Below are 117,760 nucleotides of genomic sequence, written 5' to 3'. Positions count from 1 at the left end.
CAGACAGACCTGGGCCTGAGTCCTGCCCTTGTCATTCGCTGGCTGTGTGACCCTGGGCAAGTCACTTAGCCTCTGTAGTGGAGCTGATCACACCTGCACGGTGGGAATGTTGTGAAGATGAGCAGTGGTGTGTGTGGCCCAGGTCAGGTTCTAAGGCAAAAATCACGTGGCCCTTGAAAATCCCTTTGTGTTAATACAGTCAGGATAGCTTGGGCCATGCTGTGGCCGCAAACTCATGGGAAATGAACACAGGGTTCTGTTTCTTGCTCATACACGTCCTAATGAGGGTCAGGCGCCCCTGCAGAATCACTCCCTTCCAAGCAGCCACCGCGAGAGCCGGCTGTTCTCGCCTTTTGACCTTGCCTCTCAGGAGCTGGCTTCCAGGCCACCATAGAAGGGAGAGTGTGGACAACTCACACCCACTCATAAGTGTCTCAAATGAAGTAAATGGCGATGCAGGTACGATCAGCTCCATGTGTGGCTTCCCTGGATGTGTGTGTTCCCCGCCAGCCAGGCTCTGCTGGCAGGAGCCCCGGCGGGGGGATTGGTGGCCTGGATGGCATGCAGGCTGGTCCCCACAGCAAGGGTGTGGGCCAGCAGCAGCCTTGTCAGCAGGCTCGTGGGCGCTGGCTCCTGTGGCCCACACTCTGGCCCTGGCAGACCATCTCCTTCGGTGAAAGTAGGCTTTTGTGACCCTGGAGTGATCCCAAGTGAGTCTGCCAAACACGCAGCTGCTGCCGCCTTTGCCTGTGGCCGCTCTGCCGGGCCGTCCGGTGGCTCAGCTCCCGGCAGAGCAACGAGAAGCGCTATGTCGGGTCCCTTTCCGAGCTCCCAAGTTGGAAAGACAACCCCCACATGCTGACTTGGGCTTTGGTGTGAGATGGCCCCAGGGGCAGGTCCCCTCTCCGCCACTTACTAACTGGGTGACCTCGGCAGGTCATGGCAACTGTCTGAGCCTCAGTTTCCTTATCTGTGAAATGGAGCTCGTAATTGCCAGTAATGGTGGGGCCAGCACTTTGTAGGCGCAACAGGGGAGAGGCAAGAGGTGCAGGTGCCCTACCCCAATCTGAAGTCATCAAAATGTGCTGCTCGCCACATCTCGGCCGAGGGAGGTAGAAGCTGCAATTAAATGTGGATCACTCTGGGCTGGAAACCTGTGTCGGGATGTCCCATTAGGAAGTCCCTGTGACCTGACGAGGCAGAGCAGGCTGTGTCCTGTCAGTCAGGTGGGTGTCCACAGGCGCCTGCTGGCGCACCAGCACAGCCACTACCCCGGTCCCAGTAGGTTATTGATGGCAATGGGCCAGGTTAGCCCAGTGACTGGACTGGGTGGTTTTGATTCCCTCCGGGACATCTGGCAACATCTAGAGACATTTTTGTCACAACTGGAGGCGGGGGTACTACTGGCATCTAGTGGGTGGAGGCAGGGATGCTGCTACACACCCTACAGTGCCCAGGACAACCCCATGTGGCAGAGAATTATCTACCCCACATGTCGGTAGTGACCAGAATAAAAGTCCTGGTGTGTGGACCCTTCTTGCTGCCCACAGAGGCCCTCAGATACAACAGTGATCATCGTGAACGTTTACTGGGCACGTTTCCATGTATTAGCTTCCTCTATGCCTGCAGCAATGCCATGAGTCAGTGAGGAGCCTGGGTTGCCTCATTGCTCATGCTGCGCTACAGTTAGCTGTGTCTGGGGAACCCCGGCTTTGGCTACTTGAGAATCGAGCCCCCTTTCCTGGTGCCTGAAGGCAGTCATAAGAGCCCTGCACTAAGATTCCAACTGACCGCTGTCAGAAACAGGCCTGAGCATGTGCGCTGTGCACCGCCCTTCAGGAAGGCAGGGGCTGCCCGTCACCACCCTGACCTCTGACCTCTGACCCCAGCAGCATTTCCCACACGGCCCCCTCGGGGGAAGAAGTATGAACAGAAATGCCCGGGGTGTTCTGACTGCTTCTGGGGCCCCCCCAAGAAGCTGGAATTTGGTCTGTAACAAACAGATGTATAACATATGCCGGGTCCGGAGCGATTCCCCTCAGGACTTCTCCTGAAGAAGTCCTGGTGCATGTTGGGATCATACGGGGAGCTTTAAAAATATACCATGTGCCAGAATGGAGAGCATGTTGGGGGTCGCAGGGGCAGGAGGGAGGGGTGTGGTCACAGAACGGCAGCCCCAGGGGTCGTCGTGGTGGTGGATGCCACCTATATGTGTGATAACAATTGTGTAGAAGTCACACACGCACACGCACACATGCACACGCACACATACTAGTACAGGGAAATCTGAGCAGGATCTGTGTATGGTACCAATGTCAGTATCCTGGTTGTGATACCACGCTAGCGTTTTTCAAGGTGTTACTTTTGGGGGAAATGGAAAAGGGTGCACAGGCATTCTGTGGATTATTTCTTAAAACTGCTGGTCAATCTACACTCATCTCAAAATAAAAGGGTTAATTTGGGAAAGTACACACACCATTGCCCTGCCACAGGGTTAATGACTTCATTGGCCTGTGGTGGAGCCTGGGTGTGGGCAGGTCTTGAGGTTCCCACATGGGTCCAATGGGCGGCCAGGGCTGAGAGCCACTGTCCCCTTTGGGTCCAGGATGGACAAGGCTGGACGGGCTCTGATCAGGCCGACCTCGGGGGTTGCTGCATCCTCCTGGGTCTGTGATGATCGTCCACTTTCCCTGCCATTTGCCACCCAATCCCGGAGAGCAGAGGGGTCTAGACTCTGCTGATGACCCCCAGGTCACTGGTATCTCCAGGGCATGGCACGTCTTTCCAGGTTGGTGTGGCGGGAGGGTTGAGGGGTCTGGTTCAGACCAGGCCTGACTCCTGTGCCAGCCTATAGAACAGGCCCTTCCGGGCCAGCAGCTGAGCAGGGCTGCCGCTCTCTGCCACCTGCCCTTTGTCCATGACCAGCACCCTGTGGGGGAGAGGGAGATAGGCAGCTCCTTGGACACCAGCCTGGTCCCTGGGCCGCTCGGAGAGCCCAGCATGCCTGCTCTGAGGTTTGCTCCCCAGAAGTCTGGCCTTCTGTGTGGTTTCCTGGTTGTAAGCATCTACTGGGCATATGTCCTTGGGCTCATCTCTTCCCCTTTGGGCATCAGTCTTGCCACCTGTACAATGGGCACCTGATAATCCATTCCATCACCTTTCCAGCTCTAAATTCGGATGCCTTCCTTCCCCACTGCAGGGTCCCTGGGGCCAGCGCCTTGGGGGGACTTACCTGGCACAGTCCATCACGGAGCGCAGGCGGTGGGCGATGAGCAGCACCGTGCAGTGGGCAAACCAGCTCTCAAGGGCGGCCTGCATCTGGAGCTCAGTCCCCGGGTCCACGGCGGCCGTGGCCTCGTCCAGGATGAGGATCTGGGTTTTCCGGAGAAGGGCACGTGCCAGACACAGCAGCTGCTTCTGGCCCAGGCTAGGAGGGAGTGGGACAGTCAGGCCAGATGTTTGTGTGTCTGCATGTCAGAGTTTGTAGGGCGTGCCCACAAATGCGTCTCCACAACAGCCACAGAAGTGGTGGCCCCAGCCCACAGAGCTGGTAGAAATCCCCGCCCTGCCATTTTTTGATCAGGTGACTTTAGGCAAGTCATTCGAACCCACCGTGCCTCAGTTTCCCTGGGAGGACGGGGAAATAGGGAATTGTTTAAAGAGTTTTTGAGTTTCAGTTTTGCAAGATGAAAAAGTTCTGGAGTTGGGTAGCACAGGATGTAAATGTGCTCAATGCTACTGAAGTATACACTTAAAAATGGGTAAGATGGTCAATTTTATGGTGTATTTTTTACTACATTTTAAAAAACGTTTTCAAAGGCATACTTGATACCCTCAGTGGGCATGGGTCCAGCACCCAATATCACACACGTTATTTCTATAGCAAAGTAGGTGCTGGGTGGGATAAACGCTAAACATAGTCTCGTATCAGCAGAGGTTGGGTTTTGCCACTAACTAAATTGGGAAACCGAATTTAGGAAAAAGAGACGTGATATTCAGAGACGGTGTTGGAGTTTGGAACTGCTGAAAAGGGATGGGGCTCCTACCGTGATTATTAATAGGATGGGGTTGATGGTCTATGGGGAAGGCACACTTCCAGGGCACACTGCCCCTGGGGAGAGCCGTGGCCACACGTGCCTCTCCCTCCAGCTCCCCTGAGGTCCAGGCTGTGGTGGGGCAACCCTACCTGAGGTCATCGCCTTGGTCGGCACACTCGTACTGCAGCTGGCCGGGCAGGCTGGCCACCAGGGCTCTGAGCTGCACCGTCTCCAGGGCCTGCCAGATGGCTTCGTCCGTGTGCTCCTGTAGCATGTCAAGGTTCCTCCTCAGAGAGCCGGGGAACAGGATGGGGTCCTGGCCAGGACGGGCAATGGGTCAGGCTGGCCCAGCCACGATCCCACCTCTGCCCACCCTGTCCCGAGGCCTCACCTGGAGGATGATGGTGATCCTAGACCGCAGCGTGTGCAGCCCCACATGGCTGATGGGGACCCCGTCGATCCAGACCTCACCCTCAGCTGCCTCCAGGAGCCGCAGCAGGCCCCCGGCCAGGGTGGACTTCCCGGCCCCCGTCCTGCCAACGATGCCCACCTGCCAGGGGATGAGAGGGCAAGGCCACTGTGACTAGGCCGGGTCAGAAGAAGGCGGGCACAGCCTAGGTTTCCTGGGCATCTCTTTGGGACATGTTTCCCCTGCACCCAAGATCCATCTGCCCACTACCCATCATCCTTTGAGCATCCATCCTTCCATCTACCCAACTTTCCCTATATCTGTCGTCGATCCACCCAACCTTCTGTCTGTATTCTTCTCTATCTTTCCCTCATCCCAACACATCTATCCTATCTTCCCAACTATTCCCACCACCTTCCTTCAATATCCGTACCCTCCTCTGTTTCTCCATTTCCCCCATCCTTCCGTCCACAGCCCTCCATCATCCCTCATTCTTCCTGCCAGCCCCATGTCATTTTATTCATGTCCCATCCTTCCATCTGTCCCTCATCCTTCCTTCTATCCATCTCTCATCCTTTCTCCCACGACCTCCTGTCCAGCCATCCATCCCCATCCTTCCATCCATCTCTCCATCCTTTGATCTGTCCCCCATCTACCCTTTCATTCTTATCTTTCTTGCTGACTGTTGCATGCTCAGTGTCTGACACATGGTGGGGGGTCGACACTATTTGTTTAATAAATGAATAAAATGTGTCGCCCCACTGTATGACAGCCACCCTCTTAGACACCAGCATAAAAATAAAGAGTCCTTGCGCCAAAGGACTGTGTGCTCTCAAAAGGAGGGCGACTGAGTAAACTTAATTTTAATAAAGTGTGATGATCACTCTCTACCATCAAGCTCCGGACCTGTAGCAATGGAGGTAAGCCAGGAGGTAAGCTGTTCCTATTCCCTTGGATAGGGGTTGATGAGGTAATCAGAGAAGGCTTCATGGAGGAGGGGTACTTGAGTGGGATATTGAAAGGCAAGCAGTTCAGAGAGGGGGCAGGTTCCAGGTAAACCACAGTGCTAGATTGAAAGCTCCCTGAGCTCCCAGAGGCAGCTGTTCCACAAACGTGGACTAAGCCCCGGCAGGGCACTGAATGCAGCATAGAGCTGGGCAGCACCTTGACTGCCAAGCTCAGGAGTTTGGGCTTTGCCCTGAAGGAAGCCTGGAGCAGGTGGAAGGTCTTGAGCTGGGGAAAGACATGCTCAAATAAAGGTCACAGGCGAACAGAAATAGGCTGAGGGCTCAGATGGGGGCCTGGGGCCATCAGGGGGAGGGCAAGGAGGGCTTCAGGGAGGAAGTGTCGCAGGGTGGGAAGGGAGAAGAGGGATTCAGTGAAGGAGCCTAACGGGATAAATGGGACAATACTAGCGCCTTCCTCATAGGGCTGTTGTCAGAGTGAAAATGCAAATGCTAATGAATGAAAGCACCGGTAAACATTTCTGAGGCATGTGCTCTGTTCCAGGCACTGTTCCAGGCAGTTACACTTCAAAACACCACTATGTGACATTGACATTGGCATTCCCATTTACAGGTGGGAAAACTGACTCATGAAGTAACTTGCCCGAGGTGAGCCTTGGCAGAGCCAGGATCTGAGCCCTGAAACTGGATGAAGTATGTGGAGCATTTAGCACTTTGCCCGATAGTTCAACTGATGTTCAAGAAAGAAGAAAAGGGAAGCTGGGGAGATGCCGCCTCTGGGACCTCACGGTGGGTGGGTGGGTGGGTGGGTGAGTTCCCCCTGGTGGAGTCAGGTTTGGTGAGATAAGTTCAACTTAGGGTGTGGTGGGCCTGAAGATGAGGTGCCCCGGGGTGGGGATGTGGAACGGGAAGGTGCTCAGGGCCTGAGCCCTGGGGAGATGCCCAGCCTGGCCACGGCCCCGAGTCCTCCCCAGCTGCCCTGTGGCCTGGCTTCCATGAGGAAGAAGGTCTGGAAGCGCTGCTCACCTTCTCTCCTGCGTGGATCTTGAACGACACATCCCGCACGGCCAGCGGGAGCTCGGGCCGGTGTCTCAGCCCCAAGTCCCGGAACTCGATTTGGCCCCCACAAGGCCAGGGGGGCTGGGTTTCACAGGTGGGCAGTGTCCAGGGCGCCTGGGGCAGAAGGGGACACTGAGTTAGAGGAGCCGTTCTCTGAGGCTTCTCACAAAAGGTCTACCTATTTGAGCCTCGGTTTCCTCTTCTGTAAAATGGGCATGTTTACTGCTATTTTATAGGGACGTGGAACATAGCAAAGCTAAAAACAAATATCTGGTAGCGTAAAAATGATGGTGTTGGCTGTTCTTTATCTTTTTAAATTATTATTAGCCACTGTTAATTGTCAAATAATATTCTCTCTTCCTCTAGTAGGGTAGGTCCTCTTTTTGCCTTTGAGAAGAGGGCAGGTCTGTGCAGCAGGGAGTCCAATGCTGCCATTGGTATCCCTGCGACCTTGAACAGGTCACTCCACCCTCTTGAGTCTCAGTTTCCCCATCTGTGAAATGGGGCTAATGAGAGCAGTGGGCGTGTATTGCTTGTTTATGTGGCGCCAGACCCTGCACTAAGTAAGCCCTTTATTGTGGGATCTCACTTGACCCTCCCAGTGTACCCAGCGTTGTTAGTGGCTGGTGGCTCTTCTGTCCCTGTAATGTCGCTCTCATGTGCCGTTACCTGGCGGTGGCATTCCTGTTCCTCCTGTCCCCTGTCACTCAGAAGAAGGACCTGCTTGCCCAGTCGAGGAAGCAAAGGACCCAGGATCTGACTTGGCTCCAGACCCCATGCTCTTAACCATTACCGTGGCCCTGGCTGGGACTCCGGCCTACAGTGGTGGGGGCTCCAAAGCCCACGGCAGACGGCCACCTGGTCCACTGACCTCTGCTGTAAGTCCCAGGTGGGGCAGACCCTCCACCCCCACTGCCCCCCACCTCCTTGGGTGTCCGAGTGTAGTCCTGCATCCGCTCCACCGACACGATGCTGCTCTCCAGGTCTGTCCAGCTGCGAACAGCCCACTGCAGCGTCTGGGTCACCTGGTGGGAGAAGACACCTCGGATTGGCTTGAGTAAAACCACCCCACAGGTTTGCATCAGCTCCCCCGAGGCAGGGGCTGGGAGGCAGGCCTCGGGCAGATAAGGGGACTGGACTTGACTGCAGCCTCCAGGACTCCCCTCTCCTTTCGGTAGAACCAGAGCATGCAGAGCAGAAAGGAGCCCTCAGACCTCAGCTTGTCCACCTTGTCTTGATACAGGTGGTGGGGAGACAGGACCAGAGAGGGTGCATGGCCCTCCCAGGAACACCCAGTAGGACCCAGGCCCCGCTGACTTCTGTTCTGAGAGGTTTTCCTCCCCGATTGCTCATCACACTTGGAACCATGGGCAGCTTCTCACCAGGGCCCACCCTCCTCTCTCCAAACTCATTTCCCTCCAATCTCACCCTCGCCCACACTCTCCAGCCATACCACCTGCTTGCTGTTCCTCTAGCACACCAGTCACGCCCCCCGCCCCCCTCCATCCCAGGGCCTTTCCTCCTGCTGGTCCCTTCCCCAAGAAAGCTCCCTCCCTTCCTCCCTCCCTCCCTCCCTCCCCTCTTTCCTCTGGGCCACAGCTCACAAGCCCCCTCCACAGAGAGGCCTTCTGGGCCAAGCAGTAGAGGAATACACACCCACCAAGCTTTGACCTCTCACCTTGCTTTATGCTTACGCTTAGTTGCCTCAACTGTAAAATGGGGATAATAATATAACCCCTGATGGGGTTGGGGGCACGATTAAATGAGTTAATGTTTATAAAGCTCTTAGAACAATGCCTCATTCATAATGAATGTTACTTATAAGTATATTTTTCCCTTCACAGATGTCATGACCTGACATCAAATATTGTTATTAATAGATAACAAAAAGTTAACAATGCACTGGGATGCACTTTATATACTTTATCTCAACTAGTGGAGGGATTAATACCCCATTTTTCAGATGAGCTCACTGAGGCTCGGAGACGGAAGACTCTTGCTCAAGGTCCAGCAGGGTCACCTCAGCTAAGCTCTTGTAAGAGCCTTATTTTCCTCACTGCTTGGTAGTTTGGACTTGGGTCCTTGAAGGTCCCCCTTACATGGATCTGTCTGTCTCTGTTCTGCCTGCTCCTTGGGATCAGGTTGGGGTGTCAGGAGTACCTGGAGGGCGGCGGAGACGGAGAAGCCCACGAGGCCAGCGCTGAGATGGGCCTTGCTCAGCACAGCACACGTGGCAGCGGCAAACACCAGCCCGTTCCCCAGGAGCTCCAGGTTGGCAGCGAGCCACCTGAAAGGGGGTGCAGGTACAAGCAGGGTCAGCGGGGGCCCTCTCTGTGGGACCTGCTCCTCTGGGCACAAGGTCTGATCATGGTGCCGGCTCGAGTGCCCATGGGGGTCCTGACCACGGCCTCCTCCACACCCAGGCCCCACCCAAGCTCAGTGGGTGGGGAATTGACGCTGTCTCACCTGTGCCCAGCCCAGGGCTCGGCGCACGGTAGGTGCTCTAGTTAAGCTTTGCCATGCTGCCAATATTCTGTGTTTGGGATACGCCAAGTCATATACCCTTGTGTTTTCCGGACTAAACCCAGTCTCCATGCTCACGTGGCCACCATCTTATGTTCATGCACAGGTCAGCTTGAACATCACCTCCTCAGAGAGCCTTCCAGGACTGCTCCTCCTTTTCTCTCCAACATAGCACTGATAACTTCCTTCATGACAGTCGTCATTCTTCATAATTCAACTACTTAATCAGTCCCTGACTCTCAGTCTCCACCAGGAGATCAGGAGCTCTGCGAAGGCAGTGGCTTGGTCTCCTTCATGCTCTGTCCCCAGTACCTAGCATAGGACCCAGCCCAGAGTAGGTGCTCGACAGATATATGCTGAATGGATGAATAAATGCACACCCCCTTGTATTGAATTCCTACTCTACCATTCATTCATTCATTCATTCATTAGCAGATGTGTATTGAGCACCTACTGTGTGCTACGCATATTGGAGGTGCTGGGGATACAACCATGAACCAAACAAATAAAAATCCCTGTCTTTAGGGAACTCTGGGCTTTCTACATATAACACCAAGTCCTCCCAACAACCCCACAAAGTGGGTGGTTGTTTTCCCCATTTGACAGCTGAGGACGCTGAGGCTCAGAAGGGTAAGGTACTTGCTTAAGTCCAGACACATAACAAACATCAGGATTTGAGGCCACATCTGTCTGAATGATGCCAGAAAGCACATACCCTTTCCAACAGGTCATTTTTCTCAATGAACCAACTAACAAATGAATGAACAAAGACCCACCTAGGGTCTCCCCCTCCCTAGACCTTGGGGAAACCCTTCACTTCTTTGAACCTCGGTTTACCCATCTATGGAGTGAAGTAACATCTGATTCATTACAGCTGAGAGGTTTCAGTGAGATGTGCTATATATAGCATGGAAATCACTGAGGCTTGCACATGGTAGGTGCTTTCTAAATGTTCATAAGGTTCCTCCTCCCTAGGCCAGGACTCCAGGAAGGGGCAAGGCAGGTTACCCAAAAGGCATATGGCATTGAGACACTGCTCACAGCTACAGGGCCTCATCGCCCCAGCTGACTAGGGAGCTGGCAAAAGGGGGAAAAGAATTCACATTTATTGAGCACCTAATCAATAAATTGTGCGCTTCACTCTCTATATTCTGGTACCAGACTCCTTGGGTTCAAATCCTGGTTCTACCACATATTCACTGTGTGACCCTGGGCAGTTCCTACATCTCTCTCTGCCTAAGATTCACCATGTATAAAACAGTCTCTGCCTCACTGGGTTACTAATAGGATTAAGTTAATTGAGCCATGTAGAGTGGCTCATAATAAGCATGTTACAGGTATTAGCTATGAGTGTATTTATTTAATCCGCATCGCCACTCTATGAGTGCAATCCCACTTGGACAAACGAGGCTCAGAGAAGTTATATAATGTGCCCAAGAACACCCAGCTCGTAAGCGGCAGAGCTGGGATTTGAACCTGTGTCTGTCTGTGCTCAAAGCTTGTGTTCTGATTCTTGCTTAGTACTGAGAAGAGGCCGAGGATGCTTATGTTGCTGCCTTGTCACCAAGGCAACAGAGGTGTCTTCCCTTTTGCTGACATCTGTGCCTCCTTGCCCACCTGCTATTGGGAACCCCTCAGGCTAGCTTCCATCCACTCACAGCGTAAGCCAAGTACATCATCCATGGGACCTAGCCTCAGCTTCATCCCCAGGGCGCTGTGACCTTGGGCAGGCCACTCTACCTCTCTGGCCACACAATATGATACGCTCTGGGGACACAAATGGATTGCAAGGTCTTCTCTGCTCCCTTCCTACCTGTCAGCCACCAGCCGTAGGAAACTGACTCGCTGGCTTTCATCCATGTAGGCATTGTTCTGAGCCACGAAGGGGCCCTGGGCCCGGAAGGCCCTGACCACTGCGCCGCCCTGGAATGTCTCCGCCACGTGGGAACACACGAAGGAGTGCCTGGCTGACTCCATGCGTCTGAGCTGGCACGAAGTGGCTACATACAGGCTCTGAAAGTCGGGGGGGGGGGGGGGGGGGGAGAGGGGTAGGTGGGAAGGGGAGAAGTCACAGACACAGAGAGGTGGTTTGAGAAGCTCAGGGAATCCCAAGTACTGTTACTAGTTTGCTGTGTGACCTTGGGCCAGTTGCTTTCCCTCTCTGGACTCCAATTTCCTTGCAAAATCAGAGTTCCATAGTTCTTTTTAAAATCACAGGGGATGATTCAAAAACCTCCAGTGTCCCAACCCAGACCTGTTCAATCAGACCTCTGGTGGTGTCACCCAGGCCTTGGTATGTTTAAAACTCCTTCCTGGTAATTCTACTGTACAACCAGGATTGAGAAACCACTAATCTGGTGTAAATGTCTCATTCCCAGCTCTAAGGCCAACTGCTTTACTTAGGGCCAGTACCCGTGGGAACAAAACCATAAAGGGCAAGGAAGGCAGTCGGCCAAGTGGAACTCATTTCTTTAACTCTAGGGTTAGCATACATGCCAGGGGCTGGGAACATAATGATGCACAGATAGGAGGTGCTGTTCATTGGTTTGAGGTTGCAAGTATGTACAGCTGGCACGGGGGAACGTGCGTTTGCTGAACACCCGGGCTGCTTACCAGGCTCTTTTCAAACAGTATTCAGTAATCGTGAGGTGGGCATTAGTGGCATTCACAGTTTACAGGTGAGCACACCTGAGGCTCAGAGCAATTGGTCTGAACCTCTATATCCAGCACGTGGCCGGGCCTGAATTCAAACCCACCTCTACCTGACTCCCAAGCTCTTGATGGATAAGTAGTCCCTCCCCAAGTCAAGAGGACGTAGAGAAGACCTGGGACCATTGTGGAGGACAGTGGTGGCCATGGTTTTTGTCTGACTATCATGGTTGTTTCTACTCTACTTCTGATATTTTTTTTTTTTTTTGAGGGAAGTGGCTGTCAATTGTGGGACCTGATTGTAGAGGTGGTCACATGATACAACCCAACCAGTCAGACTAAACTCTCCCTTTGGTCACAGTGATTAGTTCAGGGATAAACACATGCTCCATAAATGGCCAATCAGAATCTTCCCTGGGATTGATATACGAACACTGAGCTGGAGTAAAGGATGTTTTTGTGTTGGGGTTGCTAAGGTGGGATGCTATGAGTATAAGGTTGCAAGGGACCATCAAATCTGACCCCTGGAAAGAGAGTGTGTGCAAAATTGGGCCAAGCAGAGCTAAGTCAGTGGTTCTTAAACATCTGAATGTATCAGAATTACCTGGAGAGTTTATTAAAACCCAGATTTCTGGGCCCAACTCCCATAGAGTCAGTAGGTTGTGGGTAGGGCCTGAGAATGTACATTTCTAACCGGCTCCCAGGGCCACACTTTGAGAACCATAGAGCCTCTGGAAGAGCAGGAGCCTCCAGAAGAGTGTTCTGGATGCCCAGATCCCCCCTAGCAGCACTGTGGCTGTGGAGGCAAGCAGCCCTATAGCTGCGGAAAGAGAGGGTGTCAGAGCATGAGGGCTGGGGACCCTCACCCCCACCTATGGTGGCCAGCTCATGATTTGGCCACAGAGTGACTGCATCCTGGTGGCAGCTGGCCAGCGCAACTACTGCACGTAAGCCATCAAATTCTGTTCATCTGTTTAAGCTCATTTAAGTTGGTCTCTGGCAACTGAAAGAGGCTAGTCTAATGCAGTCTTTGAGACCTTGCAATGCCTTTTTGGTTTCCAAATATTTGGAGAGGAGGAAGCGCATTTCAGCAGCAGCAGGACAAAATGTCAGCTATGAAGCACTTCCATGTGAACATTTGGGAGACACAGATAAGAACAGGTGTTAGAAACAGGCTGGTGTCTCTGCCTCTGGGAAGTCTTCAGGGGTGGCCCCAGCTGCCCAGCTGGGCAGAACCTGTTACACGGACTCCTGCCCAGGAACAGGGGCCTGGCTGAGGTGACCTCAGCTGGCCACAGGAGCCTGCCCAGCCTCTCCCTACCTGAAACCAAGTGTAGAGGAGCAGCAATGGCAGGATGGCCACAGCAGCCAGCGGGGTGGCCACCGTTACCACCAGGGTGACCTCCAGGAGTCCGAAGGTGTAAATCAGCAAGGACCGGAGTTTGTCTGGGATGTCCACGTCTATGGTGTCTGTCTCCTTGGAGAAGCGGTTCAGCAGGTTCCCCATGGGCGTCCGCTCGAAGAAACCAATGGGAGACCGCGCCACATCCCACAGGAGCCTCCGGAAGAGCCGGCTGGATGCCCGGATGCCCCCTAGGAGCACTGTGGTCGTGGAGGCAAGCAGCCCTATAGCTGCGGAAAGAGAGGGTGTCAGAGCATGAGGGCTGGGGACCCTCACCCCCACCCATGGTGGCCAGCTCATGACTTGGCCACCCTGATGATCCCTTGACGGAATCACTCTCCACCAGGCACCTCGGAGTGTGATCTTATTTGGATCTTTGCAGATGTTATTAGTGAAAGATCTTGAGATAAAATCATTCCGGATTTAGGGTGGGTTCTAAATCCAATGACTAGTGTCCCTTTAAGAAGAGGAGCACCGCCCACCTGGCTCAGTGGTTGAGCATCAATCTATGAATCAGGAGGTCAGGGTTTGATTCCCGGTCAGGGCACATGTCTGGGTTGTGGGCTTGATCCCCAGTGTGGGGTGTGCAGGAGGCAGCTGATCAATGATTCTCTCTCATCATTGATGTTTTTAGCTCTCTCTCCCTCTCCCTTCCTCTCTGAGATCAATAAAAATCTATTTTTTTTAAAAAAGAAGAGGAGAAGCCACACAGAGACACGGATGGGGATGTGAAGACAGAGGCAGAGACTGGGGTGACCTGCTACAAGCTAAGGAACACCAGGACGGCCAGTGACCAGCAGGAACTAAGAGGCACGGGACGGATCCTCCTTCAGAGCCTCCAGGAGGAACCAATCCTGCCGACTCCTGGATTTTGGACCTCTGGACTCAGGACTGTGAGACAATTTCTGTTCTTCTAAGCTACCAAGGTTGCGGTCATTTGCTTTATGGTAGCCCTCAGATACATACACTCCCTTCCTCCCATGCCAAGCTATGGGCTTGGGATGGGGCTAACTTCACTCCCTGTTTCTGGGGTGGGGCAAATTTCATTCCTGGCCAACCCAAACCACTGCAGTAGGTTCAGAGATGAACACGTGACCCAACACGGGCCAATGAGAGTGAGACCTGGGACTTTGATGGAGCTGTGGCATACCATCTCATCACTAGGGGGAGAAGCCTGCCTGGACAGGACGCTATCACAGAGGAAGAAAGTGAAGCCATTCCTACAGCTTCATTGGATCCCTGGATTCAGCCATACCTGAAGCTACTTATCTATGGATTCCAGTCCTATACCAGGTAAGGCAATAAATTTTCTTGTTGCTTAAACTAGATATATATTCATATAGTTAGTATACAGGGTGTCCCCAAAAATGTATACACACTTTGAATAATTAATAATTCCGATGGGTGCCATCTGAAAAAGAAACATCAATGGAGCAATCAGCTGTCAAGTGTGTATATTTTTGGGGGGACACCCTCTATTATTGCTATATAGTTAGTATTGTTATTATTTTCAAATGGAGCAGACCTCAGACTAAGGAAAGTCATCAGGGAAAAAGAGGGGAATTACATAATGATAATGGGTCCATTCTCCAAGATGACAACAGTTCTTAACGTGTTTGTCCCTAACAACAGGGCATCAAAAAACACGAAGCTCATCTGAAGGGGTGGGGGTGGGGGTGCTGACAGTCCCCAGCACTCAGACCTTGGCTTGCCCTCTGTGCTGGGGTGGGGGGAGAGGCGGAGCCAGCTGAATTGCCGTGTCTGCCCCCACCTAAGTGCTCAGCTGCCCCAACATTTGGAGGTCGTCAGTCTGCATTTGCCAGTGAGTCTAGCAGAGACTCTGAAGGTTCCAGAAAGGGAGGGATGTGCCTGTCCCCACCTCCCATCTTAAGGATGCGGGTCTGGGCTTGGACCTAGGATACTTGCACAGATCTTCAGGGAGAACAGTGATCCAGGGATGGGAGGGCCAGGGAGCCCTGAGCACCTCGGATGGGGATGAGGATGGAGGGTGAGGAAGGCCAGTGAGGGGTACCTTGGAGGCATCCCAGGAGCCCGAAGACCCAGCCTCGCAGGGCCGCCTGTGTCTGCCGCCCATCCACGGTGGGGTCGTCCACCCACAGGCTGAGCCAGTAGCCGCGGCAGAAGGAGGCCACTTGCTGGCAGAAGAAGAGGAACAGTGCGTAGAGGCAGAGTGGGGTGTCCACGGCCCGTATGTAGCTCAGGTACAGGGCGGCCTTCACCTGTAGCACACGTAGGAAACATGCCCAGGGGAGGGGAGAGAGGAAAAGCAGATGAGGCTCCCAAAACACGCCACTAGGGCCGATGGAACCACCGTGCAGACCTCACAGGTCCTCTCTCAGTACCTCCCACCTGGAGCACCATCTCCCCGGCAGGCCCCACCCAGCCTCAGGGCCCCCTTCCTCTACAGAACGCCAGAGGGCCGGTGGAGCCTTCAGAGTGACAGGCTGTGGCACTGCCTGGCTTTGGAGTGATTTATTGAACACCTACTATGGGACAGGCATGTGTCTCTATCGTCATCTGACAGATAAGGAAAGTGAGGCACAGACAGGTTAAGCCACTTGATGAAAGTCCACCCCCTACCAACCTGAAGTTCTCCACACAGCTGCAGCCGGAGTGAACTTTTGAAAATATCAGCCTGGCCTGATCTTGCTGTTGCTGACCGGCACACGGTTTTCTCTTGCTCTCAGAAGAAATTGCAGACTTCCTGTACCCCTCTCTGACTTTACCCCCCACTCACTATCTGCTGATTTCTTGGGATCCCTTTCTTTGCTCCTTCCCACCTCAGAGCCTTTGTACCTGCTGTTCCCTCTGCCCAGAATGCTGTTCCCTCTGCTCCTTCCAGGGCTTGTTCCTTTGCATCCCTCAGGGTTCAGCTCAAATGCTACTCTGGGAGCGTCCTATCCAAGCGGGCCCCTGTTGGTTGGTTGCCATCTTATTGCCCTTCTGTATTGTCTTGTAGCATTTATCATTATCTGATATCACCTTGCTTGTTAGCTTAATTAGTTGCTGACTGTCTCCCCCCACTAGCAAGCAATCTCCGCCTGGGCAGACACTTTACCTGGCACATAATGGGGGCTCTGGAATGTTTGCTGGGTGGATGAGTGTGTGGATGGTTGGGTGGGATAATGGGTGGTTGGGCGAATGGGTAAATGAATGGATATATGAGTTGATGGATGAATAAATGAGTGGGTCTGTAGGTGGGTGGGGATGGATGGATGGAAGGGTGGATGGACGAGAGGATAGATAAATGGGTGGATGGATCGGTGGGTAGATGGAAGATAGGTAAGTGGATGGGTGGGTGAATGGATGAATAGATAGGCGGTTGGAAGGTTGGATGTAATGAATAGATGAGTGAGTAGATGGATAGATGGAGGGATGGGTGAATAGGACAGATGGGGTGGGTAGATGGGTGAATGGGTGGAAAGGTGGACAGGTGGATGAATGAATGAGTAGGTATGTGAGTGGGTGGGTGGAGAAACTAGCAGAGAAGGAATAGTACAAGCTCCAGCTTAGGAATGACCTAGATTTGAGTCCAAGTTCGTCACTTGCTAGCTATGAGAACACAGAGAAGCCTCCCAACTCTTTAAAACCTCAGTTCCTTCACCTCTAAAATGGAGTCATCGCCATCTAATTTTATTTATTTATTTTTAAAAATATTTTTCTTGATTTTAGAGAGAGGAAGGGAGAGGGAGGGAGAGATGGAAACATCAATGATGAGAGAGAATCATCGATTGGCTTCCTCCTGCATGCCCCCTACTGGGAATCCAGCCCGCAACCCAAGCATGTGCCCTCAATCAAAATCGAACCCGGGACCCTTCAGTCCACAGGCTGACGCTCTATTTATTGACCCAAACCGGATAGGACATCTCCATCTAATTTCAGAGTGCTTGTGAACATTAAGAAATAGGAAGTGCCTAGAATCTTACTTGGCACATAGTAGATGTTCAATACAGGTGACTGCCTCCCCCCGCCCAGGGCTCTATCTGGTGGCAGGTCTTGAGCCCCGGCGGGCAGCAGTAGCAGTGGAAGTGGAGGGCAGGGAGCAGCGGATGCTTACCTTGCCATACTGCACGCTGTCCCCTCCTGCAGGCAGTCCTGCCTTCTCAGGGTCATCTAGGGGAACCTTTGTCTGGGCCTCCAAAGTGGTGCTGTCCTCAGGGATACACTTCATGGACCTGTTACTTAGAGGAAATGCGGACAAATTAGTCTCTCTTCCTGGGGGGTGTGTGTGCCCAACCGCCATGGCCACTGATAGAACACTGAGCTCCGGGGTACACTCTTCATTCATTCATTCATTCATTCACTCATGCATACATTCATTCAATCAACACACTGAGTTCCGAGTAGGTGCCATGCTGTGCCCTCCCTCTGTAGTGCCCAACTAAATGCCATCTATTACCCCAGCGTCGAACAAGCCCATTGTTTCAATACCCTTTCACTGGATGAACTTATTTGCCCAACCTCAGAACTTGGTTTTCAGAGGGTTTTTTTTTTTTTTTTGGCCTAAGCTTTGCTGCAATCATTTTGCCCCTGCTGTTTACCCTCAGATTTGTCATTCTAGGTTGGCAGAATGTCAATTCTGCACAATTCACTTGTTGAAGATTTCTTTATGTTCCTTTCATCTATGAATGAGTGGGCTGACTTCACCTTAAATGTGAAACCATGGGCAGCTGACTTAACCTCTCTGTGACTCAGTTTCCTCAGCTGTAAAATGGGGATAATCTATCTCTCTGTCTTTCATCTACTAACTAATCTGTTATCTATCTATCCATCTACAAATTACCTATCTTTTTTATCATACATCAACTAATCTATCACTGATCCATCTATCATTTATCAATCTATCATTTGTCTATCTAAATCTATCATCTGTCTACATATTCACCTATTTATATCTATACATCTATCTCTATATCTATTCATCCATATATACTGTCAAATCAATGTATCTCCTATCAATCTATCTACCATCTATCCATCCTTTATCTATCTATCTATCTATCTATCTATCTATATATCTATCTATCTTTCTATCTATCATCTATATACACTGAGTGGCCAGATTATTATGACCAGCCAGATTATTATGACCGGCCAGATTATTATGACCACCCCATCAGTACTTCATTGACACTTCCAAAAATACTGAATATTGAAAACCTCCTAAGCAAATACTCTCACGGTCTTATTATTATTATTATTTGTGTAACTAATTCACTTCATTGTACTGATGGGGTGGTCATAATAATCTGGCCACTCAGTGTATTTGCACTTGAAGGCAAATTGGTCATTCTGTGAACTGGGCATTTGGGGACTTAATCACTTTGGCCATGTGTTTGTCAAACACCTTTTGGTGAGTTATCCCACAGTCGCGCACCATGGTGGGTGCTCAGTAGGTGTTCGCTCCAGAACAGTTTTGGCTGCACCCACCTGCCTGAGCCGCAGGTGGTCTTCAGCCTCCGCCTGTGCCCTCCCTGTGCTCAGGACCACAATGAACTCACCTCTCTGGTCCACCCATGGGCTTCCCGCCTCCAGCAGAGCCTCTGGGGTCCTCAATGCTGGTCGCGAGTTCTGTGTCTGCAAGGTCAAGGGAGTCCTGTCACACAGTGGGGTCAAGACCCTGGAGTCCGGATGCTGACACCCACTGGCTGTATGGCCTTCACTTGTCTGAGCACCCGTGTCCTCTGCTCTGGCCCCTGCAACCTCTGGCAGTCCTCCCAGGGTTCTCAGGAACGTTATCCATTCATTCACGCACTCCTTCATTTACTCAGTAAATATAATCGAGCCCCTGCTATGGACTTGGGGCTGGAAAACATCAGTAAACATGGCCATGGCCACACTGCTCCGCGTTCCCCCGACACCCTTGCACAAGCAGTTCACTGTGGCTGGAATGTTCTTTTCCAACTTTTATCCAAGCTTAGGTGTCATCTTCCCCAGGGAGGGCCCTGGTCCCCCCCCCATGCCCCTGGCCTGGGCAGGGTCCATCCTCAGCTCCAGGACAGTGACACTGTGAATCTCCACCAACGCTCAACAGATATTTTCAGAGGAGACAGAGCCTGGGGCTGGGGCACCTGGGTGTGAGTTCCCGCTTTGTCATGGAGGGGCAGTATACAGCCGAGGGGCGAAACACCACATGCTCTCGGTCAAGTTGTTTGGGTTCAAATCCCAGTACCGCCACTTCGAAGCCATGTTACCTCGGGCCAGTTCCTTATTCTGGGCCTTAGTCTCCTCATCTGTAAAATGGAGGTAATTAAGGTGCTGACCTAACAGAGGCATAGAGACGAGTAAATGCGTCAGTGGAGGTGAGGAGCCGGGGGCTGTTCCCCAACGCTCACTCTGGGTGAGCTCGGGCTGGTGACTTCGCTTCCAGAACATCATCATTTTCCCAGCAGGCACTGTGCTCTTTGGATCATGAGAAGCCCTAGCTAGCGTGGCCTGGGTCACCTGGCCTCTAGGCACCAAGTGAACTTGCTCAGTTTCTGTAGCAGTTACGGGCGTAAACTCAAATTCTAATCTTGTGACCTTGGGCAAATTATTAATTCTCTTTGTCTCAATTTGCTCACCTGTGCAATGGCAGCAAGAATTGCATGTGCCTCAAAGGGGTGTTGTGAAGATCAAATTAGATACTGTATGTTTATTTATTTTTTAAATTTATTGATTTCTGAGAGGAAGAGAGAGAGAGAGAAAGAGAGAGAGAGAGAGAGAGAGAAACATCAACGATGAGAGAGAATCATTGATTGGCTGCCTCCTGCACGCCCCACACTGAGGATCGAGCCCACAACCCGGGTATGTGCCCTGACCGGGAATTGAACCGTGACCTCCTGGTTCATAGGTCGTTGCTCAACCACTGAGCCACACTGTCTGGGCTAAATACTGTATGTTTGAAGATACACTTAACACAGCCACTGTCTCAGGCCAGGACTTGCAGGGAGAGTGCGGCCAGAGCAATCCACTCATGCCAGTGGGATCCTTGATAGGAGCCAGGCACAGAGAACCAGCAAAGCCCAGTCAGTACCTCCTTCTCCTCTACCTCCTGGCTGTCTGGCTCGATCCAGAAGGTTCACCAGGGCCCCCTTCCTGTTCAGAAGCTCCTGGTAGGAACCCATCTCTGCAATGGCCCCCTCTTCCAGCACCACGATCCAATCAGCCTGGGGCAGGACTTGGAGTGCGTGGGTCACGAGAATCCGTGTCTGGGCAGGGAAGGGGTGGGAGTTACACTCGGGTGCTTGACCAGTCTTCCAAAGCCTGGGGCTCAGAGGGGGGCAAGTTCCCCCTTCCCGAGCTCCTGCCCTTTCTCTCTCAAACAGCAGTGTCACAATACAGATATGCAGGGGCTCCTTCAACCTATGTCTCAAAACAAGCAGCTCACCTGAACCCAGTGACCTGAGGGAGGGAGGCAGAGCTGCAGCAGTTTAACCACACACCCATAAGCCAAAAGTCACTGCTGTTGTAAGCCACTGAGGCTCGGGGGGGTTGTTTGTTATGTAGCATTGTCAAGAAAAAGCTGGCCATTACAAAGAGAAAAATTGGACTCAAGGAGGGTGGTGGTGAGATAGACTTGGGTTATGCTTTCTCTGCCTTTGCCCTGTGCCCTCTCATACATTTCCCCAAACTTACCGTTCCCTGGAGCAGCCCGTTGGGCCCGATGACCTGATTGAAGATGTGCTGGCCGACATGAGCATCCAGGGATGCCAGGGGGTCATCCAGCAGGTATACAGCAGCCTTCCTATACACGGCCCGGGCCAGGCTCACCCGCTGCTTCTGGCCCCCAGAGAGATTCATGCCCTGTGGCCACAAGAGAGGGATGAGGCTGGGTGAGGCTGTTACGACGGGGCCACGTCTGCTTATCAGAATGAGGGACAGCTCACTGTGCCTGTCCTCCAGGGCCACCTCCCAGCTGTCACACTTGCATTCAAACCAATGCTCCTCCACCTCCGGGCTTTACCCGGCCTCCCTCTCCCCCTTCCAGTCAAGCTTTCCGGAGGAGTTGTCTGCACTCTCCACAGCTCTCTCTCCTCCCACTCACTTCCGCCTCCACTTGGATCTGCCTTCTGTTCCCATTTTCTCCGCCAATACTGCCTTCCTCAAGGACACCAGTCATCATTTGCCTGTTGCCTAATCCAGTGGCAGCTTTTCAGTCCTTATTTTCATTCATTCACTCATTCCACTCATATGTACTGCAAGGCTACGTTATACCAGCAGTGTTCTAGGCTTTGGGACACAGCAATGAACAAAGCCCAGCCCCTGCTCCCATGGATCTTTCATTCTAATGAGGGTGGGGGTGGGAGACAGATATTCAATAAGCAGATGAGTAAGATGTATCACCTATCAGATGGTGTCATGTGCTATGAAGAATAATAAAGCAGGGGAAGGGCCTAGGGTGTACAGTGTGAGCAGGGTTGCTGTGCAGGGTTAGGTGGTCAGAGAAGGTCCCTCCATGAAGAAAACATGTAAGTCGAGGCCGGTAAAAGTGAGGAATGGAGCATGTGGACTCCTGAGAAAGAACTGTACAAGCAGAACAGCAGGTGCAAAGGCCCTAATGCAGCGGTGCTCAGCCTGTGGGTCGCGACCCTTTTGGCAGTTGAATGACCCTTTCACAGGGGTCGCCTAAGACCATCCTGCATCTCAGATATTTACATGACGATTCATAACAGTAGCAACATGACAGTTATGAAGTAGCAACGAAAATAATTTTATGGTTGGGTCACAACAGGAGGAACTGTACTGAAAGGGCCAGAAGGTTGAGAACCACTGCAATGTGAGAGTGTGCTTTGGGTGTTCAAGGAACATCGTGGAGAACCATGTGGCTGGAGTGGAGCATGATGGGAGATGGGGCCAGAGAGATGACTGGGGCCAGACTGAGGGGGAGCCTTGTCAGTGATGGTCAGGGGTTCGACTTTGACTCTGAGTGGAGATACCCTGGAGGATGCCAAGCAGAGAAGGGGCATGATCTGACCTACGTTTAGCTGCTGGGATTTGAGGACAGAAACAAGGAGGGCAGCCAGGGGGCGCTGCAGGAACGCGAGGGAGAGCTGATGGTAGATGGGACCAGAACATTCTGGGTCTGCCTCGATGGTGGACCCAACAAGACTAGCCGATGGATTAGATGAGGGTATAAGAAAAAGAGGGGAATCAAGGGTAACACAAAGGTTTTGGATCTGAGCTCTGGAAGGACGGGGCTTCTGTGCCCTGGGACGGGCATCCCATCAGAAAGGATGGGACACAGCTGGACAGACAGAGGCCAGCAAGCACCCCTTGCTTCTGAAACACCTTTCACTTGGCCTCGAAGCACCTCGTTCTCCTTTCTGGATGCTCCCCTCACACAGGGGACCCTCTCCTGCACCCTCTCCCCTTCTTTCCAGAAAATCCCACCCATTTCCTTAACTTGAACTCCTACTTTTCCACTCTCAATTCCCTAATCCAGGGGTCAGCAGCCTTTTGCTGTAAAAGGCCTGATAGTAACCATTTTAAGCTTTGCGGGGCGGGGGGGGGGGGGGGGGGGGGGGCGCAGTATCTGTCACAATTGCTCATCTCTGTCCTTGCTGTACAAAAGCAGCCATGGCCCACTGGTACATAGATGGGCATGGCTGTGTCCCAATAAAACTTTATTTACAAAAACAGATGGCGGGCCGGATTTGACCTGTGGTCATAGTTTGCCAACCCTGCCCAATCCATAGCTCTGGATGCATCTATCCCGTTTATTGGCTACCTCTGCCCAGGCCTTTTACTGAGGTCCAGGGACCGGAAGCAATTTGACCAATGTCACCCAAAAATGCAGGGCAGGAGAGGTGCCCAGGTCTCCCCACTCCCAGTTGGAGAGCCGGTCACCGCCAATCCCTGCCATGCCTTTCTGGCTCTCCCTGACCGCAGTTTTCTATCATTCATTCATTAATAACAATTCATTGATCACCTATTATGTGCGTCACCCTAAGCTGAGCCCTTTTTCTCCCCCATTTCCCTGCCCTCCTTGTCTCCCCTTTGTCCCTCTCACCACAGTACCCACAGCTCAGAGAAAGAAGCAAATGACCCCAGACAGAGTGCCTCCCTGTCCCAAGAAGGCCGGAGCCCTCACCTGCTCCCCAATTTGGGTGTGGATGCCTGCAGGAAAGCTGACCACGTCTGGCCACAGGGCGCAGGCCTCCAGGACCCTCTCCAGCCACGATGGGTCCAGCTCCTGCCTGAAGCACACGTTCTCCACCACGGATGTGTTCTGGACCCAGGCCTCCTGGGGCATGTAGGCCACGGGACCCTAAAACACAACTCACTGTGGCAATGAGGCCACTGGGGATGGAGGCAGGAGCGATTATGGAGGAATAGCCGGCGCCAGGCTATTGCTGGTGGTGGAAGGTGGAGAGAGAAAATGGAGAGGAGAGGGAGGGGCGTGGAGGGCTCTAAGATGGGAGACATTCTAGCAGAAAGGCAGGGGGTGTGGCCTCACCTTGATGTTCACAGTCCCCTCCACCTTTGACAGCTCCCCGAGGAGTGCGGAGAGCAGAGAGGACTTCCCTGCCCCCACGGGACCGACCACAGCCAGCAGGCAGCCCTGTGGCACGCTGAGGTTTATCCTGCAGGGGAGACGCATCCTGGGTAGGCCCAGCCTGAGTCTGTGCGGAATTGGTGAACCCCAGACACAGCTAGGCTTTCCCACTGGTGCTTCATCCAGGAGGTTGCTAAGAGGACGTTCAGGGGCAGTCCTTCCTTCTCCTAATCCTTGCCTGGCTACGCAAGCAGCCATTATATCCCATGTATGTGCATGGGAACACATACATGCACATCCACACACATAACACAATGTATGTGCACATGCACACACACAAGTGCATGCATATCTAAATAAATGTATGTTCACACGTGCATGCATGTGTGCGCATCTAACACCACACTGTGCACAAATGCATATACATGTACACACACACGATGCATGCACACATCCCGACACGCGCAAATGCCTGCACATGTAAACAAACATGCTCTCACATGTGCACACATATGCATGCACATGCGTACACACATAGAGTTTATTGTGGCAGGAGGATTTAACCAGCATCATGTCTTGATTCAGTCACTACAATAGGCTCCTTACTGCTCCTCCTGCTTCTGCCCTTGGCCCCTGCCCCTGTTCATTCTCCACCCAAGGGCCAAAGAGACTGGAGTTAAAACCCGAGTTAGATCATGACAATCCCCTGCTGAAGCCCTCCACCAGTTCCCGTGTCTTGCAGGGCTCTGACAGTCTTGAAAGATGCACAGCCTCCTACTGCTCTGCGTCAGCCACACTGACCTCGTTTCTCAAACACAACCGGGGGACATTGTGCCCCCCAAGGTGTCATTAGGTGATGCCTAAAGATATTTTGAGTTATCACAACTGAGGGGAGGGTTGCTGCTAGTATTTAGAGGGTGAATAACGGGGGTCCTGTTAAACATCCCACAATACACAGGACAGCCCCCTCACAGAGTTATCCAACCCCAAAGGCTAATATGATGAGGTGAAGGCACCTAGGCATACTCCTGCCCCAGGACCTTTGTACATGCTGTTTCCACTGCTTAGGAAGCTCTCCTCTCAGGCGTGTGCAAGGCTCATTTCTTCCCTTCATTATGATCTCAGTTTAAATGCCAGGCCTTCTCTCACTACTCAGGACCCTGTCAACACCACATTCTGTCACTTCCCGCTGATTTCTCATTTGTGTGCCCCCCTCATCAGAATGTCAGCCCCAAGGGTGCAGGGTCCTTTCTGGTTTGTTCACTTTATCCCTAGTGCCTACAACAGGGTCTGGCACATAGTAAGTGCTCAATAAACACTATGAAGTGAGCAAATGACAATCGACAGATCCTGGCCAGGGCATTTTAGTTCCCTTCGTAGGGACTTTTGGGGCTGACTGGGGTCTTCTGCTATAAAGACCTAGCCAAAGAATTGAAGGCTAGAGGTGACGATGATGTAGGGACTGACACAGGAGGGAGCGAAGCAGGCATGGCTGACCGGGCCAGGGCTCTTCTTGGCCAGGACTCTCGTGTCATCTTGTCCAGACTGGGGAGCAGAGGCTGCCTCCTCCCTGACAGGAAGGCATGGATGCCCCGTCCCCCCATCTGCAGGAGCTCTTGTTTTCTGAGACTCTCTGACAGGGACGCTCCTAGGAGTTCCCTGGCAGCACACCAGCCCAGGCTCACCCACCCTCCAGCCCCGGGCTGCAAACCTGCACCATCTCTCATGTAGGAAGTGTGTTTTCTCCCTGTCAGTAGAAGGTAGCTACCAGGGAAGCCCCTCTGTACCTGTGTAGGCAGGGCGGGCTCTCCCGGGACCAAGCAAAGGTACCTTCTCGCACACTGATGCAATCCTCCCTGGCAGCTGCAGGCATAAAAGGCCCGTTACACCAGAGGCTCTGGGCTGGCCTCCTTGTCCCAGAGAGCCCCCAGGCACCGCCCCCCAGAGGCAGCCCGAAACCTCTCCCGCTGAACAAATTGCCCTGCTTCTCACTGGCTTGAGTGTGACCCTGGCATCCTGCTGAGACCCTCATCCCTCCCAGGCCCCTCCTGCTGAACCCAGCACTCACAGCCTCTGGAGGGACTCCAAACCACAGCCTCAGGGTTAACTTCTTCCAGGCAGAGGAAGGCGGCCAGGCGGTTGAAGGACACCCGGGACTGGGGAAAACAGAGCCCGGGTCACCCGTGCCGAAGGGCAGAAAAAGAAGTGAGGCTGCCACTGGTCAGTGCGGTTCAGTGGCTAGAGCATCGGCCCCGCACCAAAGGGCGGCAGGTTCCTGGTCAAGGGCATGTACCTGGGTTGCAGGTTCCCTCCCCTCCCTGGTGGGTAGGGGCACATGCGGGAGGCAACCAATCGATGTGTCTCTCTCACATCGATGTCTCTCTCACATCGATGTCTCTCTCTCTCTCTCTCTCTCTCTCTCTCTCTCTTTCTCTCTCTCTCTCTCTCCTCTCTCTCTTTCTCTCCCTCCCTTCCATTTTCTCTAAAAATCAATGGAAAAAATATCCTCAGGTAAGAATTAACAAAAAATAGAAAACACAAAAATAAAAGAACTCAGGCTTTGGGTGTTGGGTGTCTCAAGAGGGTGGGAAAAGCTTCCTGTCTACAAGCTTTGCTCACTTGCACGGCATTAGTACGAAGATTAGTACAAAGCTTTTGTTTTGTTTTATTTTGTTTGTTAATCCTCACCCCAGGATATTTTTCCATTGATTTTTTTTTTTTAAGAGAGTGGAAGAGAGAGGGAAAGACAGAGAGACATCAATGTGAGAGAAACACACCAATTGGTTGCCTTCTGCATGTGCCCTGACCAGGGCCCAGCCCGGGAGGCACCTGTAACTGAGGTATGTGCCTTTGACCGGAATTGAACCCGGAACCATTCAGTCCCCAGGCCAACGCTCTATTCACTGAGCCAAACCAGCTAGGGCCAAAGCTTTTTAGGTGACAAAAATGATGTTCATGAGGGTGGTGACAGTGATGGTGGTGGTGCCCTCCCCGCTCCTTGCTCCTAATTCACATAATTGGTAGATGGAGCTGCCATTCTGCAGGCTACACCCTGGAAGACAGCATCAGCAGGCCAATATCAGGAACGATTCTAAGCCTTGTCCACCTGGGGGTGCCCTCTGCTCCCAACCCCAAACCCTTCCTTGGTAAGGTCAAAGGGAGCCATTTAAAGAGGGATGGCCCAAGCCAGTTTGGTTCAATGGATAGAGCATCAACCTGCGGACCAAAGGGTCCCAGGTTCGGTTCTGGTCAAGGGCAGGTACCTCGGTTGAAAGCTCCTCCCCAGCCCAGGCCCTGGTCGGCACTTGTGTAGGAGACAACCAATCAATGTGTTTCTCTCACATCAATATTTCTCTCTGTCTTTCTCTCTCTCTTCCAATCTCTAAAAAAAAAAAACAATGGAAAAATATCCTTGAGTGAAGATTAAATAATAAATAAATAAATAAATAAGGATGGCTCAGCCAGGCAACTGCTGTCTCCTTTTCATCACCCCCAAGGAGGCACAACATGAGTAGAGTCCGTAAAGAAGAGAAATAAGATAAAATTGCTTTGTGTAAAAAGGGAACCGAAATGAATCCATGCATGTGAGATTGCTGGATTGGTGAGGCTGTGTATTTTGAGGATGTCTGCTGACACCTTCTGCGGTAGCCTCTGCCCCTTCCCTCCCTGTTTGCTGCTCTGATTCATCCCCTTTCTCACTCCCTCTCCCCCTCCTCCTCCTCCTCCTCCATGGATGGTGGGTGCATGGAGACCGGGCACACCCCTGCAAGGCTCCTCCAAGCTGCCTCCCTCCCCCTGCCTCACCTGGACAACGGAGTGGATGGAAAAGGGCAGGAAAGCCTGGGCCTTGTTGAGGATGTTGAGAACCGTGAGGGTCACAAAGGCTTTCTCGGCGTCCATGGCATTCTCCTCGGTCACCAGAGTATGGACAGTAAACACCACCAGTGCCACCTGGGTGAGACACAGGGGGTGGCATGAGCTTCCATGAGTGTGGCCAGGGACACCTATGCCAGCTGTGGCCTCTCCAGGGGTCCATATGGCCCCTAAACACGGATCTCCCCCCAAATTCTGCTACTGATGAAGGGAGTGCGTACACAGCCCCATTGCCAGTAGGTATCAGAAACTCTGGATTCCAGGCATTGGGGGATACCACCATTCTCCATCGTGTAGAAGTTTGTGGTTCCAGATGTGGGTGGGACTTGTGATTCGAGAAACCCTTGGAAAATAGCAAGTCTGTGAAAGTAGTAAGTATTGGCAGCACTTGAGGGCTCTAGGTATCAGTGGCATTTGTGGTTCTAGAAGTCACTTGGTGTGATGGTTCAGTTCTAGAGGCTGGTGATGTGTTGGCTCTAGAATTCACTTGGTGTGACAGTTCAGTTCTAGAGGCTGGTGATGTGTTGGTTCTAGAAGTCACTTGGTGCGACAGTTCAGTTCTAGAGGCTGGTGATGTGTTGGTTCTAGAAGCCACTTGGTGTGACGGTTCAGTTCTAGATGCTGGTGAAGTGTTGGTTCTAGAAGCCACTTGGTGTGACAGTTCAGTTCTAGAGGCTGGTGATGTGTTGGTTCTAGATGCCACTTGGTGTGACAGTTCAGTTCTAGAGGCTGGTGATGTGTTGGTTCTAGAAGCCACTTGGTGTGACGGTTCAGTTCTAGAGACTGGTGATGTGTTGGTTCTAGAAGTCACTTGGTGCGACAGTTCAGTTCTAGAGGCTGGTGATGTGTTGGTTCTAGAAGCCACTTGGTGTGATGGTTTAGTTCTAGATGCTGGTGATGTGTTGGTTCTAGAAGCCACTTGGTGTGACGGTTCAGTTCTAGATGCTGGTGAAGTGTTGGTTCTAGAAGCCACTTGGTGTGATGGTTCAGTTCTAGAGACTGGTGATGTGTTGGTTCTAGATGCCACTTGGTGCGACGGTTCAGTTCTAGAGGCTGGTGATGTGTTGGTTCTAGAAGCCACTTGGTGCGACAGTTCAGTTCTAGAGGCTGGTGATGTGTTGGCTCTAGAATTCACTTGGTGTGATGGTTCAGTTCTAGAGGCTGGTGATGTGTTGGTTCTAGAAGCCACTTGGTGTGATGGGACTTCTGTGATGCTTAGTCAGTGTTGATCACTTTCACGGTCACTTGTCATGATGGTGACTCAGTGATCCTTTTGGGGGAGCCCTCATGGTTCTAAGTGATGGCACTTGCAGTTCTGAGTGTTGATTGTGTTGATGACATCTGGTGTCCTGGAAAATGGCCCCTGGGATTCTAGATCCTTCTGGACACAGTGGTTAAGGCCCACTTGTCACCAGTCTTGAATGTTTTATGGTTTGAATTTTATTCTGGACACAGCAGTGAGTCATTGTGGGTTTGATTGCAATGGCATGATTGCAGTAAAAACCATGCTTTAGAAGGCTAATCTGGCAGGAATTTGTGAAATCAACTGGAAAAAGACAGGACAGGCACTGTGCCCAGTGTGTGTTGGGGGGGGGGGGCGGGGGGCAGCAGGGTGAACTTGGGGTTCCATCTCTGCAGCTGCCTGCACTTGTCACCAATTCCCCACAGCAATAGAAGCGACAATTTCAGAAGACTCGAACTTTCAGGAGAACAACAGGCCTTCCCAGACACTGCAGCATTCGGGGAATGATCTGACTGATTTGCTAATCAGCAGGGAACCCTGAGTGAGTGCAGGATCCAGGAAGGGCGGTCTGCAAAGAGGCTCCAGGATTCGGGGGCTCCACCTACCTCACCCCCCTCCCCCAACACCCTTCCCCCAGCCCACACTCTGCAGGGAGACCAGGGTGACGTCACCAGAAACGTGGACAGTTGGAAGGACACCAGAGACACAGAGAAGAGGAGTCCAGAGGTCCTCAGGGCGCCCAGTTCCTGGCCCCGGATGCGCAGGACTCTCTCCAGAAAGGCCCCCTCCCAGCCGTGGCACTTGACTGCCCTCATGTTTCGGAGGAGGCAGCTGGTGAGCCGTGCCCGGGAGTCCTTCTGCCTCATTTGCTCTTCCTGGGACCAGAGGGGAGAGAGAGGAGAGCACAGGGACAAGTCTAGAGCTTTCCTTCCCAGCAGCCACACCACCCCTTCAGCAAATCCTGCTGATTCAAACCAGGCCCCAAGCTGTCTGCCTCTCCGCATCTGTGTCCCCACAGTCCTGGCCCAAGCCCCATCATCTCCTCTGGACTACGTCATCTCCCTTTGTCCCCCTGCTTCTGCCTTCATCACAGGGGATGCTGCACCATAACCAAGGAGACCCCGATGCGCTGGAAACAGAGGCGGGGACCTGAACCGGCCGACACGGTGCCACCGGGAAGGCTTCCTGGAGGTGGGGGTGACATATGAGCTACGGTGGGTGGGTGGGCAGGGGAAGATGGAGGAGACAGCATGACTTGGAGGACATCCAGTGAGGTCAGAGGAGGGTGTGAGTGTGGCGGGGACGGGGGGGGGGGGACTAAGAAGGAGAGGTGGCCTGGATCATGCTGGGACTAGGAGGGCAGGCAGTGGAGGTGGGGCCACTGGGTTTCACCTTTGAAGGGCATCGTTAGAGGGGCAGCTGTGTGGACAATGTCTTAGAGGAAGCCAGATAGAAGATTGGAGAAACAGTCTATCCAACACCCTCCCTCCCTCCCTCCCTTCCTTCCTTTTTTTCCTCCTTCTTCCTCCCTCCCTCCCTTCCTTCCTTTTTTTCCTCCTTCTTCCTCCCTCCCTCCCTTCTTTCTTCCTTCCTCCCTCCCCCCTTGCTTCCAAGAATGTATTTTTTTAATATATTTTTATTGCTTTCAGAGAGGAAGGGAGAGGGACAGAGAGAAACATCAATGATGAGAGAGAAAATCATCCATCGGCTGCCTCCTGCACGTCCCCTACTAGGGATCGAGCCCGCAACCCCTGGCCATGTGCCCTGGACCAGAATCAAACCTGGGACCCTTCAGTTCACAGGCCGATGCTCTATCCACTGAGCCAAACCAGCTAGGGCTCCAAGAATGTATTGGACACCTATGACAAGCGTATTCTAAAAGCTGAGACTGCATCAATGAGCATTCCCACTCCTGGGAAACTTTCATTAGGACAACAGATAGACAATAAATGGAAGAACTAAGTGTGTCCTATGGCAGGTTAGGTGACGAGAGCTATGGAATGAAACAGCACAGGCCACGGAGCTGAGCTGCAGGAGGGAGAGGGGCTGCCCAGACTTCAGGGAGGGGAGGGAGGAGACCTGACCCCTGGGATGAGGGTGTTCAGGCACAGGGCACAGCCAGTGCAAAGGCCCTGTGGCAGGAACTGGGCAGGTTTGAGGATCCCAGGGAGGGCATGAGCAAGGGGCAGGAGGTGATGAGGCCACCTCACAGGGGGCAGAGGGCCACGGCAGGGTCTTGGCTTTGACTCTGAGGTAAATGGGAGGGAGGCACCCCTGGCTGGTGTGTGAAGAGGCCTAGGTGGCGGTGAGGCCAGAAGTGGGGACTCCATGGCGGGGGGGGGGGGGGGGGGGGTCCCTGCAGTGACATAGGTGAGAGACAGTGGGATTGGAGAGCCTGGGTATGGAGGAGGAACATTCTGGATGCAATTTCAACCAAAGGAGCTGACTCCTGGGATGTGAGTGAAAGAGAGGCGTCAACACCAGCCCGGACTTATTTGTGGCCTGGATGCTGGAGGGACAGAGCTGCCATCCACCGAGATGGGGGCCGTGGGGACACGGGTCCGAGTGGCTGAAAGGCTCAGACCATGGCCGGCAATGCCAGGCCCGCACCCCATCCCCCACTCCCCTGCAGGCCCTCCTCCCATTTCCCTGTCAATGACCAAACCTGATAGTGGTTCCTCTTCTTGGTGATGAAGAAATTCAGAGGGAGGAGGCTTAGGAAGACAGTGACGGCGGTGAGGGCAGAGGGTCCTAGAAGCTGGAGACAGAGGGAGGAGGTCACGAGATTCCTGCAGGAGCCCTGCTGTAGACTCGGAGGGACCTGGTCAGCACCAGCGGCTGGGGCTGGAGGCTCACACTTGGTTCTGAAGGCAGGGGGGTGGCAGAGGGTCTGGTGAGGGCAGCTAGCGGGTCATGGAGACCAGGATCATGGGACAGACACCTAGAAGAAGACACCTTGTACATGAGGGGGAAGAAAAGACGTACTGCACACAACGGCGGGGTGTGCCTGGTCAGGATCGCAAAGTCAGGCCTCTGGAATCGGGATTTGGGTTCAAATCCTGACTCTGACACTCACCAGTGTGGCCTTGGGCACATGACTTACCCTCCCTACGAAGCAGTTTCCTCATCTATGAAATGGGAATAGAGCTGTGCCCACAAATAAGCTAAGTGCTCGAGTCATACAATCCATTATCACCTGAGTCTTCATTTCACAAGGGTTGCCAGACTTAGCAAATAAACATAGAGGACACCTGCCCGGTTACATGAGGATTTCAGATACAGAGTGAATATGTTTTTAGTATAAGGTGGTCCCATGGAATATTTGGGACATCCTTATACTAATACATTATTCAGTGTATCTAAAATGTATATTTAACTGGACACCTGTGTTTTGTCTGGCCGTCCCCACCCCCACCCCCAGCTCTGTGACTTTGGGACAGTTGCGTTCCCTTTCAGCTCTGGTTTCTCCACAGGGAAAATGGGGGGGTTGGGGGGGGGAAGGGAGGCGGGGGAGTAGAAGGATGATCTGTAAGTGGCTGTGACTTTTTTGAGATTCCTTCTGAGGTCATTTGGGCCCATTCTCTAGACAAGCCTCACCCTCCCTCCAGCCTGGGGGCCTTGGTTTCTCCCATCAGCCAAAAAACAGTTTTGGAAATTTCCCTGACGACCAAACCAGCCAGTTTGTTCATTTATGTAGCAATAGTGCCACCCAGTGGCTAAATAGACAAGTGCCAGAAGGCAAATGCCAGCCGTGAGAGCCAGTGCTGGGAAAATGCTAAAACGTTGATAGAAGGTCAAACACTCTCTGATAAAATGGTATCAATTGGCAAAAATGCTACACATGCTAACTATTGCCACCCCAATGCCTACCCCTCCTTAACTAGGATCTCAGGGTGATCCTCTGAGTAGGCCAGGAAGTGATGGGTGTGTTGTCTGTAGGCTCACTTGGGTCATGGGTCGGCCTACTCAATTGCCTTGTATTTCTCTGTGTCCTCCTCCCCCTCCCCATATTCCTATAATAACAGCTAACATCTATGTAGTGCACATCAGGAACTGTTTGAAGTGCCCTATGTGTATTTGATAAGGACCTACTGTGTGCTAGGCATGGAATACCAGGTACCAAGTCAGAAAGGTTCTGGCCCCTGCCCTACAGGTCTGTGGAAACAGAAGTAGGGGACCAGTAATGATGATAGCACACAGTAGGTGGCATTTGGGACTATTCCACACTCACTCACAACTAATATGCCACTGGTACACCCACCCAGGGTCCTACCAACTATGGCACATGGCCCAGGGCCCTCCACTTGCTTTCGTATAGCCTGTGAGCTGTACAAAAAATAAATAAATAAAAAAAAAGTAATGGTTTTTACATTTTTAAGTGGTTGAAAAAATGAAAAGAAAAATAATATTTAGGGATGTGTGAAAATTACACAAAATTCAAATTTCAGTGTTCCTAATCAGGCCCCCTGGAGCTCCGCCTTGTCTCCCTGCTTAGTGTTGTCTGTGGCCGCTTTGGCATTCGAAGGGCAGAGTTGAATAGTTTTGAGAGCGACCACATGGAACCCAACGTCTAAAATAGTTACAATTTGGTCCTTTACAGAAAAGAGTGTGAGCCTTGCACCTGGAGCCGAGCTGGAGGAAGATCTTCAGATGAACTGCCCCACCTCCGCCTCCTTGCATAATTAATAACGTGAGCCGATGCCTGCAGATACAGCTGAGTGCCAGGCCCTGTCTAAGTGCGCACAGGCACCAGCTCAGTGCAGACTCAACATCAAGGCCAGGGGCACTGTTGTTTACTGTGATTCTCACCTTACAGACGAGGGAATGGGGCACCGGCGGGCTGTTCCTTGTGCGAGGTTTATAACTGGCAAGTAGTAAAAGCAGGCGTTGAACCCAGGCAGTCCCACTCCAAGGTCTGTGATTTTAATTAAAAGAAAGAAAGAAAGAAAGAAAGAAAGAAAGAAAGAAGAAAGAAAGAAAGAAAGAAAGAAAGAAAGAAAGAAAGAGAAAGGAAGGAAGGAAGGAAGGAAGGAAGGAAGGAAGGAAGGAAGGAAGAAAGAAAGGAAGAAAGAAAGGAAGAAAAGAAAGGGAGAGGGAGGGAGGGAGAGAGGAAGGAAGGGAAAGAAAGAGAGAGGGGGGGAAGGAAGGAAGGAAGGAAGGAAGGAAGGAAGGAAGGAAGGAAGGAAGGAAGGAAGAGAAAGAAAGAAAGAAAGAAGAAAGAAAGAAAGAAAGAAAGAAAGAAAGAAAGAAAGAAAAAGAAAGAAAGAAAGAAAGAAAGAAAGAAAGAAAGAAAGAAAGAAAGAGAGAGAGAAAGAGAGAAAGAAAGAAAGAAAATCCTATACCACAAACTAGATGAAAGGAAGTTCGAGAAACTGATTTAAAAATGTTTTTTGCCACGGGGTCACTTTATGGTTTTTGAAAACCAGGTAGCAAATTCTTTCCCCTAAAATGTTTTGTCTTTTTTGCTGCTGGTGCTGGTGCGCCAGTGTTACTGGTAACTTCAAGCAGGCTTCGTCTGTCTCCTCGCTACCCCAGTACCCCGATAGCGTACCCAGGAGGCGTCAGTGTCGTCATTATCATCAGTATTTTACAGATGAGGAAACCGAGGCCCAGAGAGGATGAGCATCCTGCCCAAGGTCAAGGAAAGGCCATCCTTGTCTAAGACTTTGCTCATTTTAGCCCACAGTGTGCAGATGGAGACAGGAATAAGGGAAGAGGAGGAAGAGAAGGAGGAGGAGGAGGAGGAGGGGGTAGGATTCAGCTCAGATCCCAGCGCCCTCTGCCCAGCACACCTGCCAGAGATAAACAAAGCAGACGATGATCCAAACGAGCGGCAGCCACAGCCCATTGACGTAGACGACGCTCTCCGTCAGCCGCTGCACGTCCACAGACACCAGGTTGACCACGTCCCCAACTGCGCTGGTCTTTTTGGAGCCGCTGGACAGAGCCAGGACCTGGGTAGGGCAGGAGGAAGGAGACCTGAATCTGAGGGAAAGTCCGGTGATGGGGGTGGGGGGAAGGCAGGGAGGCCCCAGGCGCAGGGAGGGGGGTAGGGTCTGGGTCTAAGACTGATCCTGGCTAATTGAGGCAGATTCCTTCAGCACCTGAGCCTCCGTTCACTCATCTCTAACGAGAATAAAAACCCCTAAGCCAGCCTCCTAGGGCAGTGATGGCGAACCTTTTGAGCTCAGCGTGTCAGCATTTTGAAAAACCCTAACTTACCTCTGGTGCCGTGTCACATATAGACATTTTTTGATATTTGCAACCATAGCAAAACAAAGACATATTTTTGATATTTATTTTATATATTTAAATGCCATTGAACAAAGAAAATTCAACCAAAAAAATGAGTTTGCGTGTCATAGGTTCGCCATCACTGTCCTAGGGCCTTTGTGAGAATCCAGGGAGGTGACAAAGAGGAAAATACTCTGAAATCCCTAAAGCGTTGGAGCCATGATAGTCCATCACAAAATACATGAAAACCTTGGATTTGTGACGGCAGTGGTGGCCATTCGCTGAGTGCTAACCATGTCGCAGGCACTGTGTTCAATACACAGTGTCACCGTTTTCTGTGATGAACACATTACACAACTGCATGGGACAGGTACTGCCCTATTTCAGTTTAAAATGCCATGAATAAAACCCTCTCTGTTTGTGTATCATTAAGCAAAAAAAATCAATGCCAATTAAATTAAGACGTAAGGCATCTTGATTTCAGAAGTATTTTAAAAAAGTGAGACTAGAATCAAAGACATACAGAATTACTAACCCCATTTTACAGCTTAGGAAACTGAGGCACAGAGAAATTGACCAACTTGCCCAAAGTAGGAGAGCTTGTAAGTGACTAGGCTAGGATTTTAATCCAGGCTGAGCAAGTTATGACCCGGGCTCAACAGGCATTTAACGTGCCTCTCAAATACCAACCTGGTTCTCTGGCAGCCTGGAAATTCGCCCTATCCCTGGGGCCACAGCAGACCGCTTCCTGCCTGTTGAATGCTCAGTGTTATGTATGAGGAAAGAAGTGAGGGGGTGAAGGAATAAACTGGGAATGACTGAGGGTAGAAATTCTCCCAAAAGTCTTTGAATCGTTATTGAGCACCTACTCTGTGCCTCACACTGAGCCGGGTACTGAGAATGTAGCTGTGGACAACGGAGGGAATGGGGCTGGCTCCCCTGGGAGTGGAGTTTGAGCTGGGGAACACGATTAAGTCAAGACTTCCATAGCTCTTTCCTTCATGGCAGCTATGACGAGTGCCACGAAGAAGTGTTTTAAATCCAGGTTTTATTATTCAGGGAAGTCAAGGCCCACACATCAGGAGACGACTGTCATTGACAAGATAGTGTTGATACTCCTAGATCTCAAGAGGAGAGGGTGGCCATCCTGGGAGGGGCCCCTCAGGGAAGCACCAGGTTGGGTGGAGGGAGGCGGGCAGAAGCCTGTACTGTGGTTGTCACAGGAAGGAACGCCCGGCAGGGCAAGCAAGCTGAGGGCTGGCTTCCTTCAACAATCCCAGCAGGCTCTGGGGGGCGTGGGAGCCCTGCCTAGTGGTCTGGCCCTGGAGTGAATGGGGCAGGGTGTGTGTGTGTGGGTGTGTGTGTGTGTGTGTGTGGAGAGAGTGTCTCAGAAAGTGAGAACCCCATCCATGGGGGCTGGGGGATGGGCTCGGGGTTCAGTGGTTTGCATATTAAATGTGTGCTCTCAGGTGAGTCATTTACTTTCTCTAGGAATTGGCAGCCCCTCCAGGATCAATAAAGCCCCAGATGTCAAAACACTAGATGTAGCTCTGGCAGGTAGGAGTGTGGTTAGAACATCAGCCTTGCATCTAAGGTAGTGGTTCTCAACCTTCTGGCCCTTTCAATACAGTTCCTTCTGTTGTGACCCAACCATAAAATTATTTTCATTGCTACTTCATAACTGTAATGTTGCTACTGTTATGAATCATCATGTAAATTTCTGATATGCAGGATGGTCTGAGGCCACCCCTGTGAAAGGGTCGTTCGACCGCCAAAGGGGTCGCGACTCACAGGTTGAGAACCGCTGATCTACGGGTTTCATTCCAGTCAAGGGCAGGTCGATCCCTGATCCCGGTCGGGGCGAGTGCAGGAGGCAACCAATTGATGTGTCTCTCTCATATCTATGTCTCTCTCTCTCTCTCTCCTTCTCCCCTTCCTCCCTCCCTTCCACTCTCTCTAAAAATCAATGGGAAAAATGTCCTCAGGTGAGAAGTAACAAAACAACAAAAAAAAGACAAAACAAAACACCAGCTGCGGAAAATAAGATGACACAGCTCCTAGAGCAGCTCAGAGAGGAGAGTGAGGGGTCTGGCCTCGCCCTGAGATGAAGAAGGCCTTCCTCGCTCAGGGTGGGGAATGGGACGGGCAATGCCCTTGGTTTTCCAATCCACCTCACTCAACACGTGGACTCACAAGACCGGCCCGGCCCCACGTGCGTAGCTCCGGTGTGCTCAGGGGACATGGGTCTGAAACACAGCAGCAGGGCAGCAGCAGGAGCCACCCTCGTGGCCACCAAGAAGCTGTTCCCTTTACCCGCCTCCTTCCTCAGGCGGCAGCTCAGGTATGAGAAGGAGACTCACAGGGGGCAGCATCACCCTGGCTCACACACTCCAGACCCCACAGGAGCCAGTGTTTCTTATAGCATCAGTCTTGTGGGGGTCCTTCCAGGATCCTCCAAAGGGATAAGAGTCACTGCACAGAGAGAAGCCCAGAGCTATGGCTTCCCACCAGGTGTTCATTGTTCCCTAACGGAACTTCTAGGTCAGATGCAATGTCCCAATGGGTCAGGGCTCATTTTTTACCATAAGCCGTGCTGCCTGGTAACGTAGCTGTCAGTCCACTATTACCTAGTTTCTGCACTGACCAAAGGTTAGTCCTTTATCCTCATGAGGGAGTTGATTGCATAAAGGTTTATCCAGGCAGCGGTAACAGCAAGTGCAAAGGCCCTGGGGTGGGAGGGTGCTTACTGTGTTTGGGCTGGAGCAGGTGGGCAAGAGACGAAGAGGCATATGATGCGATGTGATGAGGTCACAAAGGTCCTAGGGTCAGATCATGCAGGGCCTTAGAGAAATAACCAAGGAGGTGCGAGTGCAGGGTAAGCAACTATTAACGGAGGAATGAATATGTTTTCAGGCACCGATGATATCAACAGTTCAGTGACGTGAACCCTCCTGCTTTCCTGGCTACAGCATCTGCATGTAGGTCAGGACAGGATGAGGAGAAGGGAAAGGCCCGCGCCTCTCCCCACGGCTCACCTTTCTGTACACCAGGCCAGTGACGGCTGTTCGCAGCCTTATCTGCAGCACCTTGAGTCTGTACATGTGCTGCTGCTCGAACAGTGTTTGCAGGCAGGCGGCCAGGAACATCAGCACCGCGATCAGATAGCCCTTCCAGGCCGGGGCTGTGGCATCGCCAATGAACTCCAGGAAAAGGCTTGTGGGAGAAGGAGGGAGGAGGTAGAGCTGGTGAGAGAAGGCACCCGCGGGTGTTGCCTGTGCCCAAGCCTGGCCAGGTCGTGGAGGACCAGCTGGTGTGGCAGATTTTATTTTCAGAAGGGACTGTAATTATTTCCCCACTCTCTATGCTAATGTTCAAAGTGAGCTGCGGCAGCTCCGCTCAAGAGCAGTGACGTTTTTATCCCCACCTGTGGTGGGCTGAGTTGTACCCCACACAATTCCTGTGTTGAAGTCTGAACCCCCAGCACCTCGGAATGCAACTGCATAAGTTAAAGTGAGTCTGCCCCGGTGAGCCTTCATTCGGTATGATTGGTATCCTTATAAAAGGAAATTTGAACAGACTTGGGGTGCATGTGCACTAACTGAATTGCTCACCACATTATCGTAAGTAAATAAGTGGTTTAAAGCCCTTCACTTTTGGGGTGTTTTGTTATGCAGCAAAAGCTAACCGATACAGTCAGGTTAGTGGTCACTCACTGTCTCTCCCCAAGGTCAGTCACCTTCTCATTTGCTTTGGTCCTTCTCAGTGTCCTTTTGCCCCCCCCCGCTCCACTTCCCTGAGCAGAGGTCTAGGTGGAGGCAGGAGAGCTAAAGCCCCGCCCCCCGCCCCCCACCCCAAGGACCACCAACTGTAGCAAGGCACCCAAGGCTTGAACTCACCTGAGGAGCTTGGGGACAGTGAACCTGAAGACGTCACTGATGACAAGGCTGAGGGTCCCCAGGAGGAAGGTGGAGCGGAAGACCTGCCAGATGGCCCTCAGCAGCGGGCCCCTCACACTCCCTCTTGGCTGCAGGAAGGCCTCGGCCTCTGTGGGCTCCCCATCACGGCGGAGGCTCCCTTTCCTCTTAAACACGGCTGCTGCAGTTTGCCTTAGGGGAGAAGAGACATGGCGCTGGGTCCGTGAGTGGATTGAGTATGTTTCCTCAAGTTCATATGTTGGAATCCTAACCCCCAATGCAATGGTATTAGGGGATGGGGCCTTTGGGAGGTGGCTAAATCCTGAGGGTGGAGCCTTCATGAATGGGATTAGTGACCTTATCAAAGACCCCAGAGAATGGCCTTGCCCCTTCTGCCATCTGAGGACACACAGAGGGGACAGTGTCTCTGAATGAGGAAGTGGCCCTTGCCAGACACCGAATTTGCTGGTGCCTTGATGTTGGACTCCCAGCCTCCAGAACTGTGAGAGACAACTTTGTTGTTTATAAACCACCCAGTCTATGCTACTAGTACTTTGCTAGCGGCCCCAACGGATGAAGACAGTCCTTTTCCATATTCTCAGGGGTGGCAGCTGAGCAGTCAGCAGCAGGACCCAGTATTACAGGATTCATTCTCAACCAGGGGGTGGGTGAGCACAGATCCAGCCTCCCCTCCTCCCCTGTTCTTCCTTATCCCCCAGATCACCCCCTTCCCAATCCCCCAGATCACCCCCTTCCTTATCCCCCAGATCACCCCCTTCCTTATCCCCCAGATCACCCCTTCCTCATCCCCCAGATCACCCCTTCCTAATCCCCCAGATCACCCCTTCCTCATCCTCCAGATCACCCACTTCCTTATCCCCCAGATCACCCACTTCCTCATCCCCCAGATCACCCCCTTCCGTATCCCCCAGATCACCCCCTTCCGTATCCCCCAGATCACCCACTTCTGTATCCCCCAGATCACCCCCTTCCGTATCCCCCAGATCACCCCCTTCCTCATCCCCCAGATCACCCCCTTCCGTATCCCCCAGATCACCCACTTCTGTATCCCCCGGATCACCCCCTTCCTCATCCCCCAGATCACCCCCTTCCGTATCCCCCAGATCACCCACTTCTGTATCCCCCAGATCACCCCCTTCCTCATCCCCCAGATCACCCCCTTCCGTATCCCCCAGATCACTCACTTCCTTATCCTCCAGATCACCCACTTATCCCCCAGATCACCCACTTCCTTATCCTCCAGATCACCCCCTTCTGTATCCCTCAGATCACCCACTTCCTTATCCTCCAGATCACCCACTTCCTTATCCCCCAGATCACCCACTTCCTTATCCCCCAGATCATCTACTTCCTTATCCCCCGGATCATCCCCTTCGTTATCCCCCAGATCACCCACTTCCTAATCCCCCAGATCACCCACTTCCTTATCCTCCAGATCACCCACTTATGAGACAAACAGGCAGGTAGGAGCGGAGTGGGCAGGAAGGCAGCCCCAAGATCTCATGGATGGTGATGGGACTGCACATGCTTTGAGCACCTAGTCTACGCACCAGGCACTTCCTAGTCCAGTGATGGCGAACCTTTGAGCTCGGCGTGTCAGCATTTTGAAAAACCCTAACTTAACTCTGGTGCCGTGTCACATATAGAAATTTTTTGATATTTGCAACCATAATAAAACAAAGACTTATATTTTTGATATGTATTTTATATATTTAAATGCCATTTAACAAAGAAAAATCAACCAAAACAATGAGTTCGCGTGTCACCTCTGACACACGTGTCATAGGTTCGCCATCACTGTGACCTAGTCCTTCTAAGAACCTGGCAAGCCAGGTGTTAAGCCCATTTCACAGATGAGGAAACTAAGGCTCAGAGAGTGAACTTGTCCGAGGGCACATAGCTGAGAAGTAAGAGAATTGGGATTTTATCCCAACTCTGCCTTCGGGCCCTCTTTGATCCAATATGCAGCCCTCCCTTCTTCCACAACAGCCCTTAGGTGGTTTAGACTGGTTTAGACTGGTTTAGAATCCTGCTGATATCCATGGGCCTGGCACTCCTTGTCTGTATGACACCACATATAGAAGCTCAGGAGCCCTGAAGCAAAAAGAGCCCGGCCTTGGTCATAACCCGGGGCCACAGGGAGAGCTAGGGTGGCGGAGGGGGAGGCAGGAAAGTCAGAGGACCCCTCCTGAGGCAGGCATTCCTCAGTCATAGGGAGAGGCTGGTTGGTGGTGATGCAGCTGCTGACAGCCCAGCTGCTGTGTGACTTTGGGCAGACCGCTCCCCTCTCTGTACTTCTGTGTCCTTGTGTGTGATGGAGCTAGTCTCTCTCTCTGCGTCCCCTCCAATTCTGACAAACTATGGAGTTATCATTAATATCAATGCCCACGTACAGAGCTTGAACCCAGGACCAGGCACTGGGATCTGTCCTGTACATGCCCGATTGCACCAACTCCTCTCAACTTCCCTGCCTGCCGGCTATCACAGGCTCCCCACTTTACTTAAGAGAAGGCTGAGGCTCAGAGAGGTGGTGACAGCTGCCCGAGCTCACACAGCAAGGACAGAGCAGGGATCTGAGCCCAGATCTCCATCCATGGTTTACACCGCGCCTCTTTATGGTCCTCACCACCCACCAAAAAGAAAAAAAAAAGAAAAAGACCGTGGCAAGCGTAGGTTGCCAGACTTTCGCTGACCAGGTCAAGGCCTTGTCCCCCATGCCTGGCCTCGCTTGCTGTTTGGTTTGGCATCTCAGAGGGCTGTGGCTTGGCCTTTGTCATTGAGCTGTGCATGACCTGCCACGTGCATTTTGGTATTTGGGTCTCGAATGACAAAAGGATGTCACCTCCCTGCGGAGGCCTTTCCCAACCACCCTGCCCCATCTGATTCCATCCTTTCATGACTGGCCTTCACGGCCATGTTCACTCTCTCCAACTCTCTCCTTTACTTATTGGTCTTGTTAGAGCTCAAGATGGGGAGACTTTTGGCTTTTTTCCCCAGCACCTAGTTCAGCTCCGGAATGTAGTTAGGCACTGAGTTAACACTTGCCAAATGAATGGGGGGGAAATAGATTAGCTGTGATGGGTGCAAAGGGCCTAACAGAAGTGCCTGGTGCATAAGGTTATAAAGATTTTTGGAAGGAAAAAAGGAAGGAAGCAGGTAACTTGGTTTGGTGGACTGAACTTGGCCTTGGAGCCAGGGGACTGAGGTCAAACGCTAGCTCTGTCCCCTGCCCTCTGAGCCTCAGTGTTTCTGAGTGGGCAAAGAGATGACTGTGAAGGCTTCCTCCGGCTGGGTGTACTGCTCGTCCTGTTCTAGCTGCTTGCCCCAGAGCTCCGAGTCATTGTGGTCAGCCTGCAGGCTGTAGCCAACTTCCTCCGCTACAGGGGGCTTCACTTTTCTTCCAGGGAAGCCTCTAGACTGGTGTGTAGCCTTTGGTCTCTGGACCAAAGGTGTATTTGTGCAGGACTTGCATATGACCACATGGTGAGGCAAGGGTGTGAGTGAGTGGCCAGGTTTGAGTCGGGGGAGACAAAAGGGCGTGGTGGAGACTGTGGCAAGCTGAAGAGCACCTGCCCTCTGTAATGGGGCAGCCCCCACCCAGATCCACTCTCCTGTTCCATGCGGGGCTGTGACCCAGCATCGCCTGTCTACTTTAAGAGAGATCAGAATTCCAGATTATTAGGCGACATCTCTAGTGTTTTAAATGTTGGCAACTTATTAAAAACAAAACAAAACCCCAAAGAACAACATTCCACCATGTGGGCCAAGTATACCTTGGAAACCTGACCTGGCCAGTAGGTAGCACCTGCTGACCTCTCAGGATGACATCCTCTTCCTCCAAAAGTTGCAACATATTTCAGACCTAAAACCAAAGTTCCCTCTGTGTCTCATCAGTCAGCTCGGAACATGACTGAGCTGGGTCCTTGTATAACCATGCCTTCCTCTTTTCTTTCTGCCCACTGTTTATGGGTCCTCAGCCTGCCCTGGGGAATGTTTCCATCCACCAGCTCCAGTGTTCCCGTGTTCTCATGCTGGCAAGGGAAGCCAGAGCAGGGAGAGAGCGGGTGAGACACCAGGGCTTTTGTGAATGAATTCTGCCCCTCAAAGGTAATTTAAGAGTGGAGGGGAAGTTCAGCAAGTACTATGCCTGGTGTGTGAGAGGGAGCTGCTGCTTCGATTTGCCCATATACTCACCCCTTTTTGAGCAACCCACCCTCTTCCTTTGGGGAGCAGTTCCTCCTCTCCCCTCCCCTCTTTGTGTGACTCTCAAGGAACCACCAATAATAGGGCCCACCCCCTAGCCATGGGAGTGGCCCCACATGAGCCAGCCAATCCCAATTTCCTTGGGATTTCCGATAGGAAAGCTAGGAGAGATGGCATTATGAAGAGCCGACTACACAGAAACAGCTGAGAGGAGAGATGGGGGAAAGAATTTGGACACCATGTAAGCCCCTGGATTCAGCCAGACCTGAAGCCAGACCCACCTTCTCAGCTTTGTGAGCCAACAGTCTCTCACTCTCTCTCTCTCTCCTGCTAATTTGTGGGACTTAGCATCTACAGCCACCACCACCACAAAATCTTAGAGTACATAAGGGAAATGTAACTTTCCCCACAGAACTAAGTTACTTTCGTCTGTCCCCCGAAACACCAAGATCCAGTGAGGTCAAGCGACTTGTCCAAACCTCAGGTTTCATTCGTGTTGTCAGCTCATTTCTCTAGAACAACGAACGGTTCCCAAACTGGTTCTTCAGACTCCAAGGCACCCACCGAAGTTTCCAGAGATGCCACGGAGGGCAGGAGTGGGGCAGAGAGGACAGGACTAGAGAGAGCTTGAACTCCTCTGGGGAACTGGTATTGCTTGTGCTTTGCCGTTTTCGAAGAATTCGCTCAGTTCTTTTCTAAAATCATTTTCTTTTCGTCTCCCACAAGTTATGAGTTAGGGGAGAGGGGATGGCACCCCCACTGAACAGGTAAGAAAGCCGAGGCCCAGGAAACGAATCACTCGGTGACATAAGTGAATAGTTGCCTGCATTTCTGATCCACCACCCAACTCTCCACCCCAGTCTTAAAACATCCCTTCTGTTTCCTGCCTGCCATCCCAGCATTCGAGCTTCCTTCTAGAGGCCTTGTGGAGCTCCCACTTTGTCCCTTTCCTTTGGGAACCTGCGAAGCACTCAGGGCAGGGGCGGGGCAGGGGGAGGCGGAATGTCCCTTTCTCCTGACTCCTTAATGCTTAGTGGCATCCGCCAGCAGGAAGGGGACTGTGGAGGTGGAGCCAGAGGATGGTTGGTGGTTGTGTTTGGGGCCAAATGAGAGGAGCTTTGCTAACCAACCGCGCAGCTGAGCTCTCTCTCTCTGATTCCACACTCACCGCTGGGCTGCTCTGCGGCTCCTTGTCCATTCCCTTTCCAGCTGGGAAACAAGTTCTTCTGAGGAGTTCTCTCTCCGAACGGACCAGAGGTCTTTTGGTCTCAGTGGCCTCCTGTAGCCCCTCCAGACCAGCCTGTCAAAAAAAAAAAGAGGGTCACCAAGGCAGGCTCCTTGTGTCTTCTGCCCCATCAAAGTCCTGGCCTGGTAGCTGTGTGACCCTGGGTAAGTCCCTTTCCCTCTCTGCACCTCTGCTGGCCCCTCCGTAAAGTGAAAGCAATGAACTTAACTGCACCTAATATTTGCTGGCACTTTCCAGTTTATAAAGATCATGTCATTTAATGCTCACATGAGCCCATCTGAGAGGTTTTTATTGACCCATTTTACAGAAGAGGAAGCAAACAGAGGCTCAGAGAGATTTAACCAAGAGACGGCCTGTGGGGCAGGGGAAATACACCTCCCTAGGAGTCAGAAGTCCGGAATGGAAAACTATCACTGTGGAGAAAACCTGAACTCTTCCTTCGGTGTTCCATGTTCCCCCTCTCCTCCTCGCTCACCCTCCAGCCATCCGGCCTCAGGACCTTTGCACATGCGTGTGGCTCCGCTCAAAACTCCTTTCTTGCATTCCTCACCTGGTCACTTCTGACTTGTCCTTCACCTCAGCTTAGATGGGATTTCCCTAGAAGCCCACCTGATGACCTCTGCTGTCCAGATCCCCCCATTAAACGATCCCATAGTTTCTTGAGCTTTTTTATTTATAACTAGAGGCCTGGTACACAAAATTTGTGCATGGGAGGGGGGTCCCTCAGCCTGGCCTACACCCTCTCCAATCTGGGACCCCTCGGGGGATGTCTGACTGCCTCTTGCAATCCGGGACCACTGGCTCCTAACCGCTCGCCTGCCTGCCTGCCTGATCGCCCCTAACCCCTCTGCCTGCCTGCCTGATCGCCCCTAACCACGTCTGCCTGCCTGATTGCCCCTAACCACCTCTGCCTGCCTGCCTGCCTGCCTGATCATCCCTAACTGCTCCCCTACTGGCCTGATCACCCCTTACCGCCTCTGCCTCACCCCACACCCAGGACCCAGGATTCCCTCCTCCGGCTGGTCACAGGCACCCGAGACCTGGGCTTCTCTCCCTCTGGCCAGCCCCAGGCACCCAGGACCCAGGCCGGCTTTGCCCAGGCCACAGCCAAAGGAGCCCAGGACTGCGGGACGGGTGGCTTGTCCCTCTCCAGGGCCACAGCCTGGGTGGTCCCCATTCCTCTCTTGCAAGCTCATTTGTGCCTGGCTGGTCCCCATTCCTCTCTCCCCAGTGTTGAGTGTCTGAGCCATTACGGTGTGACAGCATGAGGACGTGGTGACCATTTGCATATTAGCTCTTTATTGTATAGGATGCTGTTGCAATTATGATCATTTACTATTTCAGTCTGATCATTTATTTAGTGTCTTTCTCCTCCATAGGGATGAAGACAGCCCTTGCCTTTATCCTCATCCCCTGGCCCAAGATTTGTCACTTGAAGCCACTTATCAACTCTGTGACATGGTCATGTCACTTCTCATCAATGGACCTCATTTTTTTTTGCCTTAAAATTACAGTGTTTCCCCACACATGGGGCTGGTATGTGAGATGACTGTCAGTGGCACATTGCTGGAGGAGGTCATTGAGAGGATGGGGCCACTGGTTGACCCCACAGCTTGACCCCACAGCTTGGCCCCCACAGCTGGACCTGGGCAATTAGAGGCCCCTCACTCTCCCCTGCCTTGGAATGTGTACACTGCCCACTCTTCCTGCACTAGGAGCCATTCCAAGGATGTAGCCTTGAGAGAGGAAGATGTTGAGACCATCTGGAAGATCCACGTGATTGAACCCATTAAGGCCTCTGTATCAACTGTTAAGATTCTGACCAGTGAGTGTGGAGATCTTGTCTTGCAGCCCAAGATGAGGCTTGTCGGTGAGCTCCCTTGCTTGTGAAAACCGCCACCTACCATTCTAGAGCCTGTCTCTTCCATCTCTCTTTGCCTTCTGGGTACAGGGCCAATTTGCAAGCCAGCACACATACACAGAAATTAAATACTATAGACTTCTGAAGGAAGAGCGTTATTTTCTTTCTGGGTCTCTATAATCTTTCCAATGATGCCAAGGAGAAGGTCTTATTTGTGCTCCTCTCTGAGACTTTTCAAGTTCCTGCCCTAACTCAGAGCAAACTCAGGCGAGCAGCAGTTCTGATCTAGAAATTATTAACATTGCTGGCTTTTCACTGAAATTAGGTTCGGAGTTCTACCTGGCAAGTGATTCCATAGATTTTTCCAATTTGGCAGTGATAGAAAGTTTCCTTAAAAAAATTCTATTAAAGTAGAAAAGTAAGTTGATTTCAAGAAAAAAATGTTAGGTAAATAGTGTATGAATAACACTCTAATAAGGCAAAAAGCTTGAAGAATGGTCCATAAATATCTATGTTTGGGAAACAGAGGGGTAGGTCTGTTTTCTTCTAGCACTTCTATGCTCTTTCCACCAGCTCCACACCCCCAGAGCATCCCGTTCTGCATGCATTTAGCAGCTGCTTTATATAACACTCATTGTAGGCCAGACCCTGTTCTAAGTTCTTCATAAACTGTATTTCATTTAATCCTCACAACCCTATGAGGTAGATGCTATTATTGTTTTCATTTTATAGGTGCAGAGACTGGGGCACAGAGAGGCTAAGTAGCTTGCCCAAGGTCACACAGCCAGGAAGCGGTGGGGCTAGGATTCCAATTTAGGTACTATGAAGTCTGACCACAGTGTGCTCAGGAGGGGGCCTGGTGGGTGGGGACACCCTCAGTGCCCAGTGTGCTGACCCTGGAGAAACATGTCTTCTCTACCAGCCTGGGAGCCTCCAGGGGGTAAAGATTTGGTCTTTCCCTGGTGCTTAGCACATAGTAAGTGCTTATTAAATGTTGATGGAATGACTGACGCTGAGCAAGAGACAATTTTATTGAGCACCTGCTATGTACAAGCACTAACCACTTCACATTCAATGAAAGTAGAGTTGTTCCCATTTTAAAGAGGGGAAAACTAAGACTCCATATTTGTGATATGGCCGGCTAAGAGAGAGATCCAGGGTTCAAGCCCAAATCTCACTCCAGTGAGTGAGAAGGAGTGGGATGTGGCGGATGGGCACTTTGAGAGGGACGCACTGAGGCTGGAGCAGAGAAAGCCAGCTGGCCTTGGAACCTCATGGGGGACGAACGGTGGTAACAAATCAGGGCAGCAAATGGAGGTGAGGAAGGCACTGCCTCAGCCCTTCCCAGCTACTGTACTTACCCAGAAACCCACCAGAACATGGCCTTGGAGGGGAAGGAGGCCCCAGCCTCCGGACAGGGATTCTGTAAAGACAAAAGATGGGGCAAGAGGAGAACGCAGTCTCACATTCCAAGGCCAGTCTGTGGCCAGGGGAGCCAAGGGCAGGAAGACAGGGGGAAATGACCATCAGCTTAGCCTCCAAGCGCACAGCGGTGTGCCCGACCTACTTGTCGGAGGTAGACACCTAGCAGGCAAGGCAACAAGGGACTGGGCCACAGGACTGACAGCATCCAAAGGGAAGAACTAACCGTTTCCCCGAAGAACAACTATTATTAATATGGAGACCAGGCAGTTCTCCAAGCAAGGACCATGCATGACATAGCAACATTCTGAGCCGCATCCCTCAGTGACTGTGGTGAGGAAGTAGACAGGGCTCTGCCCTGAGATTTTGCCAGTGGCTCCAGGAAAATTGCACCTATCTATGTTCTTCACCAAAAGGGCACAAGAGTGCTCATCTCAGCACATCTTTGCCATCACAGCTTGTTATCAGTTTTTAAATTTTTTTTTCTGCCCTTATCATGGAAAAAATAATTGACTGTAGTTTAACTTGGTTATTTAAGCAGTTGAGCTTCTTTTTAGATGACCTCAGATCAACTGTCTCTTCCTCAGAGAATTCTCTCCTGAGTTCACGTTACCTGTTGTAAGCTCTCAGGGACCGCAAGGTTCTCCTGCAGAGCATTTTCCCCAGGTGTAATTTTCCACACATTCGTATAATTATGTGACTAATGTTTGGTTCTATTACTTGGCTGTTAGCTGCATGAAGATAGGCACATCTGCTTATTCAGTATAACCCGCAGTACCTAGCTGGGGCACAGAGCAAAGGCAGGCAAACTGCAGCCCCGGGGGCCAAACCTGGCCCACTGCTTGTCTCTGCAAATAAAGTTTTATTGGGACACATTCCCTTTGTTGACCTACTGTCTGTGCTACAGCAGCAGAGTTGAGTAGTTGCCACAGAGGCCATATGGCCCACAAAGCCTAAAATAGTCTCTATCTTGCTCTGGACAGAAAAAGTTGGCCAACCCATGGCATAGAGTAGACGTGCCATACACGTATTGCTGAATGATGGAATGAATAAAAAAAGAAAAGGCCTGTCCTCTAGTTTACCCCCTTTGGTTACATGGGGAGACAGAGACCAGAAGTAGAACAGGGACAAGGGAGGCACCGGATTGGCAACTTACAGATTGCTGAGGCTCTTTAGGGAAGAAGGGGGGTCGATCGGCCAGGCAGGACAGCAGAAACTGTGCCACCATCAGAGACAAGCACAGGTAGGTGGACAGGTGGCGGAAGGGGTCACTCTGGAAGTCCTGCGGGAGAGAAGACAGAAGTCTCACCGAGTCCAGGCAGGCAGATTGATAAGCCAACTGTACGAATCCCCCGTTGGATGCATTAGTGGGTGGCCTGTGGAATTTTCCCATTAGTGACAAAGGTTACTTTGTAAAAATCTGCCCTTAAGGACAGAAGGGTGGTTCTCTGTCCTCTCCTCTTAACCATCTGGCCCAACAGGTCTTGGGTGGGTGCCACCTGTGCAAGTGGTTGTCAACTGGGGGTAACTTTGACCCCAGGGGACATTTGACAACGTTGACAGACATTTGGGGTTACCAAGATGAGGGTTAGTGCTACAGGCATCCAGTGGGTGGAGACCAGGGATGCTACTCAACATCCTACAACACACAGGACAGCTTCCCCACCCAAAAGAGAATTATGCCACGAGTGCTGAGAAACCCTGTCTAGGCTATATATTTTTCTCTGCAGTTAAAATGATCCATCATGCCCCTAACATGGAAATGCTGCTGTCCAGTTTGGGAAACAGGAATATGAGCAGGTGTGCAAAATGAGCGTGGAAATACAGATGCATGAGAGCACGGGTGAGGGTGGGAGCAGGTGAGCATGAGGGGAAACCTGCATGCATGAGGAAGAGTGTGTGCAGGTGTGTGTCGGGGGAGGTCATGGAGAGGACGTGACTGTGAGATGACCTACAAGCTGGACCTGGGCCATCAGAGGCTCCACACCCTCCCCTGTTCCAATGAGGCAGCCTTGAGAGAGCAAGGTGTCTGAATGGCTCACGTGACTGAACCCCATTAAGGCTGCTGTATAAACTTTAAGATTCTGGTGGGTGGATGTGGAGATCTCCTTGTCTTGTGGTGACCAAGTTCCCTTGCTTGTTAAACCACCACATTCCAGTCTAAAGTGGCCTACCTTTTGCCCTCTGTGTATAGGACCAGTTTGGAATTTCACGTGGGAGCTCCGAGCTTGCCAACCCACAGTGTATCTGTTCCCAGGTGCGGTGGGAGGGCTGTGTGAATGTGTGTGTAGTGTGGGAACTTGAAGGCACAGCCACAACTGGGTGGCAGCAGGTGTGAATGCACATATGCAGGTGTGCGTGTGGTTGTGTGGACCCAGTGTGTCTGCTGTGCAAGTAAAGTGTGTGCTGTGAGTGTGTACGACCATGAGAATTTGTGCCGACAAAGACATGGGGATGATGGGTACTTCGATGGGAGGGAGTGGGCTTGTGAGTCGCTAGAGCTTAAGCACCCGTGGTGTTTGTGTCTATGTAGAGAACAGGTTGTGTGTGGAAAGGGGAGGAGGAAGGAGGGACCCGAGGCCTGAAACTGTCACTGTGGTTTCCCCAGGTGGCCCAGGCCCCCACTTACCCCTTGTGAGGCCTGCTGGGCAGTGCTGATGGCTGGCAAGAGACAGCAGAGCAACCAGTACCCAAACAGCACCCCAGATGCCTGGACCCCCTTCTTCCTCTCCATGTGGATCAGGAACACTGCCAAGATCTGCACAGAAAGTCAGGAGACACCTCTTAAGGTGGGGCGGGGGGCGGGATGCAGGGGGAAGCCCCACTCTGCCCCCCACCCTTCACTGAGGCAAGGCAAGGCAGTAAGCCAGGAGCAAGCCTAGGATGTCCTTACCATCGTGGTGAGCCAAACGGTGGGGTGAATGAGGAATTCGGGGGCCTGGGGCATCCCCTGCTGGATTCTCCAAAGAGTGACAGACACGCTGGAGGTGTACAAGATGATGAGGGTGAACCCAAGCACCTGGGGAGACAGGCTTAGATGAGGCTCGTGGGTGAAAAGAAAGGCGGTGGCAAACTGCACCGTGACCCCACGTCACTATGGCTCTGGATGGGGCACTGCACGTACCAATGTCATAATTTAACAGTGCCTGATGGAGGGGAAATTTGCGTAAGAAAAAGCAGTGAGGGGTGTTGCAAACCGATCTTGACCTGTAACTGTCATATAAGAATAAAACAGGGTTGGAGCCAACCCCGTGTTTTCCAAAATGCTGGCGGTGCTCCAGGCGTGCACAGGAGAGAGCTCAGGTACAAAGGAACAGAGTGGGATGAAATAGACTCACCAGTGAAAAAGTTACACTTCCTTCAAGTCTCTTTCCACCCCTACTGTTAAACCAAAGGGAAACTCTCCGTTGGGACCTGTATGTCTCCAGGCCCTCTCTTGAAGGCTTCAATCTCTCTTGAATAAGAGAGAGCAAAAAAGTGGGAGTGCCTACATGTGGGAGAGAAGGCCAGACCGAGGCACACCAGGGAAAGTATTGGAAGTACCTCAGTTAGTCAAAGCAGGGGTCACGCTACCACCTGCAGGCAGAGTTTGGCACATGGCCTGTTTCTGTATTGCCTGTGATCTAAGAATGGCTTTCGACATTTGCCAATCATTGAACAAAAGTAAGAAGAGTAAATATGTCATGCTGCGTGGAAGTTACATGAAATTCAAATTTCAGCGACTGTAAATATTTGTTGAAACACAGTCGTGCCTATTTGTTTACTGTGGTCTGTGGCTGCTTTCTTGCTGCAATGACAGAACTCAGTAGTTAGGACAGAGACCACATGATCCCCTCAGCCTCAAATATGTACTACCTGGCCCTTTAAGGGAGAGTGTGTCAACCATAGAGAGATGGTTGGCAATAGGACAAAAATTAACTAGGTGGTATGGGAATGAATGCACGTTGAAGGGCATTCTTGTAGAAGTCTGGAGGAGAATGGGATAGATAGTTGAGCAGAAAGGCTCACCCTTACAATGCCAGTGTTTTTGTAACTCACTAAAATAGATACCCAACATATTTTTTATTGATTTTCAGAGAGAGAGAGAGAGAGAGAGAGAGAGAGAGAGAGAGAGAGAGAGAGAGAGATATGAGAGCAAAACATCCTGCATGCCACCCTACCTGGGCTCAAACCTAAACCTTTTGGTACACGGGATGACGCCCAACCAACTGAGCCACACCGGCCGGGGCGATACCTAACAATTTGAAGAACTGTTCTTTAGTACTGAGAGCTGGGAAACATAAAAATCAATGCATAACTGTTAAACATGTAAAAGGTTTATCCTAGTGTGATCCTAAAATTACCTCGTGTATGCCCTGCTTTGCGGAATGTCAGGTTATGGTGGCCAGAAACTGTCCAGGAACGCAGGCGAGTGTGTGTGTGTGTGTGTGTGTGAGTGTGTGTGTGTGTGTGTGTGTGTGTGTGTGTGTGTTTTCATTATTACCAATCTGTTTGAGTGAACCTTGTTCCACTGAGTTTACCTCTGTATCCTGTGGCGTGCTGCTCTGTTTGGTTAAGTTCCCTTCTTGTCCCCACCCCATGTGCTTCTTGATGGGAGGAGTGCCCGCTTCGGGGTCTCTGCCAGGTTCCAGCCTGCTCCTCCCCCGCCCCCCAACCATTGTCTGGTTCCAGGCTCCCAGAGGCAGTAGCTACCATTTTGGTCTTGAACAGGGAGGACATGCGGAGGTAGCCCTTGCCATGGCGGTGGATATAGAGGAGGTAGATGGGGCCAAGGGCCCAGAGGTACATGGGGGGCACCCAGGCCCCTGCCGTTTTCAGGAAGCAAAGGCTCAGTAGGCGGTCAGCAGCGGGCTCAGGCTCCGTCTGGTTCCAGACCTGAGGGAACACCAGGGCGACTTTTATGATGGTACAGCACAGGGGTCCTAAATTCACCTGCTGAGGGGCCAGGCGACTTTTTGGACCCCTGACATTTATATGAAAACATGCCAAGCACTCTTTGGAATACCTTATAATTCTCAACTCCTTTAACCCTAGCAGCAACCCTATCAGGTAGATGCAATGATCACACTGATTTTGCACATGAGGAAGCGGAGGCCCAAAGAGGTTGAGTAACTTGGTTGATGTCACCGAGCTGGAAAGTGGTGGTGCTAGGATTTGAACCCACGTGGTTGGGTCCGGGAGTCTAGGAGACCTGGGCTCCTTGAAAAGTGCTGGGTACGGACTGTCCCTTAACCTTTATAACAACCCTAGGATGTAGGTGTCACTGCCCCCATTTCACAGACCTGGAAATTGAGGCACTGAGAGGGAACAGGCTTCTTTGGACTCACACAAACAGGGAGCGACAGAGCTGACGCCATTGACCCCAAACTTTGTTCTCAGTTTGTGATCTTTATCCTGGCCCCTGGCCTTCTCTCCCGCTTAGAAGAAGTTTGAATATGAAGTTTACAGAACATGGCCTCTTCAGTTTCCTCTCTGCTGTATTAACGGTCCCCATCTCCCTCCCTTCTGGTAATCTTGACTCCTCCGGGATTTACCACTCACCAGCTCTGTAAACTGCAACCTCCCTATGACTCAGTTTCCTTCCCTGCAAAGGGGGGATGATAGGAGAATCAATCTCTAAGATGCTGGGCACAAAGTAGGCCCTCATTTAAACATCAGCTGTTATTTTTGCCTTACCTACCAGACCCCTGAAATCGTGACCTTTACTACCATCCCATGAACTCCACTCCCTAGAGTCCTCTGCTTAGAGCCTTCATGAGAGACATGGGGGTTCTGAAGCTTTATGCAAATAGGGGTCAAAGTTCCTGGAGTTCTGGAGGCCCCTTTAACCGGGCTCGGCTCTTCTGGGCATGGGCTTGGTTAAAGGGGTCGCCCTCCCCTGCTGTTCATCCAGCCTAGTAATTTGCGGGTATCTCCCCTCCCCAGAACTATACCTCCTGAGAGGTCTACCAAACCGGGAAAAGGGGCGTGGGGCAGTCAGGGGACACTCACTCCTGGTCCCACGCTGGGCTCTCCCTGGGCGGCCATCAGCACAGTCTTTCCGTCTGTCTGTCTGTCCGTGGGTCTGTAGGTCAGTCCCTGGCAGCCCCTCGGCGGGGCTCCTAGACTGGGAAGGGGCGGAGCCCGGCAGGCCTGGCCTGGATTCCAGCCCCGGATTGCGAAGCACCGGGCAAGGTCCAGCCTCATGGCGGGGGCAGGGTGGAGCAAGAAGGGATGAAACGAGGCTCAGAGAGGCACCAACGGGCTCCTGGGGAGGGGATCCCCCAGCTCCTGAAAGTGCAGTGGCACCTCCAGGTAACACTCCAGGCCCGCGCAAAAAGTGTCACCCCGAACTTCCTGAATACTGTGGAACTGCAATTCCAGGAATTGATCCCAATGAAAGAACCTAACAGGTGTGCACATGCTAAGAGTCCAACAACTGGGGTGTGTGGGGGAACCGTCTGATTCAGCTGCTGTTTTCTCATCCGTGGGGATGGACATTGTCTGCTTCCAGGGTAGTGGGGAGATTCTAAAAAGATGACTAGTAAAGAGTTCAGCACTGTGCCAGGCACACATAGATGCTCAGCAAGTTAGCTATTATTAGCATTAGTATTATTACTTCACTCATAGGTTATTACGTAGTGGTGTAAAGAGCCGTTGCAGAAATATATTAATTTGGAAAGATGGTTGCAAAATGCTAAGTGAAAAAGAGATCATAGCCTAAAATAGGCTCTGATCATGAAAAGAAAAAGTATATGCTGAAGTTGGAGAAAGTGGGAAAGTCATATCATTTACCTTCTTCTGCGCCTTAAAGCAAGGTGTGTCCTCAGCCACGAGTTCTTTTTGGAAATGGTTCTACGTGGCCTATATGCACAAATAAAGAGATGGAAGTGCACTAAAGCAGCATTATGGGAATCCCAATTTTCTTTTTTTTTTTCTTTCCTATTCTATTTCCTTTCTTCCTACAATGAGCACGCATTCTTTTCAGGATAGGACGGAAATGCTCAACTTTTTCAGACAGATAAGCACAGATGCTCCGTTTGGGTGCAGGATGAAAATCCTCTGCTCTCTCCATGCTGCCTTGTTACTTCTCAGGCTCTTGACCTCATCTTCTCCCCTGCTTCCTGCAGGACCTCAACCACTTGGGTTCCCCTGGCCTTCTCCCCCCCCCACCCCCTTTCTTTTTTTGTTTTGCCCTCAGCCATCCTCCTATCTGGGTCTTCTGGGAGAGCAGGGACACAAAGAACCCAAGGATCTGTCTTGGAGCTGAGTGTGCCAGGTCTGCGGTTTACACTTACACAATGTCTGTTTATGTGTGGTGGTTTTGGTGGAGGCTGTTGGAAATTTTGGGGAAGCTTGAGCTCCCTCTGCCTGCAACCCCCTCTCTAATTGGCATTGCCACAGCCCTAGTCCTTTATTTCTGTGTATGTATTTAAAGATGAATTTGAGGGGAATGGTAGACATTCGAGGGGGAATGGTCAGGAAGGCAGGATGAACATAGAGAATATCTATGAGCCAGGGACAGAACTTGCGCACCTCTAAACCTACTTTCCAGCACTCTGAACATCACATGGCTGCCTGCAGAGAGCCCTAGACAAGTCCCTTTCTCTCTTTGAGCCTCAGTTTCTCATTCTGTAAGACGAGAAGGTTCCATAGGCCAGTATTTTCTAATTGGTGGTTTTTCACCCCCTGGTGATTTGCCAAGACACACCAGGGATGCATGTTAGAAAGGGTAAAGGGCATATATTTCAATTGTAGCTATATACAACAAACCTCAAGCAATAAAACAATTATTTAAATCTTTTCTCTCTATAACCAAACAGTTGAGAGTCTCACTGTATTTCAAATGAGAATTCAGATTGAGAAACTGAAGTCAGATGCTCTCATTATTGAGATCCCCAGTGGATGTATTGTAGCCAGTCTGAGGGTTTTGACCTTTGGGTAGTTCAAGATCATTGTGATTTATAGTTTTTATGAATCTCAATGTCTTAGCCACAATGGCAAATTCCAGTGGGAAATTTTCTTTTACCTCATGATTTAGAAACAAAATATAAAAAACTATCAAAATAAAGCACTTGATTTTTTTTAGGAGCAAAATGGAAGCTTTCCAAAAGTGTCAGGTCAGAAAAAGCAATTTTTGTCTATTTCTATGTGGTGACCTGCAGTTAAATTCAATCTATGTTACAGTATCTATTCAACCCTCAAAATTTGTTTCTATGCAAATATTATTAGAGCTTGGATTAAAATAAAAATATATATTTTCAGTGTTATGTTGAACTTAAATGACCTATGTTTTGCTTTAAAAAAACCTCATTGGTCATTTATCATTGAAAAATGCACCAACTTATACAAATTTCTAACTTGGTTTTTGATATATATATATATATATATATATATATATATATATATATATCACCTGCGAAATATTTGGGAAAATTCTTGAACACTACTTCAATTAATAGTTTCTGGTCCTTTCCAGTTTCAGGGATACTGAATTCCAAAGTAGAATTCTTCAGAGTTTGTGCCTATACTCATATGCCTTGCAACTGCACCTGTCAGACGGTGTGCGGAGTCCTCCAGGCCTCCAGGGGGCACACATGACCTCTTTTTGGTGTTGAGCATGCGCGGGAGTCATCTTGCCTGGGGGCGTGGGCCCGGGGTCGGAGCGCGCACGCGCGGTGGCGGCGGGGCGGGGCTTGGGCTGTCAGCCACTGGCCAAGGAGGAAGCAGCGGGCAGCGTGCGGTGTGCGGAGCGGGACGGGGACCTCTGCGGAGGGTCGGGCGGCGGAGGCCGGGCCATGCGGCTGTGCCGGGGCGTGGGGCCGCCGGGGCCCGCGGTGGTGGCTGCCACCGTGGTGCTGCTGCTGAGCGGCGTGGGACCGGCGCGCGGCTCCGAGGACATCGTGGTGGGCTGCGGGGGCTTCGTCAAGTCGGACGTGGAGATCAACTACTCGCTCATCGAGGTGAGCGCTCGCCCCGCGGCCCGGCCGGAGCTTGCTGTGTGACCCTGGGCCGGTTACTCAACCTCTCTGGGCCGCGGTGGTCTCTCCTCTGACACCGAGCGGTTACCACCAGCCCCTCGTCCCCGGAGTCCTTTCCCCGTTAAAGGCGCCACTTGCCGCCGGGCCCTCCGCCCCCCGGGACGCGCGGGAGTGGAGGTTCCTCCCGAGGGGCCGGCTCTGCAGGCGTGGTGGGGGCCAGAACCCGCGCGCGCAGGGCAAGGTCTGCGGGGTGTGCGGGACATTTCTGGTGATGGTGGTGCATAACTTGTACCAGATCACTCAAAACCAAGGGTCCTCCAAACCAAGGCCCTCAGATTCTTGAAAGCCCAAACTCCAGCTCCGCAGCATGCAGTCAAGGTAATCCAGAACCCAGACTATCCCCAGCATCCAGGCCCAGCTCTCCCAACACCCATCTCAGCAGGCCCCAGGCCCCTGGGGACCCGACCCAGGTCCTCAAAACTCGGACCCCCTGAAACTCAGATTTCCCAGAAGCCATATTCCGGAACCCTAGAGACCACAAGTCTTACCCCCAAACTCCACAACTCAGTGCCCCCAAAAGTTCTGTTCCACTAACCCCCCTTCTTCCCCCTCCCCCCCTCCCCCCCTTACACACACACACACACACACACACACACACACACACACTCACTGGGATGCTTTTAAAAAGCAGCAGTTCCCATCCCAGAGATCCTGATCCAGTAGATCTCTGTTGGCATCTCTGGAGCTGGGAATCTGTATATTTAGTACCTGGCCCCCTTTGCTTACCCCCTTGGGACTCTGTGCTCTCCTGATTGCCATACTGGGTAGTTATTGGAATTACACTAGAGATTGGTGCAGAAGTCTTTTTATTAAGTTGCAAAGCCCTAGTCCAGCGGTTCTCAACCTGTGGGTTGCAACCCCTTTGGCGGTCGAACGACCCTTTCACAGGGGTCGCCTAAGACCTTCCTGCATATCAGATATTTACATGACGATTCATAACAGTGGCAACATTATAGTTATGGAGTAGCAACAAAAATAATTTTATGGTTGGGTCACAACAGGAGGAACTGTATTTAAAGGGCCAGAAGGGTGAGAACCACTGCCCTAGTCAGTTAGATGATGATCAGTCCAGTGGAATTATGGCCAAGAAAGCTTTGTGATGAGGAAGTAGGGATAGAAGGTTGCTTGTCAGGGTGAGTGGGCAGGGCCCCAAGGGAAGGGTGGCTTCTATTTCAGGAGGTTATTGATGATGGGGCAGAAGATAAGGATTTAAAAGAGAAAAAAAAAAAAAAGAACCAAAAAGATGTCAAAAAAGAAGGGACTGAGGACGGAGACTCCAAAGGCTGCCCGAAAGCATGTTGGAGCCTCCCCGGGGCTGGCAGCTGCAGGGCTGTGGTGAGGGTAAGCTGGTGTTCTGCAAAGGTTGCTGAGGATTGGGGCGGGGGAGGGGGGGGCGATGCCACGCCCCACTTGCTCTTTGACCTGGCCTTGCCCCAAGTGCCAATTTATTCCTGTAGATGGTGTGAGAGAAGCAGCAGGACCTAGTGCCATATATTTCCTAAAGAAGATAATCAGTTACCCCCTTTCAGGCCCCTCAGTCTGTGGCTTCTCCACCATTTTTGATCTTAAGAAGTTGGGTGTTTAATCAAAGGCTCTACCCACTGGCAGGGGCAGGCCTCCGAGGGTCAGCTGGGTACCCATGCCACCTCCTGGATTGCCTCCAGTGTGTGGGCACGGGGCATTTCAGAAGCTGCCTGGATAGGCTTTTTTGTAGCTTGTCGTTTCCTGGGACTCTGGGAGGAAAGTGAAGGCAGTTAGGGGCACTCCCACCCCAAACACGATAGTGACCTTGAGAGCCGGGCACGTATTGTGACCTAGTCTTAAGTGTGCTCCGTGAGCCCAAGGCTGCCTGTCCAGATGGTCTGACACATTTATTCTTTCGTAATTTCTGATTATGAAATCAGACATTTCATATGTGTAATGTATATTGTCACCTTGTGCCCTGACCTGTACTTAATGAAAGACGTGCAAATAATCAAGATGTTTCACAATAATTTCTTGATTGTATTTTCTGTCTCCTAATAAAACTACTTTTACTCTTTCCTAGCCTTCTTCCCTTCTGTGTGTTTTTCCATCATAAGCATTCAGTCAGTAACTATAGCATGAGCCCCTGCTTGTACTGAAACTGTCCAGGGTGGGGATACAGCAGTGTAGTAAACACAACAGACAAAAATCCCTACAAAAGAAAAATAATATTGGTTGCTGATACTCTGACAATCAGGAGATTTCATTTAAAAACTGGATTCCATGCCGAAACCGGTTTGGCTCAGTGGATAGAGCGTCGGCCTGCGGACTGAAAGGTCCCGGGTTCGATTCCGGTCAAGGGCATGTACCTGGGTTGCGGGCACATCCCCAGTGGGAGATGTGCAAGAGGCGGCTGGTCGATGTTTCTCTTTCATCGATGTTTCTAACTCTATCTCTCTCTCTTCCTCTCTGTGAAAAATCAATAAAATATATTTAAAAAAAAAACAAAAAAAAAACTGGATTCCTGATTTCTCTGGAAAACCAGCTGATCTTTGGGTTGCAAAACTTGGTTTGGGTTGAGTAGTGATCTGTCTCCCTTTACATGCATGCCCTTGCCGTTGCTTCCCTGGCCCCTCTGGGCAGGTGGATTTTCAACCCCTGCTTTCAGTGTGTGCATCTGATTTTCTTCATGGCCTGTAAACAGACTCACTGAGTGTTTATTGAGTACCTACACTAAAGACATCGTCCCAGGCGCTGTGGAGTGTAAGCTGTGGTCACACCCATCGGGCACTTACAAGCCCAAGTGTCCATTAACTCTGTTCCTTTCCCAAGTGTACATGTTGTGAGTTCGCTGCTTCTTACAGCTTAGCTGGTATGACACAACTGTTACTTCCATATCATGGTCACAGCATTAACATTTTGGAGGTGAGATCCAACTGCTTCCTGTTACAAGATGTAGAAACTGAGGGTCAGAGTGGTCGATCCATGCAGGTATGTTTAAGAAATCTTTTTTGAATCCAGCCTCTGCCCTGCTAATGACACACTACATTGCTTTTTTTCTTCTGAGAGATGTTAGTAATACAACATAGTAATATAGTAAAATAGTAACAGAAACAGTAATGCAGGCTACTTTTTTTTAAAGTCCATACTCTGTGCCAGGTGCTTACTATGCAGAGCTGTGGATCTGAGCAGCCACCACGAGGAAACAAAGGATCTCAGGAGGGGAAATGAGTTGCCCAAGGTCACACAGCATGTGGGAGACTCACGTGTTACTTGAGCATCTAAATGGGTTAACAGTGTGTGTCTGGGAAGCTCAGGATGCAAGAGTTTTAGAGAGTCTCGAGGAGAGGATATATATTAAATGTCTTTTGATATGTTTTTGTCCTGAGAATGAAAATAAGAGAGAAAATTTAAAAATTTCTAGATGAGTGTTACTACAAGTATTGGGAATCATTTGGGGTTAATAATACAGATCCCTGGCCTGACCCCTCAAACCTAGTTTAGAAACACAAGTGGGGCTCAGGAATTGCTTTTTTAAAAAAATTTTTATTATTGATTTCAGAAATGAAGGAGAGGGGGAGAGAAGTAGAAACATGAATGATGAGAGAGAATCATTGATTGGCTGCCTCCTGTGCACCTCCTACTGGGGATCAACCCAGGCATGTGCCCTGATCGGGAATCAAACTGTGACCTCCTGGTTCATAGGTCGATGCTCAACTACTGAGCCATTCTGGTTGGGCAGGAATTGCTTTTAACAAGCACCTTACTAACAGCAAGTTTGAACATTTTAGACCTAGAAAGCAACATAGAAACAGTCATTAAAATTTTAAAAGCATTGGAAAATATAACTTTTGTGTTAGACTTCAGATGGTTTCTAACCTAAAAAGTATGGAATCACATTATTTTGGGGGTACTTATTTCTCTCCTGCATGCCCAGTGCTCACAGCAGCATATAGTAGGCCCTCAGCAAATGCATTGACTGAATGCATTCAGGCGTAACGTACTAGTACGTGGCTAATTCTCAAAGGTGATATTGTGACTTCTCTTTCCTTTCTTTCAGATAAAGTTGTACACCAAGCATGGGACTTTGAAATACCAGACAGACTGTGCCCCTAACAATGGTTACTTTATGATCCCCTTGTATGATAAGGTAAGAGGACAGAGCAATTTAGTCTTTTATAATGGGAAGTGGTGTGGCCCGCAGGGCTGTGCTAACCAGGAGAATGGCCTTTCCCGCAAAAGCACGTGCTCAGCTGTTTGGTGAATTGTAAGTGGAATGTGACACTTCTGGCCAAATTCTGGAGGAGAGAGCTTCTGGGTGGTTTGATTGAATGTCGTGTTTCTCAAAGTCTTCAGAGACTGTTGGCAATGTATAGAGACATTTTTGGTGGTTACAACTGTAGGGGCGGGGGAGTGCTACAGTTCTCTCGTGAGTAGAGGCCTGGAAGGAAGCGAAATGTCCCATGATGTACAGGACAGACAAATGTCAGCAGTATTAGGGCCAAGAAACCCTGGTTTACTAGCACCCTTTATTTGCAAGCAGCTTAAAATGTTGCTTTAAGAAAATTATGTAAGTAATATACAAACTTACGAGCTCTGTGAAAAAAAAAATCAAGGTCTTTGAAATACTTGAAGTAAATTTTATATTTTATCCCCCAGATTGTGTAGTGGTAAACTTTTAAAAAAAGTTTTGGTGTGTATCCTAATATAATAGGCTGCTTTTTCTTGATTTTGATTTTTTTAAAAAAGACAAATGAAACTGAACCGTAGGAATCACTGTGTGATTTGATTGTTTTTCCTATGGTAATATCTTGGTTCCTTTCAACATTAGCATGTATAGATCTATTGCCTTATTTTTTTTACATTCCTTTTTTACAATTTTATTTTATTGTTGACAGTATTACAGATATCTCCCATTTTCTCCATTTTTGCCTTCCTCCTCCCAACCCCTGCCTCACCCCAGTCCTTCCTCATGCTGTTGTCTGCGTCCCAGGGTTATGCATATATGCATATGTGTTCTTTAGTTAAACTCTTCCTGTCCCCTCCCCCAACTCCACCCCCAACCTCCAATGTAGTCTGTAGAAAATAATACAATAATTAATAAATAAGACAAGAATAAGCTCTGTGTTTCTCAGATTCACAACTGTAAACCCACTTTTGCCCCACCTTGTCCATAAAATTGATTGCTAGAGGTGGATTAGCTGGGTCTTGAAATCTTTTTAAATTTATTTTATTTTACCTTTTTAAACTATTAAAACAATCTCAAGAAAGCAAGGTGTATGAGTAAAATGTAGTGTTAAGAAAGGACTTTAGTTCTTGTGCTGACCCTGGCATATGTGGGGTTAATAGCTTCATTAATAGTATGTTTGGTATCTAAAAACAAGGAGTGGCTGAATATGGTATCTTTAGGATTCTCCCTGGCGCTTTAACATGGTGTCTTCTGATTGGTTGGATGGGAACTTCTGGTGATTGGCTTCAGTTTATGCTTGGAATTTCATTTTCTGTGTAAAAATTCTAGATTAAGTGGTAGCACTAAACTAAGTTAAGCTAGGTGAAGGGTCATCAATTCTCAATCCTGTACTTTTTTTCCCCCGTCTCTTAGGGAGATTTTATTCTGAAGATTGAGCCTCCCCTAGGGTGGAGTTTTGGTAAGTTAATTGAATAACCTGATAATACTCTGCAAATGATTAGATTATATGCTGACTATTAATTTAAGTTGCTAGAGTGCATCGATTGCTACAATACTGAGGATTCATTTCTAGTGTAGAAGCGGGCCCCTTGCCTTTTCACTTTAGGATAGATTGGTACCTTAGATCTACCTGGAGATTTTTTTGTCATCTTTCTTAGAATAGACATTTTTTCTAGTACCTTTCTCAGGAAACTCTACTGTAGCCGTTTCATTCATTAAGTGGCAGTAGGATTATATATAGAGGTCAGAAGCGGGGACTTTGTTTTTGTCCCAGGATGGCTTCTTTCTTAGCTCCCTCAGGGTTACTATTGTTTCTCTTTTTTTTTTGACATAAAAGTCTAGTTCTAATTCTCTTAAGAGATCAGAAGATCTGGCAGCCTTGGGCCTTGCCAGCTCTGTGATGACCTTGGACAAGTTACTTCCCCTGTTTCCGTGTCTGCCTCCTCTCTAACGGGCCAGGAGAGTAAAAGCACCTGCCTCACAGGCGACCTGGAGGATTAATTGGCCAATATATTTATGTGTTCAGAATGGTTGGCACATCATTAGCAGGTAATTAGGCGATACTTAAAAACTGTCCTTCAGAATAGAGGGTTCTGCTTGGAGCTGGCTGATGATTTGGAGAAGAGACACTGTTGACTTTTTGCTATGGCAGATGTGTGTGATCCCAGTTCTATAGCTTAGGGATAGGAGTGGGGGGCCGTGGTTGTTCCCGCCTGGCTGCCTTGCGAGTTAGACAAGGAAGAATTGTGTCCCTGCCATCATAACGGGTGAAGGGAAGCTCAGGTAGCTAATTTGGCTCTGTGGGAAAGTTCTTTTCCGTTTCAAACTCGGGGGCACCTGGCTGGTGCATTCTAGAAGCTGGGGAGTCAGGGGGACTCAAACCCAACTGATGGCTAAAGCAGAGGTCACAGATTGGCAGCCAGTTGGAGTTGGCGCCCCCTCCCTACCTGTCAGTGCTTTTTCTTTTTGATAAGCTTTTAAAATTTTTTATTGAATTATAACATAGTTTCAGGAATTTTCACAAACTGAACTCCTCCATGTAACTGCCACCCAGACAATGAGATGAACTTTATCAGTACCCACAGGCACTCTTTAACTGTCCCCCCCCACCCCCCCAGGTGGACCACCACCCTGACCTCAGATTACTAGTATAGATTGTTTTGAACTTGATAAAAATGGAACCACACAGTTTTTTGTATCTGGTTTCTTTCAACATAGTTCATGAAATTTACTTGTATTATGTGTAGCTTTTCATTCTATTACTATATGAATGTGAAGTGATTTATCCCTTCTGCTTTTGATGGACATTTGGTTTGCTTCCCGATTTGGCCATAAGAATGGTATTCCTGCAAACATCTTTGTACGTATCTTTTGATACATGTGTGTTTGCATTTCTATTAAGTATATACCAGAAATGAAATTACTGGGCAATAGAATTTTTACGTGCTCAGCTCTAGTAGATATGGAGAAACATGGAAAGTAGATATAGCAATTTCTCCTCTCCCAACAGTGTGTAAGGGTCCCAGGTGCTCCACGTTCTCACCAGCGCGTGGCACGGTCAGTCTGTTTCATTTTGGCCATTCTGGTGGGGATGTGGTGGTATCCATTGTGATTTTGATTTGATTGTCCTCAATGGTCAATGAAGTTGAACACTTTAAAAATATATATATATATTTATTGATTTCAGAAAGGCAGGGAGAGGGAGAGAGAGATAGAAACATCAATGATAAGAGAGAATCATTGATTGGCTGCCTCCTGCACGCCCCCTAATGGAGATTGAGCCTGCAACCTGGGCATGTGCCCTTGATGGAATTGAACCCGGGACCCTTCAGTCCGCAGGTCAATACTCTATCCACTGAACCAAACCAGCTGGGGCGAGGTTGAACAATTTTTATGTTCATTGGCCATTTGGATATTCTCTTTTGTGAGGTACCTGTTCAAAGCTTCTATTTTTTATTGGCATCTTCACTTGTGTGTTTGTGTATAATTTTTTGTTCTAAATTATTTTTTTAATATATTTTTCTTGATTTCAGAAAGAGGAAGGGAGAGGGAGAGAGAGAGAAAAAACATCAATAATGAGAGAGAACCATCGATTGGCTGCCTCCTGCACACCCCTTATTGGGGATCGAGCCATTCACATAGTCCCCACTTGGCCTGTCTGCTTACTTCTTACCCATTTGCTCTCTGGGGGCATTGGAGTTTATGGCCCTGGTTTAATATGGCTGAACCCATGTACTTGGTCAGGGAACAGAACTGGAACCAGATTTTTGGGGCTTGAATTGGGGTCCTGTAACTCACAAGTGCTGTGACTTTGAGCGATCTATTAACCTTCCCGTGCCTCAGTTTACCCCTCAATCAATTGTAAATGTTACTACCTACCTCTTACAGTAGTTTTGAGGATTAAATTCCCTTAGCTCAGTGCCTGGCCTGTGGTAAACATTCAGTGAATAAGCTGGTTGGTGCTCACTGAATTTTCCATGGGTCTCTGAGATACAACTCGGCTGAAAGACTGTTACAAGAATATATTATCCTCTAAACACTGGTTCCCTCAGGGGCAGAAAATTGAGCGTCCAGGGAGGAAGGGTGGGAGAGAGACTTTCCCTGCCTGTCTTTTATACCTTTGGATTTTGAACCATGCGACTATATTAAGTGCTCAAAAATAAATAAAATGAAAGTTAACCAGTAAATTGCATTTTACCTAGACAATTTCCCAGAACTAAACTTCTTCGTGTCTTGTACCCCATTCCCATCTTCATCCCTCAGAACCAACGAGCGTGGAGCTCTATGTGGATGGCGTCAATGACATCTGCACGAAGGGCGGGGACATCAACTTTGTGTTCACGGGCTTCTCTGTGAATGGAAAGGTTTGGTTTCAGAACTGCCTTACTTTTAACGTTTGCTCTGTAGTATCCACTGGGTCTTCTCTTACCTTTAAAAAAATAGCACTTTTTAACCTGGGGACTTTGATCACACAAGGGACCCACAGGTAAGCTTCGAGAGGATCTGGGAACTCGATAAAATCGAGTATAAAATGTAGTGGGTGTTTTTAGGGGTCCGATCTAGGTTGTTGCTCTTACCCTGTAAGAGTAGAGGCTGTTAGCGTGTAAGTGCCAGGAGTGGCCTTTTATAGGGACAGATTCCCGGGAGAATTTTTTCTTCTTCTCTCCATTCAGCATCAAGGTTGAGACGTGCTCATTTCCCTGGCATCGTTTTCTGCACGGCAGGTCTACGTCTTTACTTTTACACTGAGAGGGAGGCCCTTTTGTTCCCTCTTTATGTGTGGGTTTCCTGTTAGAGATGAGGATCATCTCTATACTCCAAACTTTCTAAAATAATTGTACATTTTTAACAGACGGTGTCTTAGAGTCAATGAAACACAGTATTACCATACTGTTACTGTTCCCTCTCACAGCCCCTCAAACCTCTCTGGGAAGGGTATCCATGATCTCCATCACCTTTTCAAAGGAATTTTCACCCAAAAAAGGTTATCAGCCCCCTGTGGGGAGTAGGAGCAGGATCTCTTGAGAGGAGCACTTTGCTCCTAGGTCAAGTTCAACCTCCTTCTCCACGACAGGTTCTCAGCAAAGGGCAGCCCCTGGGTCCTGCTGGAGTTCAGGTGTCTCTGAGAAGCACAGGGACCGAAGCGAAGATCCAGTCCACAGTTACGCAGCCTGGTGGAAAGTGAGTTGTGCTTGTGTCATCCTGCCTTGTCGCTAGAGTGGGGCGCTGGTGGAGGTGGGAGAGCTTTGGATTTAGGGAGACCTCAGTTCAAATCCTAATTTGGCCTCTTTGGACAAGTTCATGCCTGTCAGGGCCTCAAGTTCTCATCTGCATAATGGAAGTCATTTGACCCATTGCATGTAGCATTGGCGGGGTTACTGAATATGAGATAACACCTTTCAAGCACCTACTGCAGGGCCCGGCATCTAGTAGGTCTTTATTTAATGGTTGGCACTGGCTCTGGAGCCCAAGAGCCTGGGTTTGAATCCTGGTTTCCCCATTTACTAGCTGTTTACCAAGGAGCAAATTACTTAAGGCCTCTGGGCCTCCATTTCCTCATTCAAAAATGATAATAATCATGAAATTTTCCATCCTAAAGTTATTGAGAAGATTAAATTATCTAGTGTTAGTGTTTCAAGCTTTTTGGTGTGACATATGTGCTTAATAACTTACCTCAGATATAAGGTAGCTCAATTATTTTTACAAATCATTTTGTCCCTATTACATCAAAATTGTTTTGTAGTTCGAATGATGACTACTTAATTAACCTTGTTAAGTCAAATTTAAAGCATTTATTTAATGGATTTATATCACTGAGTTGTAAATGTTAACAGATGTGCCAAGATTAATAGCAGAATAGTTCCAACTGATAATTTTGAGAGCATTCAGATCATTACTACTTTAATATACAAAATTGACTAAGCTGCAAAATTGAAGTTTATAATGAATCTGTCAGTAAGTCATTCGATTTTTAAATGATTGTTGAAATTATTTTTGAAATAACATTTGATTGATGCCTCTCCAGCCCTAGTCTATAGAAGGAATGTGGAGTTTTCATTTTCTCTAGGCTAGTAGTTTGCTGTTGACCTTGCTGGGAAAAATGGCTTGATCTTTCTGAATCTCTTTATCTGCACTAACTAAATGAAGATACTAACTTACAGACCAGGGATATCATGGATATGAAGTGTAGGCTACATCTTACTAAGACCAAAATCCAGTGGCAGCTTGAATTTTATTGTAGCAAAGTGATTGCCAAGCCCTATCCAGTTATTACAGGCAATATCCTATATAATAAAAACCTAATATGCTAAGTGTGTGATCGGCCATTCGGCCATTCAACAATCAAAGCGTAATATGCTAATGATATGCTAAGGCTATTCAACCACTCACTATGACATGTACTGACCACCAAGGGGCAGACAGTCGACCAGTCGACAAATCGCTATGACATGCACTGACCACCAGGGGTCAGATGCTCCAGCTGATTGGGACTGAGTGAGACGGGCTGGACACACCCTGGAGCCCTCCCTCGATCCCTCCCCAGCTGGCCAACCTCCCGCATCCCTCCCCAGCCCCAATCATGCACCGGTGGGGTCCTTGGCCTGGCCTGCGCCCTCTGGCAATCCGGGCTGAGGGGACTCCTCCCCCCCCCCCCCTCCAGTGCACAAATTTGTGCACCAGGCCTCTAGTTTGATATAATAAAATACCACCACAGAAGAAGAAATTGAATGCTTTTTGTAGTTCATTTCATTAGAACTAGCCCTCTAATTGTCTGGTGCTTTGCAGATTTAAAGGGTTAAATGTGTCAGAATCCTTCCATTTCCAACCTCAGCTCATTTTACTCTGGTCTTGGTTAGTCAGTACCTACCTGAGAGATCTTCACTGACTTCTGCTTTCATTGCTGTTGCTTTGCATACAAGCCCATAATGTCATATTTGTTTCTGATAACAGGTCTAAACGGTTGCATAGGATTCAGAGGTTGTTATCATTTTTCCTCCCATATCATTAGCATCATCCTGTGTTAGTGTCTGCCTAGCCTATCAGATCTGTTCTCTGTCCTTACATGTGACTCCTTTCCACTTCTGTGCCTTTGACACATCACTCCCTTCTTGCCTATTCTATGACTGACGCCTGCTAAACCACAGTGACTGTTTTTTAAGCCAGAATTCCTGGGGGTTAAGGAAAACATAAACCCTCTTTCCTGTCGGCACACAGAATACCTACCTATCCTTGCACACAGTAAGTGCTGTCTGATGTGGCTTTGCACAGTGAAGGATGAAATTTTGTTTATGCTCACTAACCAGCTAACGGCAAGTCTGTGATAATTCAAACACTATTTTCTGTTCTTTCCAATATTGGTCATAAAATGAGAACTACTCGGGTTGTTGGGAGTGAGTTAAGTGGTATTTTGTATCCTTAGGTTTGCATTTTTTAAAGTTCTTCCTGGAGATTATGAAATCCTTGCAACTCATCCAACCTGGGCATTGAAAGCGGTAAGCATTTCCGTTATGTCTTTAGTGTGGCAACAACGTGCTGGTTTGGGCACAGCGGGGGTTTCGGTTCAGGATGTGAAATGAGTTTATGGTTTTCTAGAAGTAGATGCAAAAATAGTGGTGCTGCTGATGAGCTTGATGGTATTTTTAAGGTGAAACTCCTTCACTGTAGCACATGTTGCTTACGTTGGTTTCAGTTTTAGGTAAAAATATCGTCTTCCTGCTGTGAAATAGGTTTGTTATTAACTACAGCTATCTTAAGCCAAATCAACACAAAAGAACCTGAGGAGATTTTTTGTTGTGCTTTTTTCAGTCAAGAACAACATTCTATAAATATGCTTAACATCCTAGAAACTGTTGTATATGTGCCCAAGGAGAACGTATAAGAATGTTTATTGCAACTTTGTTTGCAATAGCAAAATATTGCACACAACCTAAATGCTCATTAAGAGGAGGGTGGATTGTGGTTTTATCACACAATCGAATTCTGCACATCAGCCATAATGAATGCGCCAGAGCCACATACATCAATACGACTATATTTAAAAACCTACCGTGAAGGAAAAAGGCAAGTTGCTGAAGGATAAGGAAATATGATGCCATTTATATAGTAACTAAAAACACTCCTGATCATACCAGTTAGGGATGTATTCATATGTGGAAAAATTGCACAGATGTAGGTAGGAATGGCAAACACATGCTAATTAGGATACTGACATCTGTAGAGGGGGGAAAAAGGGGAGATGTAAGGGTCTTAAATTGTATTTTTACTCATTTCTTTAGCTGGTTAGAGCATGTAGAGGTGTTCTGTAGAGTATTTCTTATATTATTTTGTTTTAAATAGTTTCTAATAAAAGATCAAAAAAAGAAGAAACATACTAGGTGAGGTTTTATAATAGCTGTGGAAAAACAAATTGAAATAAGAAAGACTTAAGGGACATTTCGACATGTTAGCTTTTACGTTAATTTTGAGGCTGTGTCTCATTCTTGCTCAAGAAGCATCTTAATAAGTGTTTCAGTTTTTACCCTATAGTTTTTATGCAGTTACAATTGATGGTATGGTTTCAGCCTAGGTTTAAAAATGTTTTATATAAAACTCAGTGGCTTACATATTATGAATAGAATACATGTTAAGGCTTGCATTGTTAATTGTATGCATAAAGGAATTTAGTTTATTAATATAAAGTTGTGTTTCAAAGTAAAGTGCGCTGTTAAAAGTCGGGATGCTGGCTGCCCCTGAAGGGGGGCCGTGACTGGAAATGAGCCCGAGTGGGGCTGTGGGGCTCGTTCTATTCTGTTTTTGGCGCTGTTTGCATGGTGTGCTCAGTTTGTGAAAATCACTGCCCTGGACACTTAGAATATGTGTACTTTTCTCCACGTAAATCATACTGTAGTTTAAAAAATATATGCTTTATATGCCATTAAACATAGGGAAAAAATAAGGCATGCTCACTTTTAAAAATTGAAACATAAAGAATCAAGGAGTGGAAACAAAAAATTTAGAAGGTGGAAAATGTGTAAAAGAAGTAAAATGTCACCATACAGATGAAATTGCCATTATCTACATTTGCCATATTTCCTTTTACTTCATTTTGTGCATGAAAAAATAGTGATTATACTACATATGCAATTTTACGTTCCTTTTTTCATGTCCCCATGTTCTTAAACACTTTGCAAGTGCTTCTCTCTCTATTTCTTCCTTCCTTCCTTCCTTCCTTCCTTCCTTCCTTCCTTCCTTCCTCCCCCTCCCTCCCTTCTTCCTTCCCTTCCTCCCTCCTTTCCTACCTTTCCTGATGGATTGATCTACTGACTTTAGAGAGAAAGAGAGAGAAAAATCGATGTAAGAGAGAAACATCAATTAGCCACCCCCTATATGTGCTTTTTAAATTTATATATACTATTTCCTTTTTTTGGAAGTTAAAATCTTCTTTTGTAGGCGAGCACCACTGTGCGAGTGACCAACTCCAACGCTAACGCCGCCAGTCCCCTGATTGTGGCTGGATACAACGTGTCTGGCTCTGTCCGCAGTGATGGGGAGCCCATGAAAGGGGTGAAGTTTCTTCTCTTTTCTTCTTCAGTAACCAAAGAGGTAAGCAAAGGAAAGTGAAGAAAGGAGACACTGAGACTATACTATTTAAAATGCAGTGAAGGTTGATTTATAATCTCAACGTTTCAGAACATTGTGTTTCTCGGTTGACTTATAAGAAACTGAATGTCTATCCTGGGAGATGGTGGAGTTTGGTGTAAAGTGCACAGGTTTTGAAATCAATCAGATCCATTTCTGACAAATCCCAGCTCTGTCTCTTACTAGCTGTGCGAATCTGGGCCAGTCTCTTCACCTTCCTGGGCTCCATTTTCTTTCTTGGCTTTTCTTTTTAAAATTTATCTTTATTGTTGTAAGTATTACAGGTGTCCCCTCTCCCCCGCATTGACCCCCTCCACCCCAGTCCCTTCCTCTCTCTAGGCCAGCGGTTCTCAACCTGTGGGTCGCGACCTCTTTGGGGGTCGAACGACCCTTTCACAGGGGTCGCCCAAGACCATCGGAAAGCACATATATAATTACAAGTTGTTTTTGCGATTAATCACTATGCTTTAATTATGTTCAATTTGTAACAATGAAAATACATCCTGCATATCAAATATTTACATTATGATTCATAACAGTAGCAAAATTACAGTTATGAAGTAGCAACAAAAATAAATTTTATGGTTGGGGGTCACCACAACATGAGGAACTGTATTAAGGGGTCGCGGCATTAGGAAGGTTGAGAACCACTGCTCTAGGCCTTCCCCGCACTATTGTCTGTCCATCTGAGCTCTGATTTCTTATCTGGAGAATGGTGACCCATTGTAGGGATGGGCAATCGTGTCTTTTTTTCCAAGAAGACTGTGCCATTTTAAACTTGAATGTAAATATTTTTGTTCCTTTTACCTCTACTATGCGTTAGATTTCCGAAAGACATATTTTGTGACATAAAACTTATGAAAGTTTTCCTGTAGTGTGGCTATTTGATGATAGTCCGAACATGTAAGTGGATAAGGAAGTCATGTTCTATTTTTCCTGGCCTAGGATGTGCTGGGCTGCACCATCTCACCAGTGCCCGGCTTCCAGCCCCAAGACAAGAGTCTGGTATATTTGTGCCATGCAGTCTCCAAAGAAGATGGCACCTTCTCTTTCTCTTCCTTGCCAAGTGGGGGCTACACTGTGGTGAGTGAGGCAGTTTCCGTTCTCTTTGTGTTTGGGACTCTTAGGGTGCAGTCAGAGTCGATGCCATTTGGGTGGTAAGGACTAACTGGTTGGCCCGCGGTTTTGTGAACATTTTATTTAGCAGTTATTTAGGATAAGGCTCTGGCCCCTCTGTAATAGCTGTAGAAATGCAGGCCTTTCTCTTAAAATCAGCAACAGAATGATAGTTCCTCTTGGCCTGCCTTGTACCCCTTGTCATTCGTGGGCTGCCAGATCGATTACTAATATTGTTGGTTGAATCTTGCTATTGGCTCTTAGCAAGTAACAGACTCTTCCTTCCAGATTCCATTCTACAGAGGGGAGAGGATTACCTTTGACGTTGCTCCTTCCAGGCTCGACTTTACAGTGGAACACGACAGCCTGAAAATTGAGGTAGGAACTCCCCACCTTCTAGAGGAACAGCTGTTCGAGTTCCCATCCCTGGGCACAGGTGTTGCAAACAAGTTTAAGAAAATAATCAGTATTTTATCAAGATGGGCTGTTGGAAACATCAGAATCTTGTATTCTTCTAGTTTAGCTTGGAATTCACTAGATACCTCAACCCTCTTACTACATGTCTTTATCTTAGAGACTTGGAGCCCTAGCTATAGCTACTTCATTCAGGGAAATAAGTTTATTGAGCGCCAGTGACATCGTTTCCGGTACTATTCTAGGGGTGGGCTTACAGCAGGGACAAAGCAAAATTCCTGTTCTGTGGAATTCATGTTCTAATGTCAGAAAAGGAATATACTTACAAATGAACATATATTAGAAAGTGATTAGTGTTCTCTAGAGCAATAAAGCAAGAAAGGAGATTACACATTTTCAGGATTGAGACGGGTGGCTGTCTTACAGGGTGTTCTCGGGAAATCTCGCTGTGAAGGTGACATTTGAGCCACACCCTGAAGGGGAAGAGACAGTGAACCATACTTCTGTGGGAAGGATATTTTAAGACAGAGGGAATAGCAGATGCTAAGGTTCTGAGGCTTAGAGAGTTTGGCTGACCCAGGAGGACAGGGTGGCTGGAATGGAAGGAGTGAGGAAGGGAGGAAGAGGACAGAAGGACAGAGAGATGATGAGGCAGATTGTACCAGGCCTGGTGGGCCACTCTGGGTGACAATTAGCCCCACTCTGGGTGAGGTTCTGAGCAGAGGAGAGGTGTGGTGCCTTTGGCTACAATGTTGAGAAGAGTTCCCAGGGGGCAGGGTAGAAGCAAGGGACCTGTTGAGGCTGTGGCAGTCAATCAGTGAAAGCTGACAGAGCTTGGACCGTGGTGATAGGAATGGATAGGCAGCCTGATAAACTCCTTAGGCCCTAAAATAGAGGGTAAATGTGTTTTTCATCACACATCTTTAATTACAGAATTTGAAAATGGTTACTGTAGCAAATTAGCTAGATAGAGCAAATCCCAAAAGAAAATAATAGTCTTTCCTAAACGGACCACCCAGTGTTACAGTTATTGAAAATATTAGATTTCAATTGTTTTCTTGTAATCTTACATTTGAAAGTGCTGCGCTAAGGGAGCTTGCACTGGTAGGCGCTGGCGTTCAGGTGGCATGCTCCATGGGCTCCTGACTCTGCTTTGTGAGGTTCAGGAAAGCACTTGACTGTTGTGCTGTGCCCTGGAGCGGGTGAGAAGGGTGAGAAGATGAAGTTCTTGCATGCTTCAGGGGCCTGTGGAGAAGAGCAGGAGCAGTTGAGTGAGGAAAGACACGTTTTTAAACAGAGAGGTGAAGGGAATTTCAGGTATGAGAGGGCCTGTAAGCTGCCTGAGGTCAGCCTTACTCTTCACTGTATTCCTAACATGTGACTTAGTGCCTGGCACATTGTAGGTACCTAAAGTGTTGAGTGGATAGATGTATTAAAAAGTGGGTAAACCACATCTTTTTAGAAGGATGAAGAAAGACTACCTGAATAAAAAGGAAGCCATTGTATTTTTTTCAAGCTCTCTCAAATGCTGTGGCATATATGCATTCATTCATTCATTCATTCATTCATTCATGAGTTATTTATTGAAAGCCTACTATGTACCAGTGACTAAGATGGAAAAAGTCTTCATCTCTATGGATCTTACATTTCTAATGGGAGGTAAACAACTATAATAAATCAAACAAGGACATTTCAGATATCCGTCATTTTTTGAGGAAGCCAATAGATTAGTATGATGGACAGTGACTGGCTGGGGTGGGAGGCAGGGACTACTGAGATAGGATAGTTAGGGAAAGCTTCTCGGAGGTGGTGACAGTTTGAACTGAAACCTGATTGATGAAAATGAGTGGCTTCCTGCCAGATCTTGTCTAGGTGTGGGAGAAGATCCAGGCTGAGGAAGCAGCTGGTGTGGAAGCCCCTGTGAGGGATGCATGTGGTGCACCCATGTGGCCAGCGTGAGGAACCAAGAATCAGGGCGGCTGGAACATAGAGGCTGCAGAGAGAACAAAGCCGTGGCCCTCAGGAGTGGGATGGGCAGACACAGATAACCCAACTACAAAATGCTGTGGGCAGTGCAGCAGCTGGGGTGGAGTCGTTAAGGACTTGAATTCAGGGTGTGGTAGGAAGAGGCAGGAGAAGGACTTGGGAGACCTTGCTGAGGTGAAATCCACAGGAAAGACTGATGTTGAAGTGATGCTGGGTTTAAGCTTGGGGGGCTGGAGAACTCCAAAATGGGACATCTGGAGGGAGGAGGAAGGAAAGGAGAATGGGTAGGGAGGCTCTCACCAATCTGACTTGGTGATCTTTAGCTGGGAAAGTAAATCTATAGATCTGTTTTATTGAATTATTGGACATACATCAATATGTCAACTGTTGAGAATACAAGAAAGGAGACAGACTCAGGGAATGTGCTGCCAGTGGGGGAGCCACTTGTGTAGGTGAGCTGAGAAGGAGCGTGGCTGGCATGCGGGACTGGGAGAAGCCAGTGTGGGAGATGTGCTGAGCGAGGCCGTGAGTGGTGGCATGAGTGGCATAAGGGAGACGTTTGCAGCTCATGCATGAGAACCTTCTTCCTGTTCTTCATCTTCCAGCCCGTGTTCCACGTCATGGGATTCTCTGTCACTGGGCGGGTCCTGAATGGGCCCAAAGGAGAAGGTGTTCCGGAGGCAGTCGTCACTCTGAATAACCAAATCAAAGGTAGGCAAACGTGTTGGCCCCTGGGGCTAGTGTTTGATCACAGACAAATGGAAAGGAAACAAAATCCTAATGACTCTGTGAAAATATGTCAGCTTTCTGTCTCACATATTCCTGTGAATATGGAGGGCTAGGCAGTTCTTTTTTGGCTCATCTTTTGTTGGCGTGTTTTGTTTTACAGTCAAAACAAAAGCTGATGGCTCATTCCGTCTGGAGAACATAACCACTGGCACATACACCATCCATGCGCAGAAAGAGCACCTCTACTTTGAAACTGTCACAATCAAAATTGCACCTAACACTCCTCAGCTGGCTGACATCATTGCCACGGGGTAAGGTTATCATGTTTGGGTCTGGGAGCGCCAGTGCTTATGTCAGCAGCCAGCAGAAAACAAAGTCTCCTTTGATCTGACTGTTTCTGCCAAGGATCCACATGCAGTCTCAGACTCCTTTTGAGAAATTCAGGCTGAAAGATTATTGCTAAGTCTTATCCACTGAAGGTACTTACATGCTGGATTCTTTTTTTTTTTTTTTTTAAATATATATTTTATTGATTTTTTACAGAGAAGAAGGGAGAGGGATAGAGAGTTAGAAACATCGATGAGAGAGAAACATTGATCAGCTGCCTCCTGCACACCCCCTACTGGGGATGTGCCCGCAACCAAGGTACATGCCCTTGACCGGAATTGAACCTGGGACCCTTGAGTCCGCAGGCCAACGCTCTATCCACTGAGCCAAACTGGTTAGGGCACATGCTGGATTCTTAAAGAAAAGGATCTTTTGTGTCGGACTTCACATCTGTGGGGACTTCCATGGCCTAATTCTTGAAGACTTCGGAATATGTTATAGTTGGTTGACGAGGTTTGTTGTAAGATGCTCTGAGCTGTTGTCATAGTTTTTCCTGCTTTGTTGTATTATTGCATTTGAGGGGACATCCTGTGGTTGAATTTGTGTAGTTTTATCAGGTAGTGATAACGTGTGGTGCAGTGAACCCAGGCCTTGGAGTCACATCTCAGATCTTTCTCGCACTTGTGTTACCTGTAGAGTGGGAATGCTGCCGTCTTTCTTGAGAGTAATAGGTGCTCAATAACTTAAACGGAGAGGGACAGCGTCTGCTTGGAGAGAGGCAGCATGAGCAGGTGCATAGTTTCTGAGCAGCAGGTGTGATGGTGGCATAAAGCTTGGTGTTGCTGGTGCATGAAGTGCTGGGCAGGCAGAGGAGGGGCAGACCTCCTCACACCCCATTGGAAGTTGAGGGCTTTCTCCACTGGGGGCCCGGGGGCCAGTGAACAGTGTGAGCATGGAGTGAACACGGGTAGACTTTTGTGTTTAGTGAGGCACTCCGGTGGCATGGTGGAGGATGGCTTTGAAGGGGACAAGACTTGGAGACAAGAGGCCTGAAAAGAGAGTTGGTGAGGGCTTGCCTTATAGGGAAGGGAAGGACAAATGGGGGTTTCCGTTTTGAGGGGCAGGATGACTGTGGTGCCACCGGCTGTGGGTAGGGAGAGCCAGTTAGATGATGGGGGTTCAGTTTTGGAGTCTGTAGGGCCACTAGGTGGAGCTCTCCAGTAGATCCTTGAATGGAAGGTAAATCCTAAAGATTTTGCTGCAGGTGGCAGCCAGAAGTAGAATTGGGAAATCAGTACACCAGAAATGAAATGCCAGTGTTTGAAGGGTGGGTTTTAGGTATGAAGTAGTGCCCGATGGGCAGGGAGATCCAGGAAGCTGAGCCATGAAAACACAGTCCATTTGCCTGGTCAAGGTTGGGATTTAGTGTCAAATGGGAAATCAGGAAGTACATCAACTGTGGAACCTGGTACCATGTCTGTCATGGAGCTCAGGACACAATTCTTGGACTTATGTCCTCCCTCTTCCCCTTCATAAACATTTTGAACAGCTACTCTGGGTGAGGCACTGTTAGAAATGCCAGGTATATAACAGTAAAAAGAAACCTAACATCCCAAAGCCAGGGCTTTCATCTTACTGGGGAGACAGACTCAAGACGAGTAAATTTGTGATTGTAAATGAAAGTAGGTGTGTGCTGGGCAGAGACCGGGTGCTCTGAGAGGACTTGATTTAAATGGGGAGCTATGGGAGGCCTCTCTGGGTCACTGGGACCCTCTGGAGGACTATAAGTTAGCTAAGTGAAGAACTTCCCAGGTAGAGGGAACAGCCTGGGCACAGGCCTGGAGGGGGAGAAGGGCGCTCTCTGGAAGACAGCCAGCGTGGCTGGAGGCAGTGGTGAGATGGGAGAGCTGTGTGACTTGCAGCCGTCTTGTGGAGATGGGCTTATCCCCAAATGCAGTGGAAAGCTGTTGAAGAGTTTTCAGCAAGCAAGTGCTATGGATCAGGTCATTTTAGAAAGGTTTTTTATTCTTTGGCTGCTGTGTGAAGCATGGATCAGAGGGAAGCCAGAGTACCTAATGGAGGGACTAGAAAGAAGGTGGTGACGGTTGTCTGGAGGAGATATGGTGGTGCTGGGACCAGGTGCTGGCAGGGAGGGAGTGAGAAGTAGAGATTTGACAGGTAGTATGGAGAGAGAATCAATGGGTCTTGTGCTGTCGGAGTCCCAGGTTGCTTATTTGAACAAGGGGGTGGATGGAGGAAGTGCAGTTCATGGAGAGGGGGAACTACATCTATATTTATTTTCTTTAAAATGGAATATAGGGGTCAAAGAAAGAAAACATTTGTTGAGCACCATTGAGGAAATTCATCATTTTCCTTTTGGACCAACGTGGCACATTTGCCTTTTAATTTATTATTTGTTACTTAAAAAAAAAAAATCTCAATTTATTTGAAAAACAAACTCTTTGACTTCTGTCCAAATGACTATGAGGATATAGTTATTCCACAATACACCAAAATTAACAGTTTTTATTCATAAATTATTAAGCCCCAATGAAAGAATTTATTGACACACATCAATTTTTAAGGCCTTCAATATAACAAATATTCTCCTACCAGTTTTTTTTTTTTAGTTTATTTTTCTAAACTAAACCAATATACATTTGAGGTTTAGGGTAACTGGACACTTCTCTCTTTTATTTTAAATTAATTTTTTTATTATAGTTGAAATATAATATGGACACTTCTCTTTAATTGGGAATATGAGCTAAATTATGCTTATGCTTAAAATGCTTAAAATATTTAAAACTTAGGAGAGATTCAGCTTGAAGCAAATTAGGTGACATTCGCCCTGACGTGGACATGAATTAGGAGACCATGAAAGGTCCTTAAGAATAATTTATCAATATTCTCTTGTTCTTTTATTCCGAAAGTGTACAGTAGATGAATATGAGAACCAAAGTGCATACCCTTTCATCTACATCAGGGGCTAGCACACTTTTTCGGTAAAGGGTCTTAATGGTCTCTGTGATGAACGTGCCATAGATAATTCCTGAATGAATGGGTATGGCTGTGTTCCAATAAAACTTTATTTAGGACACTGAATTTTGAATTTCATATCATTTTTATGTATCACGTAATATTCTTTTGATTTTATTTTTCCTTTAACCTTTTAAAAGTTAAAAGAATATGAAAACCATCCTCAGCTCACGTCCATACAAAACAAGGTGACTGGCGGGCTGGCGGGCTGGACTTGGCTACTGGGCTATAGTTTTTGGCCCCCACACCAAAAAGCTCACTCGGCGGGGTTAGTCACTGAGAAATGACTGCTCTTTATTATTCCCAGATTTCACACACACAATATTCCACCACTTTGTTGTGCCTTCTGTTGTTTCTTTATTTGCTGCAGAGGGGTGTTCCATTATCTAGTTCACCCATGATTACCCAGCGTTGAATCCAGCGCTTTGTTATCTTTCTGTCAGAATCGACAAGTGATTTTTATCTAAAATGATTCTTTAAGATTAGAAAATTTAACCTTTAGTCCGTTGAGGAAGTCGTCACGGCCTTCAGCTGTGGTACCTTACTGTACTTGGACACATCAGCTGACGGGAGAGTGAAGAGCATCACTGAGGATGGTCTTCGTTGGTCTTCCTCAGGGTGTGGACGTGCTTTTCAGGGGCCTCTCCAGACACACTTTGGAGCCCTTTACACACTGCTCATGCGGCCTGGTCGGAATCATTACCTTAATAGGGCTTGTCAATTACAAGTTGCTTTTCTTGGCTCCTTGCTCCTAAGGAGTTTAGCTTTAGCTTTGCATTTTTCTAACTTAATTACCTTTTATGTTCAGATCTCCCAGATTGCTCCTCTTATCCACACATTATATGTAATCACAGGCGAGGAAGTTGTCTTTGATAACTGCCTTGTTTTATGGCCTTGGTAATACCACACTTTCTTAGGCAGCTTACAGCTCTTGCTTTTAAGGACTGGCCCATATTCTCAGTCCGAGGCTGCTCCATCGCCAAAGATTCAATTACCTGAAACATTTTTTTATCACCTACAGATTTTCTAAAAATCACTTCCACCGTGGGGGGTTGTCAGATGTCACCCAGAACACACACACAGCCCTTCATTGGGCCCCCGCTCTGCCTTTTCCCTTATTAGAAAGAGGTCCGATCTTTCCGAAGGTTGCCTTTAAAACTGGAACCATTTGGGCTGCATTCCTGTCTTTTAAGATGAATCTAGTCTCAGGGACAAGGGCTGGAAGATGGACATGTAATTTTGGTTGATAAGCACCTTTCCTGTTATAATTGAGTTCTCATGCTGGAATGAATGGTCCCTTTGTTGCAGGTTCAGTGTCTGCGGCCAGATATCAATCATTCGTTTCCCTGACACTGTCAAGCAGATGAGTAAATACAAAGTTGTCCTGTCTTCTCAAGACAAGGACAAGTCTTTGGTCACCGTGGAGACGGATGCTCATGGATCATTTTGTTTTAAAGCAAAACCAGGGACCTACAAAGTACAGGTATGATGAGTTTTATTCTAGTTAAGATATTTGAAAAAGAGCATTGGTTTTTCAAAGGGTTATTATTAGCCAGAATGCGTTAGGGAAGGAGCATTTCCATTCCCAACTTTTTATGTTGACATCTTTACATTCCTGCATGTCATTGTGAGTGGAGCAGACAGGCAATCAGTTTAAAAATGATGGGACAGGCCTTTCTCTTTTCCAGTGTGATGTTTATTAGGGCTTAGTATCCGGCTGCCAATCACACCTCCACCTTCTCAGGCTTTTGGCTGCTGCAGAATATCCATGATTCCCAAAGGAAATTAAAATGAACTCTTTATTAATGGCAGCTCAGTAACTTCCACAGTGCATGGCTTCTGGAACTTGAGGCCTTTTCCTGCCTTGCCCTGAATGGGAGATGCTGGGCAGGCACCACTGGTTTCTCCATCTGGGCAAGCAGAGAGGCTGGGAGACTTCGGCCCTTGGTCTCACTGCACGGTGAGCACAGATGAGGCCAGCAGGCAGGAGACGCAACAGGACCAGAGGTCAGCCCACTGTGCCTCTCAGTGCAGAGGCCATGCCCACGGGGAAAGGCCGTGTCTCAGTGGATTTCACACCCTCACCCATTAAGTCAGCTGCTGCTCCGCCTCCCTGAGAAAGAGCAAGTGAGGGAATGGAGCGGGCTGGGAAGGTTCCTTTTATGACTTGCTCTCCTCTAGGGCAAGTAGGATCCCTCCCTCTGAGGACCTGTGTGGGAGAACAGTGTCTCCCTGCTTCCATCGCACAATGTGGTGTGTGGACTGACAGCTCCTTTACTAGACAGCAGCTTCTTGCAAAGCTGGCCACACTGACAAGCCTTTGGAAGCCCTTCAGAGCAGGGACTTATCCAAGGAAGGGCAGTTCCGAAATGTAATCTTTACCAGGGATGAAAAACGTGACCATTGCCTTCTTTCCCAGTCCCTCTCATTAGCCTGAGAAAGGCCCATAGAAGAAAAGGAAGAAGAAAATGGCGTAATTTCACTATTGGGCACCCAAGCAGCGTCGGCAAGTTCATAGCTTATGTCACGTGTGACCTCAAGCCAGGAAAAGGTTGTGGGATTAAGTGTGGTTTCCACCCCGTGTTCAGGTGATGACCACAGCTCGGGTGTCAATCTGGAGAGTTATGCCCGATGGGCTTTTGTTTGCACCAAGGCACTGCTGGGGATGGGTTTTTTGTCTAATTAGAAATCTGTTGTCTTCACACTGGCTACTTGCATATTTGTTGTGAGTGTAAAACTCGGCCTAGAAATGAACCTTTGTCCTTGGAAATGTTTGACCTTGGGCCCAGATGAATGTTCTGGTGCCTCGTAGGCCAGAGGAGCAGCAACCCTGATACAGCTGATGTTGCCCTGTGTTCCCACAGGTGGTGGTTCCTGAGGCAGAGACCCGAGCGGGGCTGACATTGAAACCCCAGACGTTCCCTCTCACTGTGAAGGACAGGCCTGTGATGGATGTGGCCTTTGTGCAGTTTTTGGCATCAGTTTCTGGGAAAGTCTCTTGTTTGGGTAAGATGTCCATGGCAAGCAGGAACAGATGGTTTCACAGAAGCAGGCCTGTGGGGGCGGGGGTGAGCTTCCCCTCACGGGGCAGCGTTAAAGATGAAGGCAGAAGCTGCTCCTGGGCAGTGGTTTGGAGGGTCATATTGCATCTAGTTCTTTTTGAAAAATTGCCACAGTGCGTCATAGAAACATTTCTCTGGGAGTCGTTCTGCTTTGGCTCCTGAAAGAACATGTGGGTCTCTTTTTCTCCCTCTGGCTCTGAAAGGAAGGTGGAATTAGGCCCCGGTTTCAGTCCCAGCTCTGTCACTCTCCAGGTAGGAGACTCGGCATTTACTTTCCCAGCTTCTGTTTTCCTTCTGTTAAATGGCAATACTGCTGCTGTCAGAGGGTTTTAATGAAGGTTAAATGTGGTCATCAAGAGACAGTGTAGCACAGTGACTACATAGACTCTGAAACCGGACCACGTGGGCTCGAACCTTTGCTGTGTGACCTGGGGCAAATTAACTCTCTTTGCTTTGAGTCCTTTTTCTATATTATGGAGATGATAATAGTACCTGCCTCATAGGCTTATTGTGACAGTCAAATGAGTTAGTGTATGTACATATAGCCTTTAGAAGTACTCGGGACACAGCAAGAGCTATTTAAATCTTTGCTATTATTAGTAATCCTATATAATAAGAGAGGAATAGGCTAATTATCCGTTATGCTATAACGAATCTACAAGTGGTAGAAAGCTACAGGAGGGTGGGGCAGCAAGCTATGAGTGGTGGGAGGGGGAAGTGGTTGGAGAGCTACAGGAGGGCGGGGAAGTGGGCAGAGAGCTACAGGAGGGTGGGGAAGTGGGCGGAGAGCTATGAGCAGCAGAGAGCTACCATCGGTGGTGGGTGGGTGGCCAGCTGAGGCAAGTGGCAGTGAGCTACTCACGTGCGTAGGGCTACTAGTATTAATATGATGATGATAAGAGGCCCAGTTCTATGCCTAGTATAAAGTGGGTATTAAGTAAGTTTTCCTCACCTTTCTCTTTTTCTCTGGCTCCTCTTGGTACTCCATAAAGACTACTTTGCCCATTTCAGTAAATGGTGGAGCTGCTTTCCCCAGTGGTGGCTTCCATGCTTGGTACTGATGTCCAACATGGGGGGCTTTTTAGAATCAAGCAGCTACATGTTAGCTTTAAAGGAACCCTGGCACTGGCCTTCAGGAGATAAAAGATAGCAAGCAGCACACAGAGGTCAAACGTGTGCTCTGGTTCATGAGGGCAATCAAATGAGGCCCTCCTGTCTTTTCTCTGCAGACACCTGCGGCGACCTGCTGGTGACCCTGCAGTCCCTGAGCCGCCAGGGCGAGAAGCGGAGCCTCCAGCTCTCCGGCAAGGTCAACTCGATGACTTTCACGTTTGACAATGTGCTCCCTGGAAAATACAAAAGTAAGACACTAAGACAGCCTCTCATGGCCCTCACATGCCCTCATGGCCTTCTTTCTAAGCGTTCTAAAACCCAGCTCCCAAATTGCATCCCAAATGTATACTATTACTTGTTTAGCTCTTCTCTGACCTGTGACCTTGAATGTGCTTTATTTAACTGAGGCTCTAAGAACCAGCTGCCACCATATCAGGATAGCCCACACTCTTCTCTTTTGGGAGGGTGCCCTCACTCATGCCATTTTATTTCTAAATGCTGAAAAAGCGAGTGTGGAATGATAACACACTGTGCTGCCAGTAGCAGCTGTGTGACCTTGGCCATCCTTGAGACTCAGTTTTCTCATCTGTAAAAGAGGAGTGATGGACTTTCTGCAGGAGGTAAGACTAAATGAAATACAGGTGTAAAGCTCTTGCACCGTGCCTGGTAAAGCAGTGGGTGCTGGCAAACACTGGTTCTCTTTTCCCTGAGTTTCTCAAGAAGTACTCATTGCCATATTGTATTTCTGCTTTTTCAAAGCTCAGCTTGGAGCTGCTGGCAGAGAATAGCTTGTAAAATCTCCTTTTTCTGGGGAATTACATTTTCCATTATATCAGGTGTTGGCAAACTACGGCCTCAGGGCCAACAGCCTGTTTTTATAAATTAAGTTTTATGTGGACACAGCTATGCCCATTTGTTTATATATTGTTTATGGCTGCTTGTATACTGTAAACAATTGAATAGTTGGGACCATGTGGCCTACAAAGTTGACAATATTTGCTCTGTGGCTCATGACAAAAAGTTTGGTGATTTCTGAATATCTTACTAGTAGCCTGATGTTTAAACACAATTGAATTTCTGTCTTGGTGATTTTAATGGCCATTGGTTTCAATTTTTCTTTAGTAGTTACTTCTAAGCATTGCTATTTGTGTGTATTATGTTTGTTGATATGTATGTATATACATATGTATGTATGCATATTTAAAGTGTGTATATGTATACACACATTTTTAAATAATTAGTGAATTCATTATAATTTTTTCCAGTGGTATCCCAGGAGTGGTGTGCTCTATGCCCATGTGTCTCTTTGTGTTGTGTGCTTTTCCAGTAAGCATCATGCATGAAGATTGGTGCTGGAAGAACAAGAGTCTGGAGGTGGAGGTTCTGGAAGATGATGTGTCAGCAATTGAGTTTAGGCAGACGGGCTATATGCTGAGATGTTCCCTTTCTCATGCCATCACTCTGGTATGTATGGTTTCTGAGGATCCTCTTATTTGGAAGGGCACGTGCCTTTGGAGAGCAAGAACGACTAGTGTGCCAAGAAGATTATAACCATAGTCTAGTCAGATTTCCTTTTCTGCCCCTCCACTCAGCCACCTAATATGGAAAGCTTCATCAGGAAGCATTTAAAATACCTCAGTGGAAGATGCCTTCATTTGGGTCACTTCCTGGCCTCACATTAAATTCTAACTGATGATTTGGGAGAGTCATTGATGTAGTGCAAAGCACAGTGGTTGTGTAGCCTTGGGCAACTTCATTTAATGTTTCTGAGCCTCATTTTTCTCCTCTAAAACTGAGATCATAATATCCACTTCTCAGGATTATAGGGAGGTTTAAGTAAAGCTTTTTTTTTTTTTTTTTTTTTTTAATATATTTTTTATTGATTAAGATATTACATATGTGTCCTTGTCCCCACGTTACCCTCTACCCCCCACCCCCCCACCCCCGCTCATGCCCTCACCCCCCCGTTGTCCATGTCCATTGATTAGGCCTATATGCTTGCATATAAGTCCTTTGGTTGATCTTTCCCCCTTACCCCCACACTCCCCTACCTTCCCTCCAAGTCCCGACAGTCCAATCAATGCCTCCCCGTCTCTGGATCAGTCCTTGTTCATCAGCTTATGTTGTTCATTATATTCCACAAATGAGTGAGATCATGTGGTATTTATCCGCTCTCCAGTTCCATCCATGCTGTGGCAAATGGTAAGAGTTCCTTTTTCGTCTTCCTCTTCTTAAAGAATACCTTTCAGCATTTCATATAATACTGGTTTGGTGGTGATGAACTCCTTTAGCTTTTTCTTATCCGTGAAGCTCTTTATCTGACCTTCTATTCTGAATGATAGCTTTGCTGGATAAAGTAATCTTGGTTGCAGGTTCTTGCTATTCATCACTTTGAATATTTCTTGCCAGTCTCTTCTGGCCTGCATGGTTTCTGTTGAGAAATCAGCTGACAGTCGTATGGGTACTCCCTTGTAGGTAACTGACTGTCTTTCTCTTGCTGCTTTTAAGATTCTCTCTTTATCTTTTGCTCTTGGCATTTTAATTATGATGTGTCTTGGTGTGGTCCTCCTTGGATTCCTTTTGTTTGGGGTTCTCTGCGCTTCCTGGACTTGTAAGTCCATTTCTTTCACCAGGTAGGGGAAGTTTTCTGTCATTATTTCTTCAAAAAGGTTTTCAATATCTTGCCCTCTCTCTCCTTCTGGTACCCCTATAATTCTGATGTTGGTACGCTTGAAGTTGTCCCAGAGGTTCCTTACACTATCTTCATATTTTTGGAATCTCTTTTCTTTTTTCTTTTTCGGTTGGGCATTTTTTGTTTCTTTGTATTTCAAATCTTTGACTTGATTCTTGGGATCCTCTTTTCTGCTGCTGAATCTCTGTAAATTATTCTTTATTTCAGTCAGTGTATGCTTAATTTCTAGTTGGTCCTTTTTCATGTCCTCCATGGTCTCACTATACTTATTGAGGGATTCATTAAATTTATCGGCGGTTTCCATAAAATTCTTGAAAAACCTTATAAACGTGGCCTTGAACTCTATATCCAATCGTTTGCTTTCCTCCATTTCTGCCATTTGTGACCTGTTTCTTTGTCTCCGCATTTTGGCAGCTTCCCTGTGTTGATAGAGTGGCCCTGTGCGCCAGGTGTCCTGTAGGGCCCAGTAGCTCAGCCTCCCCAGTTACCTGGGGTGGACACTCTTGGTGCACTCTTGGTGCCTTGGTTGTTGTAGAATCACTGGGAGGAATTGACCTCCAGGCCAATTGGCTGTGAGAATCAGCTGTGTCTAAAGTGGGAGAACTTCTGTGCTGAAGACACCCTTCTGGGGCAAGACTTGCTTCAGTGGGGCTTTGGTGCTCACTGAGTCTGCTCCCTGAGTGTGTCCCTTATGGATCTGAGGAGTTGCAGTCTGGATGGACCCCCTCTGACCACTGGGTACAGTGGCTCCTGGATCTAAGGAGGTGCTAATTCAGCCTCTGCCTGAGGCCACACAGCAGGAGCCATGAAGAGGCTCAGCTGTGAAGCAATGCAGGCCGCTGCGGGGCCTTGGGCCTTCTCTTGGAAGTTCAGGGTCTGCCTGGTTCGGCTGCAGTTAGGTACATTCACATGCAAAAGCCTCTGCCGCAGCCTGGGTGGGGCGGGGTCTCAGGGAGTCAAAGGGCGGAGAAAGCAGCTATGGCCGATTCTCCGCCCGGAGTCGCGCGTCTCAGTGTCCCGGTAACGGCTGCAAGCACCTCTGAGGGAAAGCCGCCCTCAAGTTCGCTCGCTGCCGGACAGACCAGCCTCTCCCCGTATGAGTCCTGGGTCCCCAGAGACTTCCCGGAACCGGAGTTCAGAGCAGTCGGGAGCTTGTGACTCAAAAAGACAGCCGCGTCCTCAGGCGCCACCCCCTTTCCTCGCGCGCGCGAGCCGCCATACCTCTGCACTTCACCTCCGCAGCGCCTCTGGCTCTCAGCGTGCTTTTCTTTCCTTCTAGTTGTAGAATTTACACTCAGCCAGCCTTCCTGTTGTTCTGGATGATGTTTGCTCAATCCTTTGCGGTAATTTTCAATTGTTGTGTGAGGCGACAATTTCCCGGTGTTTACCTATGCCGCCATCTTAGTTGCTCTCTTAAGTAAAGCTTTAATGCATTTAAAATTTCCTTGGCATATACCGCTATTATTAACAGGTGTAGCTGACTGAGTTTCTCTGGTATATTTATTTTGGTTCAGAGGACAGAACTGTTAGACAGGATCTTATTCTCTTGTTGATGTGGTCTCCCTGGCCTGATAGGTAGTATACCAGATGGATTTCTGGAAAGGAAACATTGTGCAGACCTATAGAGGTCCATTTGTGAATTTTATATAATTTTTTGACTTGAAGCATTGGTAAATGACATTGTCAGGTGCCAGTAGAGAAACCGAGGCAAATAGCAATTAAGTGATTGCTATGTTAGATGCTGAGGAATTGAAAATGGTGAATAAGTGATAGACATTTAGGAAACCAGTTGAGAATAAGTGATAGACATTTGGAAGCCATTCCTTCCCTTAAATCCTCCATTACATTTCTGTTTCCCTTAGAATAAGATCCACATTCCTTAATGATGGCCAACAAGGCCCACCCCCAACTCCCATCTGACCTCCTACCACTTTCTACCTTGCTCATGCAGCCTCAGCACATGGGCCTTCTCCCAATCCACAGTAAGCTCGCTCCCTTCTCTGGGCCTTTACACATGCTCTTCCCTCTGCTTGGAATGCTGTGTCTTCTCCAGAAATGTTTGCACTTGCTTATTCTCATCATTCAGGCTGCAGCCGCAATGTTTCCTACTCAGGAGAGGCCTGCCCTGAGACCAACAAACTAAAGACACCGACGGGGATCACTCTATATTCAGATCCCTGTGTATTTTCCTTATAGCTCTATTACTTACTAACTGAAGTCCTCTAATTCCTTTGTTGACCACATTGATTTTCTGTCTACCTATGTTAGAATGTAAACCACTTGAGAACAGGAGCCCTGTCAACAACCAAAGCCCAGCTCTGGGTCTATCACAAAGCAGGTGCTCAATAAATGTTAGTCGACCAAATGAAAAAGAGCACGTTTTTGTTGGAAGTTTTTGAAGGTTTTTAATTTTCCTGTGGCACCCAACTGCTCAAATGATTAATGGGCAAAACAGATGACTGGTTCTGAAACAGAAATATTATTAATCATCTTGTGTCTCCATCTCCCCCGGTAAGTCATTGTATTGGCTTTGGTCCCTTAGGAGTTTTATCAGGATGGAAATGGACCTGAGAATGTGGGGATTTATAACCTCTCCAAAGGAGTCAACCGCTTCTGCCTGTCCAAGCCTGGTGAGTCTGGGAGGATTGATGTGCTACGTGCTAGGGAAACAGAGAGGCACCAGAGGATGGTTTTAAAGGCATTTCTCCCACCTCAGTTCTATTTGCATCAAGCTATCAATTTTGGCTGTGGTCAGTGCACTCTTGTTTTTCTATCTCTTTCCTCTGCAAGGGGTAGTGTTTTTACCCAAAGAATTAGAGCTGGGGCCTGGCAAGTCTCTTGGGTTTCAGTTGAGTAGACCGCTGGGCCCTTTCACTTTTTTTTTTAAATTTACTTTTCAATTACAGTAGATATGTAATATTATTGTTATTATTATTTTAAATATATTTTTATTGATTTCAGAGAGGAAGGGGGAGGGAGAGAGAAATGGAAGCATCAATGATGAGAGAGAATCATTGCCTCCTGCACACCCCACACTGGGGATTGAGCCCACAACCTGGGCGTATGCCCTGACTGAGAATTGAACCGTGACCTCCTGACTCATAATTTGATGCTCAACTGCTGAGCCACGCCAGCCAGATGACATGTAATATTAGATTAGTTTCAGGTGTATAACAAAGTGATTAGACCCTCTCAACTATAAAAATATACTATTGGCCAATAAAAATTGGATCATCTCCCACGGTGCTTAAAATACTTTGGTGGCTTCTCTCTCTTTTAACAACTTTGAGATGCAATTTGCAGACCATAAAATTCACCCATTAAAACATACAATACAACCATTTTTAGCAATTTTACCAAGTTGAACAACCATCACTATAACCCACTGTAGAATATTTTCATCACCTAGTAATATCCTTCATACGTGTTTATAGTGAATTTCCTCTCCAGGCACTAATCAATTTTTTGCCTTTATGGATTTGCCTTTTTTTTGGACAGTTCATATAATTGAGAATCATACAATTTTGTCTGGCTCCTTTCACTTAGCATAATGTTTTTGAAGTTCATTGTAATGTTTTGGATTCCATATTGTAGCAGGTATTTATAGCTTATTCCTTTTTATTGTTAAACTAGAGGTCCGGTGCATGAAATTTGTACACGGGAGGGGAGAGTCCCTCAGCCCACTCTGCACCATCTCCAATCCAGGACATCTCTTGCAATTCGGGATGCTGGCTCCTAGCCACTTACCTGCCTGCCAGCCTGATCCCCCTAACTGCTCTCCCCTGCCAGTCTGATCCCCCTAACTGCTCTCCCCTGCTGGTCTGATTGCCCCTAACCACCTCTGCCTTGGCCCCGCCACCATGGCTTTGTCCAGAAGCACATCTGGAAGGTCGTCCAGAAGATGTCTGGTCTAATAAGCATATTACCCTTTTATTAGTATAGATAGTATTCCATTGTGAGGGATACAATTTCACATTTTGTATCCATTCACTACTTGGTAGATACCTAAGTTGGTGAATATTTCCAGTTTTGGGCTATTATGAATAATGTTGCTATGAATATTTGTGTACCTTTGTGTGAACATCTGTTTTCATTTTTGGATGATAAATGCTTAGGAATAGAATTGCTGGATCATATGGTAAATTTATGTTTAATTTTTTTAAGAAATTACCAAATTGTTTTCCAAAGAGGCTGTATGTACCATTAGATATTCCCGCCAGCAATGCATGAGGGTTCCTGTTTTTCCACATCTTCACCAGTATTACTTACTGTCTGTCTTTTTGACTATAGCCATCCTGCTAGGTATAAAGTAATATCTCGTGGTTTTATTTTGCATTTTTCTAAAGAATGATTCAGTGACTTCTCTTGGTTCTCAAGATGAAATACAAAGTCCTTAACCAGACCTTGAGCTCCCGTATAATCCAGCCTGCCTGCCCTTCTCTCTGCTCCAGGCACTCTGTCCTTATGTGTTTCAGTTAGGATGCCTTTGGCTGCAAGTAACAGAATCTGTACAATAGTGCCATTAAGATGTGGGGCTTAATTTGGCTTGATAACCAATTCTGGCAGCTGTGGCTACAAGCATGGGTTTGGTGGCTGGTAGGGCTTAGGGTTGGTGTCTTTATGATTCTTTTAACCTTTTCCCTTGTGTTTTCAAGATTGCTGCCATCTTGTTATGGTTAAGGCAGAAAGACCAGGAGAGGGACAGGCAAACATTTTCCATGCCTCCTCCTCCAGTAAATTTCCTATATGTCTTATTAGCCAGAACCATGTCACATGGTCACTTATAGCTGCAAGGGAGGCTGGGACAGTTGGCTATGTTGCTGAGGCTGGACACATTGCCACCGTAAACATAACCCGGGTCTGGTGTCAAGGAAGGAAGGACAGCTGTTGGGGAAGCACCAAGCAAGCCCTTGATTTAGATGTTCTTGCTTAAGTGCTCTCCCTGTCCTCACATTCCACTCTTCAACCAGCTGTGCCTTCCCACTTCTTGGTTCAGGTATTACCTTCCAGGGGTGGGAGGGCTCTCAGTGTCATTTATATCTCCCTGTCATGCTGCTGCTCACAGCATTCAGTTCTTTCCTTTACTGCACTTAGCTCATAACTGGTCTGCAATAGTTTTCAGATGCCTCCCTCTGTAGACGGTAAGCCCCTGATGGCAGGGGCCTTATCTGTTTCCTGCTATGTATCGTACCTAGCACAATACCTGGCTTGTAGTAGGTGCTGGTGCATTAATATTTGTCAAATGGAAGAGCAAATAAAATGAACAGAGAAACCAAATTTCTTTCTACTAGGAGCTGCACTGGGGCTTACACTGTGTGATGCACACAGCAGAGGTGGTTTGAACTAATGTCAGTTTTTATAGGACATATTGCAAAAATGTGGGTTAATGACCAGTCGGTGGGAATACATTGTTAGACTTTTCTCCTTTCTGAAATTGACTGTATTTCTCTGGCAAATGATGCCATATGCCCCTATTTGAGTGTTACCCTCATAAACTTCTGGCATGAGAGTGTTTTCTGTGATTGGTTCATAATTTTCTGGGCCTTCCCCTGCCCCATGCCCTGTTTAGGAATATTTATGGGAAGGAGCTCAGGCTATGGTTATCTTCTGAATGTTTAACAGAATCTGTTAGGTAGAAAATTCTCCGTCTTAGTTGTAGTAATGCCCTTCCGTTCCTTCTTGTGCACATATCTGTTAGCTGGGTCTGTGTGGATTAAACTACTGTGCATTGTTAAGTTATAGAAAGGAACATCCTGAGCTTGTCAGTAGGCCATTAACTGGTTTGGGTCATGGGTAAGATGCCATCGTATATTGTGGGTCTTCAACTGAGGTGGTGCCTTTGGATTTCAAATGTTGGAATTGCTTAGCATAGTAGATGCCCTTCTCTGAAAATGCCTTTTGCTTTCCTGGTTGCAGGTGTGTACAAGGTGACCCCACGCTCCTGCCACCGGTTTGAGCAAGCGTTCTATACCTATGACACGTAAGCTGGGGCTTCTCTGCTCTGTGTGTTTGTGTGACTTCCATAGAGAATGAGTGTGTGTCTCTTCTTTAGTCATTTCTGAGAACAAAAGGAATTTTTTGTAGTTTTCCTGGAAGAGGTTAAGGTTAGGCATTAAAAAGTTTCTAGATAAGGATTTTACGATGCTTGGGGAAATTAATATTATTTTCTTTTTTTTAAATTAAAGCATTTTTATTTTCCAATTACAGTTGACGTTCAATATTATTAGTTTCAGGTGTACAGCATAGTAGTTAGACATTTATATAATTTATGAAGTGATCCCCCCAGTAAATCTTGTACCCACCTGGTACTATATATAATTATTACTATATATTTTTTAAAATATATTTTTATTGATTTCAGAGAGGAAGGGAGAGGGAGAGAGAGAAACATCAGTGATGAGAAAGAATCATTGATTGGCTGCCTCCTGCACGCCCCACACTGGAGATCGAGCCCACAACCCAGGCATGTGTCCTGACCGGGAATCCAACCGTGACCTCCTGGTTCATAGGTCGACACTCTACCACTGAGCCACGCCGACAGGCTAATTATTACAGTATTATTGACTATATTCTCTATGCTGTATTTTTCGTATCTGTTGTAACTGCCAATTTGTACTTCTAAATCCCTTCCTCCTTTTTTCACCCTATTCCCCACCCCCCTTTCCCCTCTCACTACCCTCAGTTTTTGATCTCTGTATTTATGAGTCTATTCCTGTTTGGTTTTTGTTTATTTTGTTTTTTAGATTCCACATATAGGTGAACTCATATGGTGTTTGTCTTTCTCTGTCTGATGTATTTCACTTAGCATACTACTTGGGTAAATTATTGAGAAAGTGGATATAGGGACTCTTTCCCAAGAATTCTGTAAACCAAAGATGGAAGGCTGTGGTTTTGAAATGGATTAAAGATAATCTTCGTTAACTCTTCCTCCAGCCCTCACTGATAGGAATTTCTCAAGCTCTAGCCCACCATTTCTCCACTTTTACAAAGGCTTGTGGGTGTCACTGGGGATTCGAGTGTAAAGTTTTGGAGTGGAGAAATCGTTTATTCTTTAAAACCCCGATATATGTATTTCAGAAGTTATTTTGGCCTAAACTAAGAGCAATTTCATGTAGTCTATTTCAGGGTCAGGAAGGTGGCCCATAAAGGGTGTTGTTTGTGATCCCTTGAGAATGACTAGGTGATATTGCCTGTGTTTTATTTCCACTTCTGTGATTTATAGGTCTTCACCCAGTATCTTGACGTTGACAGCCATTCGCCACCATGTCCTTGGAACTATCACCACTGACAAAGTGATGGATGTCACTGTAACTATCAAGTAAGGCTAGTGTTTTGTGGTGGGCTGAGCAAGGGAGGATGGTGGGTGAGGCCTGGGGGCTTCTCTAATAGACTCTCTGAAAACTATTTTTGATTTCTTATCTCTAGGTGTATATACAAATGGCCTTCTCTCTCATACTGATGTGACATAGCCATAAATTAGCAGCAGCCTTGATCCTTTCCTTTTATGATTCACGAATTAACTTGGGATGAGGAAGAGCCTTCTGACAGCTCGTTTCAGTGCCTTAAATTTCTGTTTGAACTCTTTATACTTCCTTTCTTTGCTAGAGGGAAAAAGTCTCTGGTTTATTCATTGTATTTCAAGTGTTTTAGCAAATTCAAAAATATTGCCTATTTTTCTTAGACCTTCTCTCAAGGGCTTGGAAAATAGAGATAGTACCTTATGTAGGAAAGGTCACGAGAGAGAAAGGACATGAGAGAAAGGACATGAAAGGCCATGCCTCCCTGAAGGTCAGGTTCATGTGAATGTGACCTTTGAGAGAAATTTTGCATGTGGTGAGGTGACACCCCAGTTTTCTTAAACCCCAGTTTTCTTGAGAAATGAAAGTTTCAGCAACTTTCATTTTGAAAGTTTTGGCAATGGAAATCTGAGTACCTTTCTCTGTCCTTACCTTAGTTGAAGTTGCCTTTCCAGCTGTATCCCAATCTTTTTGTCCACTGCCTTTTCACCCATCCATCCTTTCCGAAAGTATTTCTTGAGAGTCTTCGGAGTGACTGGTCGTAGGCCACAGCTCCTGTCCTAGACTCATGGGGGAGGCAGATAGTCCAAGAACCAGACACAGAGCTGAAAGATTACAAGTGCCATAGCACTTTGAATTTGAACTTGTTGGCGTTGGGGACATTCAGGAGAGTTAAGCTGGTAGGGGCCAGGCCATGTTAAGCCAGAGTGACCCTTTAATACCAGAGATCATATGACTCCTCCATTTCAAACTCCAGGAGTTTTTCCATTCCACTCAGAATGAAATCGAAGGTCCGTGAAGCCCCAGTCCCCGCAGGGCTCTCCTCCTCCCCCGACCCAAGGACTCTTCCCTGGGGCCCTTTCCCCAGGTTACCTTGGTCTCCTTGCTGTCCCTTGAGCTCCGCATCCAAGACTCCCAGGACTTTGCCTTGTCCTCTCCTTGCTTGAGACACTCCTCACCCTGAGAGCCACATGGCCCACTTTCTCCCTTCCTTCAGGATTATTTGATCCGAAAGGCCTTGGCTCACTCCCTAAAAATAGCACCCCCATGCTCCCGGCACTGTCTCCTTCCACACTACTTTATTTTTTTCATTGTACTTGTCATGTGACATCATTTTTCCTTTTCCTGCCTCTTCCCACTAGAATGAGGATTCGCCAGGGTTAGGGAATATTGCCTGTCTTGTTGAATGACTGTATCCAGTGCCTGGTTCTCTGGCAGAGGATGTTCTTAATATGTGTTGAATGAAAGGCAGAGGATGGCAGCCTGGGTAGAACTCATGTCCTTGGAAAATCTGCCATGGTTTCATCCAGCCATAAGGTCAATGGTATCTCATTCCAGCCCAGATCTCCCAAATACTACTACCATCACACAGAAATTCAGCCTTAATTTATTTTTAATATGTTTTTATTGATTTTTAGAGAGCGGAAGGGAGAGGAATAGAGAGATAGAAGCATCTATGAGAGAGAAACATCGATCAGCTTTCTCTGCACGCCCCCTACTGGGGAGCAAGCCCATAACCTCTTGGTTCATGGGTCAATGCTCAACCACTGAGCCACATTGTCTGGGCCAGTCTTTATTTTTTAAAAAAACTATTAATATATTCAAATCAGGAGAATATTGTGCCATGTGTGGTTCTATCAGGTGTTTAGTTTTGTTACCTATGGGCTGCTCCTTCCTTTCCTCCAGGTCTTCCATTGACAGTGAACCCGCCTTAGTCTTAGGCCCCCTGAAGTCTGTGCAGGAGCTGCGGAGGGAGCAGCAGTTGGCTGAGATTGAGAGCCGCAGGCAGGAGCGGGAGAAGAAGGGCAATGAAGAAGGTGGAGGAGGAAGCACCAAGCCCCCTGTCCAAGAGATGGTGGATGAGTTGCAAGGCCCCTTCTCCTACGACTTCTCTTACTGGGCCCGGTGAGCTCTCTTGGGCTTTCTCTGCAGTGTCCTCTGTTCTGATAGTCTTCCTAATGGAGGGACAGAGCCAGCCAAATTGAAGCCTTTTTATTATTTCAGGTCTGGAGAGAAAATCACTGTCACACCCTCGTCTAAAGAGCTGCTCTTTTATCCCCCTTCCATGGAAGCCACCGTCAGTGGAGGTAGGTGTCACCTCAGTGAGCCAGTGACACACCTTTGCAGTCGTTTCTTTGCTGCATGGAAACATTTATTCTGTGTTGTTGTTACAGAGAGAGCATCTTTGTAAGGCACATAGATGTTACTATTTGATGAAAGAATGAGTGAATGAATGAAATCAGTAAGAGTAACTTTTGCTGTCAGAAAGGGGAGATCTTTTTTGGAACAGGACTTGGTTTTTCTTGACATTACCAGGTTGACAACAGAGGTCCGTGAAAAGCAAAATCATCAGTTGTGGAACATTAGTTAATTCTGTGTCTCAACTGTTCGTGCTGGTTAGGGCCCTTCTTTATTGGTAACTAGAGGCCCAGTGCATGTCATTTGTGCACTGGTTGGGTGGAGGGGGTCCCTCAGCCTGGCCTGCACCCCCTCGCAGTCCGGGATCCCGTGGGGAGCGGGCCTAAGCTGGCAGTCAGACATCTCCCAAGGTGTTCTTAGCATTGCTGACCGCTGCACTCGCCAGCTGGGAGCCCAGCTTCTGGCTGAGCATCTGCCCCCTGGTGGTCAGTGCGCATCATAGCGACCGGTCATTCCACCGTTCAGTCAATTTGCATATTAGCCTTTTATTATATAGGATTAGAAGTAATTGCTTACTGAGTATTTGCCTTTTGGCTACTGATAGTTTTTTCTAGCATCATGGGTTCATTCAATACCAGGGATTTATGTGGCTTGTGTTTGGAAGTAGAGTTTGAAGAGCCTGCCTTCCCACGGGCAACCTGTCTGGGGTGGCCTTCCATGTTGGGTCCTCTGAGGTCGAGCAGCACAACTCTTATCTGCTGTAAAGGCATCTCTCCCTGGTGGGCTGGTGAGAACCAAGAGAGAGAAGTCGTGAAACCCCGGCTTGCGTTAGGTTTACCTGTTAACGTTGTTGGCAGTTAAATAAGGCCTTTCCAGGATGGAGAGAGGCTTGGGCCACTTTTCCTTATTGAAGTTTCCGGAACATTAAACAACCTCATTTGGAGGTTAGCTTCAGATACCTCAGTTTTAGGCCCTTCTTGTTGGGAAGTTCCCCACCAGAAGGCTCCCGTCCTCTGCAGCTCGGTCGTATTCTTCTGTTCACCTCTTCCCTTTTAGAAAGCTGCCCAGGGAAGCTGATCGAGATCCACGGGAAAGCAGGCTTATTCCTGGAAGGCCAAATCCACCCAGAGTTGGAAGGAGTCGAGATTGTCATCAGTGAAAAGGGGGCAAGTTCACCCCTCATCACAGTCTTTACCGATGACAAAGGTGCCTACAGGTAAGCCGGGATTAGGAAACATTTGCTTGGGGCGAGCTGGGGAGCCGGGATTTCCTGTGATGAGGCGAGGCCGTCTGCTCTCTTTCTTCAGTGTCGGGCCCCTGCACAGTGACCTGGAGTACACCGTGTCCTCACAGAAGGAGGGCTACGTCCTGACTGCGGTGGAAGGAACCATAGGAGATTTTAAAGCGTATGCCCTGGCAGGCGTAAGCTTTGAGGTAACACTGTATGTTTTTAAAAAGCAGTTTTATTGAGGTGTAATTGACATACAATGTACTGCACATAAAGTGTATAATATGATATATCGCCAACATAGTCTCGACATAAGAACACACCCATGAAAACACCACCAAACACCCCTCAAAGTTTCCTTGTACCACTTGGTAATCCATCCCTCCCATCCCACCCCACTGATCTGATCTGCTTCCTATCACTGTGAATTAGTTTGCAGCTTCTAGAGTTTTATACAAATGGAATCATACAGGGTGGCCTCTTCGTCTGGCTTTTTTCACTCAGCGTAATTTGGAGATCTGTGACTTAAGCTTGTTTGCATGCCTTTTGGGAAGTGTTCCAAGCTTTCTCCCTCCACTGTTCTGTGTCAGAGGACACAGGGGTTCCTGCAGTGGTGTTTGAAGTCTCCCTCTCCTCTCTCCATCCTTCTTGTGAGGGAGATGCTGTGAGATATCCGAGTAGGGATATTTTCAACATGGAGGACGAAGGAAAAGAACGGCAGATGATTTCACATAAAAAATGAAAATCCTGTATTACAGATTACATCTTAAACGAAATTGAAAGATATTCAAACTTGGAAGAAATATTTATACCATAAATAACATCCCCAGTTTACAAGGAACTTCTTAAATTAATAAGGAAAAACTCAATAAAGAGAACAAAGGATACGAAAAGGCAATTCACAGAAGTAATACAAGTGAATAATAAACATAGAAGAAATGCTCAATTTTGGTGACTGAGGAAATGCAAAGGAAGTTACCATCGAAACACTGGGTTTTGGGTTAGATTTGCCATAATTAGGATCATATCCATGTTTTGGAGAGCGTGTATTTTTCCATGCATGGATGATTTATGGAGCATGCATGGCTATAGCCACTTGAGAGTTCAATTTGGTGGTATCTTTCTGAATTTAAAGTGCACATACCCAACGATTCTACTCCTAGGAATGGATTATTCAGGAAAAGAGAAAAACCTAAGTGCACAAAGATAAGCATGTTCGGGATCTTTAGATTTTTCTCTCCTTTTCCACCACAAGACGGTTTACTGGCCTCTGCATCTGAATGCTATTCCACTGTTAAGCAATGAAGGCAGATCTCTGGGCTGATAGAAGAGGAAAAGCAGGGTCTGAGGTTGAGGCAGAAAGCACGTGTAGTGTGTAAGCATGCCATTTTTTTTTTTTAATCCTCACCTGAGGATATTTTTTCCATTGGCTTCTAGAGAAAAGGGAAGGGAGGAAGCATGGGGAGAGAGAGAGAAACATGGATGTGAGAGAGACTCATTGATTGGTTGCCTTCCGCACACCCTCCCACCTCCCCGCCACCAGGCTGGGGAACCTGCAACAGAGGTATTAAACCCATGACTCTTCATTCCATTGGCTGATGCTGTAACCACTGAGCAAAAACCAGCCAGGGCAAGCATGCCATTTTTGTCTCAACCCCTCCTGCCCCAGTAAACTTGCCAGTCTGTCAACAATAGCCATAATGTTTATAAGCTTTGTGTGGGCATCGAAATAGTTCCGGAGGAGTACCCACCAAGCTATTAACAGCAGTTACCCCTGGGGACGAGGAACAGACATTCTGTTCCCCCAACAAATAACAACAAAAGAGAAACAACCCATAAGAATTGCCTCTTGGCTTGTGAACTCCTGTCTGCATGGTTACTGTGGGTTCACCTTGCGGTGGTTCCTTTCTCGCCCCCAGATAAAAGCTGAAGACGACCAGCCCCTCCCTGGGGTCCTCCTGTCCCTCAGTGGAGGAGTGTTTCGTTCCAACCTCTTGACTCAGGACAATGGCATCCTGACTTTCTCAAACCTGGTAAGATGTCCTGTAACTTAGCTCCTGCCTGTCTTCCCCACGAGGAAGCAGGGATGCAGTGTGACTTACATACCGCTGGACAGCGTGAGAACAACACCAGTGTGGAGTGTTTGAAGTTTCTCCGGGGAGCAAATGTAATTACAGTATTGCTCTTATTAGAGTTTAATGCGGCTGATTCATGTTCCCTTCCGCGCACACTTCTTGTTTTCTGGTCACCCAGCTGTCACAAAGCGTGTAATTAATGACCCTGGCCACAGCGATTCCTGTCTTAGGCGGCCCTTTGTTTTACCAAGGATCCTGTTGTTTATAATGCCGATCTTATTCAGCAGTTAGCTTGTGTTTCTTCTGCAAAGTGCACTCCCCATGCTGTGAAGATAGCACCAATTTTTCATTCCAGATGTAGCCTGAGCCCTTTTCTGGTGGGGACTTAGGCAGTGTGCGTGAATTGGCCATCTTGTCAGTCCAGGGAATGAAGTGATTGTTACAGGGGTGTCACAAGCAGGCAGTGAGGTGTATCCGAAAGGTCATACACTGTGTGGTGATGCATACCCGGGTTCAAATCTTCCCTCTGCTCCTTACTTGCTGTGTCATCTTGGGCAGGTTACTTGACCTCTGAGCCCCAGTTTCCCCAGTTTCTTCATTCCTAAAATGCAAAGGACTGCTACCTCCACAGTTACTGAAGGCACATGGTAATGACAGCTGCTGTTGTTAGAACTGTAATTGCCGTTACCATACTGTTTATGGTAGAGTTACTGGTACCATTTCTGTCTGTCCAGGAAGCCCTGGGCTCTTGTGGCATAGTTCTGGTCCATCATGACTTAGTCTCCCCCTTTTAAGTCCGGCCCAGAGGTTCAGTTGTGGTTGTCTTTTGGCAGAGCCCTGGCCAGTATTACTTCAAGCCCATGATGAAAGAATTCCGGTTTGAGCCATCCTCCCAAATGATTGAGGTGCAGGAAGGGCAGAACTTAAAGATCACCATCACCGGGTACCGCACGGCCTACAGGTGAGCAACCCCTGCCCACTTACTTCCCTCTCGTCCAGGCCTGGCTGTGGGATCACCCTCAAACTGCCATCATCTGGACGCTCATTCCAGCCATCACATGGACTAAATTTGGGAGCCAAGGGACATGGGATATGGGTCCAAGACGTTTGATTGCCGCCCTTTCCTTTTAATATTTCAAACTAGTGGTTCAGCCACAAAGTTTCTATTTTGAAATTGGCCTGTGAGAGCCTATCTGGTTGCTTTAAAAATTTTAAAGGAAGGAATGCATTCACTTGAGTAAAACATCAAAATGTTGAAAAGAGTACACAATGTAAAATTTTCCTTCTATTCTTGTCTCCCAGCTACCTCAGTTTTCCGGTGTTTGTAAATACTTCCAGTGATGGTTTTTTGCAAATACGTGTGTGTGTGTGTGAATGTGTGTGTGTACTTACACACACACACACACACACACAAAGGTATTTATATACGCTTAAAAAAGAACTTGAAATGAACATTGATTAATCAGAAACAGTAGGTTCAGAAAAATGGGGTCATTTTCAACAATGAAATAAAAGAGAAAATGATTTATTCTCCTTTCATTGAATACTTTGCTATTTAGAGTAAATCCTAATAAAAATAAAATAAAATGGAGTAAAATAAAGCTTAGCCTTTTTAGTTTACAGTTTTCTGGAGTGTCCCTTAGGATGTATGAGAGGAGATACTGATGGTATCCTGGCTGGATTGGCAGGTGACACAGTGAGCTCTGAAGGGCCTGTGGCCTTAGAGCACAATTCTCCATTGAGCTGTCTTGCACTGTAAATTGTTGGTAAATGCGGGACACTTTGAGTTTCTTTGTGTGCTTCAGGAAATCACAGGAATATCACGTTCCTTGTCTTCTCTTGTCACTCTAGCTGCTATGGCACAGTTTCTTCTTTAAACGGAGAGCCGGAGCAGGGGGTTGCCGTGGAGGCGGTGGGACAGAGCGACTGTAGTATTTATGGGGAGGACACCGTGACGGATGAAGAGGGGAAGTTCAGATTACGTGGATTGCTGGTGAGACTTTGAGCATGTTTTATTAGGGGATTTTTCATACAGTGTTTGGAGGTATCTTGTAGAAGCTCCAAAATTGATAGGATTGGGCCAGGCCAGAGGGCTGGGGAGGTGGGTATGGTTCTGGAACCCTCTCAAATTTTTTCTTAACTGACACATCTTGCCTTTTAACTAGATGACATATTGGTTTGGGGTTTTGTATCAAAGTAAATTTGGAAACCCATGGGTTTGGTATAGAATTGGGGGTTTTGGCTAGAATTGGTTGGTTATGGCTTAGGCCAGGGCTCTCAAATCAAAGGCCTATGGGGCCCATAGAGAGGTGCAAATGGCTGAAGGAGGCTGGGTGTAGAGTAGGGAGTGAAGAGGACTGGGGAACTGGAGAGGGCACGGCCCATGTAAAGGGAGAAGCTACATCCCAGCTGTAGCTCGTTGTGGCCATGTGGAAGACAGACTGAGGGCAGCCACAGAGTTTGAATTTTTAAAAGAGAAGTCAGAAATTTAGATTTCCATGTGAACATTCCTGACTTTTCTATGTAAACAATTAATTAAAAAAAAACACACCCATAACTTGTGTGAGCCAGACAACCATCTTATTTGTCCTTTTGGCTGCTAAGTAGCAACATTTGGTTTAGGATTTATGGCACTTTTTTTCTCAGTTTTTATTCATTCATTCCCATGCTTATTCAGCAGACACTGAGTGTAAACTGTAGGTGTCACAGAGTGTGTGGGTTAGACGGCACCCACTGGACTGTGCCACTTGGATTTGGAGTTGGGTCCCCAGCCTTTCAGACTCACAAACTATATTCTTTTCTTTTCTTTTGATTTAGGATTTTTTCAACTTTATTTATTTATTTATTTTTGATTAGTTAAATCTTTATTGTTCAGATTATTACGGTTGTTCCTCTCTTTTCCCCCCATAACTCCCCTCCACCCAGTTCCCAACCCACTCTCCACCCTTACTCCCCACCCACTGTCCTCATCCATAGGTGCACGATTTTTGTCCAGTCTCTTCCCGCATCCCCCACACCCCTTTCCCCCCCAAGAATAGTCAGTCCATTCCTTTTCTGTGTCCCTGATTCTATTATAATCACCAGTTCATTCTGTTCATCAGATTATTTATTCACTTGATTTTTAGATTCACTTGTTGATAGATGTGTATTTGTTGTTCATAATTTGTATCTTTACCTTTTTCTTCTTCTTCCTCTTCTTAAAGGATACCTTTCAGCATTTCATATAATACTGGTTTGGTGGTGATGAACTCCTTTAGCTTTTCCTTATCTGTGAAGCTCTTTATCTGACCTTCAATTCTGAATGATAGCTTTGCTGGATAAAGTAATCTTGGTTGTAGGTTCTTGGCATTCATCACTTTGAATATTTCTTGCCACTCCCTTCTGGCCTGCAAAGTTTCTGTTGAGAAATCAGCTGACAGTCGTATGGGTACTCCCTTGTAGGTAACTGAGTTTCTTTCTCTTGCTGCTTTTAAGATTCTCTCTTTGTTTTTTGCTCTTGGCATTTTAATGATGATGTGTCTTGGTGTGGTCCTCTTTGGATTCCTTTTGTTTGGGGTTCTCTGCGCTTCCTGGACTTGTAAGTCTATTTCTTTTACCAGGTAGGGGAAGTTTTCTGTCATTATTTCTTCAAATAGGTTTTCAGTATCTTGCTCTCTCTCTTCTTCTGGCACCCCTATAATTCGGATGTTGGTATGCTTGAAGCTGTCCCAGAGGCTCCTTACACTATCTTTGTATTTTTGGATTCTTTTTTCATTTTGCTTTTCCAGTTGGGTGTTTTTTGCTTCTTCGCATTTCAAATTGTTGACTTGATTCTTGTGATCCTCTAGTCTGCTGTTGGGAGTCTGTATAATATTATTTATTTCAGTCAGTGTATGCTTAATTTCTAGTTGGTCCTTTATCACAACGTCGAGGGTCTCATTAGATTTCTTGTAGGTCTCATTAAGTTTATTGGCAGTTTCTAGAAAATTCTTGAAAAACCTTAAAAGTGTAGTTTTGAACTCTATATCCAGTAGTTTGCTTTCCTCCATTTCTGTCATTTGTGTCCTTTTTCTTTGTCTCCACATTTTTTATGCTTCCCTGTGTTGATAAAGTGGTTTTCTGTGCTACATGTCCTCTAGGGCCCAGTGGTTCAGCCTCCCCAATTACCTGAGAAGGACACTCTTGGTGCACCCCCTTGTGGTCTTTGTGCACAGTCTTATTGTAGTTAAGCCTTGATTGTTGTAGGTATCACTGGGAGGAATTGACCTCCAGGCCAATTGGCTGTGAGAATCAGCTGTGTCTGCAGTGGGAGAATTTCTGTGCTGGAGACACCCCTCCGGGGCAAGACTTGCTTTACTGGGGCTTTGGTGCTCACTTAGTCTGCCCCCTGAGTGTGTCCTTTATGGTTCCACGGAGCTGCAAACTGGATGGTCCTACTCTGACCTCTGGGTATACTGGCTCCTGTATCTCTAGGGAGGTGCTAATCTAGCCTCTGCCTAAGCTATCCAGCAAAAGCCTCCCTGCAGGGCTTGGGCAGGGCGGGTCCCACTGGATCAACAGGGCGGGGCTAGCAGTTATGGCTGCTCTCAGTCCAGCCCTCAGAGGCCCCACTTCTCAGTGCCCCCAGTAATCGCTGCAAGCCCCTCCGAGAGAAAGCTGCCCACGAGTTCCAACCAATGCCAGACAGTCCCGCTTCTCCTGTTTGAGTCTGGGTCCCCAGAGACTCGCTCGGAACTGGAGCTCAAAGCTTGAGACTCCCTCCCAATTGAAAACGACAACCGCGCCCTCAGCCGCCAGCCCGCTCCGCGCGTGCGCCTCTGTACCTTAGTATTTTACTTCCGCACTGCGCCTCCTCTGAGTCTCGGTATGCTTTTCTTTTTCCTTCTAGTTGTGGAATTTCCACTCAGCCAGCCTTCCTGTGGTTCTGGATGATGTCCATTCCGTCTTTTAGTTGTATTTTTGAAGTGGTTGTTCAAGGCAGCAAACTCCGGTGTTTACCTATGCCACCATCTTGGTTTCCTCCACAAACTATATTCTTAACCCCAGAGATGGCGTCACGTATCTCAGCAACAAACTAATGTTAGCCCAAATCACATGAGCTGAGATGCAAATCACTTCGTCAGTTTACTTAGATACATTGAGGCAATGCTGTTCTTCCCCAAAGACAAGAATACTCATGTCCAATGTCCAGGGCACCCCATTCTCAGATATTAGGGTACCTGGAAGTAAGGTCGGAAGCCAGGGGAAAGACACCTATCTTTTTTTTTAAATAAGTGTGTAAGGAAAAAGTGACTCAGAATTTTTTTGACAATGGGTTCATTTGTGCTATGAAAGCCTTGCTTTTAAGCTGAATTTATCTAGTTTGCAGCCTTCCTAGAAATTCTCCTTTGAAGTCATATCTCTCTTTATCAGAGTTGCCACTAACCCATGCAGCAGTGTCAAAAACAAACATAAAATATCATTTAATCGAGGCAATTTACTTCCAGCTATTGGAAAATTGCCATCATGTGCTGGCTTTCTTCGACCAAATTATTGCTATCTGACAAAATTTTCTGAGTAAGTGTATATACATCTTTCATGTGATCAGTGTCCCAAAAAAGGTGGGTTTTTTTCTTACATGCTGACTTTTTGGTAAACATGCTATATGCCTATAAATGTAAGTAATAGAATAAAAAGTATAAAGGAGAAATTTTTTTTTAAAAGGGAAAAACCTGAAATTCCACTTCCCAGAAATGATATCCACAGTAAGCATTTGGGAGTGTCATTCCAGGTATCCCTCGATGTACTATACAAGCAGAGGGGAGGGGCGGACAGCAGGGAAGAAGAACTTTGTCAGACTGGGAGTGTATTATATTTGCAGTTTTGAAATAAGAAACCACATTTAAGTTTCCTTGGGTAAAAGAAACTGAATGGGGATTGTGGAATTGCAGAATGTCAGGTAAATGTTTCTTCATCAGGATTTTTTTTTTTTAAATCTTTATTGTTGAGAGTATTACAGATGTCCCCCGTTTTCCCCTATTGCCCCCCTCCACCCAGTTCCTGCCCCACCCCAGGCCTTCGCCACACTATTAGGTTGACAAGTGCAGACTGGGAGCTGAAATGAGTGAGGCAGGGGAGCTGCGGTCCTGGTGCGGACCTGCAGTCAGAGCAGGCTCAGATCAGGTTGCATGTGACGAGCCTGTTTCTAGAGAAGTGACGGCCTGGGTTTGTTTGCAGCCGGGATGTGTATATCACGTGCAGCTCAAGGCAGAAGGCAATGATCACATTGAACGGGCCCTCCCCCACCACCGGGTAATTACGGTAAGCATGAAGTTCTTCAGCAGAATTCAGTGGTGTGATTGCTTCCTGATCAAAAACCTGTTAGCACTCCTCTGGCTGTCTGCCTTTCATCTACTGCGATGGTGGGGGTGGGGAGTGGGGGAGGTGCGGGGGGGACTTCAAATCCTAATTAAGGGTCCTCTTGGATTAGTGTCATCTTCCCAAGCAGCGTCTTGTGGGGTTTTTAATGAACAGCGTGGCTGTCACTCATCCAGAGAAGAAATTTGAACTGTTGTTTCCCCACTTCCCTGCAAGCTCTGATCATTATTCTGCAAGTTGAGGATCTTAAAGCACAAGGAGCTTTCTAATCAAGGGCATGTGATAAGGGAACATGGGCCTAATTGGTAGCCGGGCCACCCAGATTCCTTGCATTCAGATAACCTGTTCTTCCATTTGGTGGGCAGTCTTTCTGATATTCCAGGCAATGGCTTCTTAGCTAATTGACGCCTAACAAGGCAGCCCTCCAGGAAGTGGCCGGGGAATCACTTGAAATGAAGCTTTTCTCCCACAAAATTTGCTAGACTAGAGGGTCTTAGTGGGACAAGAGGGACTGCCTTGTGGTGGCTTTAGGCATGAAGTTTGTGAGGGGTTAGAGAGAGAGGTGGCAGGCCATTTAGGACTGTTTGGCCTGGAGAGTGGATTTTGTTGATGTCTTCACGGGAGCTGGCATTTTAAATGGCTGTACTTTACAGTTCTATATATTTCCTGCCGTCGTGACTTAGGCCAGGATCACCAGCAGCCGTGTGGCCTGTGAGCTGGCAGATATGAACAAGTGACAAATTGAGAGCACACACCCACCCAGAGGGGCTGCTGTGGCGTGGTTCTTGCTCATTGCTGCCAGGCAAGAACGTCTTTTTCAAGAGAGACTAAAAAATCTGGCTTTTTTGTACATGAAATTTTTAAAAATATTGGCTAGTAATTAAAACTTAGGAAACAAAGCTGCATTTGTCAAACAAAATGTGTCTGTGAGCCAGGGGTAGCCCATCTGCTTACTATCAGATTGTGACCTGGGACTTAGGATGCTTCTGTGACCTTTAATATAGGAAGTGAAGTTTGTCATGAAATAGCCCCTGAGACGTCACACAGCTAGAGTAGAAGTTCCTCTTCCAGCTTCCTCAGTACCAGCATTCCTTATTTCTTTCCAGGTTGGCAATAACGACATCGACGATATAAACATCATTGTTTTCCGGCAGATTAATCAGTTCGATTTAAGTGGAAATGTGATCACTTCCTCCGAGTATCTTTCTACATTATGGGTAAGGCCAGCTTTTCAAGGTGAAAATACTGTCTTCTTTTCAGCTTTGAGACAAGTAAGAACCGGATGTCTGTGCCTCTCTGATGCTAGCTTTAGCGTGCTAAAGGTGGAGATGCTGAGTGTTGAGGTTGAGATTTAAGAAACTTCGATCCAAGCATATATCTGGGAGAATGATTGCTGGTAGCTGGAGAGAAATGCGTTCCAGTTTCAGATAACCGTTTTACTAGCAGTATATATCTCTGTAAGTATTGTAGTAGGAGCCTAATGAACGATCAATATGATCTAAAGTCTGAAACAAATACAATTTTAAGGCAGAGTGCTTCGTAACTATTTAAATTCTGTCCAGGGTGGGGATGGTGGGCAGTGAACTAGAACTCAGACGGTCTGGGCTGCCTCCTGTCACGGTGGTTACGTCCCTTATCAGCTTGGGCAGCCGCTTCATTCCATGGACCTTGGTTTTCTCCTCTGTAAAGCCAGGGAGTTAGACTCACTGACCTCTTAAGGTCTGTCCAAGTTCTAACAAAATGTGCTCTCTGGAATGAAGGAAGAGATGTTTATACAGTGCCCTGTGATCCCTTGAGAGATGTCAGTGAATCCCCTCGGGAGTGTATTTTTCAGAGGCACTGTAATTTTGTATACAGTGAAGTATTAGACTTGAGTGAAAACGTGCATTTAGGTTTTAACTCACCTCTTAGCTGCCCTTCGGTCCCGGGGTTGTAAGCATGTTTCCAGAGAGTGAGGGTAGGATGTGGGCAGACTGGAGCGCTCATGCCCCTCCCAGGGAGTGAAGGTACTGCTCCCCTGCTCACTCCGACTATCGCTGTGTTGTGAGTTCTGGCCCAGGGTTGACATCACTTTCCGGTTTCCCAGAGGAGCTGGAAGTTGGAGTTATTTGGAATCACCTGATTTTTAAATATAGGGATGGATTCAAATATACTCAAAACACTGCACAAATCAGAAGAACATATGTTCAGTTTTGGGTGTGACCTGCAGGCCTCCACTATTTCCTGTGACTTTTGTGTTAGGAAATCTCCTCTTGACTTGTGTGTTATATAGGAAAGTGTCAGCCTGGGCCCCGGAAAGGGGTGCTCTGGAATTCTCCTGCCGTAGGTGCAGGGAGGAGCCCCCACAGCCTTTAGCATCAGCCAGGACTGTACCTCCCTCTCCCCAGGCCCCATCACATATGGTGTGACAGGCAGCACACCTGGGCTGGAGAGAAAGGCCAGAAGCAAAGCAGTGCATTGCTGGAAGCAGACCGGAGTACCAAATGCAAAATGGGAATGTGTTTCAGGTTCCAGGTTCCAGCATATGGAGAGCAGTGCCAGGGGGAGGGAGAGAGGGCCGTGAGACCTCAGTGATAGGGAGTCACAGGATCTTGCATATATAAGATTATGTGACCTTAAGTGATGCAGGCTCCCCAAGTCTCCTTAGGGATAATAACGATGCCTGTTTAGTAGCCAGGATGGGTGACAATACATATAAGGCGCCTGTTGCATGCCTGGTATATTATAGAAATGTTAGAAGCGATTCTTTTTTAATGTCATTATACTAACTATTATCACCATATTGAGTGTTCACATAAGTCGTCAGAATCTGCTGTAAGCCTTACGTGTCTTTGCACGCCATGTACCTGGAATCTCAGGTGACTGAGGAATGCGTTACGTATGGCCTGTCAGGGGAGGATGATTCTCTTTCAAGTACCCATGTTTCCAAAGACCCTTTCCTCCCAGGAGATAAGCTCTCCCGAGGATGTCTGAAAGGGAAGGTTTATCGTGTCTCAGTTCAAAAGCCCGTCCGCTTTGTTACCGCTCTCCAGGTCAAGCTGTACAAAAGTGAAAACCTCGACAACCCGATCCAGACGGTTTCTCTTGGCCAGTCCCTCTTCTTCCACTTCCCGCCACTGCTCAGAGACGGCCAGGTAATGGCACGGCACCATTCTCGGTTCCGTCTTCGTTTTAATAATCCCACTTTTCAGTTTTAGGAAGCACAGTTCTCTCATTTTCTCTCTAAATACACTCCACAGAAATGGTTGATGTTTTCCTCTCTGAATCAAAGGAGATTGGGCTCTGTAGTGATTATGTTTCTTAATTAGTGTTTTTCTGTTTACAAAAATAACACTTGTTCATGACAGGAGAGTTTGGAAGGGGGTGGGGGTGTTATCAGACATAATACCCTCATCCAGAAATAACCACTGTTAACGTGTTGCTAAGTATCCTTTTGGTCTTTTTTCAGTGTGTGTGCACATATGTGTATAAGTTTAAATCTAAGATACATTTATTTTAATAATTCAGAGCTGGGATTCTTATATATCACTTTGTAATCTGTGCTTTTCAGTGAAGAATATGTCACAAATCTTTCCCATCATAAATCATTTATAACATGATTTTGAATGGTTGTACAGTAATTCATAGTATAAGAAATATCATAATTGATTTAACCAAGGCGCTAATGTTGGACATTCATTTATTGAATATAGAATGTTTATTATCAATTCTAACTGGACAGAGAAAACTTTTGTAGTTGGTGTGGTGGGAGCAACCTTTGCAGAGAATTTGGTTCCTTTCTGGGGACTTAGCTTCAGGGTATCAGTGAGCCTGTGGCGTGACATTCCCTCTCCTGGCTTTTCACCACCTGCACAGGGTGATACACTGGCTTTTCTCAGTGTGGAGTGGCTATAAAGCAATGGCATAGGTTGAGATGGAGTTTGGGGCGTTCCCCTTCATTTCCCTGATGCCCTCTGGGATGGATACCTTAGGCAGCCGCAGTGTGAACAGTGCTAGGTTCCAAGGCTGGTTGGCACTGTACTAGCTGAGTGACCCTGGGCAAGTCACTGTTCAGTCCTTCAGGCCTTGCTCTCCCCATCTGTACAGTGGGGGTCATCGTGCCGATCTTGTCAGTGTTTGCGAGCAGAGCAGGCTTTGACCTGGCGCACGGGGCTCAGCACGCAGGGCCGTGACCGTCACGGTACCTTTCCTGAGATGCTGTGTTCTTAACACATGCCAGCTAATGAGCCACCAAAGTGCTGTCCCTGAAAAGTCAGCCTCATTTTGGATTGCAAACAGTCTTCCCCAGTTTGATCACGTCCCTCCCTTATTAAAATGGGCTCATAAGAAAGCCTTGTGTATCGTAAAGTCATATCCTCAGAGGGCCATAATTGTGGTTAAATGCGCTCATAAAAAGTGCCACAGCCTTTGAAAGCTTTACAGAAGGCACATCTCAGAGACACGCGGCTGCCACTGCTGGGGTAACCCACTGAGGTTACCACTCTGAAGTTAGCGACCTTTGTTTGGATGTATAAACTTGGGGATTTCCTTAAAAACATCACATCCATACGTTAGGTTTTCATTTTCATCTGCTTTGCCCAAACTCCTTTATAAAATAACTTCTCACTTGTGCACAGAACTACGTTGTGCTCCTGGACTCCACGCTCCCCAGGTCCCAGTATGACTACGCCTTGCCGCAGGTTTCGTTCACCGCAGTGGGCTACCACAAGCACATCACCTTGGTTTTTAACCCCACGGTAAGGGGGAGGGGCAGTCCTGTGAAACCCGGGCTGGCGGGAGAAGGAAAATTCACACACCCTGCGCCCCAGGTATTGGATGGAGGCAGGAATGCTGTGTAAAGGGCCCTCGGCCTGGGGCCCCTCAAGCATCCTGGCTTTTGCACTCTGGACTTCCCCAGGTGCGTTTCTGCCTTTACGAGCACTGATGCCAGAGTCCCTTTCAAGGTGGAAATTGGCAGTGAGGGATGGAATCGTTTAGGTCAATGGCTCAGCTGTGACTTTTGGGGAAGAAGGTCACCACTGTGCCACGGAGTCATGATGGGTGGCATTGAGGTCCTCCAGGAGGCTCAATATACCTGACCCACCCAAACTTCTAGAGCCAGCTGCCAGCTTACGGGACATGTATAGAGGTCACCAGAGCATGTGACAAACACAACCAGATGTAGGGTGTGGGGCACTGCAGGACAACAACCTGGAACCTGACTTATTTGACACATTGCAAGAAAAATAAGATAACAACATACGGATGGGGTACCTGTAGATTAAAAGAAATTACTCAGTTTATCAGTCAGTTGCCATGTATGGATCTTATTGGATCTGTATCAAACAGACTGTAAAAGAGGATGGGCATGGTCTGTATTCTGATTGGCCCAATGACATTGAGGGTTCTGTTTAGAAAGGGCGAATGGCCACTGGGATAGAGGTAGCAGCTGCTTCGTCTCCTCACTGGTACAATCTCTGGGACTAGCTTGTTCATTGCTGTGTGTCCAGCCTAGAGCAGTGGGTTCTCCCTACTTCCTGTAGGAAAAGGCCCCTGTGTGTGGCTGAGTCCCAGCCACACACACGGATGCCTGCTCTCATGGCCTTTGCTTCCTCAGTGTGGACAGTGGAAGTTCAGGGGTGAGGAATACCTTGTGATGGACGCTTTGTTCCTGAGCTCCAGAGAGCAAGTAATGAGTTCGGATAGTGGAGGGCGCATCTGAAAATGTATGCAAGTTGCCTCTGTTTCTTACTTTGGATAGTGGGAGTTTGGATCGTGTGGGGTACCTGGGTGTCTGGGGGCACCCCATTCAGAAGGCTGTGGTGGGTCACGGCTGCGTAATAGCAGATGGCAGGTAAGTGGCAGTACTCTTGGTGTTTGCAGAGGAAGCTGCCTGAGCAAGACATCGCTCAAGGTTCCTTCATCGCCCTGCCTCTGACGCTGCTCGTCCTGTTGGCTGGCTACAACCATGACAAGGTAGGAAATCCAGAGACCTCAGGAGAAAGCGGATATATCGGTGAGCGGGGTCCCTCCCAGCTGTGAAGGGACAGAGAAGAATGTCCAGTGTTATAGAAATGACAACATTTTAGGGTGAGAAGGGACCATAAAGGCCTCAAATCCAGCCCCCCAGTCCTCCTTTCATACACATCTGTAACATCTCCCCCAATCCTTAAACCTGGACCACTTTGGGGCATGTGTTGCTCAGAGAGGGCCAACTATCTCTGCTGACCTCTGGGTGCACAAGCCTGCCTTATTTTGAACTAAGGCTCCCCTCAGCATTAGCACCTAGCGGATGGTGACAACCTGGAAAAGGAGCTGTGCTCATGCAGGGCTTCAGTGCCCATCTGGACAGGAGTCTCTTGGCACCTCCTCACTCTCTCCCTCTCTTTTTAGCTCGTTCCCTTGCTGTTGCAGTTAACGACTCGACTGCAGGGCGTCCGGGCTCTTGGCCAGACAGCCTCTGACAGTAGTGGCCCAGAAGATGCCAAGAGACAAGCCAAGAAACAGAAGACAAGGTGGACGTGAAGAGGAGGAGGAGGGGCAGTGAAGTCTCACTCGGAACAGGCCACAGCCAGGGAACACCACCCGCCATTGGCATGAAAGCATGTGTTTGACTAACTTCAGAGAGCGTGTCCTTGGCCCCGTGTACCTGTCAGCGTAGCTGCCTGTACCTGTCCTCCCCGTCCGGCCCCACGGTGCAATGCAATGAATGGACCCTCCTGTCACTCTGCTGAGCACAATTTATTTTCTGAGTTGAAGATAATTTATTATTATTATTTTTGTCAAAGGTATTTAAGCTGTGCTGGTGGTGTGAGAATGTAATTCTTAATCTTCAGCATCATTTGCAAGAAGAATTCCAGGAAACATGGTTTTGGCCCCCTCGTGAAGTCCTATTGGAGTTACCTTCCCCTTTAATGTCCTTGTGCACCAAGATCCCTGCTGGAAACTGCACAACGTGTGTCTACTTCTAGGAGGGTATGTTTAGGAGGTAGAATCAATAAAATTGCCCGTTCATTGTGTCATAGCTCGTCTCAGAGGTATTTCTTGGATGACATTCACATAATCTATGGCCACGGTCAGAGATTAAGATGCCTGGAGGGGCATGTGGGTCCGAAGTGAAGGGCTGGGGCAAGAAAATCCCCAGCAAAGGTGAGATGGTCCACAGCAGCTGTCGTTTGGCTTCTGTGGAGGGGAAGGTGGGGCTTGTGGCAAAGTGCAGCACATGCGCCCTGTCTGAAGGAGCCGGCTTCCCTAGCTCACGGGGACTGCAGGAATGTGTGCTCATGTTTCTAGGGAAGCCAGAAAGAGCATTTTATGCGAAATCTTCCAAGTTTTAAATATTAGCAACAAAGTAAAATTTTTAAAAGATCACATACTTTTGTCCAATCAAAATGCATATGGAGGATGGGTGAGGACTGAAGGCTGCTGTTTGCATAAAGGATCCACAGGAATTCATAGCATTTGAACAACATTAATTCATTGTTTTCAGGAATTGGATTAAACGAAGTAATATTGAAGGAGGGGACACATCCGTTGAACATTTGTTGAGTACCACATATGAGAGGCACTGGGGATTTAAAGATGAGTAGAGTAGATGGCACTATGAATGGAGTTGGAAGAGTAGGAGATCAAGTCTGCTTAGTTCCTTACAGCCCCAGTGCTCAGCAGGTAGTGAGCATTCAAAGGAGAGAGTGAATGCATGGGTGAATGAACGATAGGTGGGGAGATGGTGTCTGTCTTCATAGACCCATCATTGGGTAGAAGACCAGCCAGTAAGTGGGCAAGGGCAGTGCAGGGAGCTGAGGGCCTCTCGTTGGCCGTGGGGGCACCGAGCAGAGGTCTGATCCTGCCTGAAGGCTTGGGGAAGCTTCCGAGATGTGATGTGGGGCCAAGTCTGGAAGGCACAGAAAGGAGACAGGAAATCCTGGGCAGAAGGTCTTGTTGGGTGTAACTACCAAAGCACAAGGTCAGCGCAAGGCTTTCCTGGCTCCTGACCCCCTGAAGAGTTGCTGTGTTTCCAACTACTGTAGTGGCCATTGGACTGACTGGTTTGCTTTTTGAGCCCGGAGGGAAGTAACCTCTTAGAGGTCTGGGACAGACGAGATACATAATCCGTTTCTTGGAGTGTTTTCTTACTGTTATTCCGAGTGGACACCCCGTAACATCCCTTTTAAATGTTAATGGGGCTTTTTATTGACACCGAGTAAAGGTTAAGAGCTTGTGAAAGATACAACTAAATGTCAATATATTCCTTCCAGTTCCCGAGGCTGCCATTAAGTGGCAGTCTTCGCCCACCACTGGCTGCAGGTCACCTCTGGTGTCCATGGGACTTCCAAAGGGCTCTCTGTTCCTGGAAGAAGCTGATGTATTTCTCAGTCCATTTGGAAGTCGTCTGTAATTTTCTTCACTTCCTGATCCCCCCGTGAGGTGTAAGTGCTAATGTTGTTACAGGGTTTTGAATGGGGCAGAAGTTCTATGAGACAGATTTTTTCCCCCCCTGAGAAATGTTTAAAAATGTCTAGAATGGTAAGCTCTTGGAGAACTCCATTGCTTGCATATTTTTGCTTATTAAAATGTTCCTGAAACCTCAATGAGGACACTCCAAAGACCTTTAGGGAAGTGTCATTCTAAGGTGCTGCCTTCACCACAGTATTCATCTCTTGTTTTGGATTTTCTCAACCAAACAGCAAGGATTATTGGAAGTGGGGGCATGGGAAGGGCTGGAAGCGGGCAAGAGGTTGTGCGTGTGCCTGTGTGTGTGTATAGATGGGGGGGAGGGGGGCTGGCGGCTGCAAAAGAAGGGCAGAGGGAAGAGGCAGTGCTTGTGCTTAAGTCTAATGGTGTAATTGTGAGGAGAGAAGATTCATGAAATCAGCCGAAAGTGACTGATTGCCCTCCTGAGGTCAGAGCACCCTCAGGAACGTCCCTGAGTGGTTGCCATGTGCCAGGCACATGCTGAGCCCATTCATGCCTGTCTGTTGGATCTTCATGACTTTATGACGTGCATGTCCTTTCAGTCCCATTGTGTAGAGGAGGAAACAGCCTGGAAGCTCTTATAGCTACTAAGTGGCAGAGCTGGAACTTGAACCCAGATCCAAGAGTTTAACCACCAGGCCCAACTGTCCCTGCTGTACAAATGAGACAGTGCAGTTACATGCCAGATTTCTGGGGATAATTCAGGTGTTTAGAAACTTAATGTCGTGTGCAAGAGATGTGGGCAGGAGCTGTAATAAAGTTACTAAAGGCCCAGGGACGTGTAGCCATGGGTGTGATGGAGGCTTCATTGTGGGGAAAGATGAGATGCCAGACAACCTTTTCATTTCTCCGTCAGCATTGTCTCTGGAACCAAAGAGCTAAGTGACTGAATACTTAAATCCGGTTCCTTAATAGGCAGGATTCCGTTTCCTTAGCAGCTGGGGCAACCTGAAGAACAGAGCTGGGAAGGATTTGGGAGACAAAGTTTGCGTGGTTGCATTTGTCTTAGTGTAGGTGAGTGTCCACTAGGGGTGAGAGCTGTGTCTGAGTCATCTATGTTTCCAGTTCCTGGTGCATGGTGGGAGCTTGGGACAGGGGCCAGCCTCCAGACGGTCTCCAATGATCCACAGTGTGTGTGGTCTCCTCCCACAGTGAAGCAGGGCTGGCCCTCTGTGACCCAGGGACTATGGCAGAAGCGAGTGATGGTGTGTGAGAGCAGACCCAGAGTCCCGTGGAGAGGACTTGAGGCCTATGGCCAACAGCCAGTCTAGCCTGCAGGCCACATGCGTGAGGCCCCTTGGAAGTGGACCCTCCAGCTCCGGTCAAGCTGTCGGTGACTGCAGCCCCTGCTACCATCAGACACCACCAATTGAGAGACCCCGAGCAAGTACTGCCCAGCTGAGCTCTTCCAAATCCCTGACCCGAGGAATCTGTGAAAGTTATATGTGATTGTGTTAGGCCTCTAGGTTTGGGGGTGACTTGTCACGCAGTGTTAGGTAACTGGAACAGTACTCCATAAATGTCTGTTACACGAGTGGACAGGGACTGAGATTCCCCGAAAAGCGGTGCCTTTCTACCTGCATATTAGCCAAGGTCTTTGGGTTTCAAGTAATAGAAACCCAACCCCAATCAGCGTAAGCATAATGGGGCATGTCTCTGACCACGTGATTGGGAGACACAGGACTGACCGCCTGGCTGTGTGCAGGGCTGGATCCAGAGTCTCCTGGTTTCCCGGCTCTGCTTCCCTTTGTGTGTTGACCTTGTTCTTTCCTCCCTCCAGGCTCTGTGCCAGCTCTCAGGGATCAGGCCCCTTTGCTAGAAACTGACAAGCATTTTAAGCAGGTCCAGGGCTGTTTGCTCAGTTACTGGTCTGCCTGAGGCAGGGGCAGGGCAGGGCAGGGGCAGATGCTGGGCACACATTCACAGACGTGGAGATGTGTTCTGCTTCTGTGGACGATGTCACCCAGCAGCTTTGGGCTGTACATCATCTTAGTTTGCAGGCTCAATAGAAAGAGAACTTCCATCTCGTAGCACCGTGTCAGTCCTGGGGCAGGAGATGGGCAAACTGCAGAGTCACTGGGGCCTGGCTAGACCTGAGCCACACCTACGTCCGTGCCACGGGTGGCTCCTGTGACCAGGACGGTGCGTTACCCAGAGGAACAATTGGCCCTGGGTGTGCAAAACCAACAGAAGTCATCTACTTCCTATCAAGTTGACAAGGCCTGGCCCAAGTCACCTTTCCATTAGCAAAATGACCATGATCTTATGCCATGCCTAGAGGAGGGGGGAGACCAATGTTCCTGTGGGCCTACTGTGTACAAGGACCAGAGGCTCTCTCCTGGCCCTGGCCCTTGGTGGAGTGAAGATCAGTGTGAATGACCTTCGTCTTACCCCTTTCTCAGTGGGAGTGGGTGTTTATGTTTCATGATACAATGGTGGGGTCGTGGTTGGATCAGGAATATTACAACTACACCCTTCGCCTGGGGTTGTTTGAGATGCCACCGTTTTCCACATCCTTTCGGATGAGTGAATTTTTTCAGTGTCCCTCCAGGTGGATGAAACAGCAGCCCATCTTGCAGTTGCTCTTTGGAATTTTAAGATTGTAAAATAGGTGAACGCATTGGAACAGGTGGTCCCAAGCCTGTGTGGAATCCATGCCCCCAGAGACTGACGGCAGCCCCTCCCTGTCTGGTCTCCGCAGGGGAGGCGTGAGGCTGCTGAGGCTGCTGAGGCTGGTGAGGGGACGGGAGCCGACAGCTGCTGCATTTTCATTCTGTGACTGCTCCCCAAGCCGAGAGGAGAGGTGGCCGACACCGCTGAGTGATCACACTCGGGGCGGGCCTCTCGCTTCATTTCCTGGGCTGGGGTAGGCAGGAACATGTAGGAAGAACACTTTGCTGCCAACTAGGAATGCTTTCCTCGCAGTTTCAAGACTGCCTGACCTGAGACGATTGCTACTCCGTTATGATGGCAAAGAACTGTTCACGTAGGAAGTTGGGGTCCAAGACTTACCTTGGTTGAGGGCAGGGGTTAGCAAACTGTGGCCCTTGGGCCACTCCTGGCCTGCCGCCTGTGTTTGTGAATGAAATGTCGTGTGAAACCAGCCATCAATTACAGGCTGTCCAAGCCTGTTTTCGCCCGGCAGTGGCAGAGGTGGGGAGCTGTGGCGAAGACTGTGTGGCCTGCAAGCCGATAGTATTTACCTCTGGCCCTTTCTAGAAAAGGTTTGCTGACCACGAATCTTGTGGGTACTTTGTAAGGTTTGATCTTTTGGGAGGGAGTCGGTATTCATGCAACAGCTATTAATCAAGCATCTAGCTTGTGCCAGGCACTGCTCTAGGTACTGGGGGTTCGGTGGTGAGAACATGCGAGCAGACCTCAGCTCTCCTGAGGTGTGATGCTGATGGAGGAGAGGGGCAGCGAGCAAGTCAATGGATAAGTGTTACAAAACAAAAACCAGAGCTGGTCCGTGTGGTGGAGGGTGATTGGCGTCAGGGAAGGCACTCTGAGGAGGTGACATTTGAGCTGAGACCTGAAGAAGAGGAGGGGCCAATTGTGCAAAGATCTGGAAGGAGAGCAGCCCGCTGGAGGGGACAATGGTTGCAGCGGCCCTGAGGAAGAAATGCACTTTGTGTCTGAGGAACAGCAAAGAGGCCAAGTCCAGGGGCAGCTCAATCTTCAGAGGACAGGTGGGGAGAAGGGCCTGCCAAAGAGACCATGAGGGCGTGGCCTGTGAGGTGGGGAGACGCAGGCATAAGTTGAGTAGTTGCAACAGAGATTGTGGGGCCCACAAAGTGTTTACTATCTATCTGACCCTTGTAAGAAACAGTTTGCCAACCCCTGGATAGGGAACACAAATTCTGTCATTATCCTTAGCGGAAGGGCTAGGAATCAATCCCATCTTGGGATAAGTCCATCTTTTTGATAACAGAGCACACACCTCACTTCTTGGGGACTGAAATGGATCATTATTTTATTGATTTGATTTGATTTGATTTGAGAGAGGGGAAGAAGGGAGAGAGAAAGAAACTTCAATTTGTTGTTCCTCTCATTCATGCATTCATCGGTTGATTGTGGTATGTGCCCTGACAGGGAATCAAACCCACAACCTTGGTACCAGGACGATGCTCTCACTAACTGAGCTACCAGCCAGGGCTGGATTATTAATTTTTTTAGAAAATGAATCTTGACTGTTTTTTTAAAAGATTTTAAAATTGATTTTTAGAGAGAGAGGAAGAAAGAGGGAGAGAGAGAGAAACATGGATGTGAGAATGAAGCATCGATCTGCTGCCTCCAGCACCTCTCCTCAACTGGGGATAAGCCCACAACCGGGCATGTGCCCGGATCAGGAATCAAACCAGCCACCTTTCGGTCCACAGGACGATGCCCAACCAACTGAGCCACACGATCAGAGCGGCCTCATTAATTTTGAATGTTGACGACCTCCTGGCTTCAGATGATCCCCTTTAATTTCTACGGCCTCTTGTATGGAGGGTAGGGACTACAGGTCTCCCCTGGCTCCCCAAGGCTTCAGAGCACATTGATTCTGTGAAACGTACATTTCTCTGAAAAGAATGTCTGCGACATGACAGGAGATCACACCTCGCTTGCTTCCTGTCCCTTTCATTTCCCTCTGGACATGATACAATCGTGATCCCAGCGTCACGAGGGACTCTTGTGTCTCTTGGAAGCGGGGCTTCTTTAGCTTGCTTTCTTTTTAAATCTCTTCCAAGCCCGCGAGGCAGCATGGGAAATTTGTATTGGCTTTGGAGACAGACAGGTCTGAGTGCCAGTCCTGTCCCTGTTATTGACTCTGGGGAGCTGCCTGGTGTCCCTGAGCCCCAGGCGGTTCTGCATGGAAGTGGGGGTGGCGGTGGCCTTGCAGGCAGTTGTGAGGGTCCTGTGAGGTGATGGTCCTGCTGCAACAGCTGCAGGGTGTGAGTGATGGTACAATCCCTTGGCAGAGGTGGGGTTGGCATTCAGCGAGTACTCACTAGTGTGGCTCTGCCTGTGTTTTACAGCCAGTCGCGGGGCTGGTCACAGTGTCGCCGATGGGTCAGGGCCATGCCGTGACAGATGTTCAGTAATTTGAAAGCCATCCCTGGGTAGACATGAATTCTCGCTTCCTTTCAGGGCCTCCGACTATTACAGTGGTTTACCCTGGTGCAGACGCGGTTGGCATCCTA

General features: G+C 48.2%; 2 protein-coding genes across 12 annotated transcripts; one reads left to right on the top strand and one right to left on the bottom strand.

The window, feature by feature from the left end:
- Nucleotides 1-2,010: 2,010 nt before the first annotated feature.
- ABCC6 (ATP binding cassette subfamily C member 6) lies at nt 2,011-53,656 on the bottom strand. 9 transcript variants are annotated; one of them, XM_036308377.1, is made up of 33 exons: nt 53,551-53,656; nt 52,252-52,434; nt 50,453-50,578; nt 50,189-50,317; nt 48,716-48,841; nt 47,499-47,560; nt 44,199-44,330; nt 38,789-38,998; nt 37,928-38,105; nt 37,640-37,711; nt 34,451-34,612; nt 31,324-31,416; nt 29,330-29,533; nt 27,347-27,493; nt 25,611-25,698; nt 25,330-25,405; nt 23,504-23,630; nt 23,138-23,314; nt 20,683-20,850; nt 20,081-20,255; nt 19,260-19,298; nt 18,567-18,642; nt 17,123-17,246; nt 15,077-15,284; nt 12,964-13,274; nt 10,807-11,006; nt 8,631-8,757; nt 7,394-7,495; nt 6,438-6,584; nt 4,429-4,587; nt 4,187-4,353; nt 3,233-3,427; nt 2,011-2,929 (listed from the first exon to the last, which is right to left on the bottom strand). In XM_036308377.1, the coding sequence occupies exons 1-33, from the start codon at nt 53,584-53,586 to the stop codon at nt 2,821-2,823; spliced, it is 4,635 nt and encodes a 1,544-aa protein (XP_036164270.1). In that variant the 5' UTR covers nt 53,587-53,656; the 3' UTR covers nt 2,011-2,820. The 9 variants fall into 9 exon arrangements, with proteins under 9 accessions (XP_036164270.1, XP_036164271.1, XP_036164272.1 ...); XM_036308378.1 differs by having other exon boundaries at nt 17,123-17,240; XM_036308379.1 differs by lacking the exon at nt 19,260-19,298.
- Nucleotides 53,657-56,237: 2,581 nt separating this feature from the next.
- On the top strand, nt 56,238-111,123 carry LOC118656134 (nodal modulator 1). Of its 3 annotated transcripts, none has more exons than XM_036308991.1 (31): nt 56,238-56,501; nt 60,604-60,693; nt 62,146-62,191; nt 64,996-65,096; nt 65,807-65,913; nt 68,153-68,225; nt 70,162-70,314; nt 71,296-71,433; nt 71,755-71,844; nt 74,472-74,577; nt 74,756-74,906; nt 79,267-79,441; nt 80,823-80,964; nt 82,250-82,381; nt 83,461-83,597; nt 87,368-87,455; nt 90,742-90,805; nt 92,048-92,143; nt 94,029-94,247; nt 94,347-94,429; nt 95,538-95,697; nt 95,789-95,915; nt 97,629-97,742; nt 98,618-98,745; nt 99,636-99,777; nt 103,980-104,063; nt 105,227-105,337; nt 107,153-107,254; nt 108,737-108,856; nt 109,717-109,825; nt 109,983-110,075. In XM_036308991.1, the coding sequence occupies exons 1-30, from the start codon at nt 56,337-56,339 to the stop codon at nt 109,819-109,821; spliced, it is 3,549 nt and encodes a 1,182-aa protein (XP_036164884.1). In that variant the 5' UTR covers nt 56,238-56,336; the 3' UTR covers nt 109,822-109,825; nt 109,983-110,075. The 3 variants fall into 3 exon arrangements, 2 of the variants coding, with proteins under 2 accessions (XP_036164884.1, XP_036164882.1); XM_036308989.1 differs by lacking the exon at nt 109,717-109,825 and adding an exon at nt 110,493-111,123 and having other exon boundaries at nt 56,239-56,501; XR_004967507.1 differs by lacking the exons at nt 99,636-99,777; nt 108,737-108,856; nt 109,717-109,825; nt 109,983-110,075 and having other exon boundaries at nt 107,153-107,184.
- Nucleotides 111,124-117,760: the final 6,637 nt, after the last annotated feature.

Source organism: Myotis myotis, unplaced genomic scaffold (assembly GCF_014108235.1).
Source record: "Myotis myotis isolate mMyoMyo1 unplaced genomic scaffold, mMyoMyo1.p scaffold_m19_p_5, whole genome shotgun sequence".
NCBI lineage: Eukaryota > Metazoa > Chordata > Mammalia > Chiroptera > Vespertilionidae > Myotis > Myotis myotis.
Note: the sequence above shows the minus strand (reverse complement) of the source record. Positions and strands in the feature narration are given on the sequence as shown.

Excerpts from the sequence above, each read along its gene's own strand:
- ABCC6 (XM_036308377.1), bottom strand. The coding sequence starts at position 53,586 with ATGGCCGCCCAGGGAGAGCCCAGCGTGGGACCAGGA. Across the intron at positions 37,712-37,927 it reads CTGGCCTGGTGTACAGAAAG|GACCTTTGTGACCTCATCAC; the intron begins GTGAGCCGTGGG and ends ATCTGACCCTAG. Across the intron at positions 4,588-6,437 it reads AGATCCACGCAGGAGAGAAG|GTGGGCATCGTTGGCAGGAC; the intron begins GTGAGCAGCGCT and ends ATCCCCTGGCAG.
- LOC118656134 (XM_036308989.1), top strand. The coding sequence starts at position 56,337 with ATGCGGCTGTGCCGGGGCGTGGGGCCGCCGGGGCCCGCGGTGGTGGCT. Across the intron at positions 82,382-83,460 it reads GCTCCCTGGAAAATACAAAA|TAAGCATCATGCATGAAGAT; the intron begins GTAAGACACTAA and ends GTGCTTTTCCAG. Across the intron at positions 107,255-108,736 it reads CACTGCTCAGAGACGGCCAG|AACTACGTTGTGCTCCTGGA; the intron begins GTAATGGCACGG and ends ACTTGTGCACAG.